A 144,179-nucleotide genomic window follows, 5' to 3' on the forward strand; every position below is an offset into this window, starting at 1 on the left:
TCAGCTGAAGGTGGGTAAATTGTTTAGGTTCAGAAAAAGCATGTAGAATAGTCTAATTAGCAACTGGATTTCTGCAGTGATTTACAGTCAACTGGTGTCTGATGTGCAGACTGGATGCAGACAGATTGGTTCTGGCGTGCATTGCAGCAGTGAAAACCAGGAGCCAGCATTTGCATTTCAGCGGATTACTCTGGATTCACAGAATTGTAACTAAAAAGTCATTAGCCCAGTGTTTGTTTTCAAAACTGAATCTGGTGCTAGCCCAGGCCTCATTGGATTTAGGATTTTTGCCACAGGTTTTGGGCAAGTGTCCCACTTTGAGCTCTGGTCACATAAGAACTGTTTGACAGTTTGGTTACTGAGCCCCTTAAACCTTCCAACTCACTGCTATCAGCAGAATAATTTCCACAAAGTCTAGTTTCTTGTTCTATAACTGCCTGCTAATCACTTTATTATTTTTGGTGAGCTACCCCGACTCTGAGCTGGCTATTTCAGGACATGGGGTATTAGACTAGCAATACTCTGTATTATATTCCCAACTGAATGTTTTCCTGTTTACGGTTAGTCATGAAAGAGTATTTAGTTTTGAAAGTCATACCACATGTTCCCAATCCTTTGTTTGCACAGCTGTAAGAGAAGCTAACTTAATTCAAAGAATAGTCTTTCAAACAAAAAAGAATCATCTTCCAAGACAGCCGTTTCACTTTCTTTGTGATCCAACAGCATCTATAGCTTCATATTGGGTATGCTTGGGTGTCTGAAATTAAAATCAATGTTTTTTTTATCATGTGGCATAGATTAGGTTTTGGGTTGATGATACCTGCAGATCCGCTCTGTGTGAGTGCACAAAGAACATCATTTATTGACAGCTTGGAAAGCCATTTTGGCATTACTAATTGTCATCAGTTTTCTCATGTGCTGTAAGACTGTGGGCGACCATAAGAAGAGAACAAGACCTTCATATGGAAGGCAGCTGTATAGATCTCTTATTAACTATAAACAATAGATTATAAAATATAGTTTGTTATAAAAATAATTAAATTTCACTTCAAGTACGTAGCTTTTCGAAAAGGAAAAATACTGGGTGTAATAGCATGTATTCTTCACATAAGGTCTACAGGTATAAAATAAAACTAATTTAAATACATTCCAATAAAATAACTGAACTTAAAGAAATGAATGCTACTAAGTGCAAGCCAATAGAATTTTGGTGAGATGAGGTGAAACCATTGATAATTTGCGATCATAGTGGCTGCCCTCATAAGTGAGTGGAGATGAAACTGTATCCCAGAGAAGAGCTAGTCTGGAAAAGTCACTTCAACCCAGACAGGCCTTTAACAATCAAAAAGATCGCAGTAATAATTTCTCCACCTAGCAAGGAGCAAGGTAAAAAGATCAGACCCACATTTTGGAAAGATAACTTAAGACATTCTTTTCTTAACTCTTTGTGTTTATTCATTTACTCTGTGAAGTGAAAGAAATTAAGTTAACATATCATACTAGCTAAGGAAGATTTGATGGGGGTTTTTTTGTTTAAAATTGTTTAGGTGATTAACCAAAAATATTTTCTATGTGGCTTGATATATAAGGATCAAGACCATCAAGGATATTTTACATTTAAAACTAATTTTTTTTAACAAAGGAAGTAGCTCAAGGAAGTTAACGGCCTTGATTAAATTTTTTTAGCACTATGGATCTCATTGTCTCTTTCTTTCTTTGATCCATAGATTTAAAAAGGAAAATTCTTGCTTTTTCAACTCCTAAATAGTTTCTTAGCTCTGAGAGTACTTCTATACAATGAACTGAACATACAAAACAAACTACAATAAAGAAATATTCTGCACCAGCAAAAGAGATTGTGGCTGTCAAAAAACAGTGTATCAGTCCAACAGTTTCTGTTTCCAGAAAAATTTGACTTGTGCAATGGTTTTACTTCACTTCAGATTTCAGCAAGTATTACATATGGCTTGAATACTTCATATTTAACTGAAAAAAATATTTGTTCTATGATCAGCCCTTAAAAAAGGTTGTGATCTGTTCTCATAGGCCTTTTTTAGTAATAGCTATTAGATTATTTTTTAATTTTATATATAATTAATGTATTAATATATTATTTTTATACATTTATATAATTATTATATATTTTTATATATATAGTCTGATATAAATTAACAGGAAGGAAAGCAGTTGTTTTGTCTAGTCTAAATAGCATATATTCAAAGTTTTCTTTGCTCATAGCCCCAGAGCTTGTAGTCATGTTTATAACAGTATCTTTACTTTCTGGGTAAGTGTTAAGATTTAGAAAAGCAAAATCTTTGCTCAGTAGGGAAACTCCTTTGTATTGTCAGTTCTCTGCCTTTTTGATCTTCTGGAGCATTTAAAACAGCATGGCATAAACTTGTCCCTGGCTTCCCTCCCTTCTCTCTCCAAAAGCCAGGAGAGGCTCTTATACTTCGGTACCATAATTTTATTATTTTTGGACCAAGAGCCAGGGGGCTGGATGCTCTTAAGGAAGCTGCATCTACATAAAGTCCTTTCTAAGACAGTGGCTTTACTTCAGTCCCTAGCTGGTATTCAGGGATAACTCCAGAACTTTAGACTGATTCACCTGAAAATGATGCTCTCCCCTCATTAATATTTCCTCAGTTTTGATACAGACAGTGATCGCCATTTCCTCACATGGTACCCTATCTTGGATGTGTCAATACTCATCCTTTCTGAGAAGATGAACCTCTCTGAAACATTAGTTTTATTCCAGACAGCAGTAGTTTGTTCTTTTTTATGAAATAAGGTGAAAGTAATTTGACTTGATTAGATGGCGGGCTCCAGAGTAGTTTTCATTCATTCCAGAACTCAGTTCACATCAAGTATTTACCTCATGCTTCCTCGTGGCTTCTGAGACAGGACCTGTGAGGTGGGGCTTTTGCTTGGTTGCCTCCTTGGTGCCATGCATGGTGGTATCACAAAACAGACCTTCTGCTAGCATGACTGCAGCCTGCCGAGATGAGGAGACACGACCACAACGTTGGTCTGTTTTCTGAGGAGCTGTGTGATGCAGGATCAGCTCTACTTAGAAAGCAGTATCTGGGCAAAGCCCATCGTCTTTGGATCTTCTTGTTTATCCCACCAGATGGGAACAATCAGGCTCCATCCAGTACTCTGAGCCTCACGGTGGCAAACGTGATATGACCTTTTCATTTTATTTTCATTAGGACAAATAGACTTTACTAATGACTATTTTTTCTGTTCTACTGTGGTGATAGCGCGGTCAAACAGACATTTTGGGGAATGTGTCGATTCAGATAAAATTGCATGTAAATATTTCCTGATGTTTTCCAGCCAGTGAAATATTTCATTATATTAATTTTCTTCACAATCTATTTGGGTCTAAAAGACCTAAGTGTGTCTATGTTTTTACATTTTTATATGCAGTGAAGGTTGTTGTCTAAGGCATGGCTGCACGAGGGCAGTGCTGTGAGCTAAGCTAGAATGTGGGTTTCAAGCATGTCATCTATTCGGTGTTCTCCTTCAGTAAATGCCTGCTACCCTTTCCTCCCATGCATTTGCTCTGGGACAGCGTTGTGCGTGCAGCCAGGTAATGCAGATAAGTTGATGTGCCCCAGCACTGCAGTCTAGCTTTGCAACAACTCATTTTCTGTAACTGTACTGTAAACTTTCCCACTTATGGAGGAGATATGCAGCAGGCAAATCCCACCGAGGGGCTGAGCAGATATTCTTGACCACATGAGTTTTGTACTTAGGAGAGCACAATATTCTGTTAATTTATTTTTCCCACTGTAAGAACAGGATTTGGGACTTAGACTTTTTAAAACTTCTGTGACAGACAATCAGTGCTCTTACATAATACTCTGAGGGAAGTGAGGCGTGATATGGTATCTACAGTGAAGCAGCAATGCCTGGGGACCCTGGGGGATCCCAGACATCGCTTCCTGGCTTTACACTCATGATTGCTCACGGGGTACCATGTTCAGTGCCAGGGCTGAGATCTTGTCCTTTGCAATGTCTCAGGGGTCTGTTGAGGGAACTGAAGTACCAGGTACTATGAGTTTCGTGTTATAAAACCTTTTTGGTTTCTCAGAATAATTCTGTGCCTGTTAGTTTGGCTTATGTAGGTCATTTACAAGCTTAAAGAGTGCTGCTGCCCTCCCTACTTCAAACTGATCTTGCTATAATGCTGGAGGGGAAGCGGGAGAAACACATGAAGTGATTTTGGGGGTAGGAAAAGCACTTTGTTTGAGTGCAGCTTTTTCTGGCAAAGCTGAGTTTTTGCAGGTACCATTTCTGTCTCTCTGAGAGACTAGAAGGGTCTCTTCCAGCTAAAAACTGCACAAATTGGCACAGCTGTCCTTGCAAACCACTGCTAGAACAAATCTGACCTAAGTACACGTTCAGGTAGTGTCAAGGCTCTGTATTTTTGGCTTCACACAAACATTAATCTGTAGTTAATTTGAGAGAAGTTCTGGGCTGATGTCACAGAAGAAGTGAGAGTGGCAGGTCCCTTTTGCATGAGTCCTTTTGTTGAATCAATGGTCCAGGGACTGTACTGAGTGGTATTTCAAGTTAAATTGTGTTAAGGTGATAAATATTGATTAAATGATAAAGTGTGCATGACACTTATCATATCATGGGGAAGATATGCTGGCCAGAGACACTGAGCAGAAGCAAACTGTAGTCATATAAATTTTTAGAGAGGATGTTCCTGGCCAGCCCCAGATTCATCAGGATTTGGGAGAATGAAGTTATCCTTCCTACTGTGAATGCCACATGTTCCTCTTCTCTTCAGTTCTGGCTGAAGGGATTTCTAGCCAGCACTGATGAGGGATGTGTAGTTACAAATCGTGAGGACTTAGCAAAAAGGCCATTTTAACTCATGATTCTCGTTACTGCAGTTCAGTGGCTGGCAGAAGTCTTCGTGTCTGTGCCCACATCTGCTTGTTCCGTGTAATGGCACACAGAGTTTCAGAGCAGATGTTTATATTTCAAAGCAAGATGCTTATATTTTGCCTTCACCCTGCCCATTATATGTGGGCAGAAACGTTCCCCCTTCTGTGGGCTTTCAGAAGCACTTTGTATCTGGGTATCTTTGTGTCCAGATAGAGAATAAAGAATGCCCTAAGGAATGTAGGGTCATGTCCATTACACTGACATCAAGGATATGTATTTGCCCTTCTCACACTAGTCTGAGCTGAACCCATTAAAATATAATGATGCGCATATACAGCAATCTTGCAGTAGCTGCTGAGATATGCTCGTGTTTTCTGAGTCCTCATATTATGGTCTCAGCATGTGATGTTTGCGTGCTGCACTAGTCCACATTTTCCTGGTCTTTTTTTAAATGCTGGGAAATGTTTCTAAAGATGTTAGTGTTTTTGAGAGCTCGCAGACTTTGATTATTCAACTGGGCCAACCTTCGGGTTATGACTCAAATGTTTCTGAAACGGTGTTGATGGAAAAATTCATGGACTTGCTTTTGTCTCCTCCCTAGAGTGTACACTATCACCACAGTAGAGATCTGGAAACTGACGGCTCAACATCTGGAACGAAGTCCCTACCAAACGCTATGAAAGAGTATTTGAACCAGAGAATTCAGCTGCTTAGAGGCCATGAGAGAATTCTGTTGATTTGTAAAGAGCAGTCGTCTTGTGCTCTGTTTCTAAGTGTTTTGACATATCTTCAGCTGGTATAAATGAGCATCATCAGTGAAAAAAAGCTTCATAAAAATGCTTGAGAATTTGGCCACATATCAATGAAGTTTTTAAGCCAAAAAAAAAAACCCACCAGGCATATCAGTTATGTTTGTCCTGGCAATGTGACTAATGGGTGTTTAGCTATCCTTCTAAGAGTACTATAGATTAGATTATTTTAGAGTTTGAGGATTTTCTTTTAGTATTATAGTAATTTTTTATAAGTTGAGGCTATCCTTTCCAGACAACACTGGCATTTAGGTACCATTGATATCCATGACCTCAGTGTAGGACCGACTTGGCTCAGACACCTCTCTGTTTTAAGGATCTAAAAATAACATATGGGGTCACCTGCCTGCCATGCATAGGTAGAAAGCAGCCTTCTCCCTTCAGCCACTTGATGTTATCTTCAGCCTCAGGATGTTATCGGACGATTTCTTAAGACCCAAAAATATTTGTTAAGAAACTAAACCCAATACCTTGCAGCAATTGTAGAGCTTCTGTAACTTATTTCCAGCAGCTTTATTAGGATGAATTTGTGTGTTATCCAGTGCTTGATCTGGTGGCCAGTTTTCCCAGTGTGCTTGATAATGATATCGTGGAGTAGCATACTTCACAAGATCATTTTTATTTTATGCTGTATTTTCAGGAAGGCAATTCAGTTTGCAGGTTGTTGGTTTTTAACAGGTATTGGGGAAATGGGTGAGGAGTCACTGGGGTGCCAATACATATTGAACCTGTAGGTGTGTTACTAGGTTATGTGAAAATCATTCCTGTTATCGAGTGAATGTTACAGCATCACTGCCTGTATCACACCTATAGCATCACTACCTGTATCACACCTATTCCAGGATTTCTGAAGAATTCCGTGGTACTGTTATTTGTTATTGCCTGACAAGTACAGTCAGCATGAGCTGGGGTTATTTGTGCAGGTGGAGCCAGTTCTGGTACCTTTATTCATTGAAAGATAAATGTAACTACTGCTAGAGTGTGGATAGAGTTTCTGAAACACTAACACCCTACTAGCAAAGGGATGCTTTGCATCACTGTAGCTTGGTCAGGATGCTCTCCTAGCATTAGCTTGTCATCCTGGTAAAATTTATGTTTTGCTCTCTTGCCACCTGCTGATTATAACTGAAGTGTGAGACACAAACATTCTGTTTCTGAAACACTAAATAAGTGCAATAAAGTGGCTTATCCACAAACCATCAATAAATTTTTTTAAAAAACACCTACCACACAAAATGCTAAAATGTTTAAATTTTTTATGTTTATTTTTAGTCTTGGAATTGAACCAGGTGATTATTCCTACTTACGGAACTGTGCCGGACCAGCAAAACCTTCATACGCCTGAATGGGTGAGTACTTCTTTACTTTAACTATGACTACCTGTAATTTTTTCTCATATGGATATGCAACAGCCAGTAGCTGTTCCAGAAGACTAGCATTCCTTTGCATTTGCAGCACATGCAGTTCATCTGTGTGACTGAATCTGAGTTGCTGTATCTCTTTTTTGCTAAAGGTACCTGAAGTCATTGACTCAGATGTGAAAGTGCAGGTTGACACAGGCACTGGACTCAATTAAAAGTGACCGATATATATTCACTATAAACCAATACACACACATATACCTCCTCTCTTTATATAATTTTGTACATGCATGTATAGGATTTCTGTGTGCGTATACAGGATAAATAGTTATGAACACGCCCTACATATATACACACATACCCTATAGATTCATATACACCCAGGTATTAGTTGGCTGACGTGGGAGTTCAGGATTCATTTTTACAGAAAGCTTGGAGAGACCAAGAAATTCCTTACTCCAATCAGAGACTGAAGTGGCAAGAAGAAAAAGGACCTGCAGTTGTCTGTTCCCTTTATCCGAAGTTCAAATTACCCAGCCCGTAATGTTTTCTGCAGCTAATAGGCTTCTGGCTCTAGCTTAAGATCCCCTGCCTCAGATGTCATTTATGTCTAAGGGCTGGCCAGCTGACCCCAACAAGCCCTGCTATGGCACGTGCTTTGCCAACCTGATGCCCAACTGGCATGCTAAGTCCAATTTTATTTTGGAATGGTACAAGTGTGGTCTGCAGTTGCATAAGGAGATAGCTATAAGCCTGGATTAAAAAAGGTGTAAAATCATATACTTACCCTAAAGCTAATAGAGCAAGTCCATATAAATCAAAACAGCCTGTTCTGTGTTTCATTACTCTAATGACAGAGGTTAGTGTCCCTGGCTTTGGGTGTGTATAGGTTGTCTTTTCTAGTCAAGCTACCTCTACCAGTGGCTCAGTGTTACAGGAGAACAAGGCGTAAAGAAACAGGTTTAACAGTGTCAAGAATTGCTCATTGGATCAAATAATTTTGAGCACCTAAGAGCTTCATGACAGTTTTCACATAGAGAAATAGTTCAAGAAACTGCTGTAATGGTGCCACCAAGTAATGAGAGCTGGAGCTGGTTCCCAGTCAGCCCTGTTCATGGCACTGACATTTAAACTATGAGCTATTTACAAATAACTGAACTTGTCTGTGCGTGCGTTTATTGCTGTCTACTAGATCCTACTCCAGGAATGACAGCCTGCTACCGCTGCTACCGTTATGCCTTTAGCTTGCACAGAGGAGGTCTGTTATGACTGTGGAGGTCCACGTCTTGCTGACTTCTCTGCTTATAAGGAAATACATTGTTTTCTGTATGTGACTAGGAGAACATACAATACAATGAAAAATGAGCTAAAAAGTTAAAAGATGCAAATCACACATTCAAATTCAAGGGGTTGAATTAAGCCTCCTCTGTCTTATACGTAGATACTATCATTGCAGCTGTTTAGCCACCAAACTGAAAGGTATTTTGATTCATATAAAACTGAAATGGGAAACAGAATCATAAAAGAAAGAGACAAAGGATTTCCATAGTGGTAGTGTGTTTTGAAAGCAGTGTAAATGAAGGGATGAATTCAGTCTTCATCGTACCAAAGTGCACCAGAGCCCTGGGCAGCTGCTGTAGCAGCTTAACTGGCAAAGTACTTGTCATAGTTATGGGTTGGGAGGTTTGTTCCTGCCTCTGCTGTAGGAAACAAATACCCAAACTACCAGGAAATGAGTTTCCTTCTGGGAGCTGGATACGTTCACCTCCCCTGCCGCTGCCCCAGCATTTTGCAGTAGGGTGTTCTTCATTTGAAGCTGCTTCTGTCTCTGGGAAAAGAATTAAATGTTTTTGGAGCATGATGTGGAACGAAGAGCTTCCATTTCCCAACTGAGTACCCTGACTAGGATGTTATAAAAATCTTTCTTGGACTCTCCTTGTGGTTCAATGAAAATTTTTTTATGTATTTATATGAAGTGAAATAGCATCAAACCAGCCAGAATGTCATAGACCTTGTGGTTAGAACAGTCTCCTCCAAGCAGTCTTGGTAGAATTTATTTTTATTTCTACTGAAAATCAACTGTCAAAATCAATTTTTATTTTTGGTTACTCACGTTTTACCAGCAGTTGTAATTTCTGCTCAGTTTTAGCAGCATCTTTTCTGCACTGCTCCTTCCATGTGAGGTCCTCCTTGTTGGCCACTGGGCAGTTTCAGTGGGTTGGAAGGGCCAGAAAGATAAAATTGAGGTCTGCTGAGCCTGTCTGTGAAATGGATGAGTGCTAACTGTAGCTAGAAACGGAAACTGAATAGGAAGCCTAACCTTAAATGATTCAATAGAAGGGAAGTACTGCGCCTGCTGTCTAAACTTAGATCATGCTTTGCAGCTGGAAGTGTTCTGGAAATTTGATTTGATTTTGCAAGTTGTCCTGGAGTAGCCAAAACGGAGTAAGTTATTAGCTAATAGAAATGGTCCTGTTCTTCTTCTGGTGCTGACTCTGATTATAGGAACACATGCTAAGTTTGCCGCAAGATCCCTACCTCATTCAGCACATGAGTAGGATGTTAATCTCCAAAAAGCCCACATTCTGTGAGGACATTGTTTGTAGTACTTCAGCAAAGTGTAAATGTGGCAGGAAATTGCAGGGAAAAAATGAAAGGTTCTTATGACTAGAGAAATTGAGTGCGGTCCTAGATAATTGGATTTTATCCCTGCTTCTGCTATAGGGTTTCTGTGCAAGACTCACAAAGTCACATCCAGCTTTTGTTTATTTCCTCAGTGTCAAAGGGGAACATCTGTGACCTTGTTTGCATTCATTCAAAATAGTCACATACGGACCTGAAAGTGAGGGTATTGCCCTTGGAAGAAAGAGAATTGCTGAGCTCTCTGGGAATATGTCACTGTCCTGGTGTCTCAAGCTAGAACTCCAACTTTAGGAGCGAGTCAACAGGTTTTGGCATTGATCTCTAGATGCCTTATGTGATCACTGTTAAAATGAGGGTTATACTGTTACTTTCTCTCCTGAGGGATCTTGTAAAATTAAATTTCTCAACTTTTGTAGAACATTGAGATTCTACGAGGAGCGTAGCACGGGCATAGTCAGAAGGAAACCCCTTCTGATGCCGAATAGCGTTCGGGCTATTTAGATGAGGTGTAACAAAAAAAGACATTGAATAAAGAAGATAATAAGGAGTATTCCATAACTACTACAAGGAGGGTAGAAGTATGACATGTGGTCGTGCAATTAAGTTATGTATCATAAACAGTATGTACAAGGAAGACAAAACTGCATAGACAGCATTAATTCAAGCCTTTTCCAGCTCTCAGATGTTTCATTTTGCAGTCTTACCTGCTTTATAGGTAGATAGTTTGAATTTGGATGTAAGATTTGTTTTGAGAGTCAACATCTGCAGAGGGGAGGATAACTTCTTCAAACTGTCTGTTACTGCTGCCCCTCAAATACAGTTTCTGCAGCGAGAAGGCTTCAGGGAAGTCTGAAAGAGTGAATTTCCCAGCTCTTGCATCCCAAGAAAGATGGGAAGTGCTGAAAAGCAGGTTTTCAGCTGAGTACTGTCTTCACCTTTCTTTAACAGTAAGGCCGTTTGGTCTCTCTCTAATCAGGAGTGACTGGAATTCCTTCTGCAGCCAGCAGCGACTTGACGCTCAGACAGGAAGTCAAGTGGGTGTCTGGTCCAAACTTAGCTCAGGGAACAAGGCATCCCGATGCCTGGCCACTTACCAACCACTTTCTGCTGACAGCAATGTATGACTGTAATGATGCCCCGCATTTTTCTACTTTGTCTTTAGTCTCACTTTATTTCAGTTTGTTACGTATCAAAAATGCCTTTGCATGTTGAGGAAATGAAAAAAAACCAACCCCTTCTTCTGATTAAGTGCTAGCTAATAATCTCATTGTTGCTAAAAACAGCACTAAACCAGTCCTCTGTTGTTACTAGCAAATATGAGTCACAAGGAAAAATGTAAAAGGCACAACAGTTTTACGGCCCTACGGAGACAGACCAACATTAGTACATGGTATGCAAATAAACTTTGATCTAACTAAAGTATCTTATATGTTATATCTATCTTATATTTTCGGTAAGTAAATGCTTGTGTTGGTCTTAATGTCAGAAAGTTGTCTCCGTTGGTCACTTAGAACATAAAGTAATAAAAGATGTTGGTATATAGCTGTGATAGTAAGAACAACTTTATATTTCTAACATTTTCTCCAGATGATCTCAAAACACTTTACAAATAGTTATGCTTCATGATATCCTGGTAATATAATTTGTTTCCTTTTTATTTACTTGAAATTTCCTGAGGCCTGTAGAGAGAAATAACTGTGCTCCTAAAGAGGCACTCTGAAATTTTCACCTACATACAAGCCACAACTGAAGTGTAACCTGCAGGTCCCCAGCAATACTGTCGCCATGCTCCAGCCGGAGGATTTTTTGCAGTGCCTGGCAGCAGAAGCGATGTTACACAGGCTCTGCTCTGCTCTCTCGTTTCCCAGTACTGATTTATTCCCTGGCATGCTGCAGGAAGCTGTTTTGAAGCATATCTGAAAATAATGTGAGATTGCAGACAAGTAGTTTATCCCTCCAGTAATGATTACATTTGGTGCTATTGACAGTCACACCAAAGGCTCATGCGGACAAAATAAAGCACTTCTTTTACCCTTCCAGATAGATAAGTCATTCCTGCAGAATCTCTTGTTATTTAAAAAAAAAATCAGCTTACAATACCGTGCTTGTTCAGGGTGTAGTAAACAATAAATAACTGGAATTCCTGTGCACATATTTTTCTTCATGCTTGTCTCTATGCTGCCCTTCCCACCATTATCCCCACTGAATGTTTAACAATATAATGCCCAGAGAAGTCTGGAAAAGTGAAGATGGGTTTCTTTGTAACGCCACCGGTTTTTTTCCCCTGGCATGGAGCATTGCTGTTGCTGAAGGGAGCTTCCCACTAGAGTGGTCTCCTTTCATCTTCTGCTGCAGGCATCACATGTAGCCATGACTACAGGAACGGTCTCGAGCGTGAGACACTGCAGCTCCCCTTAGATACCGGCAAGCCTGGTTATAGATGAGGAGGAGCACACCGTAGTCTCCCTCCTGAGGAGCTCTGAGTCAAGGGGCTGAGGGTCCATTCCATGATGTGGTCACTTGGAGCCAAACTGGTTACCTCACCCTTTACAGCCCTGTGTGGAGGGGCAAGCTTGCCCTCGTGTCCCACTTGTCCCTTCTCCAAGTGCCACTCTATCACAAGGGCTGGGAGAGCAGATGCTGTTTACCGATGACTGCTTGTGCTGGATTAGGAAGCTCCTTATTCATTTGCCAAGGTGGCCGCGGGGGGCTGGAGTCTGGGAGGATTAAGAGAAGGTGTGTAAGCAGGGGGGTGTGCGTGGCAGAGGGCTGCTCAGGGCTGGCCAGGGACCTTCAGTGTGATTGCTGCGTCAGTGTAGCACTTCCCAGCTCCAGCAGGATCCCACCAGCTGTGCTCACATCACCTGGTAGTGAGGACCCAAGCAGTGGGTCTGTAGAACAAGGCTATGGTGCTGAGGAGGTGGTGGCCGCATTATACACATTTCTGGGCTTCTTGTTACCACCAACTACCTCCAGTCTCATTCCTTAGAGTGAAGGGCCACTGACGCTCACCTGATCTGACCCTGCTCATGAACGTGGCCATGCCGCCTCTAGGCTAGCCCATATAAGTGTACCCTGAGTGTTTCAAAAACTTTATCCACCACCTGGCCCTCCCCTCCTTCAGATTACTTCTGTTAATAAAGCAGCTAATAGTTCCCCGTCTCTCAGTGGTAGGCAAGCGGTTGATTGTACAGTACTTGGAGAGTTCAGAAGCACTGCGGAGTATGTGCTAAATATAATTAGTATTTTACAGCGAAGTGTATCCTATTTTTTTTATTTATTAATGATGTTAATCAATATTAACCTGCTGTCCACTAGGGTATTATTATAACATTAGAGTGCAAACCCAATTGCCTCCGTCAGTACTTATAATGTGATTATGCTGAGGCTAAGAAAATTAGAAAGTGCAGTAAATAGACCCCACGTTTGTTTCTTCCAAAACAAAGAGGTATCAATGGGCCTGTTCATTATTTTGGGTTATAATTTGCTACTGATACTTAAGAAAAATTATCTATTGGAATTTCAGCTCCATTAACTTACGTGTCTATGCACACAAGCTTGTGTGCATTTGTATGATAATAACATTTGTAATACTGTCAAATAATATTACATATTTTTTAAAAAACAAACATTGTCTCAAAGGAATTATTAACTTCAGAGTATGGCATATCTTTTTGGTTTCCAGTCTTGTTTTTCCCCTGGTAATGATGTTGAATAATATATGATTTTTCATTACAAACTATCCAGTAGGGATTACAAGATACACCACACATCTCAGTTAATGTGGCTGTCGGAACCTTAACTATTACATTCCCATTTGCATTTTACTTCTTACTTTTAATTGAGCAACATTTAATGTTACATTACAATTTATTTGTGTGGATCTTAATCTTGATCTTTTAAGTATTCAGGCTTTATGAGTTGATTCTTTATAATTTTATTGAGACATAAAGTGTCTATGGATAGGTCAATTGAACAATGCCCTCATGATTAAAAGCAATAGAAATTACATTTAAGAATTTAGCTTCATAAGTATGAACTTCGGTGTATCTGGATTCATGCAGTCCAATATTGATTAATCTTTCAGCTATATTCCATTATATATGTGCAGTTTGATATATATATATATAAAGGTGTATGTATATGGTAGCATATATATACTCACGTGAATGAAATCATGCATGTAAGTAAATTCATGAGTCAGAATACTGATTAACAGGCAGTCTTTTCATCTGGTTATTGACAATCCAGTTAAGCCAGTTGTCACCAAGTTACATACTAGTTTTATAAGCTTAAAGGAGACTACGTTTAAAGGAAAATTATTTAAACGGTGAAGTTATGCAATCACAAATTCTGATCAAAACTTGTTAGATCAAAACTTGATCTGGTATTTGCTGTCTGCCACTTCTTTCTTTTCTATCCTGTGGATAGGTCATATAGGAAAAAGAGCTAAAAGCTGTAGTGAAAGCCCTCTCTTCTGCTGCCGCCCCAGCACCTCCCAAGCTGTCTCCCAGTAGGGGCTGTTGTCTATTATCGATGCTTTCCCCCCCCGATGGGAATCTCGTCAACATGAAATCATCATGATTATGTTTTAAATGAGACTGGAAATGGTCGCAGCAGGGCTGCATTTTACACCCATGGTCCGTACTCAGAGGGAGGAAAACTTGTCAGGGTCAAGTCTGATTGCTTGATGGGACTATGCCAACTCTAGCTCTCAAGAATTTAGAAATTCACATCTGTGACTTGTTTTGGGTGATAGAAATCTTCAGTGTCATTGTGGTCTGGTGATGCTATGAAAGTTTAAAGCATTTTTTTTCCTAAAACTTTATTCATAGTGTGCAGTCATATGTTGATTTGGTGACTGCCTAGGTAGTTTCTGAGTCCTAGGCCAGGTTGTGAAAGTAATGTAGAATATATGTGTACGTTGGCCGTATGTCAGCATATATATATATGCATATGCATGTATGTATGTCAGGAGCTGCTTGCTGTCAGGTTTGTCACAAATCTCTAGGCACAGGTGGGATTCAAAGAGAACTGTTCTAACCAAGAATCTGCTCAGACTGTTTGAAGCAATTAAGTTAACAGGACCTCTTTGCAGCAGATCCTAGCCTTTGCACACACAACATAAAAAAATAGTGAATTTAAACTCCCCTGAGTTTATTTAAAATACGGAAATTTTGTCATAATTACGGGGAGACACATCTTGGTCAACTGTTTTGACTCAGCCAATAAACAGTAACAAAATAGTCTACAGGAAGAGGTTTACAATAAAACTCCTGGGAAATTTTGTTTTGGAAACACTGACACATGTGGTTCCCGAAACACTGACACATGTGGTTCCTAAAACACTGTATGCTCCCTGGAACTGGGGTGCTCCTGACTGGAGGCTGGCATTCTTCTCAGTTTTATCGCAGTTGAAGAACAACCATTTCAGTCGGCACTTAAGGGGTGTCTGACAACATAACCACATTTCCATGTGCCTTTCTGTGGACCAGACATCCCAGAGGTCCCAAAACTGGACCTGGCATCCCTCATAAAGTTTGGTCTGCACTGACAGGGAAATTTCAGGGATAGGACATCTGGGAATATTTTCTGTGTCCCCAAAGGCACAGCATGTTCAAGAGATTATTCTGGATCATTTTGCCTGGCCTGATCCTGCCCTGGGCTACCCTGCATGTCCAGACATCTGGAAGGCAAGGCTCTTCTGCGGTTCTCTATGGGAGTCTTTCCAGCTTTGGAGATCTTACTATCTCTAATGCAATGCCGAGCCCCATTTCAGACATTTGATATCTATCAACTTCAGTGACACTGCCCTCATTAACACCATGGATGGATTTGGCCAAGTACCTGAGAGTTTGGTGCTTGTTACATGACAATTCTGATAATATTACAGTTATATATTAGGTGAAAGGAGGGGTTGTTGTATGTGATAGTGCCCTCAGAGTACTCTAAGAAACTGTAAAATCATTACTTGAGGATTCAGGTTCCCCCATCATCAATGCATCACACATGAAATAACACATTAAGATGTTATTAGTGGATATGACAATCTATCCTACTTTCCTGTGGGGACTAGACAGTATCTTATGGATATATTAATCCTTTTGATTTTGGCATATATTAGAACATGATGGATGTGTGGCATACAACAATGTTTTTTGCTTGCTGAGATGTTGCGAGTAAAAGGAGAAATAAATCCACATAGGATGTGTTCATTTTGAGAGTTCATCTGCAGCCTGGTCATGTTCTTTGTTCTCTGGGCAATGGTGGGTTTGGGTATTAGGGTGCATGAAACTACTCAGCTTTTTGTTTTGTTTTTTTTTTTAATTGCAGAGATACTTAAAATTCTGGCAGGTAAGGAGACAGATGGGAACGCACTAATTCTGAGACTCCCATCAGGCAACAACATATCTTGTAGACAGACTAGCTAGTCATTGTATCAATGACGGCATGCAAATTACTTGACAGATGCATTATTTGGGAATGGTGCTGCATCCCAATGCTCCTCCCATTGCCAAAAGCTAATATGCTATTTTTAAAGAACAAAATTAGGTCAAAGTTCTGCTGTTCTTATGTCATGCAGAGACCTCCCAAACTTTTTTTCTCCATTCTACTCTATGCTACTTTTGTTGTCACTTTGGTCTTCATGTTATATGAGTCTGACGTGTTGAATTTCTCTGTTCACTGAAACACCGTGTAACAGGAAGCAAGTAAGGAACCGATGAGTAAAGTTCTTCATATTAACCTATCCTACCTGCCTTTCAGGCTGATTTTGATGATAAGCCTGACTCCTTGTTCTTCAGCGATGGGCAGCGAAGAATTGACTTTGTTTTGGTGTATGAAGATGAAAGCAAAAAAATGACTCATAAGAGGAGTGATCGTAAAAAGCAAAAGGTAAGTTATTTTCAATATGAATCTGAATCACTTGTTGGGTGTTAGAGCAGTGGGCAGAAGGGACAGTGCCTTCACCCAGAATGGCACTTGCATTGCCCTGTCCTAGGAGTACTCTTGGGAACTGGGAGACTGAAGCCCATCAAACTGACCAGGGAGCAGGGTTGAGTTCAAGTCAATAGATTGCTGTGTAAATGGGCAGAGCACTGCACATTGTGTCTGTCAGTGTGTATTATATGACCTCAGAGCATCCTTCTGGGAGGGAACCCTTCAGGAGATGTGAGCAGAAAAATGCTGGTATCAGGTTCCCAGTTAGAATTAGACACCAAGATCTTCAGACTAGGGCAATTTTCTGTACCTACAGGGATTGAATTAGGCCCCTAGTGGACTTTGGTATTATAATCCAGGTATTCAGAGGAATCCACAGAAGGACACAGCTGACCAGGTGCTCCAGATCACAGTTATGAACATAACTGTTGACATTCTGCCCAATAAAGTACCTAAGGTGTTTATGGGAAATAATTGTATGTCACTTTGCCACCAGAATTTCTCCCTGTGCCACTCCTTCCCTTGACACTTCAAAGCTTGGCCCTCCCTAGGGACCTTGCAAAAAATTTCTGACTCAAGCCAGTGACTGCTTGATGCTCCTTAGCAACTATGAAAGACAATCATAGATTATTTTTAACTATTATTTTTTAATTATTTCAGAAGTTCTATCAGTGGACTCCATTCATTATGGCACCCAGGGCCACAAAAACAAGCTCAGCCATGCCATTGAGCTATTTTAATTGTGAACTACCTGAGAAATATCCATCCAGAGGATCGTAGTCCCTTTGGCATCTGTGGTCTCACACCCACCCACTTCCTTCTCTGATTTAGCAGCTCCATGTTCCAGCAGCAGCCTCTGGTAGAGACAGGCAAGGACAAAGATATCACTGAACGTAGCTCATATACAAATAATAATTTGCAGTCAGGAAAGAGAAGAGTAGGAGTAAAAAGGCCTGTAGCTAAGATGGTTGATATTCATTACACAGTGTTGTTGTTGGCATTAACGGGGCAGCCATAAGGAATGTCGTTAGTAGGGTTTGAGGGAGTCCTGCAGTGGGTAGATATTGCATTACACATGATAACAGGATCAGCAATAAAAATTAATTGAAAGAGGTAATTAGAAACAAAAAGCTGCCCCTTTGGAAACAATTGTTTTTATCAATTAGCATTTTACATTTATGTTTGTAATATTTGGCCATTGCCCAAATGTGCTTAAAAATATAATGAGTGTCTTTTCCAAACAGTGATGGAAATTAAATGTGAGCAATGGAGTAGTATTTTTTGTGCAGCATTAATGTTAGGACATTAGCCAGAACAAAACTATGAATAATTAGACCAGGAGATTGTGGGTAATGTGCTAGGTGCTTGCAAAAAAAGTTTACTTTCAAAGATCTCAGTCTTACAAAGATCTGCAGCCACGCTGAATCTGTGGTGTGCTGAGGAAGAGGAAGCAGTCCACCTACACGCAACAAATGTGAGAACGAGAGTATATTAGACTAATGATCAGAGGAGGTGAAGACTGAGTGGCTGGGGAGCAGCTCTGAGGGCCTCTTGCCCTCATGGTCTTGGTGGACAGCAAGCTGAAGAGCCAGCTGTGTGACCTGGCAGCAAAGTGGCCAACAAAGGCTGTATGGACAGAAGTACAGCCAGGAGATTGAGACATGTGATTGGGTGACGTGGATGTGTCAAAAGGAAGCTGAAAACAGCGGTGATAGCAGTTTTCAGAGCCAGGATTTCCATGAACAGGGAGAATTGGAAGCCGTAGGGGTACTGTGGAAGGCGTAGGCAAGAATTTTGATCCTGGGAATGCGTACGGTGCTGAAAGGGCAGTAGAAAGCATAGAAGGAGACAAGGATGAAGAAGTGGCAGTTACAGAGGACTTCCAAGGATGAGGACAAAGGTTACAAGTGTGATGACACTGAGCTGGAGAACTAATGAAAAAATCCAAAGCTGACCATGAAACAGACAAAATGTTACACATAGGGTAAAGTACCAGAGGGCACTGAAAGGCGGAGGAAGGAGAAGAGGGAATGAGGAGAGGATTTTGTTCAGTGAGTCTGTCACATAAGCTGAAATGAGTCACCTGGTCATAACCAAACTCCTGTGATCCAACTCAGAAGTACTGGCTCCCTCCCTCTAATGCCTCACATACAGGTGTCAACAGTTTAGAAATGCATTTCCTTTATCTGTTGTTGGAGGAACAGGCTTTTAAAATGTGAATAGATGTAAGCTTTCTAACTTTTTAGGATGGGATAGGTGCAGATCAGCTCCAAGCACACAAACACTTTAGGCACCTCAAAGACAGAGAGGTCCTTCGTCTCACCTGAGATCACTTGCTATGCAAGTGAAGGAAGCTCTGTGTGCTGCAAATCTTCATTCCTTAAGCAAATGCTGCATAGACATTGGCAGCACTGACAACATTCTTCTTCCTGTACCTCTTTCCGAGCGGGATGCAGGATGCTGCCTTGGGACCTACCTCACACTCATACTAGGAGTGAAAGGAGAGAAACTGAGAAGTAAAAAAGAAATAAATGTGAATAGAATATTTGAAAAGAAGAAACAAAACACATATACCTTATGTCTGAGATGGAAAGGAAACAGTACAGTTCTGCATCCATGGAATTCCAGGGAGAGAATTAACGTTTTGGCCTACCAGAGTTCCCAGAAAGGTGTGGAGATGCTGCTGCCCAAGATAAGATACATAAGGTTTCATCAGTGTTGGCATAAAACCTAGCTGACAGCTTGTCTTTACTGACACTGGTTTTTATTTGGTTATAGTTTTTTTCTGGGGCAAATGACTTCTACCCTTGTGATGATATACAAGACACCGAAATGAGGAGTATTGCCATTTACTGTAGGCTTTAAATACTGCATACGTCACTGTCTGTCTCTGATCAATGTTTAACTGAAAATGCCAAATTTTATAAGCAGTATCTTGTGTAATTCAAGGTGCTTTAACCCTGAATAGGTTCCTTGCTCGTACTACTCTTTCTTTGACTCTCCTGACAGTTTTATAGAGCTATTATCCAGAGGTTTATTGTTCACAGAATTTGGAAACTCCAGCTTATTAAAGAATAGCAGATCCAGTGAAGTCTGTTCTCGTAGGGTGAAATCCTCACCTCACTGAGGTCAGCAGCAAGGTCTCCGCTGGCCATGTGCAACATCACAGGTCTGTGAAATGTAGGGACCAGGAGTGTAGTCACTGGGACAAATTCTGTCTCATGTGCACTGCACCTCACCTGATTGCGTGACATGGAAGTTGGGGCAGAACTTAGCTTGTTAGTGGATATCTATAGAGCTACATTTCTGAAGTCAAAAGTTTTGGGTGCTGCACTGGGTGGTTTTGTATGATACTGAGAGTGGAGGAGTCCTCAGACACTTACTGAATTTAGTGGGAAGGATTTGAAAATCAGATCTCAACCTAGGTAACCAATTTACTAGATGCAGGGTACAGATCCATCTGTTCTTCTGCAGCAAGAGAAGAATCGGGTCGTGGGACCATCATTATATTTTATATGAATGGTTTTCTGTCCTTTTTAAAAATAAATTCATGAGTGTAACTGAGAAAATGGCCTAGCATTAATTTATATTTATTACCAGTATTCTTGGGAAAACTTCTCAGAGGAGAGAAGGAAATAACTTAACTAAAGACATGGGGGTGATTTGGATAAAAGGAACAAAAATATGGGATTCTGAAGCGCAGAAGATTGGAGATGCGCAGTGGTGTTGTGCTTCCCTCATTTTCATGTGTTTGTGAAATCTGGTTTAAAGGAGGCAAAGCCAAACTACTGAAATGACATCCTCATGGAAGTTTCTAACATAATTTGCAGATTCAAAAGTTAGCAGATAAGGTTCATATATGAAACTCAATTCAAACTCCAAACCTTTTTAAGTTGGTATATAATTAATTTTGCAAGTACTAGCAAAACTCAAACTGTCAGGAGCAGATTCCAGAAACTGTACTGTGCAAGCAATTGAAATTCCTGCCCAAAGCATGTTTTTTAAACCTACAATTTATGTACCCTATTTGTCAGGATAGGTTACCATCAGAATAGAAATTAAATATCACCAGTCTTTCCAGGAATGCTCCAAAATGCCAGTTTTATCTGTTGGGGTCCTCAAGGAGCTCATTGTTGAAAGTTAAAGGGTCAGCACCAGAAAGGCGAATTAAAAATAGATCGATGCAGAATGTCATTCTAGTCCATCTGCTTCCCCCAACAGAAATAAACAGAAAGACTGTCAGTAATTTAAGTAGTAATGTAGGCAAAACCTTCATTTCCAGCCATAAAGTAATCTGTGCTTCACAGAAAGAGACAGGTTTTTTATTTTTTTTTCAAATTAAATGAAAACTATAATTCACAGATAATATTACACACATCATTTTTTTTACGTACAGTCTTACAGAGAACTTCAGCAGGGCTACAGAAGTTTGTCTTCATAAGCAAACAATGAACAGTTCCTGCCTCTCGACTTGTTTAGTTTGGTTAGCCGACAAACAAAAAGCTTGGATAACTTAAAAAACTAATGGTAGTTCTCTCACTGTTTAGCATGTGTCACCCCTGCGGTAACAGAACAGTACTTGGGTTTACAGAAAGAGGGGTACCTCGGTGCCGTTTTATATGGTGATTTGAGGCAGTAGAGGATGGCAGGTTCTACATGCCCGCGGTCTGCTCAGCCGACCTACCCAAGAAGTCTGATAACAAGGACAAAAGGCACCTTTGAAACTGGGAAAAGGGCAACCACACCTGCCCTGGTCCCTGCTGGAAGGATTGGTTTTGAAGCAGGAGCTCACTGAAATAAAATCTCTGTTCCTGCCAAACCCAGATTTTACTTCTTTGCCTAATGGATGGAAGGAAGGATGACAGAAGGATGGGAAGACAAACGGAAGGAGGGAGTTACTCTGAAGTTACTGCATACATTCATAGGACCAGAAGTGGGTCTTTCCAAACAGGGTGACTAGAAGCCACTGCTGAGAGCAAGGCTAGACTGCAGTATTGCCAGTTCTGTGTGGTCATGAATCAGGTTTCAGAAAATCATGAGGCTGGCTTAATATCAGAGGGTATCTCAGGGAATACGTATGTGGAGTTCTTTGGGTTTACTTTTTTTTTTTGTGTCAGCCTTTATAGCTATTCTGCTTCACATTGTTATGATTATCTTCAAACATAAGGGAAAGAAGCTCACAGAAGCAGAGCTTCTCAATCAATTAATTTCCTGATGCTGACAGCTGGGACTTTCAGAAAAGCTTCCAAATACCATCAAAGAAACTGTGAAGTTGGCAGCTAATATTGATACAGTGATCCTTTCCAGTCCCTTTAGCTGATTTCCGTACGGGAGGTTTTGGGCCCCATGCTCTTTCTCTTATTGACTGTGATTTATCTGTTGCCTGTCAGGTAAGGCAGAGGTGGCTATTCAAGCACTCCTTCCTTGTTAGGATTTTTCCCCTGAACCCACACAGATATTGTTGTGGGGAACTTTTCTCTTCGTGCAAAAGAAACTAAACAAAGATACGAGTTGGCGTTCTTCTGTCACTGTAATCAAAGCAAGCACTCCTTACCATTTACAAAACACAGAGAAAAAAAATGGTAGTGGTCTGCTACCAATTTCCAGACCCGCAATCTTGTTAGTCTCCTCAGCTTGGCAAGAGAATCACCAGATATTGCAAGCATTATGGTGAAAAAGCAGCTCCCAAGAGCTAATCCTTCCACATGCCTGTCATACTTGGCATCTACTTACACCGTGCTTTCACTTTCTTAAGACTGTATGTGATTATGTATCCCGTAGTGCCCTATTCTATTAGCTAGCCATTCAATCATCAAAATCTATGTCAGGTTTACATCAGCAGCATTACCATGGTTACATTTTTATTACAACTTAGCCTTGCAGGTAGCTGAGCAAAATGCCAGATACTAAAATAAACTTTGGACAGTCTCTACCTTCCAGCCTAATAAGCTATCATATCTTTATGCTGTATTCCCCAGTCAATGCAAAACCACTATAGACTCCTCTGGGTAAAAGTCTAGCTCGTCCATAGATCATCATATGCATAATTCAGTCATTTATATAAAATAGCAAAGCCCCTAATTAGCAAAGGCTCCCAGGGGCTTTGTTGCTCACTACTTGCATTAATGCATTATTAGAAACCTTAATATTGTCAACATTCCTGTAAGATTTTGAGGGCAAAATTAATTTTGGGAACTCCTTGCCATAATAAATTATTAAAGCAATCTGAATGGTAAGATTAAATAAAAAAAAAATATCAGACTCCTACAAATGAGAATTCCCCTGCATCCATCTTTGTCCTATTTAGGAAGAAAATGAAACAGGTATTTAGCTCTGCCTTTTTTATTTGCTGAAGCAACTCAAGTTGAAATATTTTCATGATTCAGTATTATTCAACTTAAAAAGAACACCTGAATATGGAAGAAGCAAAGAGGTAGGATGAAATGGCAGAAGAGTTAATAGTGGAGTAACAAACAACTCCTGTGTTGTGTACTACATATATTAATGACCTGGTAAGGGGATTGAGTTGTGATATAACAAAAATTGCAGAGGAAATCATTCTGTAGTTTACTCAGAAGCCAAGATGACTGTGAACCTTTAACTTTGAAGGAGAATGGAGAGCACTATTACCTATGAAATGTTGAAAAATGCAAGGAAATATGTTACTGCAAGGAAAAAACTCATTCACGTATGGAATTCTAAGTTAGTGCTGTTACTACAAGGAGGAGACTTAGATGTCACAGGAAACAGCTATATTAAATGTCCTTTTCAAGGTACAGCTACCTCAACAGTCTAGATAAAAGAATATATTAGATATATACAATATATTATAAATGTGCATATTTATATATATATACACAATGTTATATATACAATGAAAAAATATAAAAAGCATTATACTGTCACTAATAAACAAGTGGATTAATGGGACATGGAGAGATACCTCCGTGAAGAGTGCTTTCAAAGTTTGGGATTGTAGTTTTTATCCTGAGAAAAGAGAGGAATAAGGAGAAATGTGATAAGTATTGATGAAAGAAGAAAACATTGAAAGATTTGGCTTTTCTTAAGCTGAGAAGAAGGTGGTATTCACTGGAATAAAAAGGCAGAAAACCCGAAACAGATAAAAGAAATACCTTTTAACAACATATGAAATTAGTCCGTTGTGACCATTGCCACAAACAGGTGTTGCAGTTGAGCACTAACAAATATAAATGGGGTGGGCTGTTTATATTATTCAGTTTTATAATTATTAATTCCAAGACTTGCTAGAGTTTTGGAAACATAGTTTTTTCTGCTTTGGGGACTTACAACAGTCTTTAAACATTGAAGAACTGGATGAAACCTGTGGAGATACAACTGACTTGTTCCTGTGGAACTCCTGAAATTGTTTGCCCTTTTTGCTGAAGCATCTGGGTTTTGCCCTTCAGAGTGGGTAGGTCTTGGGTCTGGTCCTGAAGACCAGTTTCAGTGCACCTATCCAAGTTCCTAAGACTTTATCTAAAGGGTCATTCATTGACTCTGGTCCTTCACAGTAGCAACAGGACTGGATCTTAAGCACAGATCTTAAGGCAGTTAGTCTGGCTATAGAGGACCAGGCGACGGAAACCATTGGACCATTCTTCTTCTAAAAACTCAGAGTTCCAGTAGTGGTAGGCAAAAATCCCTTAAGCACAGGGCATATAAACAACGAAAAAATTGGTCAGTGGCCAACTGAAAGCAATCTGGGAATGAGAAAGTCGTATTACCAAGTCACTCTGCGAATCTCACTACATGCCTAGCCTAGCCTGGTTCAGGAATAAAGCCATCAGTCCCCAGTGTGTTAATGTCATCTCCTTCTGGCAAACTGCTTACAGAAGCTCCCCCCAGCCCCAGCTGCCTACAGGTGCCCCCCCTTACCCACACTGATACTTTGACGTGCAGTCTGTAGTCTGAGGAGAGCTGGCTGCCCTTGACTTACATAAACACATAGCTCACTGGGGAACTATCCAGTTGATGCAGATAGCTTTTAAATTGGATTACTTCACATGAAGTTTCAAAATTTCTTATAAATCCCTTTTGTATTTTGAGGGGAGAGGGCCTGCTTGTCTCTGTGTGTTTTTGGGGGGGAGGTGAAGCGTGTGGAGAAGCAAATTCAAGATTGCAAAGACATTTCAGATTTTTTGTAACTCACTACCTGCCAAGTGCTGGTAATGGTGAAGTGAAATTAAAATGATCCATGAATTTCGTCTTTACTGAGGAAAACTTGTCATGTCCTTCTTGGGACATTGAATGCTCCTAGAATAGCGCCACTGACTCTACAAGTGCTACAGCTCTTGGCTTCTTCCTTCGGGGATGCTTGTCCGTGGACTAAAATGTAGCGGGCTACTACAGTTTAAACCACTGTATGAACTGAAAGAAGAATAAAGTTACAGGCTGCTGGAAGGGAAGTGGACTTTCTAAAGGGCAGATTAAGGGGGGGAGGGAGGCTGCCATCAGAAGTTTGATTAGTGACTAACAGTGAAGGAAATCACAAGTTTCAGGGGTAGTTGCTCTCAAAATTCAAAATTTGGGGCACATTTTTGCCTCTGTAATGTACCAGAAACTAAGAGGGTGAATTCTCCACAATTGCATGTGAGGGCAATATTACATATCAGACAAAAAAAACTGATCAGGATTAGTAGGTAGGACTGTACCTATTACCACAGTAGCTGTCAAGTGGACTATAGAGATAATGACCCAACGATTCTTCATTTTGGGAGGCAATTCCATTCTTCTATGCATATATATTTGTGAAATTTGGAACAGATGTTTTACAGTGTCCAATACCTTTTAACAGAGGAAGAGACAAGTATATGAATCAAACCTGATAAACAATGGCTTGCAACTTGAAGCAACGAGATCGGTGAGTGCTCTTTTCTGTGTGAACAGCTGTGTCTAAGAGCAAAGCTGACCCTATGGGAATAAGGAAACCGGATATATGAATTTACTGTAACATTTCTCTCCTCTCAGGAGAAAAAGGCCCACCTTTTTTCCGTCGGTAATGTCTCTGTGATCTGATGCGAAATCTTTTAAACTTTGTGTCTGTTCCTTTCTCTGCTGCACGTCCAAGGATGCAGTCTGGCTCTTCACATTCATAAGAAAGTAAACTGCTTGCTGGAAGTCTGAGGTGGCCCTCTTGCTATACTTACGTGTTGCAGTTTTCAATAGTTCTGCCGCGATCATGACTGAAAAACTTTTGAAACTGGAAGTTTCCCCAGGCTAGACAGATATCTGACTGATGTTTCTGAGCCAATGAGCTACATAATGTAATTTCATGTGGCTGAGACTCACTAATGTAGGGCGTCAATGGGTGGTCTATAGGCGATGTGTCGAGAGGAGACAAGAGTGGCTGTCAGGGTTCCCACCTTATACTAGTGCTGGTTTGGGCATGCAACTGGGAGCAAACGTGCCCCGTGCTGTCTTTCTCAGCAGCCTCAGCTGATTTCCCTTTCCCTCTCCCCATTCTCCCTGTGAAGCTGGGAATTCATGTTGCCCAGGAGCACTCATGGATGCCTAACCTGCTTCCATCAGGTCACGTCACCCTGGGGTTGTACTTGAGCTGCTGGAGAGTCGCTGACAGCTCCGAAGCCACAGCTGCCCTGCCAGGCTACAAGTACAAACACTCCTACTGAACCCCTGTGGGGGAAGCGTTGTTAAACTTAAATTGCTTTGTAAAATACTTGCAGAGGTGTAAACATTAAGCATCGGGAGAACATTTAGCTGTCTCTTTTTATACTCCTTTATATGCCTTTATATGCCCAAGTGTTTCCACCTCATGTCAGTGCTTTTACAGAAGCTAATGATATATTTGCTAAGACGGTCAATGAATGAGACTTTGAATAGGTCATCTATGAGCTGTAAAAAGAAAGAAAATTCTGGATAGTTCAAGAAGTGTTATGAAAAGTCCTTTGCTTTCATTTTCGTACACACGTATTTTAAATATTCTTTCATTTCAGGTTTTGGATGAAAAACTTATTTTTGTGAAAGTGCATGCACCTTGGGAAGTGCTGTGCACATACGCTGAGGTTATGCACATCAAATTACCTCTGCAACCCAATGACCTGAAAACCCGAGACTCAGCTTTCAACTGGTTTAGTAACCTCTTCAGAGTGGATGAAAATATCATCAAGCCTGAGCAAGAGTTTTTCACTGCCCCTTTTCAAAAGGAACATTTGTCCAACTTTTATATTCAAGACAAAGACACGTTTTTCAATCCTGCAACTAGAAGCCGAATTGTAAGTCCACAGAGTATTTCTAGCATTTAATCTTAAAAAGAAAAGATTCCTGTAATCAAATCAGTGCAATTACCTTCATGAAAGCATCCTGAAAAATTAGAAATATTTGGGAGGCAGTAGTCCTGTGTCATTTATGAAGCAGCCTGGACAATTTAGAAGGAAAACATTCCTTACATTTGTCCCATTTCTATTCCACCTGAATTTAAAGGGGGGATTGGAATGATTCATATACACCGTGCAATTAATTTTTTCTGCATTGCTTACCCTGTCCTAACTTGATTATATGCTGAAACAGGTATAGCTGTGTATGGTTACTTTCAGGTTGCAAGAGACACAAAAATATTTTATAAATTTCAGGTTCATTTTATCCTGTCCCGTGTGGAATATGCAACCAAAAACAATGTGAAAAAGTTTGGCATTAACAAATTACTGGACACTGGAATCTACAAAGCGGCATTTCCCCTTCATGACGTAAGTCCAGTGCTTGTAACTAAAATGTATTTTGAAATAGAGGTCTGAACTATATCTGTGGGTTTATATCAAAAGATACAAGTGCTATTGATTGCCTTACTCCTTGACTGGTTATTATATCCACATAGTAGAATAGGACATAGTTTGGCTAAAGAGTTTTTCTTCCAAAGCATGGTTGGTTAAAAATATAGCTCCATAACTGAAAAACAATATATTTCACTTAGGAGGTGTTAAACTTGTATTCTCTGGGACATGTAGTTCAGTAAAGTGCCTGGCCTGAGTGATGGTTCCCATGACACACTGTATCATCAGTTCTAAATCAATTTTAACATTTAGTATTCCATTTTTCAGTATTAACATTCATATCAAATATGAACATTTTTAATGAAGATGTAGAACACAAATCCCATCTTAGGATGTGTGATAGTCTTACACGGTGAGAAACATTCCCATAGTTCCCAAACATTGCAACAGACATGCAGGGAAACTCACATTCCTGCAGGAAGGCTCTGTCCGGCCAGTCCAACACCTCATAGGTGATATCAGAGTCACGTGGAGAAAAGCTTAACTGCGTTGAATTTCATCTTGCAATAATAAGAAAGCCAGCTTTTGTGTCTACACTTCTGAAGATTTTTAAAGTATATAATTTAAAGAAGCAAATTATACTGCAAACTGTTTTGCATACAAAGGCTAGCAATAGCACAGAAAAAGAAAATGAAGGAGAAAAAAAATCGGATTTCAGAGTATTTGACTAAGGAAAAACTCCATGTGAGGCTGCAAATGGGATACAGTAAGCAAAGACTGAGGGCTGATTTTCTGCATTATATCTATTATATACCCACACCCCCACACCTCCTCCCCATCCGAACCACCATTCTGTGTCCAAGGCGTGTTCTGTTGAGAAGACACTGAGAACATGGGAGGTCAGGAATGGTAACTGCTTCCGCTGTTTGGACTCTGCTTAAAATATTCAGGAGGCCTCCTAGTATTTCAAGAAAATCTTTAAGGCAGAATGAAGACAAATCATGTTTCTTGTAAGTAACCCAGAGCTTTACAGGATAGAATTAATATCATTCATGACTATCCATTTTAAGGTTTCCTTTTAAAGACTTAAAACCTGCCTTGCAGGCTATTTCTGTCATGGCATGGGGAATTTGGACTCAGTATGCCTAGTTAGTAATGGCTGTCGTTTTATACAATTAAAATTATATATCGTAGCTACTCTGAAAATCAGAAATAGCCTATAGATTTCTACAAATATCATTTGTCTTCTTGCATCACAGGTATAGGATGGAAAATTCCCTCAATAAGATAGGCTTTATTGAAATAGGTTTTCAAATAACCTAGTAAAAACCACAAGGATTATCTCCATGTGAACTCTCTTTTAAATTTAAAACAGAGACTAGAAGCCCTCAGACTTTCCAGCCTTCATTCCAGTACTACATTATTTTGAAGCAAAGAGTGTTAGCATGTTAGAGCTACTTAAAATCCATTTTAATTCAGTCCTGTTCTTTAATTAGAGTTAATCCCTTTCTGTTTTCTACTCCTAAGTGCCAAGACACTGACATGTGCTTAGATTTAAGTTCACGATGAGTCTGTTATTTTCCGCTCACATATGTGTAATGTTTGCTTTAGCATTCGGTGCCTTTCCGACAACCTTCTATCCTGAATCCTGGTGCACTCCCAGAGCTGCCTTCCTGCTACGTTTCCTTGCTTGCAGTGAGACTGGGCAGAAAGGCTATTCCAGGCTCTGGCTTCATGGCATGGGGTCTGCAGAGATGAGACCTGATCTGTGCTGGTTAGATTAATGGTATCTTGTTCTCATGCTCTTTCTGTTTTGCAGTCTAGTTTTAGGCACCTGTCAACCGATCCTGACTGCCCAAGTGAACGATATCTTCTTTACAGAGAATGGGCTCATCCTAAAAATATTTTCAAACTGCAACCCTTGGATTTCATCAGGTTGGTGTGACTGGGGCTGGACTAATGCAGAGGGAACTGGGAATTTACATAACAGGTCTGGTTTTGGGGATGTCAAAGAGGCACAGCTCAGTACTGAGGGTAGATACATACACCCGTATCAGCTCATGCATGGGAGCATTTTTTGAGCACAGTTTCATGATAAACCAGTTCATGAAAAGGCAATGACTTAAAATTTTTCTTTGCAAGGTATGATCTTTCTCTCTTTTTCCTTTTTTTTTCTCCCCTTCCTATCCTCTTATAAAAGCCTAAAAGTGGTGATAGAAATACCCGACTGTAATACTTCTGCAATCCCAAATTTCAAACCAGAGGAATATGACAATACGAGTTGACACAAAATGTCTGAAATGACAAACCATTTGAAACAGAAATGTGAATTTACTTGCATTTCAGAAAAAAATTTTCCCCTCCACAGGAAATACTATGGAGAGAAAATTGGAATCTACTTTGCTTGGCTGGGCTTTTACACTAATATGCTGATCGTGGCTGCAGTTGTAGGAGTTGGCTGTTTTCTGTACGGATGCCTGACAAAGGACAACTGCACGTGGAGGTACCTGATCAGGCCTATTTTAATATTGTGTGCAATTTTGATCAGTCCCCTACAGAGGGGACTGTATAGCATTTGCAAGACACTGCATAACAAAAGAGGCAAAATGAAAGGGTTTGAGAACAGCAACGGTTGTGGATTTGAAGGTAAAGGCATAAAATGTGCGCTAGAAGAGTAATGGATGTCCATGGACCATTACAGCGATAGATATCTGAGCGTTTCTTATTTCATCATTTTATTTATGTTTTGCACTAGGTTCATCACACCTAGTGTAGAAAAACGTAGAAAAGAGTGACAGTCAGAAGTCAATACAAAGTGCTGTAACACATCATTTTCACTGTGGTAATCCTTAAAGGAGATAGCCAAAGACTTGGATAAACCCCGCAAAATTTCTTTCTTCTATTTTGAGAGAAGACTAGAGAGAAGAGCAACAGCATAGGGGGCTTCAGCTGCCCAGGATACGTAGGGAGGAGAGGCATAGTCATGACACAGATTCCCTCATCAGAACATGATGAAATTCAACCATGGTAAAATGACCCAGGCGTTTTTTTCCTGGGTCATTGTTCCAAATCTTGTGCAGGCCATCACACTGTATACCCCCTTCAGGAAGGGTGTTCATCTTCACAAAACATGCTGAAGGGCTATTCCAGAGCTCCACTCCTGTGGCCAATTTATACCCATCTAGTCTTAAGCCAGTATTATCATTTAGTTAAGTAGTGCATCTCCCTCCCTGATGTTTACCCCACTGATGTATTTATAGAAAGCAATTACACCACCCTTCAGCCTCCACCGTACTAGGTCAGATAAGCCAAACTCTTTTGCCATCTCTTAGGAGACAGATCTGCCTTTCCTTTAATCACCCTAGCAGCCCTTCTCTGCATGTTTTCTGATCTGATCGTCCTTAGAAGACCACAGGGACTAGGTAGCCATTTTGGTTCTGCAGCTATTCCTTGCTCTGGTAGGGAGCGTTCCTCTTCCTTCTCCCCTCGGACTTGCCATGATGGCCCACGTGAGCATGCGAGTGTGGGTTTTCTATTGGAGAGTGTGAGATCTTTGAAGACTTGTTTTATTTTTAATGTGAGCAGTTTTGAGAATTACCACCTTGTACAAGGGATGGAAATTATTTTCCCCTCATGTCATCCATTTTTGAGATGAGGACTAAGAATGGAAATGGGGATGTGTGGCCGGGGGCGGGGTGGGAATTCTTGAGAGCTGATCACTGGTAAATTATTTCTCATTTCCCCGAGATCATTGCACTGTCCTCATGTGCGAAAAAGGACTAAAGACTTTAGTGTTGGTGAGTGACTGACTAGTTTTGTTTTTAGCCAAGAAGTATGTGATCCCAACATAGGAGGTAATATCATTATGTGCCCTCAGTGTGATAAAGTATGTACCTACTGGAACCTCACCATCACTTGTGAATCGTCCAAGGTAACTACATTTGCAGCTTATAAACATGCTATTGAACTTTATTTGCACTTTCTCTAGTACTACGTATAAAACAATGTTGTTCCTCCACTAATGTCCTGCAGAATTGCTAGAACAGTGCAAACAGTTGTGCCTTTTGATACAGCAACTGAATTTTGAAAAGTAGAAACAACAATAATTGCTCCACTTTGATCTAAGATGAAAAAAATTATTTTTTTTTAATTTCACATAGCCCCCAAATATTTGATATGGGAATAACAGGGGGTTTTAATCAAAAATTAAACCATTTGGTTTCATTTTGGGGTACTTCTTCCTTTTGGGGGAAAAAAAAGTAAACCCACTTCAATTACTAAAATCTTGATTCAGTAGCTCTGAATAATAAGAATACAGGGAAAAGGCTATGATGGAAAGAAAAGGCAGATTGTGACCACAGAGGTATCTCATCAGAATGTGTTTTTACTAACTAGCTTGATTTGTTATCATCCTGCTCATGAGAACCAGATGTGTCCACTGCCTTTTTGTGGCTGTGTTAAAAATACATAACTCTGTACTGAGTTCCCAGACCAGAAACACTGGTTTTCCTCTTCCTATGCAACAAATGGAAGGAAGTTTGATAGTACACCATTTTACTATCATCTTGCTGCATATTTGGCTTATATTTTTAATTCTGGGCTTTGCATTTAATTTCCTTAATTTACTGGAGGGTGCTGTACATTGACAGAAATTGAGGAAATGCTGTCAGTAAAGATTGTTTATTAAACTGCACAAGAGCTAAAAATCAGCATGTTCAGTAGGCAGCTTCTGTTCTGGGTCAATGTGGAAGAAAAAAAATGGTCAATTATATTTTAAGTCTTTTTTTTCTTTACTGTTTTTTCCAGAAACTCTGCATATTTGATAGCTTTGGAACACTGGTGTTTGCAGTATTTATGGGAATATGGGGTAAGTTGATTTCAACAACTGTGGTTTGTCATTAAATTTTGGCCAAGTCTCCAGCATCAGCCAAGAAAACATGGATAAATTTGCAACTACTTCATTTTCTAGCACTCAGAAATTCACCAGTAGGTATATATAGAAGATATATACATTCACAGGAACTCTTTTTTAGCATCTTATGGAGAAAAAAAAAAATGTAGAACCTAAAAGTTGGTCTTCAGTGTCTGTTTTGTTTCGTTTGACTTGGAGAAAAGTCCAAGAGAAGTGATTAGAGCTGCCTCATGTTCATCCAGCAGGAGCCTGCCACATGCTTAAGTATATCTGGCAGAGGAGCTGGGTTTTTTCCAAAGAGTTTTGGAGATGCCTGTGCCTATTAACAGCTGTGTGACTGCGCAAGGCAGTTGAAAAATAGTCATTGATTGTATTTCCCGGGAATTTTTTCCTCCTGTCTTTATTTAAGAAACTGATCGTAAAAAGTGTAGTAGTTACAAGCACTAGATTTATCTTTTAGCAGAAAAAATGCATCTGAAACCAGGATGTTTCCCATGGGTGAAGCCACTTGGTGCTGTATTCAAGGGATTAGGCAAGGTTTATTTTCCCAGAAATGGTTTTGTTTGTTCATATTGGCAATTTTGTTAACTGGCTTCTATTACACTGTCTTATCCAGAAATTACCAAAATAAGTCATATGTTAGGTCTGTATGCAGGGTACTATAGGGAAAATAACTCATGTAACATTTTGAATTCATTTGTAGGCTGACAAGAACACATAATTTGCTTTCTTTGTAAAACACATTGTATTTTTTTTTCTCTGTGACCATCTAAAGTGCTTCAAAATAGCTACTGCTTTAAAGAAATAGAAGATGAAACTTATAATTTCTAAAAGAATATTTCTTTCAAAATATACACTAAAATGAAAATACCAGCAGAAAAATCTCTAAATAAATGAAAATTAGAAGTTTGATACTAATGTAACCTTCTCCTGTCATCTGAATAGTTAATTTATTTGCAATTTCCTTTTTAATTAAAATTGTGTTTCCTGTTTTGAAGAATGGTTCCAAGAGTAGTAATTACAAAGTCAAGCTGCATCGTTAGAGTGATGGCTGCAAGGTCTATTAGTATTCTTATCATAAGTCCACTACATAAAGAGGTGAAGTGTATTACAGAATTTCAGTCAAAACTGTACTGAATCCAAATGACCCATGGTCCTGGTGCAATTCCAGCTGTAATTTTCATCTTGCTCTAATACTTTTGATGAGCTCCTGGTCCAAAACAATTAAAATAATATTAGATTTTTAGACACATTATTGCATCATTATCATCAATATGCTTTTAATAATTGCATAGTATTTTTTAGTGTATTCCCTTCAAAGATCTCACTAGGGAACACTAGGGAATTTGGCCTCAGGAATTAGCCCTCTATACATTACTGCTCTGGACCAACACTTCTGCCACTTCTCCCATGATAGCATGACTAGATTGGCAACGCTGCTGAAGAAGCAGCTTCCACTTCACTTGCTGCCATCACTGGATCCCCTCCCTGAACAAGACCAGTTAAACAAACAAATGTTCTCCAACTGAGGCATTTCTTTTCAGTCCTTGGTGACACAGCTTCAGAGGCAGAATACCTGGGCCATACTGAATGGCAGCATTGAGGGACACGCGAAAGGGGATACCACAAATTACCAATGTGAGGTGGAGTTAGTGCTCGGATCTCCTGATTCTGAAGTGTCATTTGTTCCCACTGTTACAAAAATGCTTTCAAAATAAAAGGAAAATGCCAAATCCAGCAGCAGCTCCTTCCCTGTTCTGAAAGGCGCAACTTGGCTGCTGGCTTATTTTAGCTAGTAGAAGTTTTCTTTGTACTGGGGCTGAGAGAGCTGTCCCCATGTTATGTGCCCTTCTTTTACTGTTAGCACAGAGGCTATCACACAAGGAGGTCCCGCACTTTTTGACTCCCCAGCAGCAGCTGGATTTACAGCTGGAGCAAATCAGTATAGCCTGTAACTTCCTGTGATTTGGGTTGGGCAGCAGTTAGAGGTAAATGGAAGACTAATCTCCTTGCTCTGCAGGAGAAGGCAGATGGGATCCTCTGGCCCACTGCTTGGAATGGTCTTTGTGCTTCTAAGCATGAAGCAGTGGAGAAAACCTCGGGAAAGAGGCCCCTGGATAATCAGGGGAGGAGGGTTTCCTGGGGTTTTGCCTGTGTGCAGATGCCAAGGTCATCTCACAGCCCAGCCCATGGAGTTTTCTGGTATTTAAATGCTTCAGTTTGGGGCTTATTGACCACACCTCGTTTTGGAAATAACCTTAAATGTTTGGACTGGTAACTGCATGCCATCGATGTTTCATCATTCAGGATGACGGGGCAAACTAATAAAAAAAAAAACCACTTTTAGGGTTAATTATTCCTAGACAATGGGAGTAATGAGGAGTGCAGTGATGGGATACTGACTCCTCCCGGAGGCAGTGCTGCAGAGCTGCATCACTCATTTAATCTGAGGATGCACTGTCTTCAGTAATAAAGCATCAGGGTGCACTGGGGAGCATGGTACTGACACCCATCATCCTGAGCTCCTCCCAGACTTCTCAGCTGGGCCTGTCATTCCCTCTGCTGCCAGACCTACCTGCATCATGTCTCAGGCCAAGGTAATGAGTTTGGCTGGATTGGTGTCTAAACAGCACCACTTAGGCTTCTGTATACCTGGTTCCCCAGTGCTTCCAGTTGTAGGAGCACAGTCCAGGGAGATTGCTGACCCAGCCCAGAGAGTTTTTCAGCTCCAGGCCATGCAAAAAGACCTGCCGCCCCTTCCGATTCATGTTAGCAGATGAGGGAAGACAGCTGTGTTTCAGCCACTTGACCTGAACCATCATTGATTCTTACAGTCTGCAAAGTGATTTGTCCACACAAAAATTGCAGACTGAATGAACATGAGTTTTTCCCTGGGGCAATTTCTGGCATACTGAGGAGTTTTTTTCTAGAAGTCCTGCACTCTCCAGCATTTTGTCTTCACCTATCCAACCAACTTGCTTTCGTATGCATTCCATGATAAACTTTTCCAAAAGCAGTCTATAATATGAAATCCGAAGTGCTCATATTCTAGCCTTAGGCAGAAAGCAAATAAATGTATCTGTATTCTTTAGCATGTGCTTACAACACCATTTACCTCAGGTTTCTCTTATTAAAGTACCTCTATATCCAAAGCAAAAATTGCATAAAGAAGTTGATCCAGTTATTTTCACCATCACAGTAGCCAATAAGGGTTTTATTCCATGTCTGTGAAAATCCGTATGGAAAACATGAGCCACATGTTATAGCCCAGGGGGTCAAGCAGTGTCCAACACTCACATGGTATTGCTCACTTTGTTTATCTTCTGGACAGTTACTTTGTTTTTAGAGTTTTGGAAGCGACGGCAAGCTGAGCTGGAGTATGAATGGGACACAGTGGAGTACTTGGAGCAAGAAGAACAAGTTCGCCCAGAATATGAAGCTCGATGCACTCATGTAGTAATGAATGAAATCACACAGGCAAGGAGTATTCTGATAACTGGTGATGGCTACTGCAATAGACATGTTGTGAGAGGACACTATGAAAATGGTGAATCTGGACTGGAGCTCTATAAATCAGCAGTGCTTCAAGGAGAGCTGATAAGCTGGCCTGGAAATAGTGAACGTATAAAGTACAGATGTGTGAGAGGGAATTTATACCTAACTGTAGGCACCTTAAAGTAGTTGCATGTTTGAGGTGCTTGCACTGCTGAGGTTCCTGTGTCATAAATAAACAGAAGTAGATGTGGTCCCCAGCTTAGGAGTCTAAGTCTACTTTATTAAATCCCCCAAGAAATGATTCAGTGTTGCTGCTAGAGGCCAAGATCACATTTTCTATCTTTGCCTGAGAATGCATCAGGAAAAAAGGGTGAAACAGAGGGAAAGATATTACATTATATATCATGCCAAGATTGGGTTTTTAACCAAAGATGGGTTTGTTTGAAACGTGTATAAATAGGTATTGTTGTTAAGTGCATGTGGATGCAATTACAATCAATAACAGTAAACTCACAGGGACAAGGATAATCCTCATTTCAATGAAATAGGATTCATATTTATGAGGATCTTAGTTTTGATCTCTATTTATTATACATTTTGAGTAGCTTTAGCTTCTGTAGCTCACTCCTGCTCAGCTTCGCTTTTTATTATTCTCTGTCAATATATTACTCTGGCATTTATCTGATCATTTGCATTGCTTTCATATTCCATTCACATTATACTAATGTTTATTAGAGGGCACTTGAAAAGTTTCAAAATTAACTGCCGTAGTTGAAACTATCCTATATAGATCTTCTTTTTATATCTTGTACTACAAAAAAACTGGTTCTGTTGAAAAGCTTATAAATCTATGTCACCTTTAATGTATAAGGTCATAGCTAGAAAGTTCCTTTCAGACAGTTAAAATTGAGTGAAGAATATGCTAAAACATAATGATTTTGATCCTCAGAGATCCTATAAAGACTCAGTGAATTTTCACACTACCATATTGAGGTAGGCATTTTCCTTGGGAAAGCCATCCCATTGTTCCTATGGGATAAATTGAGAAATACGGAGATCAGGGACCAAAATTTTAATGCCTGCTAATTTTAGCCAAGGAGATTTGAAAGATAATGACCTTGGATGCCTTGATCAGCCAAGAAGGATGCATCCATTGAAAAGGATGATGCACCCTGTCATAGCTGAAGTCAGTAAGAGCTGAGGACAATCAGCCTCGATGGAAGTAATTTTTAACTTAAAATGGGCAGCAAAAAAAAGACATATGTAATCAGGCAAGACTTTTGAAATCATGAATAAATGCGAGTTTCCAGAATAACAAAGCAGGAAAGGAAACAAAACCAGGGACTTCTTTTTTCTGCCCTCAATATCATAAGGAGTTTAATTGGAGCACACAAAAAATGTGAAGAAAAGATTGGGTGCATCCTTGATCTGTTTCTAAATCTTTTACAGCAAGAAGAACATGTGCCATACACTGCCTGTGGGAAGTGCATACGGATGACTTTCTGTACAAGTGCAGTCTTCTTCTGGGTAAAGTTCTTCTCTTATTCTTTCACCTCATGAATTCACTTCACTAGTGTCTAAAAAAAGATCCTCCCGAACTGAACAAAAGGTAACAACAGAACAGGTTCAGATGGATTTCCACCTAATGCATAAACCAAGCCCATAAGGTATGGACCCACATGAACAAGGTAGCTGTAGTCACCGAATACTCTTTAGCATACAGTCAATAGAAAATATTTCTCAAAATATCCTGCAGCTGTAGCTTGTGAGTTATGCTTGCAAATGTGGTCCATTGGTTTTTCCCTCATTATTTTAAGACAAATGTCTTTGCTTTTGTGGGGGGAGTAGGTGGAAGACTTTGGTTGATATGCTCTTCTCCCTGCCAGTTTCTATCCTACTTGTTCCAGCCGTTTGCTTCAATATCATGTCTCACAGTCCTGGGCCTCTTTCAAGGTTTTTGTTTCACTTAGAGCAAAGCTGGGTGCTCTCTAATCTTCCAGAGCTGCTGCTTTAAATGCAACTAAAACTTGAAAGCAGTCCAGACACCCATGAAACAATATATAACACAGTGAGCGTGCCCAGAGAGGTCCCCTTGAAAAGCTCAGTGTTTTAGCATGCTGCATGTCCTTCTTGCCTATAGCACAAACAGCAGCTGGAAAAGACCTCATCCTAGGTGATAGGAGACAGATAGGAGATAGAGTGGTGGCTGGCAGCCCAGGAGACCCTCAGCATTATCACGTCTGAAACACAAAGGAACGAATACTGGCTTGCTGTTGGATTTAAACTGGCAGGACTTCAGGTTGAAGGGAAGAGGTTTGGTCTGAGTTTGTCATTTGTATTATTGCACTCTCTTACTATGTGCAAGGAGGGGGGAGACAGGCGGATTCACGGCAGTTTGCAGGTAGTGAAGAAAAGATTCGCAGCTCTGAGGACCTTAATCTGAATAACAGCTAGAGAACTAGCAAGAAATAAAAGCAGGAGGAGAGGCAGAAAGAGAGGAGATAATGGCAAATAAGATGAGATGCATGGATCATTATTACAACTCCTGCAGATTGCATGACTTGGCTTAAAATTTGTCTATTCCTTTGAGGGGTCTTTAGTCTGTAATATGTGAGAGAAGGTACAGCCCCCTCCATAATCAATGCAGACCTGCTAGTACATTTGCCATCCTGGCAATTGGCCAATATCAAAAGAGGGAGATTTCTTCTAACTCCTGGAACCATCGCATGCCTTGAGGCGTAAGATTTGATTACGCATCTCATTATCTTAGCTCACATCGGTACAAACCTTGTTATTGGTCATAAACCAGACCATCTCTTTTCTTTCCTGAAGATTGACTATGCTGCATGAAAAAAAGGCTTCTTTTATGGATTCTAAATTTATTGCCTTCTATCTTATTTGAGCATCCTCCTGCACTCATCTTACGCGATGGAATGACAGGCACACAATTGGTTTCCTTTTGCCTATTGTAAAAAGTATTTCAAACTCACTTCTTTTCCAAAGAAGTCAGTGGTTCAACATTAACATCTTTCTTGCGTTCCCTTGACAGATTCTTTTGATTATTGCTTCAGTTATTGGAATCATTGTCTACAGACTCTCAGTTTTCCTGGTGTTCTCTGCAACATTGTCACAGCACATTAGTGGAACGGAAGCAATCCGCAAGTACCTGACTCCGCAGACAGCCACTTCAGTAACTGCTTCGCTCATCAGCTTTATCGTCATTATGGTTCTCAATGTCATCTATGAAAAAGTGGCAATCCTGATTACTGACTTCGGTATGCCGCTGCTGTACCTCACATAGAAACTTGGGGTAAAATAGCAAGAAAAAATAGCATTTAAATGTATAATAAAAACTCCAATAAATGAACACCTGTACCACATATTTCAGAGTTTTCCCACCAAATCATACAATACCGTCTAGAAATTTTCAAATACAGATCTTTTCAATATCAAAGGAATACGATATTCAGCTTTTTGCCTGAAAACTCCTTGTATAGCCAGCATGAAAGATCAATTGTTTACAGTTTTGTGCTTGTGAAACAGACAAAGCAAAGAAAATTACTATAATAACCAAGCTTTATGAAAACAGATCAGTAAGGCATAACACATTCAATTACATTAGCTTTTGTTTATGGGAAGAATAGCTGTGTTCTTGTAAATAAATGAAATAAGGTCACTGTTCCAAAGCTAGATACCATTCCTATGTTATTAAATAGAAAAACAGTCGCAAATATTATTATTCTTTATATACAGGCAATCAACATTAAAGTAGCTATTTTACTTTAGATGTGTGAAGTAGTGCAGTGTTTTAATATAGTTTCATTTAATACTGTTGCAACAGTTCAAAGTGTTACACTTGCATCTTTCCTGACTGTGCTGGATTCGGGTGCTTTTTTTCTTCCCTGAGTTATGAGAATTTTTGCTTGTTCTTTTTCTTTATTGTCAGGGAACAAGTTCTTTCCTTTTTACAACACATATAGTTTTAGAATTAGCATAATGGTTACAGTACAATCTAGTTCATAATGTTCTCAGTCATATTAAGGAATACAAGGCATATACATACTTTTCCAACTGAGGCTCTAAAGCAGTTTGTAGGTTACTCGTAGGTTGGTGCTTTTTTTCCATTTCTTTTTTTAATTGCAGAGCTTCCAAGGACACAGACCGATTATGAAAACAGCCTGACCACAAAGATGTTCTTGTTCCAGTTTGTCAACTACTATTCTTCATGCTTCTACATAGCCTTCTTTAAGGGTAAATTTGTAGGTCACCCTGGAAATCCAGTTTATTGGCTAGGAAAGTATCGCAATGAAGAGGTAAGGATGTATGATGGTGTTTGTTTTTAAACAGCAGGAGCCATTAGTCCAGGTATTCTGCTGCAGTTAGAGTGTATAACATAGTTGTACATACTTAACATGAGGGTTCAAAAAGTGACTGCCTCCCAAGCCAATTGCCTCCTTAGTAACCCCTAGCATAAATGAATATGACACGAGACCAGTTGGGCTTAGAAATGTATTATACATACCCAGACAAGCTTATTTTCCCGTGGTCCAACAACCTGTGAATCAGCACGGACGGGAAGGGGAGAACATCAGTAGAAGCCTATTTTGCTGGGTGACCCTCGCCTGGTGACAGCACAGTACAAAGCAGCATGACTTCCCCTGGTATTTCACTCTTTCGCTAGTGTCCTGTCAACCTACCACATATGACCATATGTGGCCTGGAATTGGCTTTTGCATAAATTACTGGAAAGGTTTGCCTAAATAGTCGTCTTGCATTGCTTTAAGAAATGTTATCATAATAAAACAGGAATGCATTATTTTAAATGCTTCATTCATGCCTGAAAAGTTACCCAACTTCAAAAATTTTTCATGTGTCTCCCAACCTCCAGTGTGATCCAGGTGGATGTCTCCTCGAACTCACAACTCAGCTTGCCATCATAGTAGGAGGCAAAGCCATCTGGAACAACATTCAAGAAGTGCTTCTTCCGTAAGTTCAAACAATTAAGTAATCTGCTGTTTCATATTTGAAAGATACTGCTTTTGCTTGATGCGTTCAGGCATTTGGCCACTAAATTTGGTAGGCGCATATTGTATTCTAAAAGAATAAGTCTAGTCTTTTGGGGCCTTTTTGGACAGTTTGGATATGTTCGGTCTGGTAGCTCTGAGATCCTGTCTCTGTAGTTCTGACTGATTTTAGTTCTAATGAGAAATGCTTCCTTCCTCTGCAAATCAGACTCAATGTGTTTCAGGCTGGATACTTAAAACTGAGGCAATAGAAGTTCTGAAAATATTAAAGTAAATACTGTTGCTTAATATTGAATGGCATGATTTGTTGTGATACATTGGGCTTTTAAAAATCATGCATAAGTTAAATTAGTAACTCATTTAGCTTTACAGTCACATTTGACATTCATGGTGCCTATATGTTCTCTTTCAGTGGGGCAGATCCCTGGAATGTCATGTTTTAATGTAAACAATAAGCAAAGTGCTAACCACAAATGCCCTCCATATAATGTAGGTTAAGATACTATCCAGGACTTTGTTCCTTCTCCCAGGACTTGTTCTTTATTTTATGCTGATCGGTGGCTGTTATGTTTCTTGGAGTAGGGAACTCCCAGTTTGCTCATGCCCTCCTGAATGCCATAAGCACCAGCCCACGGCATTGTATTCCCTCTGGCTGTAGTTCTTCCAAGCCCACAAGTTGTGCTCCTTTGCTGCACAGCGACGCCACTTCAAAGCATGTTCTAAATACTGTGTAGGGTTGAGGCTAGGGTGCTCTGCTGAGAAACGGTTGCTCCAGACCCCAATGCTCCGTATATGCTGCTGGTTGCAGGATGGACCTGTAGACCCATCCTTCTTTTCAACATCTACTTTTACCTGGGGAAGGGTCCCTAGACTGAGCATGCCTGCAGACATCAGTTCCAGCCGTAGACAACTGACTCCCCCTTCTGTGTACAGGAAATATATTCATCTGACCAGAATTTTGAATTCACTTCCCAGGGTGACAAGTAACATCTAGGTGTTGAAACGCTGAGTATCACTTCTGGATCTGGTTCTTAACTGCTCTCTCATTCTGCATCTCTGGAAGTATAAAGAGAACCATTTTGTTTTTTCTCTGTTGATAGACATTCGCTCCCACTCCCCTTTTTTTTAATATGGTTCTTTGACTGCTGAAAATGGCTACAGCTATTTCATCAGTTTTCTTAAATTCTCATGCAAGCCTTTCAGATGAGAAGATCAGCCTCACCTCGATCCCTGGAAGGGTGAAGGAGCAGCTAATCCTGGAAACCATTTCCAGGCACATGAAGGACAAGAAAGTCATCAGGGGTAGTCAGCATGGATCCACCATGGGGAAGTCATGGTTGACCGACCTGCTAACCTTCTATGATGAAATGACTGGCTCAGTAGATGAGGGGCAAGCAGTCGATATTGTCTGCCTGGACTTCAGTAAGGCTGTTGACACTGTCTTCCATAAAAGCCTCATAGAGAAACTGTTGAAGTATGAACTGGATGAGCAGACAGTGAGGTGGACTGAAAACTTGCTGAATAGCCGGGCCTAGAGGCTGGTGATCAGAGGCATAAAGTCTAGTTGGAGGCCAGTCACTAACGGTGTACCCCAGGGATCAATACTGGGTCCATTCCTGTTTAACATCTTCATTAATGATCTGGATGAGGGCACAGAGTGTACCCTCAGTAAGTTTGCTGATGACACCAAACTGATAAGTCAGAGGGTTGTGCTACCACCCGGAGGACCCTTGGCAGGCTGGAGAAATGGGCTGACAACAACCTCATGGAATTCAACAAGGGGAAGTGCAAAGTCCTGCACCTGGGGAAGAACAACCCCAGGCACCAGTATATGCTGGGGGTGACCCAGCTGGAAAGCAGCTTGGCAGAAAAGGGGCTGGGGATCCTGGTGGACACTAAGTTCAACATGAGCCAGCAATGTGCCCTTGCTGAAGGGCACATTGCCAAAGAAGGCTAATGGTATCCTCAGCTGCATTAGAAGGAGTGTTGCCAGCAGGTCAAGGGAGGTGATCCTTCCCCTCTAGTCAGCACTGCGGAGACCACACCTGGAGTGCTGTTTCCAGTTCTGGGCCCTCCAGTACAAGAGACATGGACATGCTGAAGAAAGTCCAGCAAAGGGCCACAGGGATGATTAAGGGACTGGAGCACCTCACATAGGAGGAGAGGCTGAGAGAGCTGGGACTGTTCAGCCTGGAGAAGAGAAGGCTCAGGGGGGCTCTCATCAATGTGTACAGATACCTGAAGGGCGAGAGTAACGAAGAGGGAATCAGGCTAGTCTCAGTGACTAATGCCCAGTGACAGGACCAGAGGCAATGGGCACAAACTGAAACACAGGAGGTTCCCTCTGAACATAAGGTGTTCAAGGAATGTGTGGACGAGGCATTGTGGGACATGGTTTAATGGCGAAGATGGTGTTAGTTGATGGTTGGACTTGATGATCTTACAGGTCTTCTCCAACCTTAGTGATTCTGTGATAAGAAAACACCTTTTTACTGTGAGAATTACCAAGCACTGGCACAGGTTGCCCGGGGAGGTTGTGGAGTCGCCATTGTGGGAGATTATCGTAAAGCCATCTGGACATGGTCCTGGGCAACCAGCTCTAGGTGACCCTGCCTGTGCAGGGAGGGGTTGGACTAGATGACCTCCAGAGGTGCCTTCCAACTTCAACCATTCTATGATTCTGTGAATTTTGTGATCAGAAGGAATTAATCTGACTAACCACAGGCCTACATTCAACTTGATTTTTTGTTACCTTGAATTTTATTTGGTCATTCACCTGTACAACATAAGTATAAATCACTATGATTGTGATATATTGCCCTTTTACACTCTTATTTATAGTTGTGAATAACTGCTTTCAGAATAAGGCAACAGAAGATTATACTCATATTTGAAGGAAGTTTTCAGTAATTCAAGAATAACTAAATCCACTGTTCAAAGCTATAACAGCACAAATGTCAATTTTTTTCCATTTACTGAACTTTTTAGGTTATTTTACCAATGTTAGTGGTCTTTTTCTCCCTGGCTGATAGTTGGGTTAAGAATCTAATTGGAAGATACTGTGCAGCTGCTAGATCAGAAAAAGTTGTTCCACGCTGGGAACAGGACTACCATCTGCAGCCCCTTGGAAAACTTGGACTGTTTTATGAGTATCTTGAAATGGGTAAGTGGCAGTTTAGTTCGGATTCGCTATCACTGCTGGATACAAACATGTTCTAAAGAAAATCTTCATACAAGCAATGCTTAATAAGTTTATAGACAGAGGATACATGAGTGTTTTCCAAGATAAGTGTTGATGAGCCATTACAGATAGTTTTGCAAGCTTTTATTAAGCAGGTACGCCTCAATCCAGTTTATAACTACAAACCAGCACATGATTGTACGAGGAGGTGAACTGCTGCTTCTTTGCACCATCCTCTGAGAAATGCATCCAGAACACAGACCACTGCCATGTTCTGGTGTTGTACAGTAGAGTCCTGTGTCAGACTGCTCTGCCAGGGATCTGCAGTCACCAGTACTTGTCACTGGTCTCTTGGGAGCTGGCAGATCTCCGGTTTGTTACCACCATCCATTCTGTCACAGCATTGCCAACGTACTTGTGGCAGCACCCAGACACCAATAACACGATTGTTAGTTCAGGCTTTCCAGCACAGCACTGAGACAGATAGTCATTAGATTTCCAAGTCTTCATGATGAAGACATAAGAAAGAAATGGATGTTTAAATATCCTGAATAGTTCCTTTTGGTGTGTTGTGACTTGTAACATTTTCCTGTCCCTCCCCCTAACAGGTTTTTTCAGTACTGTTGTGCTCCTATCTTCTCATAAATAAGATTTGCTAGGAACTCAGCTACTCCTTCTTGTCTCTCTCTCCTACAGTTGGAGTATATAAAGTATATGTGCTCATATATGCTTCTCTCCAGCAAGTGAAAGCCTCATCAATGTATGTAACCTCTCCCTTTGACAGTTATACAGTTTGGCTTTGTCACTCTGTTTGTGGCGTCATTCCCTCTGGCTCCTCTTCTGGCTCTTATTAACAACATGTTGGAAATCCGGTTGGATGCGTGGAAGCTGACGACCCAGTTCAGGCGCATGGTTCCACAGAAGGCACAAGACATCGGCGCCTGGCAGCCCATCATGCAAGGCATAGCCATTCTGGCAGTGGTCACCAATGTAAGTAGTGGGCCAACAACTGCAAAAGGTAAAATGCCTTCATTGCAGGTGTTACATCCAAACGTGGGAACGCCACGTATGGCAATGTAGCACTTAAATGATCCTAAATTAATTACGAGCATCAGTCCCTTAAGATTTCAGCCCCTGTGAAATAGGCTCTCAGTTACTTTCCAGATGTTTTGGAAGCGGAATATGGCTACTGTCTAAAATATCTAAAGAAAAGAAATTTTATTTAGAGTTGCTAGAGTCTTCAGAAAAATCTGTTACATGTGAGGACTATAGCGTATCTTTCCTAAAATTATAGCGCATAGTACAGAGATCTTTTTGGACAGTCTACAGCTAAATGCATGAATTTTGAAAAAATTAGGTTGCAGCTTAGCTAAGTTATAATTGATTGTTGTTTCTAATAGTTAAAATTCTTATGGTCATGCCTTCGTATTTGAATTTAGCTTTAAGCAATTTTGCACTTAAAACAGAAATTAAGCTTCTTTCTTGTGTACTTAAAACTACAATGTGTGCTCAAAATTGCAGCACTTACCTTTTGAGATCAGAATTAATTTTCTGACAATTTGCAAATTAATCTGGTTTTCAGTTGGATGTAAAATTGATTTTAAAAGAGTTTCTTTAAAATATTTAGAAAACCTTTTTTTTTCCTGATCAATATACTCCTAACAATGAATTTCAGACCTTTCAAATTCCCCATATCGTTAATTCACCAAGATCTTATACATAGGCTTCATTGTGGAGATAAAAATGATCCATTGGGCTTTATTACCATGAATTATTTGATTGCTTATTCTTAAACAGTAACTGATACATATTATCTTTCCAAAAATTCCCACTGCTGGCCTTTCTCAAAAGAGCAGTGACCACTGGTTTCCTCTGCAGGGACAGTAACACCACAGACTGTCCATGGTTAATAGCCTTTTTCAGCAAGGTCACCATTTTCTACTGTTACTGGTGAGATCAGGGATTCCTTCTGAGACACTTAAAGGTAGTCACTTCCTCCAGGACCACATCCTTGCAGCAACAGTACCTTATTGCCCTCAGTAGGAGTTCCTGGAGAAAGCAGTTGAGTCTGAAGACAAGAGTTCATCTTAGTCCAAGCTTTCCCAGGAGGCTCTGCCTGATTTGAGAATGGTGGACTTAGGGTAAGAGGAGGGAGATGGAGCTGAGCGCTCTACCATAGATACTAACCTGATAGTTAGGGAACTTATTTCAAGTGAAAGAGCAATTCAAACTTAAATAAGGGCATGAACTTATTTTCCTGTATCTCAGGCACCTTCTATAGTCATTAGGTGCTTGGCTGGTCTGGGGTCTCAACCCCAGGGGTTCTGCTTTTCAGAAATAATGGGACAGATACATGCACCTTCTCTTCCCACACCCAGATGAGTGTCCCTGCATCTCTTTTTTTCCCCCCACTTTTAAAAGTCTTCGTTTTGCCCCTGGAAGGATGAGGCTATTTTCGAAGAATGGGAAGATGAGCTTCCATGACCTGACTGCCTCTTGGGTTATCATCTTCTCAGTAGCTTGTTTTCATTATTTTTGGGGTTGGGGGTGGTACCATATAGACATAGGAGTCCAGGATGGATTTCAGTGGTGATTTGGAAAATTTTATATGTCAGCCTCAGCTACCAGATGTATTTTCACGTATTTGAAGGTCTGCCAAAATGGCCATTTTTCTTTTACAGAACTTTGTGTCACACTATAGCAATTCAACAGGTATGGTAAACATAGCTAGGATGTAGAGAGGAGACTCAGGAGGACATAAAGGCAGAGAATTAAGCACAGAGAAATGTCAGAAGAAAAAAGGGAACTTGAAGATGGAAAATTTGCAAAAGAATCTGGGAGACAGACAACAAGCTAGAGCATATGCTCCAGCTGTTTTGCACTGCTGTGCTGAGGCATGCCAAACATAAATCCAGCTGTTCCATAGGCATGTGAAACCTCCAATGCCTACTAGTAAATCCAGTGTTAAAATTTAAAACAAAAATGATGCAACTTTGGTAACACATGTTCAGATTGTTAGAAATGTCAGGTGGTACCAGAGATACTTCGGGGCACTTTTGTTTTAGTGCCTGTGTAAAAAAATTGCTAATGATAACTCTCCCAGCAAATTATGGAGATAGTGTAAATTCCCAGATGAAGCACAGCTATAGTAAAGTTGAGGTAACATTATTGATGCATCAATATCCTTCTTTGAACTATGCTGCTACAAAACTTACAAAATAAAAGGCAAAGAAGTTTCTGGTGCCCTGGAAGAAAAACAAATATGTTATGCTATTGGATAAGCTAACTGTCTTTCCTAGTCAATCCAGCTGGGTCTGGTAATACCACTATGAAATAAAATGTTGGATATACATCTTAAGATTACTTGAAAATATTGTTGCGAGTACCTTAGTCATAGTCCTTATGATATTCAGGGCAGAGTTGAAGTGGCTTTGGTGACCTTACGGTGACTCAGACATGTGTAGGCTTCTGTTAGTAATGTATTCATGCCCTGCTCTAGATTCTGCAGAAAATGACCCAGCAATAGTTTTAGGTGTCTATCACTACCCATGCACAACCCACCTGAGGCTAATCGGAGCTTTGCAACCTTTTTTCACGCCAAATTCCTTCTTATGTGCTATACTTCTCAAGGCATCGCTGAAAACAGGGAGTCCTCCATGTGCGAAAGTATATTGACATCTTGGTTTTACTCTCCATCCTCCTTGACAGGCACTCAATCCAGTGTTCATGTGACTGTTAACTGCAGGCATGTTTCTTTTAGTCACCGTTTTTGGAGGTCTCATGCGTTAGATGGAGTTATGTCAGTGTGAACATGGTGCATTTGCCACTGACATCGGTAGGGCTATTAGCATGCGAGCGGCTCAGCACCAGAGACTGTCATGTTCAAAAGGCCCTGCTGCAGGTGTTGTAAGGACCTGAAAGAGATCAGTATTTCTTGCTAATGAAGTGTGGGCTATAAAGCCATATACTAGATCAAATGCTAGAAGCTGTTTTCTGCATTTAAGTATGGTTTTTTCTTGTTTGACATCCAGGATCTAGTATAGAGCATCAGTCTTTCCTTTACCATCCCTTCCTTGATTTTTCCTTAGGACAGAGAAATTGTTTCTTCTCTTCTGTGTGACTTGTTACAGCTGATTAGATTTGGGTAGCGAATCGTCTTCTCCTTCATGCATTACCTTTGGAACACCTGCTAGCTTGCAAGCAACTTTTGCACAAAACTATCAGTTTTGCAACTTGCCACTCAGGCACTGGACTTGCTGTTGTGTGATACCAAAGCATCTGTTGTTGATTTGAAGACTGATTTTAATTAGTTATGGTATAAATTGAAAACTGTGTGCAGTAAAGCTTGGGAAGTAGAGAATGTGCTATTTGTTTGTAGTTCTCCAGTGCAATACTGTGAAATGCTGCCCATCATTCAGGAGAAAAAAAAGTTTTTCCTTTTAAAGGATGCCGTAGGGTTAGCTTTCATATTTCTGTTCTTGCAGCTCTCTGGAGCACATCTGGAGATCATTCCGAGACAGGGAGGAGAGTGGGACAGGGTTCAGATTTAGGAAGATGGGAGACCTGAGGCCTTGCAAAAAAATTCAGTAAGAGCAAATATTAAGTTGTGTAAATACCGTATTCCAGCATCTTTCTAAACAATACACAGAAGCAGCATCAAACTCATTTGGTCCAAAGGGAGAAGGGATTTTTTTGCCTTACTGTTCAGTTGCTATTAGTTCATTTATGGTCTGATTGGATGAGCTAATGAACAGAAAGAAATTATATTTAACTAAAACCTTCTGTGCTTGTACTTCAGTTAAAAACAGAGTAATTTAGGTGTGAGCTCTTCTCCCTGCAACTGCAAGACACAGTAATATGTATTTCTTGTCAGCCAAAAACACCTACTTTGCATGTAAATACAAACAACACATACTTTTCACTTCATTGCACAGTGGTATGTACACACTGGTATACACACTGGAATGTAATGCTTAAAAACAGTTTTTAAAAGTGCATGCCAACTTCATTTGATTTAAGCCAGAGTACAGTACAAAAAAAAAATCTTATCCTTGAAAATTTTAAACATGCTTATTTTAGTCTTAGGATGCCTCCCTTTTCTTTCCCATCAACCAAATTAACTTTCTCTCAACTGAGCTCAATTGTAACAATATTCTGGAGAACCAAATATAAATTTTGGACCACAGTCTCAATCTTAAGTCTTTTTTCTGCAACTTTTGTCTTACCTAGAGTTTAGCTTCTCAGGTACTTCAAAGTAAGCCAACTCAAAGATAAGACATTAGGATAGTGTTCAACATTCGGCCGGGGTGCTACTTGAGGTGGGATGGGTCTTGCACCCTTTTCAGCTCCTTCCCCTTTCCCCTCCCTGTCTTTTCCCCTTGTTGCTGTCTCTTGTCTTGTGCTGGCACCAGCAGTTTGACAAACACATGATGAACCAGATCAGGGAGTGGATCCAGACAGGATTCCCTGCCACATCAGTGCCATGATCTGGTCTGCTGCACAGCTGCATGAATACATGAGTGACTGCTGGGGCAGAGGCAGGAGGGACGGTGGTGGTTTTAGCTAGCACTGCCACCAAAGTGTTGTTTGAGGAACTGTAGAAGAGGTGTCAGCATTTTTTTTTCACCCTTTCTCCTCTCTCCCCTTCCCTTTTTTGACAACTATTACAAATACCTCCTCAGGCTGGGGCTCTCTTGCTAGGAAAGCTGCATGAAGGTGGACAATTTTTGCCCCATCTCATGAAAATAAGGAAATACAGACTGCATGAATTTCAGTCTGGCATGAAGGGGAATAAAATACAGATATTAACCAGCTCCTATGCTCCTCTGATACCCATTACTCCTTAACTTTGCTGCTTCCTCTGTCAAACACCTTTACTACATCTTTTGTCTGCCCCTTTTATGTTTCTCTGCCTACACCTCTCTCCCTCTGATCCCATTAGATCCCTGCTTCACATCTTTCTCCTCCATGTCTCTGCCCTGGTTCTTTCCATCCATGTTGTCAAGTGTTTTTTTCCCCCACCGTGGGACAAAAGACTTCTCTTTCAGCCCTGGAGTGCAGCTCGTCACTCCTTCCTAGGTGCTGGGCACCAAAGACGCCTGTCGTCATGAGTTGGCCGGGCAGCCTCTTGTTAGGCACTCAGCTGCAGATCTTGCCAGTGGAAAGTCTTCCTCACAGGGAAACCTTTTGAATTTGCAATAGCAGAGGAGGAGACTGGATTAAACATAATTAACCCGTCCTCCAGAATAGGATATTTTGGGAAGTTCATGAGTTTAGAAAAGACTTCCCACAACAAACCCATGGATCCAATTTCTTACCCAGCTTGTGACTAGCAGGCTGAGTAGGACAGGGACTCTCTTGGGAGCGAGATAAAAACAAATGGTCACGTCATATGTAGAACAGCACTATGCAGCTGCTACTAAAAAAATTATCTTGGCATCAAGAGCAGTTTCCACATGTACTGACACTGAAACTTATGAGGCAACAACTGCCAAGATGAATTTGGGCTGGCTAGCACCTCAGAAAGAGTGGGATGCTTCTAGGGTCAGAGATGGATCAGCTATATATATAATTTATGTAATTATTTTACTCAAACCTCAGGCTTCCTGGTGAAATTAATTGTCTGTTATCGAAGGACTCTTCCATTGTTTCCATGAGTTTCATCAGGCAGGATTTCTTTAAGCATCTCATAAGTAAATCTGATAGCGAGCACATTTGCTGAAGGTTACCTTAGAGTACTTTAAGGTGAGTTTGGCTGCTGACCTTCACTGTGTGCTTATGAGGAAAAAAGTGTCTGTATGTGTATAAGGTATATGTATATATAAGTGTATATATGTATAGTATAACTTTTTTAAGGCATCCAGCAGAGCTAGTGTAATTTGAAAACTGTACAGAGTGCACATTTCAGAAAGAGATTGTTTTATGCCCGTGAGTGACTATGTGCTCATTTACAGAGGGAACCACTGACTGGAAAAGCACATATTTTCTATTTTTAGCTTATACTGTAACTTTTGAAATACTAAGTATATGGCAAAGCCATACATATTAAGGCTTATTTCTTAAACACTACTCTGCTTTTTTGTCGTCTTTTTCTGAAATGCAGGCTATGATAATTGCTTTTACATCTGACATGATTCCTCGATTGGTTTATTACTGGTCCTTTTCAGTCCCTCCTTATGGGAGTCACAGCAGTCACACTATGAAAGGGTATATAAACAGTACGCTTTCTGTCTTCAATATATCAGACTTCAAGAATACAAGCAAGCCATTTTCCCCTTGGTTTGGGAACCAAACGACATGCAGGCAAGTGTCAAATAACCATTCTTTGCAATGAGACGTCTAAATTATTTTTTTTAATATCTATATCATCTAATTCAGTTAAAAATATCCAGTAAGAAATGTTAAAACACGGTAAAAGCCAGCATATTTTGAACAGCAGAAACGAGTGGAAGTATTCACCCAGAAGTTTGTGCTACTCAGAAAATTCTTACTTTATTTTGTTTTTCTCATAATTGATAGTCTTCAAAAAAAAAAAAGCACTTTAAATTTTTATAAGTAATTCTTAATACAGTGGCAAAAAAAAAGGACATTTCAGCCAAATATAGCTTATTCTGCAGATACCACATTTACCCATTACTGTAGTTGCGTGCAGCTTGCTGTTCCTGGATGCATTATGCAGGGACATGTCTTGCTCCATCCTCTGGCCACGGTGCCTTACTGCAGAGATGCCTGAAACTAGTTCCTGACTTTCCTATATTGCTTTCAGATACCGGGATCTCCGCTACCCTCCTGGTCACCTGCACCAATATGAGCATAACATATACTACTGGCATGTCATTGCAGCCAAGCTGGCTTTCATCATTGTCATGGAGGTAAGTGTACAGGGTTTTGAGCATTACTTATTTAAACTTCTCTTCCCTCCATGCAGAAGATCCTTCAAAGACGTTCTGTCCAGGCACAGCTATCAGAGCTGGCGATGTGTGCTAGCATGGGCAAGAGCTTGGGAGATGTAAATAAGTGCAGCACCATTAGAAAAAGAAGTCTCTGAAGTCACGACATCAGAGAAGGATTACCCCACGTTTGCAGTTTCTTTTCCCAAGAACTGTAAAATGATTTTTAGTATCAGAAATAGAAAGGACGGTCATACCAAAAATATTTTTACATATTCTTAGAGGAAGTTTGCGCAAAGCATCATGAATACATAATACATGTGCACTAGCAGAGTGAAGTGTATAAAGACAGTCACTGCAAGAGTTGAGTCTCTAGATGAGCATCAAAAAGCAATTGTTCCTTCCTCTGCAGCTACAGTCTGGGCTTACAAAAGATGGGGGTCAGTCCAAGATGAAGGGAGAGGAATATTAGGTATTATTTAATTGTAACAAGTACTTAGGGCCTGATCCAGGGACTACTGAAGTCATCAGAAACATGCAACTGGTTAGATGAGAGTTCCCGTAGCAGAGAAGAGAGCGTTGCCCCAGAGTAATTTGAACAAACCTAAAACAATTTTAAAAGAAACTGTAACCAATATTTCCATGCAGGGGGGAAGCACTGGATACCAGGGTTCCCCTAAAGCAGGCAGAGAAGTCCTTATTAAAATCAGGATTACAAAACCAAAATTCTTGTTTATCAGACAATTATTCTAGTCATTAGTCATGTCTGCTTTTTAAAATACTGTTCCACTGTGATAGATACTGGTACAGAACCAGCTCAGAGTCTTAAGAGATAATGTGACATTTCATTTATAATTATAATAATGTCCTGTTCAGCCTGACTGACGTTTTTTCATTTTCACCTTCCCCAGCATGTCATATACTTTGTGAAGTTTATTATTTCATATGTAATTCCGGATGTATCACAAAAGACCAAGAGCAAGGTCAAACGAGAGAAGTACCTAACACAGAAACTCTTGCATGAGAACGATCTCAAAGTTGTGAAAAAAAACATCGGGAAAATAGCCGACAAAATTATCAAAGGAGTAGACAGCACTTTCCGACCTAAAGCTGAATAAGTCCTTTTTTATGTGGAATAACAGTATTTAGCAACCTAATACCTGTCCAGATATTACCAATAGCTAATCAAACACTTTGGATTAATTCCCTTTACTAAACATTGTTTCTTGCAACTGTTACCTGGTCATTTACCTGTTTCCCTTGGACAAATGCAACCACTGTGACTCAGATAAGAGTTACCAATTTTTTAAACAGCTTTAGTAGGACATATTTTTTTAACATGTGAAGATAAAAATTATTTAGCATCTTAAGATGACGCAGATTAATTCTCAAATATATAGAGTGCTTTCCACTTTATTTAAGCATCGGCTGTTAGATCTCTTGTTTGACTTGAATAAAACCTTAAGAACAAGAACGGTTTGTTGTAAGAATACCATCACGTCTTCTGAAGGAGTTTTGATTACTTGCTAATGCAAACCCCAACTATAAAATGAAGAGGAAAAGCCAAAACATGAAGGAAAGAGAAGGAAAATACAATGCAAAATCATGTTGTTAAGCCATTGGAATTGACACACTAAAAGCTGTCGCGTGCTACACTGAATTAGCTATGCATACTGAGACTTAAACGGATAACAAGATATTTCAATTAATCATGGACTTGGATCACAAGAAGCAGCAGGAATGTAAGCCCATCCTGTTCATCAATCTCTGTGTAAACAGGAGAATTGCCTTTGAAATCAATGCATACAAACTGACTTTACAGCACCCAGAGTGAGTAGAAAACTCAGGCATTTTATCTTTCCCCAGTCAATGTACTTTCGTTAGTTCACTTGCCCGTTCTGCTCTGAATGACCATAGCCTTGAAGGTCTCCTACCTGTAACAGTAATGAGTGTTAAAAGTCTTTTCACGTAGTAAATCAATATTTGTGGAGGGCTGTCTTTTGCATTTCTCCCACACCAGAGGCACCGTGCTCTTCCCTGATAGATTTTGACATAGGAAGAATGTGCAGCTGGACCTGTTGTGATACAACGTTGTGTGATAAAGTGACCTCTGACAAGACCATGAATCTATTGAAACTGGAGATTGGAATAAACCATTTAATATGCCTTAACCATGTTAGGAAGCTTTAAATAACTAGGAAGGATGTTAGCAGTGTGGATACACGTGCTAGAGCCATCAGTCACCTCCAAATTAGGCTGCAGATCTGCTTGGCTCTTTTGGCTCCAGTTGCAAAATGGGGATTAGGGAATTACAGATTAAGCATGTATGTAGAGCTCTGCTTTGTGTCTGCAGCGGTGATATTCCAGATTATTAAATTGTTTTCTCTTTTAACAATTTTAGTGAACCAATTTCTGCAAATTCTGAAAACCAAAATCTTGTTAAAAAAGCAAAAGTGTGCCTATGCTCTGTAAACCAGGTGATTACTATTGCGTTTGTAATTTTGTACTCTTCTTAAATGTAATAGATTTGCAGAATTTTTAGGCAGATTATTCATATAGCTTTTTACATATTAAGAAGTTCAGTTGCAGAAACTATGTAGCTTTTATAAGATGTATTTTATCCCGCTAATAATCAAAAGGAATCAAACATCTGAATTTTGTGGCAAAACTTCCAAATGCTGACTGCTGTGTGCCTCAAGCCTATCCTTTGAAACGGCAACTTTTAAACCAGAAGAGGTAGCACATGAAGGGAGTCCTCTCAGCAGTCATGATACACAAACTTTCACTCAGCAAGACTTTGCATGATTGCATGGAAGAACGTGAGAGGAAAGCTTGGTTCAAAAATCAAGGAAAGATGAAAGAAACTCGCAGGTTCCAGAGAACCACTTGCATTTCTGACACTGAAGGACTGAAGCTTACTTATTATAATGCCCAGAAAACTTTGTGTAGAAAACCACCTGAAGACAAAAAAAGATGCAGGACAGAAAACCAAGATAGACCATATGATAAATGACAGTCAACCAGAGCAGTGATGGAACCAGTGCTTCTTTGCACAGGGAATTCTACCCTTTGCCATTTGTTTTGCTTTCACCAGAAATCATAGCAAGTCTTTAATTTGCCACGAAGCAAATATAAATTGGGCAAATGGACAAACACTCAGAAGTTTCTAAACAAGACAGACTTTCTTATCAAAATATATCCCCTCAATACTGGTTTGACTTTTTCCCTGGATCACAGGATGGTTGGGGGTGAAAGGACCTCTGGAGGTAATCTGGTCCAACCCCCGCCTTGCTCAGGCAGGGCCACCTAGAGCTGGCTGTCCAGGACCATGTCCAGACAGCTTTTGAGTATCTCCAAAGATGGAGACTCCACAACCTCCCCAGGCAACCTCTGCCAGTGCTCGGTCACCCTCACAGTGAAAAAGTGTTTCTTGATGTTCAGAGGGAACCTCCTGTGTTTTGTGCCCATTGCCTCTGGTCCTGTCACTGCATAGTGTACCAAACTTCTGTTTAAAACAAACTTTTGTCCAGAAAACTGTTTCGTGGGACAATTTTAGTGAAGTACTCAGGACTTCCCTGTGCAAAATGAGTTTGGTTAGAAAGGCCAGTCAGCTCCTTGCAGACTTGCAGCTTTTGATTTTAGCTTTGAACTGGCTCTTTACCAGCTGCAGTTGTGTTCAGCTGAGATGCCATTTTCATACCCCAGTCAGTGATGACAGTGTCAACGTGCCTTAAACATCCTTTCAGGTGTGGTGTTGGAGGGCTGGGGCAGTCAAGGAGGCATCCTGTGATAAAGAAAAAAAAATGCAGCACAAAATGGACCATTTCAGGTAATTATTTGGTCTTAAGGAAGCATTTATTGCCCTCTTTGAGAGGTAAAGAGACTGGGAAACAAAGGAATTAAGTGCCTTTCCTGGGGTCACACTGTGAGCGGTGTCAGAGCTTAAGGCTAATTTTCCCTGGTCTTCTGCTCCTCCTTTGGTTCCTGTGGCCTCTCTCAGTTGCCTCTTTTTTTTACATCAGTTGGCAGCCTTTCCAAAAGGGAGAGTTGGCCCTCAGTGTCATCGAGCGTTTATATTCCTGCCTTTAAAATAATGGTTTTAAAAAACATGCTACATCAGCAAAGCGTGTAAATCTATGACTTGGGCTCCTCCCATAATAAATTCTAATCAGCTTTGGGTGTGTTTTTACGTTCCCATTTTTGTTCAGATCAAGAGCGTACTTTTGAAACTAGTCTTCCCCTTGTCCCCGCTTTCTGGGCAGTGCTTCTTATCACAGACTGGTCTCAGGGCACATGGACTGAATTCCTCTTGGTTTAAACTGAACCAGAAGGCAGGTTTTAATGGTCTCTGACAGGGACTTAGTCCAGAGAGCTAGGCTGAAGAGAGCAGTGAGTACTGCATGGGCATCAACCAGTCAACGTCAACTTCTTGCTCTAGTGGTTTGCTTCTGAAATGCCACGCTTCTTGCTAATGTAGCTCTAACATTTCATTTCAGAAGACAGTATATCAGGAATTCAGTTCCGTTTGCCATACGCACAGTGTTATTCACAGCACAGTTCTGTGAGAGAAAGAAGAGGAAAACGAACAGAGTGCCTAATTGCATTTTAGTAGTAGGGTCTCTTAAGCTCTGCAATTTCTGTAGCCTCTACCTCCAACTGCTGAAATGCGCTCTGCTTGTACACAGGGCGCTCTGCGCAGGCATCAGAACAAAACACTGGGGGGGCACTTGCCAACATATGAGTATTTGTAACTTTCTTTTTTTTTAGGCTAGGTCACTTTAATAATATTTGAAGATCTGCTTGAAGGGAAAAACAGAATTTGTTTTAAACTATGAATCAATTTTACTCTTTTTTACACTTTATATGTAGGCCAGACTCTTACTTTGTACAGATTTGTTGAAGTCAGGGTGAATTTGGACCAGTGACCATTTCATTGCCTTAACAAGCACCATAAATTACAGACCGTCGCCACTGTTTTAGACTCTGTGTATGTTGATAAAATTCAGAATGTAAGAATGTATTTTTTGTATTTTTTCTAAGAATGTTTGCTATTAGTTTCTGATTATAAAGATTTCTTTGTATTTATTGTCATTAAATAAAGTCTATTTTAAAATTACAATACATCTGATGTTGATTAGCATTGTTTGCTTTTCCATGAATGATACTGCTGCTGCCAAATGCCACATTTAAGTTTTTAGAATGTCATCCCTGTCTAGTTTGCATATTCCGCCTCTTTTTCAATCTTTTTCCATTAAACTGTTACTAGTACTGAAATTTATCTCCTTTTTTTTCCGCATCCTCTAGTTGGAAGTCATTCCTTTCAATACCAAGTCGATGACAAGGACCATTATGTTCTCATACAAATAAACAGTTTAGGTCTTTATACCCTTTCACTCCTGTCATGATAAACCCTGTGTTAAGTTTCAGAGTCATCATTTATTTCTTCATCTGGATCAAGTCTGTGATGCTCCCACCTCCAGGCAGTCCACTATCCCTGTGTCCCCCTGCCACCCATCCATCCATCCGTCGGTTCTTTTCTGCTTCTGCTCTGACTCTTCCTCTCTACTTCAAGGAAATCCTTTCCTAAGACTTAGAGAACAGGAAGGTTAGAGAGTAATTTTAAACAGAGACCTTCTTCGCGTTGAGGTGTGTTGCTTTTTTTTCCCCTTAGGGATTCCCAAGCTCTGCTTTAAGTGTAGCTTCATAATAGTTGTGGAAGCAGAGGTACCACCACTTCCAACCTGTTTTCTGCTAAGGGCTACATGTCATACAGATGCCAGTACCCAAGCTGTTCTGCTGCTCTTGCATCCATTTGGCTTTGTCAGAGGGAGAACAAAAGGAACTTCATGATGAAGCATAATAAGGGTTATTTTCCTACAAGCAGAAGGATACAGTATCATCATAGGCCGAATCTGTATGAGGATGGTGTGTTTTTAAATTAACTGCTACATTTAAAACCCTTCAAAGAACAGGCTTTAGTATCTTTCTACTTAATACACAAATAGCCAAAGTACCACATTACTTCTGGTGTTGCCTGCTTAGTTTTAATTCTTTCTGTCACAGAGCAGATGAACTGCATTGATTTTGGATACCCAGTATGTGCCAGATGAACACAAGCTGTGCCCTGCCCCACCTGGTACACCCCACCTCGTCACTGCGCTCCACCTGCACATCACCAGAGAGTTCAGCAAAGGTATCAGCAATTCACATCGAGTCTAGATTTTTCTCTGGTATGCCCACCTGTCATTTCCAATCTACTAAATAAGGCTGCCTTTCCTATACAGGGGAGCAGCGCTGGTGGCTGCAGGCTTCATTTTTATTTGCGTTTATATGGACCTTAACCACAGATCAGTAACAGGTACACAAAACACTGAAAAGATACATATGTGGTTAGTCGTAAATAATCTCCACATGGCTTGGGGCAATATTTTCCTCATAAGAAAATAATGTATCTTAATAGCCTGATAATAGTAACAAATTCTTTCCAGGAAAGTTGAAGAAAGTGTTTTATATTTACAAGCTGGAAGTGCATCAAAACAAGAGCCTTTTAAAGTTGTTTTCTACAATTTTTATTGCGTTCTCTGATACAACTGTCCTGTAAAAGCAATGCTAATCACTGGGCTACAGTTTATCAGTCAGCAAAGATGCAAAGAAATTAAACCACTTCTCTTGCTTTTAGAACGGATTCATCAGTTCTCTGGTTATTCCAGGCAGTCCTAGCACAGTGTATGGAAGTGCACATGCGAACACGTATCCTCTACCCTCTTTCCAACACACATGTACACACTGATGGGTGTTCTGCCAACTGTAAAGAACGTAACTCCCGCCTGCCTCGCACTGCAAGATGCTCTTTTCCAGTAAAGAAAAAAAGTCTTCCATCCAATTTTATCAAGATACATTATTCTCTATAAATATGTAGGCTATGGTAATCTCCTAAATGCTGAAGAGAAAGAAAAAGAAGAAAAAGCATGCGACACAGACCACGGAAAAAATCCCACTGCATTCCATAGTGCAGTGAGCACAGGCCAGGACACCAAAAGCCACCTCTAGCATAGGAAGAGAGAGTTTATAGGAGAATTCTTAAATTGTACAACACGAGGGAACTTACAGCCAACTCTGATAGCATTAACACAGTATCAGGTATTTCATTTTTTTAGATTTGATGTAGTATCCCTCTAAGTCTCTCACATCATTTCTCTGCTTCTGGGTGGACGTCACACAAAAAGTGACTAAATAAGCTGTGCTGGGAGCCACAACCACCTGCAGCTATTGCCTTACCTCCCCACTCCGGGATCCCCTTTGGCTCCCAGCAGCGGGTCTGCTGTTACAGCAGTATTGTGCTCATTCATGCAGCCATTTTCTAAACCGGTCTGGCTGTTCAGAGCCAGCAGAGTTCCACGTAAGCCTCTGTGGCAAGGGCACTGCAGGATCTTCACTTGCCGGAGCCCACAAATCGGCGGAAATAGTGACCATACCCCCAGCCTGGCATTCAGCCCTGAGCATCCATCCCCCCGCAAGGGTCGATGGCACTTGGGGCTCCTCACGTTCTCGGGTTTTACGGAGCAGCCTGGCTACCAGGAGGTGAGCCAGGGGTTAAGGTTACTTGTCCCGTGAAATGAACACTTCGGTGGCCGTGCCAGCATAGGCACGCAGGGGCTCTGCCTCCCCCCAGACACCCCGGGGCTGCCTCGGGCCAACCCCTCCGTTGGCGCACCGGGCGGGGCAGTCCGGCAGCACAGGCGGCTCTTCTGGCGTGGGGGGCTGTGGTGGCGCGGGGGGCTGTGGTGGCATGGGGGGCTGTGCTGGCATGGGGGGCTGTGGTGGCGCGGGGGGCTGTGGTGGCGTGGGGGCTGTGCTGGCATGGGGGGCTGTGCTGGCAGGGGGGGCTGTGCTGGCAGGGGGGGCTGTGGCAGCACGGCCAGCCTGGCGGGGGGTCACACACGGGGGGGACGGGGCAGGGGGACGGGCAGCCCCTGGGCAGCCCCTGCCAGGGACCAGTGCAGCCTGGGCTCACCTCTGCAGCACAAGAAATCTACCAAAAGGCAACCAAATCTGCTCCTCACGCCGCGATTATTTCACTGAGTGAAAGAAAAGGGACTTGCCCGCCTCCTGAGCTGGTTACCCAGCTGACCAGGCTGGGCTGTGCCTTTAAGAGTCCCGTGCACCACTGCAAACAGGCGGGGCCGGTCTTGGCACCTGGTCTGGGTCCTCTGAATATCCCTATTCAGGGGCAACTGTTGTGCCTTGAACTCACGTTTCACCTGAAGCCAAGTGAATTTTTCAAGTTCAGACGTGCCCCCGGGTGCTCATAACTTTAACTGCGTAGAAGATTATACAGGCGGCTAAAAACTGGCAGAATCAGGCCCTTAACCGTTGTCTTAAATGCGGTTTTGCAAAGAATATGGCATTGTTATTTCTGAGATTGCCAGAATGTCTCTGAAAACCCCAGGACGACCAGGGGCTGCTGGGACGGCAGAAGCCTGCTGTGCAGCCGGGGCAGAGGCGACACCAGGCAGGGCTGTGCAGGAGGTGTCGGCCAGAGGCAGAGGTGACAGGCGAGGGTGGGAGCAGCTCCATCCCCGGGTTACGGCGCTGAGGGCTGCGCCAAAGCAAGAGCTGAAAAATTCTTGCCATATCTGCTGTTAATTAGTAACGACTGACTTAGCTCTGGGAAAGGCAAAAACTGGTCAGCCTCTCGTAGAGTACCGTACTTCCAGGTTAGCGGCGGATTATAGACCTGTTACAGCTCACAGCAGTTTTCTTTTAAAGAGGTGCTGAAGTATCTTTTTTTTTTTCTCTTAAGAAGGTATATACAATATGCACATTGCATATTATATCACCGTTTTCACACACGACTACAAATAAAAGGACAAGGCTGCATTTGTGTTCTTCATAACTCAAAGCTTTAATTGGGAGGCATAAATACAAAAAATAAGCTGAACTGATTTTCTTTCCTTGTCAGCCTGCTCCCATATTTTTTCCCCAGTGATCTACAAGGGGAAAAAAATGTCACCATCCCCCAAGAGGAGCCATTAACAAATCCTTTCTTATCTTGCAGCTAAAGTAGTGACATCTTATTGACAGCGCAGCAGAACAAACAATGTCTTATTGAAAGCTCCAGTGCTGGAGGATCTGGGCTGTCCTCAGGACTTGAGACCAAGTAATGAAAACAGGTTTTGCTACTAAATCAAAGACAATGACTGCTCTAGTTCTCCAACGGCCTTTAGCAGTCCCGGGCACACAGAAGGTGTGCATAGCTCACCGAGGCATCACCCACACGACAAACTCAATCAGGTACCGGGACCTTACTACAAGAAGGATGCCCGAAGTAGCAAGCAGTTCAAGTATGATCTACAGTACATATGGGAACGGTGCTGGAATTTTTTCTCACCGCTGTACTTGACGTATGGATGGGGCTGGAAATACAGGTACATCTATTTCTTACAGTCCCGTTCAGCCTTATCAGAGTCTAAGGTAAGTTATTTGCTAATTTTTGTACCTTATCAAATTAATTGGACCAGCTGCGGACATTTTTGACGACTGAACATGAGTTGGTAATTTGGGTTTTGTTTTTCATGTCTGTGTATGATCTTATTAAAAATATTGATGGACCTTTGTTCTTTAGATAGATTCTCCCTCTTGTAGGCTCCTCTCAGCATCCTGTGGGTAAGAAGAGATTTTTGCAAGCCAGGTATCAGAGTTAGGTCCATTGTATACATATGGCTTTGTACAGCTGAAAAATCAGTCAGACATAAAATGTAACTGTGCCTCCCAAATTCATCCAGGCAAAGGGGACACAGACATGCAGAAAACAGATATGTTGTAGAACTGCAGCCCACAGTTTCAACTAATCTAAGCCACCTCTGTCATAGTTCAAGCACCTTCTGTGTCCCCAGGCAAGCTTTCCTGCACATTTCTCTGCTATCACTTGTTCATCTGACACCCTGGAGAACTAGCTCAGGATGCAAAAATGGGAGACACCGAACTAAAACAGTACAAATACCGAATATTATTCTGCCAGTCTAGCATGCTGAACCAGCTCATTGTAGGGCCAGATGGGCACAATTGCTGGTGCACGGAAAGAGCGGCATGTCATGGCAGGGCACAGCAAGGTAGGACAGCGGCACCTGCTTGGATTGCTTTTTACCCTCATGGACCCACGTCCTGGCTGGGGAGGTGGAAGAGGCAGCTGAGTGGGTCTGACAGAATTCTGCTACCAAAAGGGTTCTCATTCCCCCTCTCCATCAACCTTCACTGTGCACTTCTGCACAGAATTCCTCAGGCCCTTTGTGAAGACAATGCAACCCACCAGTCCAGCAGAAGATTACCCCCATTTTTACCTATTCAGTTTTATTCTGGATCAGCGAGTCAAACCAGCCCATTACAGATCCAACCAGCACCAGAACCAGTGCAAGGGGTGAGGGAGCGCACAGCCAGAAACTGGGGGATCGGACATGCCCTTTTCAGGGGTAATGGTGTATTAGATTGGCTGAGCCACCCTCAGCCTTGCACGGGACGAACTGCAGCTCCCACAGCTCCATTACTTCACAGAAAAGTTAACTTGGTTTGCAAATTCTTTTTCTCTCTTTGTCTTTATTTGTGTGTTTACAAAGCCAATGCCTCACATTTGTACCACACGTATATAATAGACTAAGACAGAATGTGAACATACATTAAGAAAGTGCTCAATTTATCAGTATTAAATTTAACAGATCTTAGATTAAATACAACTTCTATTGTTGAGTAAAAAAAGATTAGTATTAATCCCTGTCTTTGCTAGAGCAGGAGTGAGCAATTTGTGATGTCTTAATTTGCAAACACACAGGTTCAAAATGCAGAGCCGAGGCCAGAAGGAATGCAAAAGTGGGGCAAATTCAAACCCCCTAAGGAAGCTGAACATCAACCAAGGTTTAGCCAGGAGGATGCTGGAGGACCTGCGAAGGAGCAAGGCTTGTTCTCAGAAGTGGCTTCTCAAAGAGACGCTAACAACACTGGCAAACAGCTGGCTCAGGAAGACTGCTTTCATTTTCCAGATATCCTTCTTCAATAAAAGCTGAATTCTCAGGGAAAGAAAAACTCACAAAATATTTAAATAGACCTTTTTTAATAGAGAAAGAAATTCTTACAATAACCAATCAGGACATTCCCAGTGGTTCTCCTCCCGTATTTGCTGCTGTAGCTCCTACATGGGTGTTAGTGGCTCTGTACAACACCCTCTTAGGAGATCATTCCCGATTTAACGGGCAAGAGATGAGCTGTGGATTCAGACAGTCAAGCCCAAAGAGACAATCTTCAGTGAGGTGGACAATAGGTTCTCCAACTTCTCTCTTCTTCACCCAGGAAAAAGATATAAGCATGCCTCAACCTCGACTCTGACGTGGATTGCTTTTCCCTCCTCCAGATTCAGGATTGCCTGATTTGTGCACATCTAAGAAACACATTCTGATTTGTCTTGCTTTTACAAAAATTAGAAATACCTGATTCACCAACTTTGAAATCTCAGAATGAGTCAAATTTGTGCAAAAATTCCCAAATCTTTGCTTTCTCCTGTTGCTTTTGGTTTTCACTTGGTCTTGCAAAGAAAGAGGACTTGTACTTTGTAGCTTATGGTCAAAATGGGATCAGGGCAGTTCTTCTCTGTCCCACACTGGTGGGCTCTCTTAGCAGCAGCACGCTTATAAGAATCCAGCGCCACCACATCTAAGTCCAACATCTGGCCCTGGTCAGCCTCAGGCATAAGCCTAAACACTTACCCCTCCTTATCTCATTATCCTTTTTTGCTTTATCTTTCCACTGTGACAGGAGTTTCAGCTCTTTAAATATAAGCATCCTCTGTCTTTAAATACCAACAGCGTCACCTGGCCTATCTATAATTAAGCCGTTATTAGAGTAGCTTACTTTCATTTCACAAATGAGTATCATAGCTCAACAAGTACGAAAATCCCACAAATTGATTTGTCGCTCTTTGCATTGATTTAATTTATTCCTGTTGTCTGGCCTTAAATGGGATTACGACTTGAAAGGTCAGGGTATCCTGTAGATAAAATTTTTGATTGTCCAATATTGGAAGGGTTAGAAAATTGTAACCACATAGTCTGAAAAAGTAATTTACTACTTTACTTCAAGAATCTCCATCATTCAGTTCACAGACTCATTAAGTCCACGTTACCTAATGATTTATCCTCAGTCATACCTAATATGTGAATGGAAACATTACATTTGGTCACAGTTTCTAAAGCTGTTATAGATAAGTCTAATCAAATCTTTTCAACAACTGTAACTGCAGGAACCTAAGGTATATCACAGCGATTCATGATGCAGACAAACAGCTTTCCCAGGAGGAAATATTGTGTTCAGTACAGCCAAGTATGACGAATTCCCCTCCTCTCCTTTTTCTCTAGCAAAACCACTGGAGTTGTTTGCACTCTACATTTCCAAAGCATCTTCCCCATCAATGGTGCATTTCCATGAAGGATGAAGCTCTCCAAAAGTCTCTGGAAATGTACTGGGGAGGAAGATCAGAAAAGTCGTCTTTGGTTTATTTTCCTTTTTGGATTTGACTGACCCAAAGGAACCAGGGCTGTACTTGCCTTCCAAGTCAAGAAGGTACATCTCCGTTCAGTCACGGTGAAAGAGGATGTTGGCATGGATTTTTATTTTCATGAAATCAAAACTGCAGAGAAGATAATCATAATTATTAATGAGCTTCAAATATATTAAAGAAACGAATGAAACATAAATTGCATTCATTTCTAAAATGATGGTAATCAAAGGAACACAACAAAGGACACCAGTGGTCTGGTGAACAGCCCCACGCCTTGCCCTTCTCCAGAAGATCCCGTCTCTAAGGTGACACACAGATATGTAGTCCAAGATTTTTTTTTTCCTTTTTATTGTAAGAATCATATTACCAAATGTCTTAAGGTAATGGCTGAGAAGACAAACTGTACTTCTAGACGGATACTGATCTTGGTGCATGTGCAAGCCCAGCCGCCCCGCCGCCCCGGCTCGCTCCTGAGCAAGGGACACGGCTGGGGTCGGGGCATTCCTCCAGCCTGGCTGATGGCACCGCCACTTAAAAGCACAATAAGAAAAATGGGCAGCGAGGGCAGAGGGAGAGGCAAGCCACAGGGCCAAGTTTCACCTAAATCAGCATGATAATCACATTTCTTCGCAGAACATTGTCCTTAACAGAGGTGGTTCTTAGCCTGATCCTTAATAAAGGGGATAATAGCTCATGAGAACAACAGTCACAGGAGATATTTCTAGTCAGCTTTTGTTCTTGTACTTGGCCAGTTTATGTGCAGCCTAAGGGTATAAATAGAGAGACTATAGAGGGGATTAACAGACTTTCTTTCCAGCAGGGCTCATGTGCCAAAGCAATGACTCTATTAGCATTGTTTCCCCTGAAAGGTTTGTTTCTCTCAGAAACCAGCACAAAGGCACCAAACTCTTTCCTGAGGCCCCATTTTTTCCTCTGAAGAGGAGCCAGGCTTCAATTCTTGATCGAAATACTTTGGAGTTTATCCTTCCATCTGGGACAACGCAACCAGATTTTCCACCTCCCATTTGCAGACCATCATCAGGGACAAGGTTTCTGTGGGGATTTTACACCCTACAAGCTCCACATCAGCAGAGTCACTTTTTAACTACAGAATTTTAACACTGAGTATTATTTGATGAACAGGATGTTAGTGATGACTGAGGCCTTCCACTCGCCTGGGCTAAGGAGACATCGTATAAAATATCTCCTGTGTACTGTCACCCCGACAGAATGTGATAGAGGATAGGGAAAACAGGGATTTAAAGGCTAAGCCTCACCTCCCCAAGTTTTAGGGCTCTGGAGTGTAGACATCTATATTCGAGCAAGCCACCCTAGGATCCCTTTGCAATTAACAGAGAAAAACTGGCACTTTTCAGGTGTGATCCTTCTGATCCATTTTAATTGACGTTGGGATGTGGTGAATCACCTGGAGTAAACGGGAACTGGCTCAGTTGTCTGCAGGTGACCAGGCAAGGTTGTATTTCTGCTTCTGTTCTCTATCACACGTAGGCAATTTAATTTACTAAGCCCCCAGCTTCTCAGTTTTGTTTTGTTTTGTTTTGTTTTGTTTTGTTTTGTTTTAAACACAATCTCATCTTTGCAAAACTTTCTAAAAATGAAGTATTCCCTTTTCAGGCATAGATCTCACACAAACACAAACATCATGGAGAACATGGAGAGGCACAGCAGAAAGTGCAGTGACTTCCCGTGGAGTGAACAGCTGGAAAAAGACAACGTGACCACATTCATCACTGGAGGAGCAGCAGGGCCTCGCTCTGCACTAGGCACTTCATAGGATCCACCAAAGTGTCTGCACATGTGATAAAATATGGTCACAAGTTTAACACCTCTTTGGACCAGCTCTAGGTCCCCAGCACACCAAAGGATGGAGCCCTTGCAGTCTATGGCTAGCAGCATTCCCACAGATGCATCATAAAGCTATTTGAAAAATTGATCATTTTGATTTTGACCATCCATGTGGTGGGCAAGGTCTCTCTGGTGTGCCATCATCAGCTGTATGATCCCGTCCGATATGTGCAGAGCTCAATTCAAGCAACTAGAAACAACGGTCTGCATGACAGGGTAATCATTCATCCCAGGTGCCTTGTGTAACGCCAGGATGAAGGCTGAGAGCCATCTAAACAGCTAAGTGTGAATTACTACACCATAACTCAAAGTCACTGGTATCTTTTATTAATCATTTATAGAGCTGTGTATTATTAATATATGCAGAAGCAGCTATGTCTCTCTCTGGTGGAATTTGCTTTTGTGAGCGATTTGGGGGAGACCAAGGAGATGAAGAAGCAGAAGCCCAGCAGAGCCTTCCTGAATGAGGAGGAGAGCTGCAGAAGTAGGTCATGAAACCTCTCAGTAGGTAGGTGGGTCCTTCCCTCATTAGGCTATTTTTAAGCACGCAGGACCAGATCCTTAGCCGGTCTAAAGGAGTTTGGTCCCACTGACTCCATTGCAGCCAGACATATTGACACTCCTTGAAAATCTGGCCTGTGATTATTTGAGTATAAAGAAACGCCCCCCAACACACCCCAATTACAAGCCCAAAAGATATACTGAGTGTGCAGTAACACCAAGCAGGACATGCAACACACTGCAATAATAGTAAAACTTGAATGTTCCTCAAGACATGGGGCCAGAGTGCTTTTACTGCTGCATGATGAATACATTACAGCAATGAAGCTGTCTCTATGTATTTGTAAAACAGATATTGCCGCCTTATTCACTGGTCCGTGTCCTTTGCTTACCAACTCATTAGAGCTGCCTTCTAGGACTTCTTCCGCTTGAGGACTGAATCTCAGAACCACTTTGGAAGATTAAAAGGCACTCTTGGTTTTACAGAAATCAGCTCCTCCTATTTAAACACCTAATTAATTTCATGGCAAGCATTTCCCAGCATATTTTCCTTTTCAATCTATTTACAGGCCTGCTGTCCGCAGTGCTTTCCAATACAGCGAGACCAGTTTGTTTAACCTGCTAACATTCGTGCATCAATTGCTCCACAAAAAGGCAACTTTACGGAATTAATTTTCTATCTCTTCGCTACCTTTAAAATTGAGTAAAAAAGAAAAAAAAATTTTTTTTTTTTTTTTTTTTACTGGAGCTGAATGGGAAGTATTTTCCCTCCCCAGAGAGTTTCTAAGAGTCCAAACTGTTTTATATTCCACAACCCAAGGCAAACCCAAGACCTTGGGAAATTTTCCACAAACAAATTTAAAAGCCTGGAAAAGGCTGGAGTAAAGCATTTTCAGCTGGGATTTGGGGAAAGCAGACTGAGGTCCCTATGCCAATGTGTAATTATCTAAAATGACAGTATAAAATTATTTCATTAGAAGAAACTCAGAGAGTCTTTCCCATCTAACTCTTATCCCAGCTACCATCCAGTATTTGAGCGCACTCCTGCCAAGTTTGAAGCCAGGGAAGTCTGATTTCAGTCAAATCCTTCAGCATCCCAGGATGGGCCCCGGACACTCACCCATGGTGGGAGGAAGAGGAGAAATGTTCCTCACTGCTCCTCTTTTCCCTCCTCCTCCTCCTCCTCCTCATCTTTCTTCCCAGCTTGGACCAGAAACACTGTACTTTAGCCAAGAACCTTTCTGCAAGGATTTGTGTGTGATAATAGAAAAAAAAATGTATTTTGCATTAACAGATTCAATTTAGATGAATCAGCTTAGTGATGACAAAAAAAAGAGTGAATGATATTCACTCCATAGAAAGTGTGTGAATGAGCAAATATATATATGTCCATATTGATCTACAGATCTCACGGTGTGAAAATTAACATAATTCCACAAAGCCCTAAGACCGAAGTATTGCTGCTAAAATACATTTAAGTCCATAACATAGAGCAGGTAACACCAGAGGCCTAACTTTTCCTAGCTTTGTCATGCAATTTGACTGAAATAAAAAAAATCCAGATTTTATGTGACCCTTTCCCATTAGTGACATTAATAAATGCTTTGAGACCATTTATAGTTCGATACCTGATACTGACTAGGACTGAAAATTTCAGTTGTCAAACAGAGTTGATTTTAAGATTGGTTTAATTTCACTTTTAGGCTGGTTTTCAATGCTCTGTGTCTGCCGAGAAGTGTGTTTGGTTTTTATCCTTGCTGGGAGGTTTGATGAAAACCTGATCAGTGCTTTATATGCTTATTATAACTTGTTGAAGGGTGGAAAAAGTTCCATCACTTTTGTATCAATCAGTAAAAAAGCTACATAGGTGCTAGGTGGTTTTTAAGATTCATATTTGTAAACTTAAGTGTTAGAGGAATATTTAGTTAAGACATCTGTGTGCTCTTGGATCTGGATCTTAGGTATGTAGCAAACGTGACTGAACAAATTTTCAGGATTGTAAATTAGAAAAAAGCACAATACACAAAGAATCTTGCAATTTTAAAAAAAACTTGGATATTTACATCAGTTACAAAGGTATGCAATATTTTCTGATATATTGTTTACGTTTGTTACTGATGTTTTAGCTTAGAAATAAAATGAGATGTACGATACTGCATTAAATGAAGTATTGATTCGCATTGCTTTTTAAAGCCTGGATTTATTTTAAAACTGCTTTCTTCATTGTAAAACCAGATTAGTTTTACTAATATTAGCACAAGTATTCTCACTGTTTTGGGAAGCCCCAGGGCGAAGCGTGGTCCTATCACGGGGAACAGCAGTACGGGTACCTGCAGCGGGAGTGAGCTCCTACTTCAACTTGCATTTTTGAATGAGGAAAAGCAGAAGGGGAGTGCTCCAGCGGCCGGATTTTCTCTCCATGAGATATGGCCATCCAAAGTCAGGCTTTCAATTTTATACCTTTTTTTTTCTTTTTCTTTTTTTTTTTTTTACAAACTTAAGGTCCCATCCTGCAAACTCATCACCACCAGCTTATGGCCAGTATGGGCTCACATGAGGGACCAGAGCCACAAGTCCCAGCGCTGGAAGCCACCCTTCGGCCGCTGCCCCTCCCCGCTCCTGCCATGAACCAGAAACACGACATGACCCCCCGTTTCCCCTGGCAGGCGGTGGGAGCCCCGTTTGGCACCACTGCTGACATCCAGCCCTTGGGTTTCCCTCCCCTCTGCTCACCCGCCGTACCTGCAACACCCCTGGGCTCTTTCTGAAGGCTTGTTCCAATCCTGAGGGCCGTTTGCGGGCTGGTTTTCTAACCACGTGCCACACTGCTACCAGGACTGGCTCTCTGGGAAGTTTTTAAATTGTCCTGGATGCAGCTGACTGGGAATTTTTCAACACAGCCTATTTCTCTTCAGGAAAAAATACCAGTTCATCAAAAGGGAAATCTCGAGCAGAAATCTGTCGGTGCAAGCAGAGTGGAAGAAATGGGACAAAGAAAAAGAACCAACTTTTTTTCTCTTGAGAAGGTGGGATTTCTGCTGAAGTGCCAATAGACAGACTGCCCGGCCCCGCACACAACACCCTCACCTGCAACAGCCGTCAGCTCCACACTGTGCAGCTTCGTCTGGAAGAGGCAGCCTGAGGTTGAGTCCCCCCAATAAGAATCCGAATTAGGGGTTTTTTCCTACCACTAGAAAAGTAGTCAGTGCTGCTGCTTGATTAGTCTTCTGCTGTGCTAATGAGCTAAGCGATCCCTGAAGGGGCTGGGGAGAGGTAGAGTGGATCAGAGGGTTGGGGCGGTCGTGGGACCGAAACCGCTCCGGGGTGAGGGCAGCCCCATGCAGCCAGCACGGCTCCAGCCCTCCGCAACGCCTCACCCAAAGCCTTCACCGAGCCATGCCCCGCCACCTCACTCGGCCTGTGCTAGGATTTGAAATGCCAGTAAAACAAAAAACAGGAATAAAGAGTGGATAACCCCACTTTATTTCCAGGGCTGGTGAAGGGGTGGCTGGAGGCATTTTGGGGGTTCGGTTGTGGAAAAGTCTCCTACAGCATCCAAGATACCACTTGTATGTAACGCCCAACCTGTGTAGCACCTGTGGCTCACGCCTGTGCGGCGATGAATAAGAAGATTTTAAAGGGACATACTCTAAGCTGTGACGCACCCAGAGCCGGGCGCTGCCTCCTTTTTTCCAAACTGAAAACCAGGAGCTGATGAGAGACTTGGTTGCTCTCTCACACCTTTGTGATCTATTTCTTCAGAAACATTTCTCTAGGACTATTAAATGGTAATTTAATGGGCTGTTTCCTCCAATACCCACTTTTTACTGGCTAAATGCAGCGCAATTTACCTGTCTGATGGATTAGGAGAGCAATTCCTCCTCATGTAAGGGAAAGCCTGTAAGTCACATACCACTCTGCTCTTCATCTAAAGGTGCAGTATGGAGTTCCACTGCGCTTTCAAAAGACAGGGCAAAGAGGAGCAAGGCAGCAACTGAATTATTTTTCCTGTACTCACTTATCTATGGTGCTTCTGATTTTAGGTGCTTCCTTTTTAGTGAATTTAGCCCCTCCCCCCAGCTCTCAATCCTTCCTCCCTTTAGCTCAAGTGAAAGGCAGCTTTAATAAAGTTCAGAATTGCCTATACATCAGACGCAAACCTGCCGTCAACCATCAACACGTTCCCAAATGATGCAACGCTATTGACAGCGGGGCAGGTCCTGCTGGCGGCTGTTCCCCAGGGGTACCCAAGGAGAACCCCCTCTGACAGAGACCCCACCACTGCCGTTAATAGTGAGCAGACACGGCCGCCTGCCCACTCTTCAGCAATCCAGCCCCATCGTCCAACAAGCTACAAGTCTCAGAGTTACCCATATAAGCATTCACAAAGGCAATAATGATGTTATTTAAGCAGTTTATTTCTGCCCTCTGGGATAGACGCTGTTATGATGTGATCTAATATAGGGTCTATTTCTAAAATGCAGCCTGTGTTGAAAATGGGCTGCAAAATAATGCTGTTAGTGAAGGTATTAAAGATAAACAGTTATTAGCAACAGTCTTTCAGCTGAGTACTAAACTGTATGGAATGGAATAAAGATGAGGGCATTTCACAACGGAGGCAGTACAAGTTACATTATAAATTTCAATATGCTGCCATGCTACACGAGTTACGTTAAATTATTTTCCCTATATTTGAACTTATCAGCTGTTCCCTCTTTCTTTAAACAGGACATTCTCCCATTCAAAATCATTAAAAGCCTATTAACATGAAAAGGCAACTCACTTTGAATGTTAATAAAATACAAATACGGATTGTTACACTTGTCTTCCTTCTTTTGTTTTGGCCAGACACATTTCTAGAGATTGGCTGGTATGGCAGGAGTGGTAAATAGCCGTCCCTCCTCACTTGCAACACTGCAGTGCAGTTTTCTAATGCCATTGTAAAAATAATTTGCCAGGTATCTTTATAAATTAACCTTTGCATCCATATTCTGAAGAGTAGTTTAGGAATCTTTCAAGTTGGGAAAATCTCGCAAGATATGAATATGATTATGCCAGGTTTTCTACAATTTTCCTACTGAAGAGCCCTTGAAAAAATTTTGCTCAGTCTAAAAGCAAGTGACTTTTATTCTAGAAAAGCGCAAATATGTGAGACATCAGCTCTGTAGAGGTGAGCCAGAGGTTAGGATGGAAAAGCTTATATATACTTAATTATAGCTTTTTAAAAAAACATATATACAAACACTAATTTTCAGAAGTTCACCTGAAAAAATATTGCAATTGTTGCATGACACGATTACTTTTACACTTGACTTTGCAAATGATCTTTCACTTCTTCACATACATTAAAATCGAAAAAAACTAGCAACCTGATATTTGGGGCCTAAATAAGTGTTCCTGTACCCAGTCATCAGGAAGCTCATCCTATATGCTTTAGGTTACACAAACCTGCTATTTTTGTCTGGGTGTTAGGAAGGCAATTCTCTTACGTAGTCCTCTACTATTATTTTTGTCCACATATATATTCAATTTTCACATAAGCATCCCAAATCCACCCAACCCCCATAAACTGACATCTGTACGACCGCCTAAATTCCTTAGATAAACTCACCTATGTCAGGTTAGCACGTACAAAGGCCTCAAGAACACAAAGAGGACCAGTCACAGAGAGCTGTCAGATAAAGCATCCCAGAATCTACGTTACAGCTGCTATCTCTCCCCAGATCCCCTCTAACGACTGTACAAACCATTTCAAGTGAAACGACATTAATTGGGTCAGAAAAATGAGAAGAAAAATAGAATAGAAATATAGCAGAATAATATAGTAAAGGGAATTTAAAAAATAATTAAAGGAAACGTGTCAGCAGAGTGCCTCCCATCCAGCTCCAGCAGCTTCACTTTGAACTTGGGGGGTGCCCCAGATTTTGCAGGGAGCTCACCTGCAGCCTCAGCCGTCACTGGAGTCAGGCTGAAGCGGCCCGGGAATCGCTGCAGCTGAGCCTTTTGATATTAAAAGTCAAAACTCTCTGCAGGAGGAAAAAAAGGAAGTCCCTTACACACCTACACACTGTTCTTTTTGGGGGGGAGGTTGTTGATATCTTGTTTGAAGTGATAAGCACTGTAAAGCTCTGTGTCTAGGGCTCTACACTACATACTTAAGCTAAAAATAATTTTAAGAAGCTAATCAGAGAAGGCTGTACAACATCAGCTAGGCAGTGCGGAGGCTAGTCTGGTAGTTTTTTTCTTCGCATGAATGCTTACAAATTTGAGTTTGCTTTGAAAACTAAATGGTACTTCAAAACACAAGAGATTTAAGAATAAAATTCCCATTAGCAGCTCTTAACAAGAATGATCAGTGTAAATCCCTTTGTATTAAGACAAGAATAAACTCCTGGAATTCGAAGACTCTCTAAGGAAGAAAGAGAAGTGAAAAAGAAGAGCCCCAGAGACTCAGACCTCCCAGCACAAACCACAGCAGGCTGGGAGCAGGAATCCGCCGCTGATCTCCAGGCCTCCGTCTCTGCGAGCTGTCACCTGCCTTGGTCCTTCTCATTTCCCAGATGACCACGTTTCTCCCTGCAGCCACCCCTCCGGGTGCTTGCTGGGCAGTAAGGGACCAGCCTGAATATCCAGCCCAGGCACAAGAGATGCATTTTTACCATTTCTGGGGCTTGCCAGGTTACAACCTCGCACTCCCCATCCCTGCTACTGCTGAAGCCATGCAGCAAAAAATGAAAAATTCATAGGATGAAGTACACTGACACGAAACTGAATTTACTGAGAAAGTACAGCGCTGGCATTGACTGCTTAGGGAACTTGTTTGAGTGAGTCCTCAGTGATTGTTACGATGGTTGTTTCTTATGCAATACAGAGGCACGAGGTGGCATGTTTTTAAGACTTAGTCTCGTGATATCTTGCCATCACCCAGAGTTACCAAACACCAACTGAACTGTGGCAATTGATTACGCATTTCTCCTGCCAGTCTACTGCAGATGTGTGAGAAACCGCGTTCGCTCTGACCCACTTTCATCACTCTGCGAGATACTGGTTTCCACACGGGGTACGTACACAGCTAGGTCGACTCTCACCTCTCAGATGATGCAGGATAACGACTTGACTCAGGCAGCTAACTCCTGGTGTGGCTGAAGCCTCAGACACCTCAGCCTTGCCTTTCCCTGGGAAGCGTGTTCGCTGCTTGTCTTTGTGCATCCCCTCTCCCGGCCAGGGAACCGCGCATCCCGCAGGAGCAGCCAGGCGTCTTCTCACATGCTAGCGCAGGCTCTCGGTAAGTGAGAGGCGATTAAGGGGAATGAACTTTTCCTCCAGCGGTGAAAGCAGCGGAGGGCAGGTCTCCTGTTTCTCGGCTGCATGTTACAACCCTGTAGCGTGAAACAGGGTACTCCTAGCTGTAAAAGAGTGTGTGAGTCCAAACTTCATTCTTGGAAAGCAAGCAGCACCAACAGAGCAAGAGATTCTTTATCAGTCCATCAATTATCATATTGCTCAGCCAAATAAAAGCGACTTACTGTATAATATTGAAACACTGCCACAGAAGCAGTAGCCTAGACCTCTGCCCGCCCAGGCAAGTGCCCCAGCCAGTGGGTACAGTCAGCCTGCTCTGGGCTGTATGTGCTCCTTTGGGACCAATGCATATTTTAAATCGAGAGACTGGACTAGTTGCAGCTGGGAAGGCTGCATCACGCAATACCTTATCAGCTACCTGCTTACCAAAGAGGTGTACAAGACAGATAGATAAAAGATATTTTAAAGTATCTCAAGCAGAAAAAAATAGAATCCCAAACCCTAAGCTGGGTGTCTTGCAGCTGAAAGCAGCACCCAGTCATCACTCGCTTCAGCTGCAATCAGCCAGTTCAGGTCACCACCCCAACAGATGACTGTTCCTGGGTTTTGTCATGTCAGGTTTTTGCCCACATGAGGAGTCACATCAGCTCAACAGAGCCCAGGGCAAACACCAGCAGTAGGCAGGAGGTGGGAATGGCAGGGTGCGGAGCACTCCTCGTTTAGCGAAAGCGATGAGCTGCTAGAAAAGTTCAATACGCATCATGTAATTTTAGCCTATTTCCATTTATGGCTTTCAAACTTTGATGGCTTTGGTGTTACATTAGTCCCTAACTGATCCGAAAAGGCACTAGGTGGCCTTCTCAGCCATAGGGAGGAGGTGTAACTAAGAAAGGATGGAGTTTGAAACAGCACAGGAGGACCTCTATAAAACGAAATGATATGCGAAAACTTCTCTTCTGGACAACACATAGCTGGTTTTGGAGTCAAGGTGGGAGCTATTTCCCTATTGGGGAAGAAATTAATTTTTAAGGATTGAGGGTGGCCGTATGGCCCTGGTGCTGGCAGATACAGACCCAGGAGCACAGGAGCTGCAGCCATGGTCCATCCCACCCTGTCCATCCCACCCCGACAGCAGACAGGTAGTCGGCATTAAGACATTATGAGATCCCCTGCATTAAGCAGAGGTAGCATAATGAACATGCCGCATTAGGATTCCTCCTAAGCCCCAGTTGCTGTAAGCTGTTGAAAACATGGTAGCATACCTGTTAGCAGTAACCAGGGGCAGGTTTACAGCAATAGGCTGGGAGGGCAGCAGCCCTCTGATTACCACCACCCGCCGGGGCACCCAGCCTGGCTCACAGGATGGAGAAACCACCATGCAGCCTCCCCCAGCATGCACAGCTGCACCCAGCTTTACCAGCAACTCTTACGGCTCAGGAAAGTCTTGTTACGAAGCACAATCTCTTCAAACATTATTTATTGCCTGGCTCCATGGATGTTTGTGTATTATGTGGAAAAGTATCTCCCTTCCTCTGGCTTTGAATATTCTCTGACTTTCTGTCACCTATTTGCATGGGTGGGAAACAGGGACAAGAGTTGCCCCTGCCCTACCTTCCCTAATCTAATGTTTTTCAGCCTTTATACCCCAAAAGGCAAAAGAAGCACAAGGCAGAGAGCCCGACTGTGCAGCCAGCTGGCAGGGAGAGGCAGGTAGCAGCAGCTTAATTTGGTTACATTGTCGTGGACCTCTAAAGGTCCTTTAGCGGATCACAAGGGGTGTGTGGATGAGTCCTTCTAGACTATTTATTATTTTGTCTCCTTTTTTATGTCTCCTTTTTATTTGTCTCATCTCTAAGGGAAACAACTCCAGCCTTATCAATCTCCCTCGATATGAGAGTTTTCCTCTGCTCCAATCATGTTTGTCACCCTTCCCTGAACCCTTTTTAATTCTCTTGTTATTACTTTGAACAAAGATGGATGGAACAGCAGAAGCAGAAGCAGTTCTCCAGCCGCATGACTTGCGAACTACAGAAAAACAGGTCAAGGCTAGACTGAACTTCGGAGCAGCTCTAGCGAGGTCAGTGGAGTTACCTCAGGAATGAGTATACTCCCTTTCAGTTAAGTTTCTTGCCAAATTCACTTTCCTTAGTATCGCTTAGGCTGTGAAAAGCAACCATTGCTGACAACAGGTTGTCCATAGTGCATGCAACTGAAGTCACGTCAAACATCTTTCAGCTGGAGATGTGGATACACACAAGCCGTACTGAGCATTTTAGCAAAATCATGCCTAAACCTGTGTGTACAGCATTGTACTCCATACAGAGACATTTCCTTGTTTTTACTTTTACTAAATCCTTCATTTTGATGCATCAATCAATATCATAAATTAATAATGTACCACGCAGGATATGCTGCTTTTCACTTCCATTTCAAATTGCCTTGTTTTGGCATTATGCTCAAGAATAAATAGGAGACCTTGATTTTCTATAACATTTATTATTTTGTGCATCTTCCACTCCATATTGACTCTATTCATACATTTACTTTTTTATCTGCTTTCTGAATCAAGCAGCTGTGGTCCCTCCATCTCTCTTTATACAGCAGTATTTCCAGGCTTTTAGATGATGCCTGTTGGTGCGGCAAGACTCTGCTTTGTCCAACTACTCTGTAACATAAAGGAAACCTGATGCAATACAACCAACCTCCCATTAAGTATAGTAATACGTTATCTTTGTGTATATTCTCGGGCTTTAGTGACTTTCAATCAGGCACGCAAATTTAGACGAGTATCTTGCGTGGTGCCATCCTTCCTACCACCCTATAGCCCTTGCAGTGCTCGGTCTAATCCCATGGCAGCTGACAGTAGCTCTTCCAGCCCTTCTCAGCTCCTGGGGCCCTTTTCATACATCGGTTTAAGGTCACTGTAGAAAACAAGTAAGATGGAGGCATCATCAGATGAAGTGAACTGAGCTGAGCCGCGTAACAGGACAGTGCTGGAATAACCCGTCACTGGTCTATCTCACAGCAACACCTTCATGCTCCGCGCCTACAAGATCTTCCCTCAGGCAGATGTTTTTGACTTGGCAGTGACTATAATTGCTTCCTGTATTAGGGATGCATGGTGCAATATGGTGATTTGTATTCTGAAGACATCTGTAGAGTCAATATTAATAGAGAAGTAACCAGCAAAAGCCGAAGCAGGTATCTAGTGATATGTGTGTTAGTGCTGACCTCAGAGAGGTTTCCACAATCTTGAATCTCTTCATCAAGAACCAAACCAAAAGGCCAACAGTAGTCCAGTTTCATGAAAGTGATCCAGGTTTTATGAACCCCTGCAGGCAGCCTACTTTCCAGCTGTAACCACAGCCACCATACAAACACCGCTCCCCTCTCCTGCCTGCACCAGAGCATCCACATCCTTCGCCACCACGGGGCTGAGCTGAGCTGGGCTCCAGAGCTGACCTCCTTCTCTGTAGAGGCAGAGAGCAAAGGGCTTACAGACACAACCTGCCGGCTCCCAGCTGGACTCTGCTAAATAAGAGCGTGTCACAGATCTCTGTAAGATTTGCAGTCATACCCAGCCAAAGGGATATTCATGAATCCTCACTTTAAATCCCATTCCATTTCAAAAATGCTGTCCCCTTGAGATTTTTTTCAGTACTCGCAAACCTGCCAGGTTTTTTAACATATAAATAGGAGCATTTAGTAAGAAAACAGGGACGTGATTCTAACTCTATCGGAATACATCTGATAGAAAAAGCTTTTAGGGGAAAAAGAATTGAAAAGATTCACTGCTTTTAAAGAACAGTTAAACCCCATCTTTCATTACAGCAAGACCTAGGAGGAATGGCTTTGATCCTTCAATATTATCGGAGCAAAGGCAGTTAATACCTACTTCTAGAGTAGCAGCATTAGCTTTTGTACAGAATTCTTTAAATGACTTCTAGGGCCATTAAAGTCAATTGTAAAACACCACTGCATTTACCTAACCAGAATTTCCCCAGCAGATCATTCTGCAAAAGACTTTAGATGCTGCAATATCATGTGTTGCAATTCTGAACTTTTGGCACTTTCGACTGGCTTCATCCCACTAACTTTGGGAACCTTAGCCAGGAACAAAAATCTTGCTAGGCTCCTCTGAAGTCAATGGAGAACTCCAGGCAATAATTTAGACCGACCATTACATGAAATGAATCCAAGATCTTGGTCCCCGCAGAAATAACCAGCCCTGGGTTATGTACCTAGGCTCCCTGTTGAATATGTGGAGACATCCATGTGATTCTGAATGGGATCTAGGAATGCCACCAAAAGGAATGGGGAACCCTCTCACCTAGCTGGCACTAAGGGGCTAGGGGTGAGAGCCTTTTCTCCCTCAGCCCAGGAAGCTGCTGATGCGACCTTCTCGCTTTCCTTGCTTTCTAGGAGCAGCGAGGACACCCATCCAGGTCTGTGGGAGCCTTGGCCACTATGTCCAGGGCAGTTTTAACCTAGATCTTGCTGTGGCCACCAGCATATAACTAGATGGTGCTCTGCCAGTTTCTCTCAGTAAATTGTTCCAGTTTTTGTGAACCGATTACATGTCTGTTGGGCTACTGAGCCAGAAAATTAATCTCTAATCTAGCCACTTGGAGTAGGAGTGGAAGAGGACTGCATTCCAGTTTCTGCTCTCATGATTATTCAGTTATTTGATATGAAACATGGATTGGAGAAGAAATCAAAACCTTGATCTTATAGAAGAAACAATCATGTTTAGAGGCTATCTGAGAATGCCTAGTTACTCTCAGCAACTGTGAGATGGTGTTGGTCATGTTCCCAAGTTATCATTCAAGAAATTAGGGACTTTACTGGAAGAAATGTAGGTGCCTAGAGACTTAAGATCCTGATAGGGTCAGCTAGCACCAGAGACAAGATTTTAAGTATTCAAATTATGGTTTGACATCCCCATACGCATGTAGGATGTGCTAGAGATACTACTGCTTCCAGCTTTCTGTACAACATGAATTCTATGGTGAAGTCCAACGACTGCAAAGAAAGAGGACACCCTGGACTCATTTAGTCTTGTTCCCTCTCCCACATGTAGATGGAGGCCTACATGTAGCACACTGCCATTAATAATCCAAAATTATATAAATAACTACGTCATTTTTGAATGACACAAGGAATGACTTGACCTGCTATCTACATACTACTCACCACGGAATATTGGCATAGCGTGTTTGCCAAATAAGATAGATAAAAAGGGTTTTACCTAGTGGTCTGAGAAATAAAGCTCACAATGGGCAGATCTTTTTTAAAACATAAATAACACTTCTAGGAAACAAGAGTGTGCCACCTATAAGATTACTAACTAAGATTGTGTGCAAGACTGGGAAGAGGCTAGACAAAATAATATGAGGACCACCACTGAAGGGAAAGGAAAATCATGTATTTTAAGCAAGGAAGCAGCCCAACGAAAATGAAACATCAACATAAAACAATAAAAAAATTGGGCAGGATAAAAAAAAAAGAATACAGAAAATAGAAAAATTGTGGAAAAGAAGAAGAGCCATCAAGGTCATCAGCTGACAAAAGAAGTGTCTGAAAAGCATTTTCATGCATTTGTACATTGGAAAAGAACAGTCTTCTGTTCATTTACATGTACCGTGGTTTTTTTTTCTTATTGCAGAGCACGACAAAACCCTTTTGTGCAATATATTCCTTATTTTATAAAGCTCTCATAGAAACTACCTACACACTTAATATGTATATAAACATATTTTGTAATAAGGTAACTCATTCCTTAACTTCACAGTGAAAATTAAAATTATCTGGCTTTCAATAGTGAAGAGGAGAATCAGATTCAGGTTAATGACAACATTTGTCTGATTAACCTTCTCCACAGTCAATGACTTGTAATGGTCCATCAGTCATCCATGCCTAAGTAGTGTTGCCAAATGTATTCAATCCATGCCCAAACATGTATTTATAGAAACAATCATAGACCACTAAATAAAAATTGGAACCACATGTTAGTGAACATCAGGAAATACATGTTTAGAGCATTCAAACACCTAAAGATGTGCTCTGCATGACCAAATTATTAGAGTTTACAGTCTCACTGGTATTATATACCCAGGTGAGAATTGAATCATATGAGGAAGAAGGGTCACAAGCAATAAAAAATCCCCAGAGATTTTGACTTGTTAATGAAAATGATTCTGCATAGTAGTGACTGAAAGATAATAGTGCTTAGCAATTGGAAAAATGACATTCCTGTATGTAAAATTAGTTGTTGGTCTTAATCCAGTTAGCAGCAGCGAGAAGGCAGCTGTATTATTAAACCCTATTGTGCTCTGATGGAAAAAGGGTTGGCGTTTGAGAAGCCAAAGTGAGGAGGTAAGATTCCCTCTGTTAATGGTGTCGTTGAGTTGTCCCCATAGAACAGTGTGGGGAAATTCCCTTTTCCACTGCCTTTCCAGTATCTGTTACAGAGACAAATAGAAGTGCCCTTTTTCTGAAGATACCAAGTAAATACCTGAAATGCCATTAACTCTTCTTTAAAAAATAAAACCAAAACCACACACAATGTGCAGGTGGAACCCAGGTGTTGGTCTACAGTCTTTCAGGTACTCAAAGGGGTCATTTTGGGGAAAGACCATTTAGGATTTTTGTTGCCATGTTTGAGGCCATAAACAGGCACTAGCTGCCAGAAGGCAAGAACTGTTCCTGTGGGTGGGTTACTACGTAATATTTTTGTAGGATTTGTTGAGCCTTTCTTTGAAACATATGGTATTGGCCACTGTGCAAGAAATGGTAATGGACTCATCAGACTAGTGGTCTGATAAAATATGGCAATTATTCTGTTCCTGTGGTATTTAATAGGACAACAATTCATTGCGAGTAATTTATTGGATAACTGCTGATTTCTTTCTTCATGAACTGTCACAGACAAAGGTCCAAACTTTCAAATATGACTATTATTCCAAATTAGTTGTGATTCCCTCTATAAAAACTGCCCAGAAATCAGAGGATTCATTAAGATCAAAAATTTGAGAGCGTGGACTCAATTAGTAGGCTATATGTTGTTTCAGGCTTCAGACAGGCTCGTATCTGCAAAAAATATCAAAGCACAAATTGAAAACATTGAATATTACAAATGAATATCTGATGAAAGACTAACTTTTGAAACAAAGACCATAAACAATGCCTTTTTTGCACACTTGGGATACAAAGTTGCAAAAGATCAAATGCTCATAAAACCAAATCATACTATGTGTTGAATTTCAAGTGCCAGATATTCAGTCTCAAGAGCTATTTTGCCAAATTCTGTCTTTTCCACAAGCCAAGCCCAAGGACAGACCCTGCCTCTCACCCTCCATCACCATGCTCTCTATGGACAGATCTTGGCCTTCGGTGTCCGGGATACACCCACCTCACCCCCAGCCCCACAGGTCCAGCAGCTATACTGTGGGAAGCATCTGGCCAGCAACTTGGTTCTTCAACACCACTTTCTTATTTATGTTCTGCTAATTATGTTCTTGACCTTCCTCTGAGGAAGTTCTTCCCTTGTGAGAACAGTATTCACTCAATGAATTTAAAAATAGAAGGTGTTTCTTCTTTTTTTTAACGGAGCAGAAAGCATTCTAAAAATGGGTACCAGAGCACAAATACCTGTGCTGCCTATATTCAGCCATCTCAGACTAATGGAAATTATTCTCTTTCTCATTACTAAAAGTATAGATTGTAAGTAGAAATGGGCAAACTACCTCTTCGCCATAATAATCAGGAAATTATATGTGCCTAATGAAGGTCATTGCTTCACTTAATCTAATCTGCTATGAACAGAATATTGTTATTCTTTTACAACACAAAAAGAAAGAAAAGTATTTGATTGATATAAACAACATACAGGACAAATCACCAGGAGGCCGGTAAAGAATAAGTTCTAGTAAGCAAAAGGTAAAATCATAAGGAGGCATAGCAGATGGAGGCATAGGCAGATAAGCATTTTGAGAGACAACTGGCTAAAGGAATCAAAAACAGTAGACAAACCATTCTCAAACACACTGTGAGCTGGCTGCCTGCCAGGTAATCAATAAGGCCCACGGGGCTTCCAGAAAGAAAAAAGCTAAGTGGACTTGGTAACCACAAAAGAGGATCTCAGGGAGATTCCCATTGCATGGGCTTTCCTGGTGAGAAAAATAGGAGCGGCTCAAAGGTAGTAGGGAAATATTTGGGACAGCTCAATAAAATAGGTAGGGATGAACCAGCAGGACTGTATCGTATTTCCCCAGGGATTGTAAAAGAACTGCTAGCTGCAGTCCATGACCCACCACTTAAAAGGTGCTAAGAGAATAAAAAGGCAGATGTGATCCCAGTTTTGGAAAAGAAAATTAGAAAAGGTCCAGAGATCTACAGACCTCTAATTCTGACTTGGGAACACTCACCTGGGAAACTTACGATAAAGCATAGAACTAAGCGACACTGGGCAAATATGGTACAATTGGAAAAAAATACTATGACTTCTGCAGGGAGAAAATCTTACCTCATAAATCCACTGAGGTCCTTGGAATGAGTCAGTGAGAGCACAGATTGAGGTGGTGCTGTCGATGCAGCATACTTGTGTTTCCAAAAAGGTTTTGACAAGGTCCCTCCCAAAAGGTTTTTAAATAAATAAAGCTCTTGTAGTAAAAAAGAAAGGGTTGGAACAAAAGGTCATTTTTTAAAAAAAAGAGAGATTTCCAGAGGAGTCCCACCAGCATCTATGAAGCTGTGTGCTCCATTTGCCCATAAATCATCAGAGAAAAGTGAATAGCAGTTTGGCAGAGTTTGTTGATGACACAAAATAGTTTAGGGCAATATAAACAAAAGCTGACTGCAGTGTGACAGAGGCAGCTCGCAATAGGACACACGTGGGATTCATCTTACCTAACCACGGACATTTACAACATAGCTGTTAGAGAAACCAAGAGTCACCTGAGGCTCCTCTTGTACTCAGTGGAGAGAAACAGGCACTTTAAAGGCTTGATTCCCCTGATCTGTTTGAGATATACACATTAGAATTAGAGGAATCACAACCCTAGAGATGCCTCTTTCTCTCTGCTGCCTATAACGGGAGCACACGGTGGCTGGCTTAGATGCCGTTCATCTACATTTAGTCTGATGAACACCCTCTGAGTATGCAGGCAGTAAAATAACAGACAAAATTCAATGTCAATAAATGTAAAGTAATGAATATGGAGGGAAACAACCTTAACTAGAAATATATAATTTAATGGATTTTAAATTGGCTATTACCATTCAGAAAAGAGAACTAGGATTCACTGCTGGTAGGTCTGCGGGAAGCTCTCAGTTCACTGCTCACAGTGGTCAGAAAGACACATGGCTTTGTCAAGTGCTGGCAATCTGAGGACTCCAAGTGCATAATACCACAAGTACAATTTAGGACAGGTCAGACAGAAGCTTTATTAACCACTATCACAGGGAGGGAACATTTGGACAGCATTGCCCTTTCTGCTCCCCTGTGCTCTGCCAAGTGATTGCAGAGACCCAGCCTATAGACTGTGTCAGTATATAGGAAAGGAATAAAAACCAAACCAGAAATGAAATTATGGCATTGTGTAGATGGTGTGAATTTACCCTGTCTTACTGGTGACAGTTCAGGTCCCATCATTTGGAAAATCATTGTAGAAATGGTGTAGGAGAAAGACAAGGGGGATGGTCCAAAAGTTGGAACACCTTCTGAAAGGGGAAAAATTAAATCAGCAGGACTTGTTATATGGAAAAGAGACATCTAAGGTCAATAAAATGATGAGTGGTGTGGAGAAGATGAACGGGGCTTGCTTATTCATTCTTCGTTGTAATTCTACCAACATAAACGGTAGGAAGAAAAATTAAGCCTCAGAACTGGCTTCTCATCACAGGTATGTTGACAGCAGCATCAGTCTGAACCTAAAGTAGTGAAAGCCGTGAAACGCTGCACTGCACTGCAGCCAGTTCCCAGGAGGTGGTGGGTCGGTGGCAACAGCAGAGGGGAGATGTTCAAGGGCAACCTTTAGGGGAAACTATAGGTGAGAGAACAAACCAAAAGCAAAAAGAAGGGCCATCGCATGCCCTGGCACACACCCCCTGGGGAGGCAGGGGACTCCCGAGAGAGGCTGTGCAGAGTGAAGGATTAAGGGAGCTGAGAGAAACGGAAAGCTTGGAGAAACTCTGTGCGTAATGGACGATAAGTCAAATGAACATGTGGTTTCTTAAACCTTTCTTAATCCTCTGACAGCATAGTGGCTAAGTAGTATGACAGCATACTCGCTGGGCTGTTGACTGTGAATCCCAGGGAAGCATGTTCCCTTGCTGCAGGTAGATTATCCAGAGCTGCCTTTAGCACAAGGCCAGTGAGTAATCACCTGGGGGTGTGTCATATAGGGGCCAAAGTTTAAAAGGGTCCTAATAATAATGTGCAATGAAACAGAAAACTGTGACAGACGGTAGGAAACACTGAAACTCCTGTAGATCTAACAGATTGGTCAGAACTGTGATCCTTCCACAGCAAGCGACCTCAGAAAAACCCTGCATAACTGAATTATGTTTGATATATAGCATACATTATATAAATATATATTTTTAACAGTCTGAATATAGGCATTTGGGAAAGTGTCTAAGCTGCTGATCGAAGATCGATTCTTAAGAACTGCCAAACCTGCAAATCCAATAATGTGCAACAAAAAATTGTGAATTAGCAGTTTCTGTGTTGGAGACCTTCCAAACACAGATAAGACTATGAAAAATGGCAGAAGAAAAATTAAAAAGAAGTAGAAATCTACTTCCATGTCCTTCACAATGGGTATAAAACAGCTTCATGCAGGAAAGAAAGCAGATGTGTTTCCAGCTGTTGCAAACTCTTAGAAATGCATCAGAAGATATTCTGTCCTGCTTGAAAGAAAATTGAAGAGCTGACTCAATATTCAACAGACCTGTACTAATGTGGGATTAAACAGTGTTTAAACCACAACCTTTGCAGAGTTTGGAGAAATGCAGAGGTAAACCTTCTTGCTGGAAAGAGGCACAAGCTCAATTTTCTTTATGCACCCTCTAGTACCTGTTCCCAGAGCAGGAGCAAGAGCAGAGGCTGGGCAGGGGGACAGCAGTGGCAGGACAGCAGTGGTGGTGGCACTGGCTGTGGTGGCTCCACTTCCCCCTGATCCCACCGCGCCACAGCTGACATTGAAACGTTAGGCACATAGGCAAGAATTTGCCCAGCCCCTCCATGGGGACACAGAGCACAATGTCTGCATCTTTTTTTTTTTTTGCCTCTTCCTTGTTCAAAACTCATGCTGGATGATCTAAACCTTTGTGGTTAACAGCTTATTTAATAAAATATTGATTTTTTTTTCCCCTCATGCTTTAGGAAATAGGATCTTCAAGCACTTTGATGAAGTACTGTAGTTTCCTCAAACTCTTCAAGGTCTAACTGAAAGTCTAAATCCTAAACGGAATGTTTCCTATTAAATTATATCCACATTTCCTACAAGTCCTATAAAAATAAAGTATGCCCACCAAGATCGCCGATGAAGGAGAACACCACAACTTTTCCAATTTCTCCAGCAGTAGAGGTCCATCTACAGCTACACATGGAAAAATGGATGAGTGTGGTTTTGAGAGGAAAATACCCTCACCAAAAAACAGAGGAGTGAAGCAATAAAATCTGTAATAGTTACTTGCTAACTAAAACTAAACAAAGTGGAAACTAAATGGTATGCATGTCTTGAAGAAAAAAAAGTAGCATATGTAATTTGGATAGTATGAAGTGCAATTAGATAATATATAAAGAAATGTGTACTTTATTTACTTCTAATTAATGATTTATAAACTTAGTATTAGAGAGGAAGATGTACTATGAACTAAAATATATAAATTTGGTTTATCTCTTTAAAAAAATTGAAAACAGAAAGCATCAATATTTTAATATAAATGAAAATGTATCTGCAGAGTTCTGAAATAGGATTTAACTGAATTTAGCCTGATGTGATAACACAAATATGGAATACAGACATCTATAGAGAAAATTTTTCAAAATACCCATGGTATTCCTATTAGTATTCATCATAATGTAGTTAAAAAAAAGTCATATTAAAGAGTAACAGTGCGTTTTGTTGATGATACACAGGAATTGTAACTCCAAACTGATAAATTCTGAAATAAAGTATCATAATCTGAAATACTGCCTATGTAAAGCACATTTTAAATATCTGTCAGTTTCTTTCACTGGTAAGTTTGTAATTTAATGGTTCACGTGAAAATTTATTTTAAATCTAATTCTACTTTTTTTCCCCATATGAGTTCCCTGAAATCTTCTGGAATTTTTCTGTACCATATTCATTCTTTCTACAGAGCATCAAAGAGACTGAATACATGCGGGAAGCCTTTCTGAACCAGGATTTTCAGATCTGGCTGCATAGCAGTTTTAACCAGCTTTAAAATTTCTATCACTCAAGTAGGAATACATGGGCTCTTGGTTAGAAGAGCTTGTGATCCTCGGCCATCTTTAAACTTCGTTTAAATTTGAGATAAACATGAGTTCGGTGCACATAACTGAAATAATTTTAAAGTGTAGTCTACACACTAATGCCAACTTAAATCAGCTGAGGATATAGTCAGAAATATTGTCCAGAGCACTCACAGAAACCTTACGCAGATTGCCTGTCTGCATATTTTCAGTATACTCTGTAAGAGATTATGCTGGAGAAAGTCATAGGTAAATGCTGTTATCTCCTGTATGTTATCTGTACTAGCAAAACTAATGTTTTATGTTTTTTTCTTTTTAACTTTACACAATTAAGGCTTGCAGCCATTAGAAGACAAATCTGGAGAGATAAGAGGAAAAGGTCTAGTGCATCAACGTACTAAAGAAAACTAAAATAATGTGCTAAATGGTTAAACCAAAAGAAAGTGAAAAGTCTTCAAAATATTGACACTGCTGCCAAAGAAAATGCCCATCAACTTTGTTAAGTACCTTCAGGTTACTGCTTTTACTGTGATGTGAAAATAGTTAGAAAAAGAACTATCTGTCTGCATGGTGTTCTACAGTGATGGAGCTCCTAGAAAACAAAAGGCTTTATTTGTGGAAGGGAAAATGTGAGTGTTGATTTACTTTACTACACTACACAGAAAAAGGTTAAACAGTGTATCACTCTTTAAACTGAAAATTCAGAGGCTGTATCTGAGGAAGCTCCCCACTGGTTCTCTCCATCCACAAACTACAAGCATGCATCTGACAGCCAAGACTTCTGCTCAAACTCAAAACTAAGAAATAAGTTAGAAATAAAGTATGACAGACTTGAGCAAACTGCTTTAGGTCTTCCAGAGCCTAGACTAAAACCAAATATCACCGGGAAAAGAATCAATAGCTTTGCCTTGTTTTTCTTTCCTCTTTTAATCTTGATCAAGATTATTGGCCACTGTAAGGAAAAGACAAGACATTGTCCTGTCCCAGCTATATTTAGAATAATGTCTTTGGTTGGTGGGTTTTGTGTTTACAGGAGAGAGGATGAGACACAGGGGAAGGAGTTTGTTTTGTAAGGACCACACATGCAGCTCTGAACTGAATGACCAGAAGAGTTACCCCCAAAGTAAGTCCTCCCCTGAGAATTAAAATTATTAGTGGTTTTGGCTTGCTAATAAAAGGGTAAAATGCACCTTGACCAGCTCCATAAGGAAAAAAATGGAAAGGAGGTGCTCTGACACATATTGAATCATAAAGCTTCACACATCAGTACAGGGAGTTATGGGGGAAGTTGGTCCGTGACGTGCTGCTTCGTCACTCCTGACATCTGCTGTGTGCAGAAACTCTACCTTCACGGCAGGAAATAATTTTCTGGCACAGATTTATACGACTGTTGCTCCTAAGGTCACTAAAGCCAAGGCAAAAATGCCCAAAATCCCACTGACTGCACCAAGGGTAATATTTTAAGACTGCCTTATGCTGGGCAGGAGCCCTGGTGCAGAGGAAGAGTTGTGTCCTGATGCTGGCAGGACAAAGGTGCTGCTCCCTGCCCCATGTCGCATGTGAAGGCAAAGGGTGGTGGCACAAAAGGCACAAACCCAGCTCCTGAGGGCATGAGGCAGCCAGGACAGTGAGCGGGGCACCGCTCTAGTAGGGTGCCCACAGCCCAGGCGGCAAACTCCAGCACGCATTGTGTGCTGCGGCTAAACACCCCAGTGTCCCTGTTGTCCCTCCCAGACAATCTCCAATTCCATCTCCAAGGCCTCCCACCTGAATTCCTGAGTGGCAGGGATGACCTCCACAGGGCAGTCGCCTTGACACAGGATGCAAGGAACCCTCTGCCTACAAAAAACTTAAAAGACCTTGGTGAAGGCCATTCCTGACATCTTTCTCCCACTCCCATTTCCAAACGCAGCATCAGAGTCCCTCCCATCTTTCCGGCTGATGAAATATAGCTGTTGTAAAATGCTAGCTAACGACATTTAGCAAATGGAGATAATCAAATAAAAATGAAACTACACTTACTGAAGAAACACAGTTTCCAAAACACAGACTTTGGCTAGAGACTGTGTTTTGCTTAAGAGTCTGCCAGGAGATCTGTGGACTGTTTTGTAAACAGTTCTCAAACTGGTATTTGTGGGAGAGACACATGGGAAGGGGATGAGAGACAGATGGACGTGTGAAATGTATCCCAAGGGAAGTTCATCAGGAAAGAAAATGCTTGAGAGCTGCTTTGATGGGGATCTATGAGAACTGTGCACAGTGGAAAGAAGGTGAATGGGGAATTGTTGTTCATTGTTTCCCGTTGTTTCCTCTTACACAGGAGCTAGGGGACAGCCTCAACTGTATGTTTAAGACAAACAAAAGGAAGCATTTTTCCAACAATTTAATTGTGTAATTTATTGTTACCAAAGTTATAAATGATCTCTAGAAGAAATGAGATGAGTTTGTAAAGGATGGGATTACCAGGACTGTTTAGGAGCATGGTTTAGGTGCAATCTGCAGCTCCAAGAGTCCAAACCGCTGAAGATGAGGCCGTGTCCTGGGCGTTCCACAGAAGAGCATCATTCATTAGTATTCTTTCTAATACTCAAACCCTAGGCATTCTATACTGATCACTATTAGATCCAGCATTATGTGACAGATGTGGACCTAACTGGTTGTTCTCACATTCCAGAAGGCAATCCATGGATCTTTTGGGGTTCTTTCTGATCCTTCAATAGCTGAAAATCTCATGCAGTAAGCCAGAGTTTAAAATGGTCCATTCTTCTACTCTATTCCTTTCACTCGCTTCCTTTGACATAAAATAAAAGTTTTCTTTTTTCTTTCTTCCCCTAACACATAAAATAGGCTTGTGATCAAACTCAGAGATGGCTTGAAATACAGAGGATGGTTTCTTGAATGCTAACTTGTAAACCTTGCTTATATTTTTATAATTTCAAACCCTATTTTTAATGTTTTGCTTTGGAACAAGGGGAAACTTCTTGATAGAGTTACTAGGTGGACCAAGCAGGGTGATGCTCCCCAGCATCTGCTCTTCACTGACAAGGAAGAGCTGGTTGGGGACATGATAGTCAGTGGTATCCATGGTTGTAGTGACCACTCAATAGTGGGGTCCAAGATCCTGTGAGGAAAGAGGAAGGAGTGCAGCACAGCACAGACCCTGGACTCCAGGCGAGTAGACTGCTTCTTGTTCAGGGAATGGGTAAGCGAGATCCTGTGGGGCAGCTCTGAAAGATGCTCAGAAGAGCTGGCAAGCTTTTAGGGACAGCATCCTCCAAGCACATGTGGGGCCTACCTTGATATTCAGGAAGACAGGTGGGTGTAACAGGACCTGGCTTGGCTCCTGGCAGAGCCCCAATGCAGAAAAGCAGCATGTAGGAGGTAGAAGAAGGACAGGCTACAAAGGAGAAGTTTAGAAATATTGCCCAGGCAATGATATCAGGAAACCCAAAGCTCAGCTGGAATTGAGACTTGCAAGGGATGTCCAGGGCAACAAGAAGAGCTTCAGGTTCTACATAAATGATAAAAGGCTGAACAAGGAAAATGAAGGTCCATTGCTGCCCAGGTGAGTGAATTGTGACAGCAGACACAGATAAGGGTGAGGTTCTCGGTCTCTTCTTTGCTGTAGTCTTCAGTTACAAGGTCTCCCAGGGTTCAAAGGGAAGAACTGCCAGCAGTGGATGAGAGGTGAGTCAGGGATTACTTACAAGAACCTTTACAAGCCCATGGGACCAGATGGGCTACCTCGAAGGTTGCTGGGAGAACTGGCTGATGCCCTTGCAAGGCTGCTCTCTATCATCTCTGAAAGGTCATGGAGATCATTGTGGGGTCCCCAACAACTGGAGAAAGGCAAGTGTTTCATCCATCTTCAAAAAGGCACAAAGGTCAACCCAGGGAACTGCAGACTGGTCAGCCTCACTTTGTTTCCTCAGAAAATCATTCAGCCAGTCCTCTTGGAGTACACTTCTGGGCACGTGAAGGAGAAGAAGGTGACTGGGAACACTGCTGGGCTGCATTAGCCAGTAGATTGAGCGAAGGGATTATCCCCCATTTCTCAGCACTTGTTAGACCACATCTAGATTCTGAGCCAAGAACGACATGAACAAACTGGAGTGAGTTCAGCAGGGGCCCCCAAGCTGGTTGGGGACTGGAGCACTTGCCCTGTGAGGAGAAACTGAAGGAACTGGGCTTGTTCAGCCTGAAACAGACACAGCTTCAGGGGACAACCAACAGCCCCCCGGTACCTCGGGGGAGGTTAGCAAGAAGGTAGAGTCAGGCTCTTCACAGCAGAGCATGGAGAGAGAACAAGAGGCAACGGGCATAAATTGAAACAAGAGGGATTCAGACTGGATAGAAGGAAAAACTTTTTTCCCATGGGGACAGCCGGGCAGTGGAAGAGGCTGCCCAGAGAGGCTGTGCAGCCTCCATCCCTGGAGGTTTTCAAGACCCAACTGGATAAAGCCCTGAGCAACCTGGTCTGGGCTCAGAGGTGACCTGCTTTGAGCAGGACGTTGGGCTAGTGACCTCCTGAGGTCCTTTTCAGCCTGAATTATCCTATGAGCCTATGATACTACAATAATAGTGACAATACTTCCTTTCACCCAGTGCTATAGATTTAATTATTTTTTCTATCCTGGTGATTTTAGATTAATTGCTTTAGTTTTTCAAAGAAATACATTTTGATGTGTGCTTTTGTGTGAATGATGATTACTTTTACTGTCCTAACTTTTGAGCTATTGAACTTGAAGTCTTGCTAGGTAGCTCTGCCAGTATCAAGTTTAATTGCTACTTCCAGTTACAGCAGTGTTCCCTGTTACTGGAGTATACTGCTAAGGCAGATGCTGTCCTCTGCTTTTGTAAGACAAGGCAGAGATCCAGCAATTCAGGCTGATGGACCAGCCCTGAGTGCAGCTCTGGCACCATGAATCTTCTGCTTCTCAGCCCCCCTTCTGGGGGGAGACAGTTACAACATATAATCAGGCACTATGAACCACAAAGACCCTCTCCAGGAGGCTTTTGGGGACAGTAGGAGTTCTTGCTAGTACAAAAAGTATGTGTGTGCCGACTTTTAAGCTGTGGTGATGGACCCAAGCCGTGTGCAGGGGAAGCGTGCTTCTCTGGATGAGACCTGTTCCTGCTCAGGCTCGAGAGCTACATACCATCTCGAGAGCTACGTAAATGGCAAACCTCACCCTGGAAAGAAATGCATACATGAGCTTACTGTTTCAACTTTCCTACACAAGTTTTCAAATAGGGAAACATGTAAGCCTTAGGTTATTCACAGGCTGGGAGTAAATTACTGCTGTCATATTGCTCAGGCAATTTTATCTTTTTGAATTATATGGAAATAAGAGCAATTAGCTTTTAGACTATTGTTCCTTTCCTATATTTCAGCTGCCCATTTCCCATTCTTCTTTATAGGGCAACTAACAGCAGATATCTTGCTCAGACAGCTTTTAAGAACCGGAATTCACAGAATATAAAATTGTATTTTCTTTTTACATTTTCCCCACCTCTCAGAAGACTGCACTGCACACATTTCATACCGTACCTGTTTTGTTTCTTTCCTTTCATACTCTTAGACCTGTATGCACAGGATTAGTTTCTAAAACATATAATTATTTAGCAAGTAGATAATGGGCTGTTGCATCACAGATGCAGGTTGTTGGCATTGTTCTTTGCATTCTTGAGATTGGTGACTAGGGACACTTTCAGTGTTGTTTTCCTGTTGCACCAAGCAACCTTTTAAAGGCTGACATCAGATACATGCAAGTTTCCATCTTCACAGAATCACAGAATCACTAAGGTTGGAAAAGACCTGTAAGATCATCAAGTCCAACCATTAACAAAAAAACAAAACAAAACAAAACAAAAAAACCCCCACACAAACAAAAAAAACACACCACACACCACCATGCCCATCAAGCCACATCCCACAATTCCTTGAATACCTCCAGGGAGGGTGACTCCACCACCTCCCTGGGCAGTCTATTCCAGTGTGTTACCACTCTCTCAGTAAAGAAATTTTTCGTAACATCCAGTCTGAATCTCCCCTGGTGCAACTTGAGGCCATTTCCTCTTGTCCTGTCTTCTTGCATAATAAATTATTTGCAAGAATCCACAAATTTCCTGGTAAATCAGTGTACCAAAACCTAATGTTTGCAGTGAAATTACATATAAAATCTTGTGGCTTAGGATCTTTTAGGATCTTTTTTTTTTTTTTTTTTTTTTTTTTTTAATATAACCGTTTGGGACCTCCTAGCAAAAGAGAAAACCTCAAAAGAACAAACTAGTTGTAAAAAGCTGAGATGTTTTCTCCCTGTGGACACCCTGCGCTGGGACCGCAGGCTGGTGCCAGGCAGTGCCCAGCTGCCTGACAGTGTGCGAGCCCCAGGCTCAGCACTACGGGGAAATGCAGCCTACAGCTTCCAGGTCCTGGGTAGTAACTCAGCCCAGCTGCCTTCTGCATGGACCTCTTGTCTTGGCAAGGTGAAAGCTCAAGGATCTCTGTCCCACTCTTCCATGCACAGCACGAACATGCATTTTGACTCCGGACAGCTTGGAGACGTAGTCTATATAGCTGCAACCCCATGCTCCTCTCCATCACAGACCTACAACCCCACAGTTCTGCCCTTCTCCACTGTACCAGGTACTGATTGACAGAAATACCTGCTTTTATGCAGTGCATCTTTTGTGCAGGATTAGAAATTGAAGCCAGGCAGTACAGAAATCTTAAGAAAAAAATATCTTCAATGTGAAGGATGGTGGAAAAATCATTAACAAATGTCATGTCAACAAATACATTTAACTGCAAGCTTCGCTTGCATGGGATTCTTCTTGGGCCAGGAGGAGGATGGGAAGGAAGATTATTGCAAGATGTTCTAATAAATTAATGTTGTCTTGAAATTAAAAGATCACTGCTGTGGAATTTGATCCCATTGTCTTGAAATCCATGGGGGTCTTGTACATAAGGAAAAGCTACCGTACATTTTTCCATAGTAAATCTGAATTTATTTAGACTGGCATATAAATAATATTCCGACTCTGCTCAGTTAGAAACATCTATAATTTTAGAAGAGAGAGACTGAGAATGATTATTCATATCTATATTTTAGAGTACCTTCTTCACACTGAACACACCTCTGTGCAGAAGCCTGCACAAAACCTATGGGGCACTTGTGGATAGCCTGAAGTGCTTTATGAAATGAGATCCAGGCTTGGAAAAGGATCATTTTGCAAACATGAATCTACCTGCTGTGCTCCCTTCATCTTTTCCCTACCTGTCCCCTAAGGTCCCGTGTTACGGTCAAATGGTGTTTTTCCAGTTTATATGTCTGCTGTGGCTTCCTGCTTGTCAGATGGTGTCGTGGTTTAGTCCCAGCCGGCACTAAGCACCACACAGCTGCTCACTCACTCCCCTTCCTCAGCTGGACAGGAGAGAGAAAATATGAGGAAAGGCTTGCAGGTCGAGATAAGGACATAGGGAGATCACTCACCAATTACCATCATGGGCAAAATAAACTTGACTTGGGGAAATTAGTTTAATTTATCACCAATCAAAATCAGAATAGGATAATGAGAAATAAAACCAAATCTCAAAAACACCTTCCCTCCACCCCTCCCTTCTTCCTGGGCTCAACTTCACTCCCGATTTTCTCTACCTCCTCCCCCTGAGCAGCCCAGGGCGACGGGGAATGGGGGTTGAGGTCAGTTCATCACACGTTGTTTCTGCCGCTCCTTCCTCCTCACACTCTTCCCCTGCTCCAGCGTGGGGTCTCTCCCACGGGAGACAGTTCTCCACGAACTTCTCCAATGTGGGTCCTTCCCACGGGCTGCAGTTCTTCAGGAACTGCTCCAGCGTGGGTCCTTTCCACAGGGTGCAGTCCTTCAGGAACAGACAGCTCCAGCGTGGGTCCCCCATGGGGTCACAAGTCCTGCCAGAAAACCTGCTCCAGCGTGGGCTCCTCTCTCCATGGGTCCACAGGTCCTGCCAGGAGCCTGCTCCAGCACGGGCTTCCCACGGGATCACAGCCTCCTTCGGGCATTCACCTGCTCCTGCATGGGGTCCTCCATGGGCTGCAGGTGGATATCTGCTCCACCGTAGACCTCCATGGGCTGCTCCTCCCTCTCCTTCTTCACTGACCTTGGTGTCTGCAGAGTTGTTTCTCTCACATATTCTCACTCCTCTCTTCCCCAGCTGCCATTTCCCAGTTTCCCCCCCCCGCCTTCTTAAATATGTTATCACAGAGGCACTGCCACTGTTGCTGATTAGCTCAGCCTTAGCCAGTGGCAGGTCCGTCTTGGAGTCGGCTGGCATTGGCTCTATCAGACATAGGGGAAGTTCCTAGCAGCTTCTCACAGAAGCCACCCCTGTAGCCCCCCCGACTACCAAAACATTGCCACGCAAACCCAATACAGATGGTTAGCTGTCACTTCTCATACTATGCCTGCCACACCTTGTGGGATTGAGATCCTGCAAGTACTAGGCAAGATCCATGCTGCTTACCTCTTACGGAGAAGTCTACAAAATATAGCATCATTTGTGCTAGAAAGCACAACATAATTTTAATTATATTATTTGGTTTGGACTTCCTTTGCAATAACAGCAGGAGAAAGTAACTTTCTTAGGGAGAAATTCTAGTTCCACCGAAGCCATTGAGTATTATTAGTACCAGTGAGTTTTTTGGAAATTCTGTGGCACAGGCCACATCTTTTGTGCACTGCCAAGTCAAGACCAGAGTTATGATCTGGGCTCTATGAGATTTCTGAATGCATAAAGCTAATTTTTATATTTTCTCCTTTGTTTTTGATGCGACAGAATAGGCCTATGGTATTTTGTACGCCAATGCAGTTATATCTGGTATTTAATAAATCTCAGCACCACTTAGCTTTTTTAAATGATAGAGGCGACTTATTGATGGTTCATATTAGAATGCTTGTAGCCTCTCATTTCAAACAGTTTTTCATAGTAATATGAAAACAGCTCTAGATCTGTTTTAGGCATCAGCCAAGATGTACCCAAGGGGTGCAATTATCACTTACTATATTAAAGCAAAAAGAGAAGGTGGTGTACTGAAAATATCCTGAGAAAAACAAGAATTCTAGAAAAAGCATCGCTTTAAGTTTACTTTTATTCTGCCAGAGATATTCACTAAACAATGTGAAGTATTTTCTGCACAGCTTTTATTATTTTTATTTTTGGAGGCATGACTAGTGAATGCAAGATGTCTCAGGCCAAGAGGGATTTAAAATGTTGGATGATTGAAGGTATCTACCTTTAACAAATAACTTCCAATAAAACCGTATTGTGCAGGGCTGAATGTCAGTCATTGCCATGAGGCTCTTGCAACCTGTAGTTGTAGCCCTCCATGAGCTCCAGATAAGTGGAGCCTTCAACCCACATGGCACTGATTAAACCATCAGGCTCTAAAAATAAATAACACAAATAAAATGATAGAGGAAAACCAGCTGAGGCATTAGTGCTTGCTGACAGTACCTTTGTACATCAGAAACCACTGTAAATTTTCTCATCACTGTACATCCACTGTACAGCTTCTTTAATTAAGTCGTTCTGTAAATTACTACACAGTCCCTAGCTGAGAAGGATCCAGGACATGAGGGAGTCGCAGCACTTCTGGATGTTATCTTCTTTAATGTATCCTCACTGCAGCTAATCACAAGACTTTCCATCTACCTTACATCTGGAAGAATAGATTTACGTATGAAAGACAAAGGCCTTAAATCAGTCAATGTAAGCCATGAATAACTTTATTAAAATCAATGTTTTCAGCAAGTGCAGTTTAGATAAGGCTCAGACAAAATGACTCTTAACATTAATCCAGTCTCAGTACAAAGTTGCCAGGTGAATCACAGCCTTATGGGTTTTAGACTGGGCACAGATTTGAAATCAACAAATTGTTGATAGCAATCATTAATGGATATCCCTTTTCCTTGATACTTTCTTTCACCTTAAGAGTTGGAGAAAAAGTTCAGGAGGGATGGCTGATTGTAGACTGTTATTTTGTGAAGGTAATATGGGCTATAGAGTGCTTTATGTGTGTAAGCACACTGGGACCTCAGTTTGGGTCCACTCTGCTCCCCTCATCTTGGAAGTGCTGTGAAACTACAGAAAACACACAGAGAGGAAACAACATCAAAAGATATGTAGTGAGTTAAGTTAGATAGAAGAAACTCGATTTCTACAGTCTGCCAAAGAGAAGGCTCAGGGGAGACAAGATCACAGACTGTAAATACCTTCAAAAGAAGAGGATTATTCGCATTACCAGAATATGACAAAACAAGAAGTAGGGGCTTCCAACTAGGGAACGCAAACTGCAGTGTAGTAATTAAGCCCTGAATGGAGCATGGTATCAATGAAGAAGGGGCCAAGAGGGAGGAAGGAGGTTAGAAGAGAAGACTTAAAGTGATAGAGGAAGAGAGGATTACAAACATAATTAATTCAGTGTTTGGGAAGCAGTGGGATTAGGAGTAGGCAAAAGCAATATCCTTCCTCTCTCTGTAGAAGAGCTCTGGCGCCTGCTGCACACTGCCCACCAAAGCAAGACGTCCTTGTCATCAGTGGTCTTCCTTGTGCAGATAGTACTTGTCCAGGAAGAACCAACCTACCAAAGCATGGCCATCATGAGCCTGCACACTACGTAAACTTCCATGCAAGTCTGCACCAGCTGAGCTGCCCCAAGGGTGGAGAAGATTTCTTGGTCTGATACAGCATCATGTTCACCCCAGGCAGGCATCAGAGCAGGAACCCCTCATTCTTTAACTTGCCATCTCCAATGTGATTATTAGCAAAAAAAAAAAAGAAGACCAAAGAATCATCTGAAACATCACCATGTGGAAAATGTAATTCAAGTTCACTGATCTGTAAAGCAGAGATGTACAGGAAACTGATATTGGAGCTGTTTTGAAACTTTGGCTGGTACCCACAGAGTGGTGTGCCTAGAGTAATAGTGGGAGAGGGCTGGGATGCCAGCCTGCCAGAAGAGCTCCTCAAGAAAAGGAGGGGGTGACCTGACCCACCCAGCCACCAGAGGCAGAAACCTGAGGGCGAAGCAGGGGTGCCCTCGCAATGCGGGATGGGGAACTTTCAGACCAGTAAAGCAGCAGGAGTTGGGAGGAAGCCCTGGCCTGTGGACTCATGGTATACTCATCCACTGCATGGACAACTTGCTCTCTCTCTAATTAATCTACAAATATATCTTGTTGCCCAAGGTCGGAAAAAAGGGAAGTAATGAAAGGCCACCTCCTGCCCCCAGGTCCTCCTGAGGCCGGGCAGGTGACACTGATAGCCAGCAAGACAGTCGGGGTGCTTCAAATCCCTGGGCTCAGGTTTTGCAATAGATTTCTCCTCAATCCACTCACAACATGGGCTGCCCTTCCAGGAAGCTGTGATTGAGCTTTTCCCTTTAAATTCCCAATCCTTTGTGAGAGCTAAAGGTTTTTTTATTAAAATGTGCTACATAATAGTATTTAATTACCTAATGTTTTTAATATCTTACAACATTTTAAGATTCATTCTATTTCTTTTCCTTCTATGGAGAACTCCAGATATGCAAAAATGAAGCTCCATTTTAAAGGAAGAAGGAAGCACGTTTTGAAACAAATAATAAAGACAGATAAATTACTGCATTTGCAGACAAAGAAGTATGTCTAAATTAGTTGACAATACAGAGTCAGAAATGGTTATATGCCCGCAACTACCGTATATCCTTTCCCCCACTGAACCATTGTCAAAGGTGAAGATGAGTTCATTACTAAGATAATTTGCAACTTAAAATAATTGCTTATGCTTATTGGAAAAAGGCTGTGGTCAAACAACAAAACACCTTGGGAATATCAGAAGCAGAACGTAGGTTCACACAAGAGACTATTCCTTTCCGATACACATTAAAAAAAGTCTTTTAGTTTAGGAATTTTTTTAGTCAAGTCATTGGTTCTAAAACAGGCATAAGTTTAAAATATTGCTATGAATTAAAATAAGCACTTGTGTTTTGGCTAAATAAAGAAAATTTCAGAAGATGGCAAATTACCATACTCAGGAACTATTTCTAGAAAAGCAGTGCCGGATTAGTCCATATTTTAATCAGGTAAACAGAGGACAACCAATTCTATAAATAATATTGGGGTTTATGTCAGTAAAAATTAGTAGGATGCAATCTTTACAGTCTCAGTTGTTTTCAGATTAATTGGAATACATAATGAAAGTAATTACACTCTGATATTTTGGTGCATGTCTCAGTGTATCTTGGAAGGAGTCCAGTAAGTTGTCTGTCTATATCTGATTTATAGAATAGTAATTTGTCATTTTAAATTGTTCCTTATGAGCAATAAGCATGGAGTATTTGTATAAATAGTAAATGTCTCTTGATTTTTACCTTTCTGTGCCCCCAAAAAAGATGTCACTAAGGATAAAATACTGAAAAAAATCCCATGTGATTTACTGACAAGAAAGTCCCTTTTGAAGCTAAAATGTGAAAAATGGACTGGTATTCAACACACCTGTGTATACTACAGCCCGTATGTGTACAAATCCTGTTACATGAATGGAAACATTTTTGTCTTAAACATTTTGGGGATAAACAGCCTCTGCTATGTCAGGGAAGCGAGTCATCTTTTTTTTCCAAAATGTAGCGAAGCTGATCGAGAAGTGTGAGAAAGGCTGATTTTAAGACTGAGTGAAATCAGGGCATGACCTGGTCAAGAGAATACTTCTTTACAGCCCTTTGGGTTTTCATGCAGGATACAGGGTTTCTTCCACTCCATCCCTTTAAAAAAAAAAGATGCAGGATAATAGATGAAATCAGAGATTCAGAGGCTACAGCCCTTGGATACATACTTGGGGAAGGAAAAGACTCTTGAAGTTGACAGGAATATTTCCAGTCGTTTCAGCAAGTGTCAGGCGAGGACCTGGAGGAGGCACTGGGAACACCCTGGGAGCAGCACCAGGATGCTGGCAGGAGGGAGGAGGTAAGGAAAGACAGAGGTTTGGTGGGAGACCTCCTGCATTAACCACCAGCAGGTTGGTGCTGCTTTCCATGCCTATAAGTGTTTGCATGTCTCTTATTTTTCCCCTGGAGTAAGTTTTCCCTGCAACAGTGATACATAACATTCACGAGACAAAATCAATAACAGTAAGATGCCAAGGCACTTTTGAAAAGCAGCCATACATGCAAGAATATCTTTGTAAATAAGTCCAGATATTCTTTAATTTTCAGATTCAGCTGATGTTTTTCTTGTCCATTTGGGGTTTTGCTTGTAAACTGGAAGACAGAAACTTTTTTCTGCTTTTTTAACTCAGTCCCTCAGCTTTAGATGAAGTAACACAAAAGAAGAAAATATTATGTTTGCATCTCACAACTAAAAATTCCACTGGAAGTAATTCAGAAAAGCTTCTTCCATACAGCAGAAACTGAAAAAGCTAAAAAAGAAAAAAAAAAAATTTAAAAAACCCTCTTGATCCATTGTGGAGACTATATAATGTGATACATAATATTGGACAAAATTATTTAAGTCAGGTTGGCCATAGTGATACATAAGATATTTTTCCCATTGGAAAAAATCACTTTTGAACTCATTAACATTTGAGAATAATCAGAGTAAATTTAGGCCTTAGAACAGGCTGTCATTGCAATGAATGTAAATAGCATTTTTAAAGACAAGTGTATTCATTTTAAATTGAGACTTCCAATTCAAAGAAAAAAGGATGGGGTTTTTTTGTGTTGGTAAGCATGAACATAAACTCTGATATTTACGGATTGTATCTTGAGATTAAAAATCTTTTAATCATATATGATAATATCTACAAATCTGAAATATAACCAGTTCCACACTGTCTGAATAGATGATGTTATGTAGTTACAGACACATGAATAGTGACAACAATAACAGTCCAGCAGCAGCAGCAATTATTACCTTAAGCAACACAGGACGTGAGAACAGAAGTAGAAGTGGGGTAGACAACTATAAAAAGAAAACTATTCAGTTGCTAAAATGAGCAATTCAGAGGGAACACGCATCTCCCATTGAGCTCAGCCCAACAAAAGCCACAGCCAGCCAGTGCTTTGCTGGCACCTCAGGTAGAAACTGGGAATGGTGAAGCTGGGTCTCCTCCAGGCCCTCGGGTTTTGGGAAGGCAGTGGGATGAGCAGAACGAGCAGAGCTCCAAAAGCTGGGGCAGATCTGCAGGCCTTTTGGTCTCCTTCTGCCAGCGTGGACGTGGTGATAGCAAGGAAACTTGCGTCCAGGCAGATCTCATTCAGTACGGTCATGGGTGCTCCAACACAAAGTGAAATATATTTGTTTCTCACAGTCTTTCAGTGTGTGCTTCTATTGTCCCAATCTTGCTCTAATGCCTTGCCTAAGATTTTATCACTTTTAATAAACAAGTACTCATTATAAAGACCATTTTGCCCATCCAAGTTCTAAATCAGAGTAGCAGCTACTATTTATAAGACTCCAATGTTCAGATATACAAGCTACCCAACATCATTTAGATAATGCGTTGGGGATGAACGTAAATGATAATAAACTAATGTGGATTCATTATGATGACTCAGAGAAACAATATTACATTATAAATTCCAGGTAATATGTTTCTGTTCAGAGTGGATGTGGTCTTGCTAAGAAAAATAGGTATCTTAAAAAGTTGTTCCTTTGGGCTAAAAAAGCTGCTTGAATTCTTGAAGATAAAGATTACTGAAATACAGTGCAAAGACCTCTAAAAGGCTTAAAACTGAAGACAAAAAGCTGGAAAAAAAAGGAGTTTTTTTTCTTTTAATATACAAGTGACTTTCTTGTTATCCTATCATAAGAACGTTGTTACCATCTAATTTTGGGGTTTCAGGTTGGTGTCAGAGATCTGGGGAATCCAAGGGTGCAATAACACAGGTACAATTTAGGACAGGTCAGACAGGAGCTCTATTAACCATGATCACAGCGAGAGAACATTTGGACAGCATCGCCTCCTCTGCTCCCCCACGCTCTGCCAAGTGATTGCAGAGACCCAGCCTATAGACTGTGTCAGAAAATAAAAGGAAAAAAAGGAAAGAAAAAAGAAAGAGGTGAGGAAACCCAATCATTTTGATGTTAAGAAAGCCAGGTATCCATCTCTGGCAGGGATGGACTCCTTCAGTAGCTTGCTAGCTGCCAAAGCTTGAAGAAAGACTCATACAGTAAATAAGGTGAGGAAGTGGAGGGATGGCTCTTGGTGGAGCCTGTATTATGAGGCACACCCTGTATTGCCTTTGATCAGTGGTGGGGAGGGGGAAACAATCACAAACTGCTAGCTCCTAGTTGAAAGGACTGTTCTTTTAGTTAGGATAAACTTCTTAGCCAGACTTCTCAAATCTTAAATATTAATAATTTTACCACTACGTTGGTAAAACATGCCTCAGGGTGTTGGCTCGTATAGTTTTGTCATGTCCAATCAATTCTGTATTATCAATCATAACAATTTTTATTTCCCCCCGACACATGCAGTCAGGGAATGAATGCGCTCACAGTGAAAACCTATTTTCTGCAATGTGCTGGCGGAATCTTCCCACTCACAAGAAGTTCACCGGGTCATGCCTAGCAAGTGAAATGAGAAAGACCTCCTTGCTGCTGCTCTCCCTCACCCCCTCCCAAATACACACACCCGCTATTCTGATGATACCTCGAGTATATAATAATGTCTTCCATGCTATATTTTCCAACCTTTATGGCCAGGTTTCCTAGCAGCAGGTTGTAATTGGGCTCTGACTGTGAAATAAACAGGTACAAAATGACTGACAATTCCCAAAGATGTAAAAATACGCACATTTTAACCCCATGCTGTTAAAGAGTTCCTGCATGGATCCTATAAGGTATTGTCTTTACCTGAAGCTGAAGAAACAGTTCAAAGATGAGGCCCTTTGGCTTTTTTTTTAAGCACATGCTACCAGAATTATAAGCTTATAAAATAAGTTATGGCATTGCTGCACTTGGGATTTCTCTGAGCAAATTCAAAGAAACAGCATTTGTTCCATAATGACACAATACTCCCCTTGTACTCTCACTATAACTTATTTGCCCTAACAAATACATACTGATTTTTTCATTTGTGGACAGCACTCATGTTAATATGATATTACAGTCTGTGTCCTTCTCACATCAAATTCACATAACTAAAACCAAACCAAAACAAAACTGCTACTGTAAGTACCTTACACTGATTCTACAACTGGAAATTATCAGCTATGCAAATAACAGATAACACTATTCCTACTCATACCCCAGAGATGAACAAACGAAAAAAATTCATTACATGCATTGTGTACATTGTACATAAAACTCATTCCTACTTTTTATTTTATCTTCATATACTTCCATATATGCTTTTAGCAGTGCGGTGTTCATACAAATACTATAGACTAGAGCTACTCAACCTCTCTACCCCCATGTTCCATATAAAAAAAATAAAATTCCTGGGTGTCTTACCACGGACTGTGACTCTGGGGAGAATTAGGGGTAGAGGTGATTTGCAACTCACAATTCGAGTAAAGCAATTGCAGACTTAATGGCTAAGGCTCTTTGTAGTTAATGCTGCCAAACTCTTCCCATTAGAAACCCTTCATTTCAGTTGTTCAAAACTCTTCCAGAATTTAACTGTTGGGGCTGAAATTTTCCATGTCTGTTTTCCAAAAGAGCATCAGCATAAATTGTCCAGTTGTTTCCAATAATAAATTCAGCAGAAAATATATTATTTGCCAATCATACTATTTACCAGTGATTACTGCAACAGTTTTGTCAATAATTTCTGGCAGTATGATAACTTGACACAAGGAATTGAAATTTGGCATTGAATAGTCTTCGTGTGATGGATAAGCCTTTTGTTGTGCATCTATGTGTGTGGAGGGGTATAATGCTCAAACGTAGCCAAGTTATAAATAATTGAGAAAACATCTGATTGCATATGCTTAGTAGCAGTTGATAAATAGCATTTCCAAGGTTTCTGTCCATGCTAAGCCTATTTTCTTTCTGACCCCAGGACAAAGGAGGCCAAGACAAGACTTTCCCTGCAATTGCTCTTTCCAGATGTGCTGGCCCAGGAGGCAGACATGAAACCAAGGTGGAGGTTACACAAGGTGGCTGTGTCGATCAGACCACTCCCTGCGGTGGGAAAGGGAAAGGCATCGGTCTCCTTTCAAGCCTTTTTACCTACCTAACCTCGCAAGACCATTCGCCCCAAAGCCATCCTTCGTTAGCCACTGATGGCCCCTTAGCTGCACGTCAGCCTCGAGTGGGAGGCTGCATTTGTCCTGCAGGAACGCGGGGCTCTCACACCCACATCTGACAGTACTGTGAACTAATAAAGTCTGAGGAATAGTTGTCTATGTTTTCTTACTCAACGTCCAAAATTTGTAGTTAAAGTTATTATTTATGTTCCTCTGCTTCAGCTTATTATCTGAAAAATGGGACTAATAATACCCTTCATTGCAGCAAAGGAGTATGGCAATAAGTTCATTACTGCTTGCGAAACAGCTGGGTACGCTAATGATGAACATGAAAGAAACGGTCATAAGGAAACAGATAATTCTGCATTACAGCAGGTTTGCACAATGTGAAATGAATAAGACATTGGATGCTCAGTGAACACAAGGATAAAATCAAATACTGAGTTCATTAACGGGCCACCTATATGAAGCATGTTTCCATGCCAGGTGTTTGACTTTAAAGAGTTTCAGCAGAAGAGGTCCATCAGCAAGGACAAAAAAATAGTATGTGTTCTCTTAATTAAAGACTGATCACAATGCACAAACCCAAAGGGAGCTAGTTAAAATTGCACAGATTAAAGCGAGTTAAAAACAGAATCATGTTTTACTGCTTGACTTTCAAAGCTTTGTGTCCTTTTAACGTATTTTTTTTAATGCATAATGTTAACACATACAAATAATAACAAAATGCAGGATGGCTAAACTGAAAAGTGTAAGCTTATGGCTTTAAATGCTGATATGCTTTCCTAGGAGCATCATTTAGACCATATGATTTTACAATATGTAAACATACTACAAACAACACCAAGACCTGATTTAGTACCTAACAATATATTCCTGAAACCCAGAAGAGACAAGAACAAGATCAACCTCAAAACTCCTACAGACATCAGAGCTTTAATGTAAAGAAATGTAAACAAAACTTGGGATGACAGCTGCGACACATTTTCCACTTTTTCCTGACATCTTTCTGGGGTTGATGTGATTTAGCACCGAACTATAATCCAATGACAAACAGTAAAAATCCCTCTTTGATGCAATTTCACAAAGCAGTCCTCTTTAACAGCAGGTTTTCCATGAATACAGGGTGACAGCTGAAAAAAAGGTCAGGCTAAACCTTTACCTGAGGCAGTCACTTTGTTTTAGAGTGTCTCGCCTGGTAAATAAGAGGGCCAAGATACCAGGCTGGAGATCATCCATACTATTTAATTTTTCCAATGTCCCCCAGCCCTGCCTCTGCCCAACACCGCCCCCACCGCTTCCCAGCAGACTGCACCCCCGGGCATCCCCGCCTGCCCCGCGACGTGGTCTGGGGAACCCGAGGCATACCTTAAACTTCACGCCACTGCAACAGCATCACTTCAGACGCTTCCACCTCACAAAAGCAAATGCAAACCAGCCCTGAGCTAGGGTCATGGGGATGCCACAGGGCATCTGGAAGAGACACAGGGCCAAGTGCTGTGTAGGGCGGACATGGGCGCCTGTGCCTGGTGGCCAAAGGGCTGAGGACCCTCTCTGGTCTCGCTTCATTTAGCAGTGCAGGGGTAGCCCAAAGGACCTGCCTCGTCTGAAGGACCAGACTGCTCTGCTGAGGGCTTCCGAGCTCCTCTCCTCCAGTTCATGCCTCTCACTGGGCAAGCTGGCACCTTTGGAGTTCTTCAGCTCAAACCATCAGCAATTGATTACGGATACAAGCCCCAAAGGTTTTCATCCTTCTTACCACCACAGCCTTCAACCAAAAGGAGGTTTCTGGCAGCTTCCCCTCTGTCATGTGTCCTTTGTGATCAGGAGATTCCCAGGCACCAGGCATCCCTGGGTGCCTAGCCTTGAAAGGCCTGAACTTGGAACAGCAATTTGGAGCCCACGCTGAATAAATTAATCCTGTGACTTACAATAAGAAGATTTCAAACACTCCTGCTAGACTTTTTTGAAAAATTTCCTTATCATACATTAGCATAAAATTACAAATATGTTCTGTGCTATGTGAATGATACTTATGCACTGCACTGGACTCTGGACACTGACTTATGCGTGCGATGTACCCTTCTGCCACATGTGTTTTAAGCTGCATGTGCAAGATAACCTGGTTATCTCAAAAGCTGTGGTATAGTTTGGACTTGCCAGCAAAGTTAAGAGCCATTTATAATCATGAGGAAAATTAAGCTACAGAGCATTTCTGACTTTAATATAGCAAATGAGTACTAACTATCACACTACATTTTGTCATCACTTAGATTTTTTTCCAGAATATCTGAAGAACTTTTTGGATATTAAATTTGCTGTCATGATTGATTTTAATGCATCAGTCATATATTTCTCTTCCTCTTCCAAATTACACTTGCTGAAGAAACAGAAACGTACTGAACAAGGAAAAAAACTATGTACTCAAAGTGAAAAGAAATATACTCTCAATTTTGAAGGCGCAATGTATTAATATTTTAAATTTACTAAAACAATAAAATATATCTGATTATTTTCAGGTTCAATATATGCAATGAGTTTCCAGTGAGACGGCTGTATTTATTAAGTATAGCAGGTCACTGAGTAGACGGCATTCCTGCATTGCCTGAGGTCCCAAGAATGTGCAATCAGCCTTGATTACTGGTGGCCCAGTCCTGCAAGGTACTAACCAACTTCATCTTTCATTTCAAGAGGAGCCAAGAATGTTTTGCATCCCTTAGGAATAAGCACATGAAAGAGCCTGTTCTAAATTAGCTGAGAAACAGCTTCATGCAAAATTTTACATTTGTTTTTAATGAGAAAAGTTCTTTCCAACAGAATAGGACATCTATGCCAACAGAACATTTGACCCCCTGATTTCAGAATTTCCTTCAGTTTCTGAGAGATCTCCCATACAGAAATAGACTGCCTAGTTGTATGTGTTTATTTTGTTTCGGAAGTTTTTATTCTGAGTGCTTACAAAGTCACTGTAAAGTGTTTTATTCTAAGTATGCTAGCCACAACCAACAAATGTAACTTTATTATATACACATTCGTTGAAATATTGTTCAGTGAAGCAAAGAGAATTGTCGCTCATAATCTGCAAGTGATCCACTAAACAAAAGATCTATTATCATAAAGTTCTTTTAGTAGAACACTAGTCACTCTATAAAGGAAAAATCCATTACACTACACATTAATATTGCAAAGGCATTCCCATTTTCTCTTTCCCATTTTCACTTCTTCGCTCCAGCTGAGGTGTTTTTCTTTTAGGAGTTTGTTCAGGTACTTGATCAGCAGGAGTTACCTGAGCTTCAGACCCTGTGTGAGTACCTCTGCCTCCTCTATCCTACACAAGACATGCAGTTTCAAAAACTGACTTCGCTGAAATAGTGATCAACAGGGGCTCCCTCTCAGCTTCAGGGTCTACCCGGTGGCCAGTGTTGGATCGACTAATCTGAGTGAGTCGCGCTTGCCGAAAAAGTTGTCGCTGTTGCTAGAGGAGAAATTTTTGCATCAGCATAGGTAAGCCAAATACTTTTGTCAAAAAGTTCCCCAGGTTCAATGGAGCTGGACTTTATTAGAGCAAAAGATGACAAATGTCCCAGGAGAGAAGAATGACCTTTCATTTATCCCTTCCACAAACAAGACTTCTGAAATTCTTTGAGCGTTTGCATTGTTTGAAGCACATTTTGCAAATGAAAACTGATTTTTGTGCTTTGCAGATATTTTTGAAGTCTAAACCTCCATAAATTTTGACATTTTGAGCAGTCAGCATTTCAGCAGTCATGTTCTGAGCCACTAAAAGCAGGCTTTAGTACAGGTCTTACGGGTGTTAGGTACAATGCCTTAGTTCATTCTGTGTTACAACTAAACTCATTTTTAAGAGCTACATTGACCTTTTCTACTTTAAAAAAATGTATTTAAAAAACAAAACAAAACAAAACCCAACCTAAACTTTTTAATCCCAATATCTTCTTTAGAGCTCGATTAGTGCAAACATTCAACCTATATATTTAGTTTCTTCTATTTCTTTCTTAATACTTGTCTTAAGATTCTTCAGCAAATCAAGAATATCTGTTCACCCAAGGAACAAAAATTACGAGATCACTGATGCTCTGTTTGCTTGTTGTTGGTTGTTCTTATTTTCAACTCAGTTATCAGAGATTATTATCAGTTACTATTGAATATGAGAGGGTAAATTAAATGTCAAGTCTGACTTGCACAAAGTAGACGTGCTGTCTATTTTACTGCCCTGCTAGTTCAGACAAGGTGAAGAATATATCCTAGCTGTGGAGGGCGGGGAAAAAGAGGATTACTCCTGCAGCGCCCATTCATACAGTCTGCAAATCTACCATCTGCCATGAATAAAAGGTGGGATGAGCTGCAGCATTTCACAAGCAGAGTAGGAAAAACTGCATTGTAATCTAATCATTGTAATCACTGTAATTACCCAGATCTGTAGCAGCACCAGGAAAGTGGTCAATAAGTTCCTCTAGCTGTTGAAGAGCACAGGGTACTCACGGACAGGAGGGAAGGACAGAACGAGTTGTGCCACCCGCTTTGCCTCCTGCTCCAGGCTGTAACTGCCCGACACCGCTACCGGGAACTGGCGGCTTAGAGACCAAATGTCCCTAACACAAGACCCGCAGCTCGCACGGACGTGGGCTGCTCTGCTCCGGTAGCCAAGACACGAATGAGAATGAGTTTGTTATGGATCCGAAGGTAACTGCCAACACTCAACTGCCATCCCCTGAATTTCTGTTACAATATAATGTGCTATTTCCCTTTACAGTGACATCCTGGTTCAGATCATTTCAGAAGCATTTTGTTTGCTGGAGTACTTATGTGTAGTACACACCTTTACTCAATCAGAAGACAGCTAATTTCTTTGCTGTGCTAATTATGTCAGAGCAAAACACAACGTGTTTATGCTTGTTCTTGTCAGCCAGTTTCAGAAAGTGGTTCTCTTTGAGTGACTCTATCACCTAGTTTCTGATGTTTTTCTGTGGACTACCTAATGATCAGTTCCTAAATTTCTCTGGAGTTGTGCGTGTGGTTACTTGCAGGCAGTGCAAGTACAGTCCACACAGGGGCAGGGTATTGTTCATAACAGTCTGTACATACCCAAACTGCAGAGTAAGCTATAATAGTATCAGTGGCTGATATCTATTCATACTCCACATGCCTGTGGTTACATGTGTTGACTTGCAGCCTGAGTCACATAATGATGGGTTACATCTGCGATACAGTATCATATAAGCATGGCGCAACAGGATTGGGAAGGATGTATAAATACGTGTGTATAAATATATAGGAACACTTCTGAATTAATTCTATGGAAGCAACTATATGATATAGTTGCCCACCATAGCTGAGCAGTGGGCTTCTTGCCCCAGGAGGTCCTCTCAGTTGTAGTAGTATTAAGACTGAAAATAAAGCTGCCCTTGGAACAATGGAGTTGCCTTTTGCAATTGGAGTGGTGAATTCAAAATTTTGGGCAGCAATCACCACAGACACATAAAAAATCAGAAATTACAAAAGACCTGGGTAAAGATAAAAGCCTCTACTGTCATCAGGGCAGTCCAACAACGTTTCTCCCAGCCCTGGCTTTTGGTCCTGCTTTGGCATTCTCCCACACCACCTCATAATGTCAGAGTTGACATTAGTAAATTAATTTTTGTCACTTAACAGGACAGAACGAACAGGAGAGAAATACAATCCTGTCTGCAGGGCTGAATGTTCCCCTGCAAGAAAAGAGCAAGCTTCTTGAGCCGGCCAAGAGACACCGACGGCGGTTTTGTCTCCCCACCGAGCCCTGGCGAGCAGAACCACTCCGGCACAGTCCTGCATAGAGATGCTGCATTGCCCAGCGGAAGAGTTTTACTATGAAAACAGCAACATCTATGTATTAGAAGGGGGAGCCTGGATGAGTCCGCAGGGGCAACAACAACTTCAGAGCATGAAGAGCAAAGGGGAAACAATGCAGCTCTCTCTGCCCTGCATAGGTCTGGTGGGGGAGGTAGGGGGGTTGGCTTTTTATGAGACAGGTGGGTTGGCTTTTTATGAGACAGGGGGTTGGCTTTTTATGAGACAGGTGAAGGTAGGAAGATCAGATAGGTAGGAAAAGCAGATAACCCAGGAATTTCAGGAGTTAAATTGTCTTCAAAACTAGTTCTTCCACTAAGATTAAAGGAGCAGCTCGCAAGTGGCCGAGCTGTAGCCTTAGCGGTACAGCTGCACACTCAGGCTTCCCCTCCACCAAGGATTTTACCATCTACACCTTCTCAAGCTCAGTATAACTTTAAATGAACACAGTTGCATGCCTAAGTAGTGTCTACATGATGTGTACAGCCATATTTCTTCCACAAGTCACATTTCTACCAGACATTTTGCACTTCTGCTTCTATAAAGAACTTTTCTCAAACAATTTGTATGCAGGGACCAAAGAGTAACCTTGAGAGAAAGTGGGAGGCGTTCACGAGATTTGAAGCACCCAAAGGGTTTCTAAACAGTCTACGAATCCGAGGGGATACATCTGCACTCCTGAAGATGTGGGGCTCTGTCCCTGCCTTTCACAGGCCATAAACCAGGAGCTGATCTCAGCAAAACAATTCGGGATACTGATAAGCAGATGCTGTAATCAAGGTATCATGTTCCCATTTTGGCGAAAAAAACAACAAAACCAAAAAAACTACCAGTAAAAGCTACTGAAATGCATATGTTTGCAAGGAAGATTTCTGTGTATGCTCTTGTTCTATTATCTACGTACAGCCACCTTTTATGCTGTCTGCTGACAGCATTTGATGCGTTTTTCCTCCTGTGCTTATTTTTGGTTGCCATAGGAACTTTCTTATTTCCTGTCAGCTGATGTCGTTATTTAATACTATTAATTGTATAAAAGGGTGTTGGTTCTGGTACTCTAGATGCTGAAAAAGAGCTTTAGGAAGGCAGAACACATATTTCAGTTTACTTGGTCTTTTCTTAATTTATTTCTATCAATATTTAATTCAAAAAGCCAGATACTGTAATAACAGTTGTTACCACATCAGTGGAATCCAGAGAAGATCCTCTCCAGTCTTTTCTTCTTGTTTGGTCTAAGTTTCCCTCCCACTACCATAAATATATTCATTTGAAATAGTATCTTTTGTCTGTTTAGTTTGTAGCTTCATTCTTCCTCACTCCCCACACATCCTATTATTTTTTTTTTCCAAAGAAAAATTAAAATCTGCTGTTAAAATGAATGGGAATTAAAAGAAATTTTCCCAGCATATGAAGAAATACAGTCTGGAAAAATATTGGGATCTGAGGGGGGGTTCTTTTTGGCAAAGCCCAATTCTTCTTTTCTTACATATAATAAATTATTTTGCAAAAGATGATTTTTCTATTAAATTTCTTGCGTGACCAGAAAGCAATAAAGAATGACCAGAATTGACTGAGAACTACAATAGCTGAATCTGGCACTTCCATTATCCACATCAGCTATAAAAATTCCACAGTTTTTCCCATGAACTGATCACATATTTGGAGAAAAGACCTGATCAACATATAAATTTGCATTTGAATTAGTATTATATGAAATGCCAATGCAAGCTTATTCCTGTCCTTCTCTGGAAAAACTTAGGAAAATAGCAGTAATGTACACAAATTCAAATCCTGACATAAAAACATATTCCTTTTTCCATTTTACATCACTGCTCTTCATAAGATGGAGGAAAACAGGTCACTTGGAATAAAGAAACCAGCAAATAAACTAACATTTAGAACTTTAGAAAATAATTCCACCAGTGTGACTTAAATTATGCAAACTTCATCTAAGGTTTTATTCAAAGCATCCTAAAGACAACTTGAATCTCCTCACCGACTTCAGGGGCTGCTGGATTAGTCCCCCTGAACAGGATAACAGGAGTATTAATGAGCTCGCGGGGGCGCTAGGAGGATCATATTCTGCTTGGGAATGTTCCCAAAGCATATGGTGTGCTCTTGCTGAGACAAGCACTGTCAAGTGTTTTACTTGCTATAACTCAATAGGCATCCGAGGCAAATGATTTTCAGCCTGATCCTGGAAGCTCCTCCACAGAGGGTCCCTTCTGCAGAAGCCCTTCTCAGCCACCCCAGCCCAGCCCCACCATCAGCAGAACCCTCATCACCCCAACTTGGTTCAACGGAGGGGATTCACCCTAGGATGAGCCGTCCTGTGAACGGCGATGTTGATTTTGTTTAGGCCTCACTAAATTAAGGAAGAATATTTGTTCAACAGCACAAGCTTTTATTATTTTAGCAAAAGCAAAATATATTAAACATCTGTCTTTTCTTCTGAACAGGAAGAAATGAAGGTTTTAGGAACTGGAAGTTTATTCCTTTAACCAGTTTGTTCTTTTAGAAATGGTTTAAAAAAGAACTTCTTTTGAAAGAAAGTGTACATGCACATGAAAGTAGGTTTTGTTTATTAGAGAGAGTCACAGAAGATAATTATGCTGATTACTTCACTGTAGGACTGTCTGGGAGAATCAAAGACTTTGAATATTATTTTATATATCCAGAAATTGAAATTTAAAACTGACCTCAGAAAAAAATTCTTACCTTGAATTTGTCCATAATGCCTTTTCCCAAAATGAGCCTCCTAGTTAAACCAGGAGTCAAATAGTTATTGCCCCCAACAACTGGTAATTTTTTACTTCTTTTCAGGAGTATGCTACCAGTCTGATCTATATTAAAATAGGGGAGAGCTCATCTGTAAGTGCAGCCAAGTCAAGCTGAAAAATAACTCCCAGTTCAATGTTACCAATATGCAGCAGCATTTATAAGATCACATTAAATTTGAAGGAAACTGCCAAGGTATCCAGCTTCCCTGGCAAAACCATGCCCAGACGGGCAAATCACCTGCAAATCACCTGCAACTGAAGTGGACGTTGAGTTTCCATCCCCTTTCCATAGGAGCGATTGGGTCAGCCAGCACAGAGAGAAGAGCTGGGAGGTTGTGGAACCCAGGGGCTGGCTGGTCTGGGCAGTGCCCCATGAGGGGGCCTGGCTGGCCCCCTGGGTCAGGAGGCTCCAGGGCCACCCGAGAGTGAGCTGTGGGATGGGATCAGCTATGCTGGGGGTGCCCACCCCAACCACATCCCGGAGGGAGGGAAGGAGGGAGGGAGGGAGGGAGGGAGGGAGGGAGGAAGGAAGGAAGGAAGGAAGGAAGGAAGGAAGGAAGGAAGGAAGGAAGGAAGGAAGGAAGGAAGGAAGGAAGGAAGGAAGGAAGGAAGGAAGGAAGGAAGGAAGGACAAAGCCAGGTTCACCATGTGACAGCAGCAGGAGAAAGGTGAGCAGTAGAGCAAGCCCAAAACTCCCCATGAAGTCAAAGGCCATGACAAAATCACTTCTAGAAACAAAACTGGAGTATTGCTCTTCCTCCTTTTTGCCTCACTGCAGTGGAGATGGGAAAGAACTGAGCCATCGCCTGCCTTGCCAGGGCTTGCTTTCTCCACTGAGCAAACACTGGCCCAGCAGCGACTTTGTAAGATTCAACAAAGGATGGAGCAAGTTATGAGAACCACACCACTAAGACTGAGATGCTAATAACATTATGGGGACATCTGAGGATACTGTTGTACTTACCAGAGTACAAGAATCAACATCATCCTCTCTAAGTTATACAAATGAAAGAAGGTTATTTAGTGTCCATCTGTTTTTGGTCAAGAGATAGTAAATAATTTTTCCTCAACTGTCCACCAAAGGCTTTCAATTGCTCTGAGCGGTCAGATAACAGGATTTTTCCTAGCCTACAACTGTCACCTTCCACGTCATCTGAGACCAAAATGAGGCATTCCCATTTTTTATACCTCTTCCATTAAGGCAGTGTGATTACTTGTTTATAGAACACAGATATTAGTACAGCTCAGGGAGTAAAAAATGAATAGGCACTATCCAGCAGAGGGAGCACAATAACGTAAAAACCCTTCAGCTGTAAGGTGAAGAACATTTTTTATTAAAAAACACAATATTTGGCAATCTGAGTTTACTGTTTTAGCATATGGGGTGGAAAAGACAGAATTTAAATAAAAACAGAGATAGGAGAGAGGGATCTCAAACAAATACAAGTAATAAAATAATTGATTTCCTGTTATATTCATCCATAATAAGGCAGATGTAACTTAACTGCTGGGAAAATTAAGGTTTAATAAGAAGAGATCAAGGATGATCTTAGGAAGACTAATAACATTTATTTTACAATGCTGATTTTAATTTAAATAGAACTGGCTGCTCTGGCTGAAAGGCTCAAGTGCTGCTTTCAGTTTGACTGTGCACTTCCTCTTGCTGTTAATGAAGTCATACACCACAGAAATAACTGATGCATCCATTCATTCGGTCTATGTGTAATTTTTAGAGTACAATATGACAGAAATCTTACTAGATATGTTCTCTCTTCTGTGACTGTTACACTTTCTAATCTAATCACACTCAAATAATTGTGCATTAAAAAAAAAGAAAGAAGAGCTAATACCTATTTTATAAGAAGCGGTCATAAACCACAGAAAGAATGCATCACATTTTGATGTGACTTACATGAACTACAGCAATTAAAGAAACAATGTATTAGTTTAAAATTGTTGCCATCTTAAATGCAAACACTTCTCAGGATGCATTTCATTAATATATTTATACCACGAGATTTTTTAATTAGGACATCTAAATTCTAAGCTCTGCCACTGACTGTTATTTGACCTTTGGCAATTCACAGTCTTTCTAAGAGAGTTTCTGTTATCTTTGTAATGAAAATCATATTGATTTCACAGCTGGGTAGAGTGTAACAGCAGCTTTGCCTGCTGGTAGAAAGTACTGTTGAAATAAAAACATAATTTTAAAAGCAAAGAGAGACGAAAGAACTGGATGTTCTGATCAGAAATGCTAACTACAGCTAACTTGAGGTAGAATATATTCGGTTTAACTCTTAGATGTTTTCCAAAGAAAAAGCCAAGTGTGATGAAGACTGAGCAGTATTTTTCTGTTAAGCAAACTGAATTTTTTCTCCACAAACTGGCAGTAAGATTAACAACTGAAACAAAACATCTGTACTGCTAAATATTGAAGATGCCCCCATCCAGCAGACTGTTCACTTTGTCGTATAATGTCCTAAGGAAATGAAGTTTATGCAGGCTCATTATCCATTCACTCTACTATTACCCCGCTCTCCCTGGTAATTTTTCAACCTCTTGGACAATTTCAACCAAATCTAGCAGAACAGTGGAAGTCTTAGAGATATTAAAGACTTTTGACCACCAGATTGAACTGAGATTGGATGAAGTTTAATGGACACTTACTACCTTTGCTAGTCTCACATGTTACTAGCCATACTAAAAATAACTCCAAAAATAGACTGAAAGCAAGGCATTGCTAGAGGTTTCTTATCCCCATTATAGACACAGCATCTTTAATCTCACAGGACAAGTTGATCCACAGAAAATAAAGGCATCATCTTGGGAAAAGGTCTGAAGAATTATTTCTTAAGCATACTGAAACTCAAACTGTTTAGCTTATACACTTATATATAGCTTATATACTATATATATACGTATAAGCTATACTTATATAGCTTATACACAGCACTTCCAGAATATCTTATTTCATTAGTCAAACATAAATTCATTGATTTTTACATAATTCTGTATTAGTAATGTCTTAAGGTCACAACAAACTTATTAAATTATTTTAGGATTATGATGACTTCACTAAGGTTATTAAAATTGTAGTCAAAACTGAGTAACTTCAAAAATGTCTTATTAAAAGTTTCTTACTGTTTATCACCAAAGCATTCTCATGATCCTCTATTGGTATATAAATCCCACAAATTAACTTTTAGAAGGTTCTGTTCAGTCTAACACAAAGTCCCTCAGAACTGTGGGAGCCAGGTAGAAAAGAAACCCAAAACTGAAGGAAGCTTTGAAATCTGCAAACTTTAATATATTTACAAAGTCCTGAATAACTCCTGAGGTGATGAGGAATTGTGACCACAGGTATGGGGAATAACAGACTGGAATCCAAACCACCTCTTTCATGTTTTCTTCTGTAAAGATTGCGTTTCAGACAGATAACAGAGAATCAAACATCCTTCTGCCTGTCCTATGCATTAAGCAAGACGAGGATTGGTATTGCATTGCCCCATCACTGGGAACAAGAACCGCACCAGCACAGTTCATTACAGGTGTCTTAGAGAAGTTTGCACAGGGGCAACTGGGTTTGCAGCAGTGCAGGATACCACCCTAGGTACAGCTGGGCAAAAACAAGCAAGAAAATCCAACCCAGAGTTTTGGGGAAAGCCTATGCTGACTTTTGAAATTTGTCATTTTAATGTTCATACTTCTAGGAATTACTGCTATACAAATACATTGGTGATAATGCACATTAGATTATATGTATTTGGTTTTAAATTTTAGTCATTTTAAACATCCAGTCTAAGAGTTATTAGTCTCAGACTCAAGTCTTGATTAAAATTTAAAGTCTTTAACTATGGAGAATTAAGCCATTTAATCCAATTTTCTCTAAAATTTGCCTCTTACTTTTGCAAGTCTCATTAAGGTTCATGCAAATATGCATCACATATAATCAGAGGTATCATGTAGCACACCACAGTATATTAAAGTGGTATTTTTAAAACACAGTTTTATGTTACTATATAGTAAATCCTAGTAGAGTCTCTGGGACAGAATTAAGCCCACGTATGCGCTGCAAAAGTCTTCCTACACAGCTACATCATTGAAGGCACACATGTGGAATAGGTAAATCACGAGCCCCAGCATACATGCTGTGCTGACACAATGGTCTATGTGAGTCGGGGGTGAGAGGTACTTACGCCAAATGTATGCCATTCTGAGAGGTGGTGTAATTTCGTCCAAGATATGTACTATTTTCCTCCCACAGCAAGCGCCGCGCCTCCACTGGGAGTCTCTGCTGATGCAGCCTCTCTGGCTCCGCAACACCCACAGGTCTGGGGGACAGAGTACCCCAACACTAATCCTTACATTCCAGCTCTGCACTTCCTGGAGCGCTTGGGTTCTTGCTCTTCCCAGGGCTCTGTGGCAGCTCTATGAATCAGGTATCGCAGTGATTTCCTCCTCTACCATGGCATCAGCAGTATTTTGTCTTGCAGAAGAGATACAACTTGTTCCAGCAGCATAAAGGAACTTAATATTAAAAACAGGAACATAAAACTGCCTTTCTGAATTCCAACAGATATAGCAACAGTCATTTAAAAATCTCTGCTATTTAGGAATGTCTGTTTAGCTGCTGTCAAGGTATATATTAAACTTTTAAAAGTTTTGCTTACCTGCTAGAATATACTAGGGCTACTACATTCCAGAGAAAAATAAATCTTTTTTGCGGTAAACGCTCTTACCATAAAGCTCTTGCGTATGAATTTTTTTTCCTGAATGCAAAAATTCACATGAACCTGCTTTGTAAAACAAAGCCTAGGGGGAAAAAAAAAAATCCACAACAAAAAACACCTCTCAGGAAGAGATGAAGAGAAAGAATTTTTTATCCATAGACCATTATGGACCATTAAGGATGTGCCAAACTGATACTCACTTATCTAGGTTAATGGCCATCACGAACCATCCGTTGCTATGAAACTGTTTAAAATCCATTGTATCTATTGTATATAAGGAAATGTACCTGTAAAACCACTTTGAACATGTGCCTGATCTCCATTAGAGAACATGAATGCCCAGAATAGAGGTGCTGGTTTTAAAATATAACAAAAATCCATGAAGATTCTTGCTTCTTGCAACTATCTATTTCCTTTTGAGCTTCTCAATTAAAGACTTGACTGTTTATTAAACTTGTTTTCATTTTAGTGTGTTTTTCATATGAACACATGTTCTTAAGAGTTATGAGCCATGAGGAATTTAAGCATGTCAACAAGTTGCTGAATGGTGCAGAGATTCCCAGTGGGCTGGGCCACTGTTTATCCTTTTTTTATGGACAACTGTGAACTTTTGTCTTGTTAACACTCAGTGTTTTAACATATTCCAGCAATTTGCTGTGGGTCACAGTCTGAAAAATACCAGTGGCAAGGTCCTATTGAGCTTGCTTTAAGCAATCAACTTCAAACTGTAGAAGCTACATGGTTTTGAGAAGGCAGAGCATCTTGCCAGTAACTTTTATGGACAGAGCTGCCCATTACTGAGGCCAGATTCCTTCCAATAGCTGACCAGTTTTATTTAAAATTAACTTCAGATAACTCTACCCTGTACTGAAATCTACAGGGCATGTATGTCTGCAGGAGCATAGGTATCCAAGTCCAACATTTACACTCCAGTGAAGCCTCCAAAATTTTGGCTCAGTTTCCCGTTCATTGACTATCTGGCTACACCCTTCCAGTGCATAAATTTATACTGTTGCAGCCTTGCAAAGTCACGTAAACTCTGATATCACTGGACCCAAACTCAGGATAAATCTTGGTGGTATTTTTAAACCATGTGTTCCCTATCCACTTTGCCTTCAGCTGAACCCTTTCTTCCAACAAGCAGGGCATGTAGAGTTAATACACCTGTTTTCTAACTGCGTCTTCATCTGGAGCAGCGTTAGAACCAAAGTCTCCCATCCATCCTACCTATGCTTCAGGCAACGTTGCTAGGCCTTACCCACCGAGTAGCCCCACAGCTCTTTTGATGGCAGAAGAGGACTACACATCGTACACATACATCCATGGTACATATCTGGTCCCATTGCGTGTATATATACCTCTGTCTCTGAGGGGAAAGCGAAAGCGAGGAAGGAGGTTTGAAGTAAGCCTGGAGCGAGGTGAAGTGTCCTGGCAGTCACGTTCAGTCCATGTGCCATAAATCTGGAACCTGCAGGTACAGACCCAGGTCTCCCAGGGTCTGAGAAACCCGAGGAAGGACAGACAGTGTTTCCCACGAGCCAGGCCCAGCTCAGCACGGCTCAGCGGCACCAGGGGCAGCTCGCTGCTCAGCTCTGATGGCTGACGGTGCCCTTCCTCGGGACCAAGCCCTCCTGAGGTCTATGCAGCTAAAGGGGAAAGAGGATCCAGGTAGCTGGCAAGGTGCCTTGAGTTGGGCATTGCTGGGCATTTGTCCAAAGACGACTTTCCACAATCGAAGGGACTAAACCATTTAAAAATCAAATATTCAAGAAATAGAACAGCCGAGTCAAATTTCTGTGACATTCTGCAGTAGAAGTGCTGCGCCCCAGTCATATTACAGGCAATGCAAACAAACTGCATTCAAGTTATAATGCAAACTGTGAAAAAGCAAAGACCGTCCAGAACTAAACAAATAAATAGATTCAAAACTCTGTGTCAGGAGCATGTGTTTGAGAATTGTGATTTATAAGTCGGCAGTCAGGCTCCTCGGCCGAACCATTTTATTCTGGAGGATTCAGCCACCAAGACAGTAATAGGGATTTTTAAAGTTATCTCTGAAATGTCTACGCTTTACTTTATCCTTTTAGCTTTTTAATGGATTTCACATGATATACACAATTTTTGAGAACTAAAGCGCTGCTTCTCATATTTCCAGTTAAATGAAATCTTTAAAATAGAAGGAATGATAACACAAAAATCTAAAACTATATTTAGTATTCTGAATGCAATTAGGGCAGTTTTATTCAATTGATTTCTGAAGTTCCCACACGAGTGATCTACAGTGATATCATTCAGTGCAACAGTAACAGGTGCTGAAAAAGTAATTTTAAACAAATGAATTTTATCATATTATATGTTTTTCCCCTATTACAGCCAACTTTCCAAGTACTTCTGTGCAATTATCTAAATGAAGGTATATCAAAAAGTACTTTTTCCAAGATGTATTTCCTTTTTTCATTACAAGATCACTGGAGTAATAGCATTGTTTACTCTCTTTTCTACAGAAGGATTTTATCACTGCTTGAAGACAAGGATGAGATAGCGTAAGGAGAGTACATGAAGCCTATCTTTTAAACTACAGTTTTACTACTAGAGTAAAATATATAGTAGAACTAGAAGGGACCTCTAGAAGACACCTAATCCATCCTCCTGCCTGCAGGAAGCAGTTATTCAAGTACTCTGATCTTACAGATCTCCAATGGAGATGGAAACTCCAAAAGCTTGCCAAGCAATCTATTCTGTATCCTCACCATTAAAGTTTTCTGTAATTTCTAAAATAAATCTTCCTTGCTGTAATTTAAGCCTATTACTTCTTGTTCTATCAAACATAGGCAAGGGAAATAGATTGTTCTCTTCCTCCTTGGAGCAACCTCTTGTGTTATAATGTCTTTGCTCTATCTTTTCTGTGTCAGACTAAACTAACATAATTTATTCAATTTTCTCTTTTAGGTTATAATTTCTACACTTCTGATCTTTCTTGTCACTCTCCTCTGGACTGTCTCCAGCTGATTCTCTTCTTTCTTCAAGTCTGGTGTCTAAAACTGGACATGATATTCTAATTCAGTATAAAATTAAGATTTGCTAGTCCCAGATTTCATCTGATCATTTAAATAATGAAGCTGATCATATCCCAAGAAAAGGATACCAAAGCTGTTGTTCTAGTGAATAGTAATTGCCCTGCTGGACACCAAAGTTGAGAGATAGATTAATTAAAATACAGTTCAGTGAAAATCAATCTAGGGAAACTTGTTGTCCTTTGGATTTGTGTCTTAAGCCTGATTGACTTAACAGCTAAGAGGACACAAACTGTGATTCAAGTTTTCCTGCACCGTACTATTTCTACAAATTTTTTGGTGTCCAGTAAGAGAGAAACTCATATGAAGCCTTTCCCTCAGTGGTGTTTATCTGCCTATAAGAGCATATTTCCAAACTCATGAAAACAAGAGTAGGGAAGCTGCCCAGGTAAGAGCCTCTGAATGACAGCTGGAGTAGATGGGGTAAGAAGAAGCAGGAGGAGACAGTGGCTGGCCAAGCGCAGCTGGTGCAGTTTTTAACAGCTGATTCAGGATTAGGCTGTGATTTTACAGCTAGTTCTGTTGACTCTGACAAAACAGCCCCCAGCATAAGCCCACCTCATCAGCTATTCTGAACAACCTCTAGAAAGATAGTGGCTGCGAGACCTCTACTTGTGGTGCATCATTGAAACTGACCAAATGCTATTTTCAGGAGGTGGGCTGATACAGGCAGGTGAACAGCATGATTTCATTAGCCTTACTTCTTTAAGAGACCAGGCTAAATAGTTTCCTTGCTACTGTTGTGAGCTATATAAACAATGCCTTATTACATACTATCTTGATATATTGATTTTAGATCTCCTGCTTAACTAAAACATATTAAAATTTTAAATGAGACATGCAGGTGAAAACATGTCTACTCTCTTTCTTTCTTCTTTTCTGTCCTCTCTCATTTAACTGCTCTGCTCTTTTCCCAAGAGAAAAATGTCCATGCTTTTGAAAGCTGGATCCCAACATTCAACACGTTGTCATTTACTTCATTCTTACAGTGATTCTAGAACTAAATTCTATCGTATTTAGGTGGAGTCACTCAAGGGTTACGTAGGATATTCATTATGCGAGACACAAGGTCAGTCTATTTATTCATTCTTGGAGGACTACTATTTATGTCACCAATGATGATACCAATTCCATTGCAAAGAATTATGATTGTGACTCCAAGATTTAAGTCATAAATAAGTAAGAGGGTAGAGGTATTTATATTTGCATTAATTTGAAAAACTTCTCCAGCAGACAAGATTTTATACAGTCACTATTTGTAGATGCATTTCTCTAGTATTTCAGGTTAAGTTGATTATTGGAGATTTCAGGAACAATGCCGATAAAACTTCAGCACTGCACTAGCCTTACGAAGTTGCCTCAGTCTATCGAGGAAAAGTCATATTTGCTTATAGTTACTCTGATAAATTTGATACTAAGAAATAATCACACTGTCTACTTCAAGCAGCTCTTTTTGTTATTGTGAACCACCTCTTCAAAGGAGTCTACTTTTTTTCCTAGTGATTATAGGGGAACTTGGGAGGCTATTCCCACCATCGACTCTCCAGCATCAGGTACTTAACACTTAACTAACTTTCTTTCTTTAGCAGAGTTAGACACTTGAAGTACAGTACATAATGTGATTGGTGAAGGGTATGGAAAAGGAGACAAAATGGTAGAGGCGTAAAATCTCATGAAAAGATTTTCTACAGAGCAATCAGTGACCGACCTGACAAATAAGTTGGGGCAAGACTGGAGACAAGGCTGCTAAGACAGGCTGGAAGATGGAGCAGGTGGAAAGAGATAGATAGGAGAGGGAGCAAAGAGAAAATCTGCTTGGTTTGGCTAGGTCAGAACAGACTGAAGGACTGGGATGTTACCAGAGGAACTGGAAGTGATTGGCAAGAAGACTGGAGCCTAGAGCTCCTAGGGCAATGTTTTACTAAACAAAGAGATTAGGGCCCAGATGAACAACCTGATAAATTAAATTAGGATTGGCTAATTGAGGAGAATGGGAACAGGACACAGGGACAGGTATTAGAGCAGACTGGCAAAAGTTGGTAAGGATGGGGCAGATGAATCACAGTTGGTGGGAAAAGGCAGAAAAGGCATCTCAGCCCCAATATTTATCCATTGTCAGAAAATGCATGTGCCTCACCACAACTGAAGCTGGCCATGTGAGAACAGTAGCCTACTGTTATCAGCTATTCCATCAGGTCCAGCTAGCAGAAGTGTGGTGTCTCCACATACAGCACAGCAAGGCAGAGCTTGTTTGCTATGAGAATTTTCCCCTTTTAATAGGACTTGGTTGGACATGTAGTCAAAGTTTCTAGAGCTAGAAGCTGCTAGGTTATCTACTTTTGTCTCACATCTAACAATCACCACAGATCCTCTTTGAGTAATATCTGCAAAAATTTATGTTTGACATCTTGATTTGAAGATGGACATACTATTGGTAGTTACACTATTTAAAATTTATGACACCTTTCCTATTTGAATTTGACTTTACTTTTCAAACACTGGCACTTGGCATACCTTTTTTTTTCTCTGTATATAACAGTTCTGTTCTTCCCATAAAATTATTTACTTGGTGTAAGCAAACTGCTGTCTTCATAAAATTAATTACATAAGGATATAGAGAGACAGTCAGCAAAGAAGATGCAAACTCACATTCTCTGCCTTTTTTTCTAGCTTTCAAATCTATTTCTGGGAATGGGACAAATTCCTAACGTAGACAAGATTGTGGACAGAGAACCCATGAAGTTTTGCTTAAATCACAGTAACAAATTATATTGAGCACATATAATACAACTGAACAAAATGTGGGACAAATCATCGATATTTGTGTTTTACTGAATGTCGCCATATAAACAGGATGTACTGTTTACTTATTATAAAACCCATGTTAAGGACATTGTACAACAACATTTTTCAAACTGCAATTACTTAAAGGCCAGGGAAAAGGCAAGTAGCACCTCAGCTTGTCACAGGTGCAAAACCAGACCAAATTCACAGAGAGAAAAAATATCCCTGCAAGCCTAAAGCCTGCTTTAGCCTGTTATTTTGGGCACAATGCAGAGATACCAGACATTTTTGTTATTTGGCACCAGTTCTTGGAAGGTTCAAAGGCGCTGCAGAGCTTCGCCATCTCCAGTGAGGCACCTGTTGGTACTGGAATACTTACATCCCCATGAACCTAAACTTCTGCCATAAGGCAAGGAATCCCAGCCTTACTTTGATAGCTGAAAGCTTGATAGCTTATTTTGAAACCTGCTAGCTCACCCCTTAAGCCTGAATGATATTCCCACAACAGGAAGCTCCCTCCCTTGCCTCACCTGCGGGGCCAAATCCAGAAACAGCCTTCAAGCACAATCCCTCAGTCAAGTGCTTGGGCAAAGGCAGCTGAAGACAAGACTGTTGGGTACTGGCCGAGATATGCTCCCCAGCATACCCCAAGTAACACAGCAATTAGGAAGCTCCCCTGGAATGCAGCCATTCCTCACCAGCTTGCTCAGGCAGCTTCTTCATCAGAGGTTTCTGTGAAATCCACTCCCACTTCTTCTCCCATGCTATTAAGGAAGCCTCTGCACCTTGGGCTGGGCTGTGACTTCCTCCAGGCAAAGGGCATCCAGAATTACACAGAGGGATGCAGAGCAGAGGAACAAACAACCCATCTCGAGGATTTCAGCCTTGGAGTAAGTGGGGGTGGAAGCATCCCTATCATGACCTGACAGTTGAGACACCTCAGGAGGAAAGAGTAGTTCCCATCCAGATGTCATGCTACTTCAGAGGTGATTAACAAAAAAAATACAGAATACCAATTCCTTAAATTTCATGCTGCTGCTAATTTCTTCCTCTATTCTTCATTCATGCAAAGCAAACAAGAGTCAGTGGAGGATATCTGCTCATACCTTCTCTTCATGCTCATGGCACATTTCCAATCTGCAAGGTAAAGCCTTTAAGGGTTACCCCATTTGTGATGAAACATGGTGCTGGTGGTTGCTATAAGGACCTACAAATTGCTGGCCACTGCTCTGGGCCATCCATTCTTTCATCATTTTCACCTACCTGCCAGCAAACCTGCTAGGAAAGATATGGAATTGGGCATTAGACAAACAACCTAGTTGAGATGGGGGACAGGGATAAAAAAGGGCACAGTGGAGAAAACAACACAGAATAAGCCAAAGGGCTTAGAAGTTCAGGGTCACTTCCCGCTTTCCTGTGCATGTTGATCCATCAGACTTACCTTTCCTCCCTCTCTTTTACCTAAAAGATATTTGCAGCTTCAAGCCAATCTTTCCATGTTTCTCTCTGCTCCTGAGAAGGGGCATAGTGGTAGGAGGTCCAGAACAATGAGACTGTTTCTCCGTTCACATGGCAGTAAACAAATTCACAGACAGAATTTAGCATGCATTACATAACGACATTCAGTCAGAATTTGTATCTGAAACGGATTTGGTACAGTTCTTACAACAGTTGGAAGACTTTTTTAGAATCTGTCGGCCAACTTAATTTAAAAGTTCTGGAGCTATTTAAAAAGCAAGCTTTCTAAAGTGTAAATACAGCTTTTATTAAAATCAGTTTTTAGTAAGAACACCAAAGGAACTTATTGCATTTAAATGCTGAATGCACCAGAGACTCACGTATGGACCATGAAGAGTTGGTGTATAGTTGAGGCCACATATGCAGCTGGCAATGCTAAGCTGGTGACTTACAGCTAACTCAGCAAGGCTGAGAAATATGCACTAACTACTGAGCCTAACTCAGTAAGGCTGAGACAAACTGCACTACTAACTTATTTCTGAAGTGCTTCAATTCACTCTCAAACAAGTGAGCAGAAACATCTAGGGCATGTAAGGGTGGGATCCATCTCATCCAGCTTGACATATCTACATCAATGGAGTCTAGAGAGTGATTCATCTGACTAAAAGTAGATGCCTGCTTTAAAATGAGTTGACTCACTTTCTGGACAATATTGGCTGTTTTGACTAGATCCCCATTGACTATGACTCCAGGCCTATCAGCTGCCTCTACCCAGTCTAAAACAGGAGAGAAATTCAATGAGTTTGACTGAGGGCTAGGGATATTCCAGGCCATGATCAAGTAAACTAGTAGCTAATATAGACTATCTTCCAGTTTTCATTGTAGAGGAACTATTGATGATCCTAGAGAGACATCACCATAGCAGAAATTATACCGAGATAATATGCCCCAAACAGGCATTAATTAAAAATAGAAAAAAAGAGGTAGAAAGGAATGATCTGGGTTTTTAAAATCTCGTATACATACAGAGCTATTTTTTTTTACGATGATGTTTTATACTGTGCATATATGTACCATATATATATACCATTTATGAATATTCACCATGAACCAACAAAGTATTTTTATGTAATCAAAGTCCTGGCACATTAGGAAGATTGTATATTTGATAGTTTCAGACTATACCATAGGCTTTAAACTATAGCTTATAAAAAGATGAGGTCTTGAAATTTCAAAGATATTTAAATATAATTATTTTCTTAACTAAGGGAAAAGAAACACACTAGTTACAACTTCTTTTGTAGAAGCATATTCTTGTGACCATCATGTGAGTGATGCTTTTATTAGATGCTCTGAAAACGTTATCGTTTTTGGATCATAGGACTTCTTCTAAAACAAAACTGAACAGCCACATAATTTTTCTTACAGAGCATGATATAATTTAATCCAAGTGTTGAAAGCTGATAAATATTTTTTCTTTCCCCATTTGGCAAATCGCATTTTCCCCTTCCCCCTATTTCTAACAAAATATAAACCAGTGTGTGGATTTGTTAACAAACTTCCGAGGAAAGGAGAAGGGGGTTTATGTTCTAACTATTTTGTCACAGAGAGAGAAGCATTATCAAACTAATGATGAAATGCTACATTTAAGACAAAATAAAAGTCATACCTTCTAGTTATCAAAAGTTTAAAATATGCTGGATGTCCTTCTTTAAGATAAGGGTTGTGATTATCCACTCCCTTGTATTTTTCCTGTTACCTATACCTGTGGAAGCTGCTGCCAAATCAGAGATACATATCTATTTTGCAAAATTGTGAATGATTACACCAGAAGAAAGAAAAGTCATATATTCCATTCAAATATGTATCATGTACATTAAATTTTTAGTGATACATAAAGTAGGTTCATACTGTTTCTTATAAAATGTGTAGAATTTGATCACGGTCATAAGGAGATAGATGACATTTTTTTCCAAGCACTATGTTTAGAATGAGCATACTTTTTAACAGAAAGATACTAAAGTAAGTCAGCTTTTAATTTTATATAATTCTTCTTGTAATGCACAGCTCCACATACAGCCCTGCACAACACTGTGAGTGCAGCAACATCATATTTTCATACAGTTTTGCTCATGCTGAAGTTAAACAGAGCATTTGGAAATGGGAATTAATACCAGTTAGAAGACAACTATGATCTAACTCCAAAAAGGTGCCAATTGCAGTCATGTACACTAGCTATTTACAGACAAATATGCATTAACTATTAAGCAGATAAGAAACCCACAAAGGAAAACAACAGGGCCACTCCAAAACATCTTTTCTACTGCCACTTTCTACTATCTCCAATCTCATCTTAGGACAATAGGAAGGAAAACGTCCCTCAAAGCAATGCTGATTAATCATCCTCTTGGGCCTTTCATATCTTCATGCACTCTTGAAAATAGATCCATGATTTTCAAAGTTCAGTATTAAGAGCCAGATTCAAAATGAGATTCAGATAGATTTTAGGGTTCTATATTGCAAGTTGCAGTCCTCAAAATCAAAACTCAGCTTCCATCTTTCGGTGTTGAAATGTGTAGGTGCCTCACCTTTGAAACTCGAGCTCTCTGAGGTCAATAAGGGTTCTAGCAGATCTGCAGTGGCAAACTGTTGCCATCCGCTGGTCTCTTGCCTCACCCCTCTGATGGACAGGTTGGAAGTGATCCCTGGAGGTCAGCTAGTCCAACTTTTCATTCAAAACAGCTCCAACTAAAGCAGGTTGCACAGTCAGGTTTTGAATACCTCCAAGGACTGAGATTCCACAATATCTATTGAAAACCCATTCCAGCATTTGACCATCCTAATAGTGAAAATACGTTTCCTTGCATGCAGAATTTCCTGTATTGCAACTTGTGTCCATTAGCTCTTCCCCTATCACCATACACCTCCAAGAAGAATCTGGATCTCTTCTCTATATTCGCCCAACCATGCTCTCCTCATATGCTTGTACTCTAGTCTGTGTGATCTTAGTGACACTCTGCTGCATTCACACCAGTATGTCAATGTCTTGTGCTGGGCAGCCAAAAACAGTACTCCAGAAGCAGTCTCACAAGTGCCAAATAGAAAGGAATAATTACTTCCCTGGACCTGCTGGCTACATCTTGCTAATATAATTGAGGATGAGGTTGACCTTGTTTGCCCTTGTTTGCCCCAACTGCCAACTCATGCTCCAGGACCCCAGGTCACTTTCTGCAAAGCTGCTCTCTAGTCAGTTGACCTTCAGCATGTGCAAGTGCAGGGGGTTATTCTATGCCCAATATAGGACTTCTCACTTGCCTTTGCTGAGCTTGGTGAGGCTCCTGGCAACCCATTTCTCCAGCCTGTCCTGGTCCCTCTGAATCACAGCCCTGCCCTCCAGTAGATCAACTCCTCCCCTGCAGGCTGGTATAATCCGTAAATCTGCTGATAGTGCACTCTCTCCCACAGTCCAGACCATTAATAGTGAAGACGCCAAACTGCATTGGCCCCAGAATCTGTCCCTGAGGGTGATTGCCACTAGCAACCAGCTGTCAGATGGACTTTGTACTGCCAATCACAACCTGTTTAGCCTGGTAGTTCAGCTAGTTTTCCATCCACCTTATCATCTCCTTATCCTGTCCATATCTCACTATTTTGACTGGTAGGATACTATCAAAGACCTTGGGAAAAGCTTTGCTAAAGTCAAGGTAAACAATCTTCACTACTCTTCCCTTCTCCACAGAACCAGTCGTCTTACCATCATCAACCAATCAGGCTAATCAGGGACAGTTTGCCCTTGCTGCATGTGCATTCTTGCACTTCATGAGCTCAAAAATGGTTTCCAGGAGGAAATAATCTTCCAGGAGACTGCGGATAAACTGGTTAGTCTGTAGTTCCCTGGGTTCTCTTTCTAAACCTTCTTGAAGGTGGGTATGACATTTGCCTTTTTCTTCTGTCCCCAATCACCACACCTTTCGAAGTCGATGGACAGTAGACTCAGAGTGACATGGGCTAGCTTCCTCAGCACCCTTGGATGCATCCCATATGTTTCCAGGAACTTGTGTATGTCCAATTTGCTTAAGTGCTCAGTGGCTACAGCTTCACTCCCTCAGACTCTGCTGTTAGCCTCAGGACTGAAGGTAAATCTTACCAATAAAAAAGCAAAACAGAACAATAAAAGGCAAAAAAGGCATTGAACACCTCATCTTTTTCCATGCCTTTTGTCAGTAGGTCCCCCTGCCACATAGAGGACTTGGTCCACATTTTCCGCAGGCTGCCTTTTTGTTGCCAATATATTTACTAAACCCCTTTTTGTTGCCCTTCACATCCCTTGCTGTTGCAACACCAGCTGAGCTTCAGCTTTCCTAATTCCCTCTCTGCAGACTTGGGCAATGTCTCTGTATTCCATCCAGGTAGTCCTGGACCTGTTTCTACCTTCTGCATCCTTCTCTTTTGTATTTGAGGTCAGTCAAGAGTGTCCTACTGGCCTTGTACCACATTTGTTCATCTTTCTGTGATTTAGAATGGACCAATTCTGCACTTTGAGAAGGCTGTTCTTGAAGATCAACTAGCTGTCCCAGGGGCAGCTAATTGTCTCCCATGTGATCCTGACCAGCAGATCCCGGAACGAGCTGAAATTTGCTCTCCAGAAGTCAAGGCTGACAATTTTACTATTTGTTTTGCTCATTTATCTCAGGATTTTTAACTATACAATCTCAGGGTTGCAGCCAAAGCTGCCCTCAACCTCCACACACCCAGCCAGTTTGTTCACGAGTACCAGGTCCAGCAGAGCACCTCCCCTAGTTGACTCACCGATCACCTGTGTCAAGAAATTGTCATCAGATTTTTTGCACTTAATCCGTGCTTCAGGTGCTGACGCATGTTTGGAACCTAGTGTTCCCTAGAATAAGGAGTTGCACTTTTACTGTCTTGACAGCAGAAATCTCACTTGGCCTTCAGGATCTGAATATCTTTATCACCTGCCACAGGGAATCTCAGGGAGAAGGCTCCTCTAACACAGCTGTAGTGCTGAGGAACACCATGTGCAAAGGGCTCATAACATATCCAGAGAAGAAATGTGATACAAGCGTGAGGTTAGAAACGTTCTGGTGCGAAGGCCTGTTGTGACAGGTGCTACCTTCATCACCTCTAATGAGGCTAGGAGTGGACAAGGAGACTAAGGGGATGTTCTCAGGTTTTGGTGCTAGCTATGGAGATGAGCAGAGCAGTCCTATCCGCTCACCAGTGTCCAAGGAACACATAGTACTCCAAGACTCATCTGTACCAAAGATGAGAAAAGTAGCATGCTTGCGGTCACTTCATGTAGGCTTTTACCAGGTGAAGCAGTGCTGGAGATGACTCCCTGTTGCCATATTTCACTTGCCAATGAATTTCCTTGCTAATCTCATGTGCCCAAGAAGTCTTGATATCGTGAGGGTTAGAGCTGCTTCCTTGAGGGAGGACTTCTTAGGAGAATGGCCTCACATTGATTCAGTAATGAAAGCTTTTGCCAATTCACAGCCCCTGCCTATTTAATGTAGCCATAGACCTCTGAATTAATGATGTCTTCATAACCTTCCAAATCTGTAATTCTGCTGTTCAAGCTCCTGATCTCTTTGTGTTCTAAAATAATGATGGATTGAAAATTTATCCGAAATACATCACCTTCTAAGGCAGTTAAGGCTCCTGGTTTGCACAGGAGACGATAGGATCTAGTCTTTATAAGTCACGCTGAGTGAAAAGTAGTCTTTGGAGAACACTTGTAGAGGCACATACACATCATGAGTGTCTAATAAACAGAAAACAACTCACTATCTGTCTGAAATTCACTGTAGCAGGCCAGTCCACCGCAGCACTGTCCCTGAGAGAAACTTGTGTGGGGTGCTCCCTGCCTCATATCCTCACAAAAGGGGAAACAGTCTCTGAGCTTGAGTAATAGGGTCTGCCTACACCCTACAAGGTGAATACAAATGTGGTCTATCACTTAAAATAGAACCTGGCTTTTCTTCAGTGAAGGCTGTAACTTCCCAGCTAATGTATTTGAAGCAGGAGGATGACAACTCTTCCTCCTGAAGAGGATTCCTCATCTTATTTTAAATGAAAGGACATAAACACCAATCAGTATAGCATTCTAGGCTATAAATCCCAAGTAAAATAGGCACCTGCCAACAGCAGTACCTCTGCTTGAAAAAGCTCCAAGGCCCTCTTTTGCACAAGATTTTTTCATTAGACTAAATGGTGCCACTCACTCCTGAGTTTTGCAGTTCCTATTCCAGGGCAATTATTCTTTTCCTCTGTACAAGGTAGGTTAGACATCCAACTTAAAATTGCAGATTTTCCTGCTGGTTTTTCAAGCATCATAGCCAAGCTTCAGGAATATTTGGGGCAAGATAGTATGTTTAAAGTTCTTCACCTACAAGCTAGGCACTATGCAGCCCTAATGATAATTTTTTCATCAGGGCTCAGATTTTCCTTTTCCTTTGGACTAGAAATCCCATTCCTTTGGAAGCTGGATTGCTTTTCCAGTGCAGAATGTTCCCTTTGTTCTCTTCATCAACAAATATTATACCATGAATGTTAAAGGGTATCAAATTTGGGCTTTATAGCAAGAAGCGGGAATACAGGCTGTGTCTGGCCCTTTGCCACTGGAAAACACAGCCAGGTTCAGGAGATGGGCCATTTAAAAATTCTGATTTTTCTCTTAAACCATGTTAACCACGTTAAGTCCAGGTACTATCATTTCCTTCAAACTTCATTTTATGGCTAACCTCAGCTGTAAATAGAAAAAACAGTATTTTTTTTACTGTGGTAGCACTTAGATTCCCCAATCAGTAAGTCACAGTTTTTTGGGAATTGTAGGTCCCACAGATAACAAATAGAGTCTCTACCAGGAAGTGTTTGCATTCTTAAGCCAAGCTCCTTCAGTTATCTGCGTGCACAACTTTATACATGAATAATCCTATAATGTTATTGAAGTTTTCACAAATATAAGGTTAAGACATGCTTTTAGACTATAGATAAGTTCACTTGAAATAGGAAAATACAGTATGTGTGAAAACACAGTTTGGTATCAGTTTAAGAATCATGTTTAATGTAACAATGCCTCCATATTTAACAATTAGCTGTTTCTGATTTTTTTCTAGCATTATAATCATGTAAAACTTCAAGAAGGTATTTGGAGAAACGATAAGTAAATTAACAGGATTTTTAGCATTTTAAGTGAAATGAAAACCTTTAATGGATGTCAACTGTGTGTGAGGCATCAATGATTACATTTAAGAGAAAAACGTGATGCTGCCCTGCCAATTCCGTCACAGCAATTCTGAAGCACCTGGCTCCTTTGTTTTACACGAAATGCTGAACCAGGACCTGGTTTACAAAGAAACTGGAGTTAAGTGAAAGAGAAATTCTATCATAACACCAAGTGCTTTATATAGTGTTTCTCAGTTGCGTGAGAAGTACAACAGCCGGGCTGGAAGACTATGGACTTTGTAGCTAAAATCTGAAATTTTTACTTTTAAAAATATGGATAAATAAGTTACCTTGTTTCTTCATTGCCATTCCTGGCTTTCCATATCCTCTGCTCTAGCTCATGTATCGATTACTTTTTATAACGTCTTATTGTGAGGAGAAAGGTTTTACACTGAAAAACATTAATTTACTAACTTTGACTACTCTGAGCCTGTCCCAAGGTCTAAACTGCATGACATTTCTTCTTACTTCATATGCAGAGGCATTTGACTCGTCCTTCTGGAGCCTCCCAAGGCTTTCAAGCAATTCAAGGGCCATACCTGTACTGGGACTGTAACACATGATGAGCTGTTGGGTTATTCTGCAGAAGCCAAGGCCCTAGTTGTTGAAGTAAGACAGAGGAGGTGGTAAGGCTGATATTGCTGCATTATCCTGGGCTCCAGCCCAACCCTTTTCCATCACTGGAGTGGTGAAACTTCCACTGTGAGCTGTTAAAAGACCTTGTTTTTCTAAAGCATAGGATAGGTTTGATATGATTGCCATGGGAGAGAGTAGGTTTTCTAACTGAAAATCAACACTTAAAAGTCTGTACTTATTTTTCAGTTGCATAACTTTACTGTCTAGACCATGAAATTATAATTTGGGATTAATTGCAATTTCATTCTTCCCTCCATACTTATGAGGAAGCCATGAATCTCCAGACCGAGATTCTGAGGGCTGTAGCTCCAGTGCCAAAGTATTGGAGAGAGGAGGCAGAGGAAGTAGAAGCTGGAAAGAAGGCTAAAACGGCCAAAATCTACCAGAAATTAAAACCAACAGATCTACAGGAGGGGAGCAGTTTGGACAGTCAAGGGGAAACAACACAGTACTTCAGCACTTCAGCATTCATTTTTAATGTTGACTGAAAACATTAATCTTATAAAAATCAAGCCTGTACTATGTATCCTTTGTCTCTCTCATCTATCTGTATGAAGACATGCAGGAAGCACAGCCATTCCAGCAATATCCCACATTTGCACTACTTCAGATGTGGAATTTGTTTCATATATGTATTTATCTTAATATTTACGCACAGAAAAATATTGGGGGGGAAGTACGTATTTATAGAAAATTTAAATATAGATGTGCCATAGTCCAAAAGGTTCCATCTTAGATTTTTCATGAACGGAAAGAAACTTATTTCCAAATCTCAGTCCTGGAAAATATCCAGCAAACATGGCTCTGTATGGATACTTAGGTTCAACTTCCCTCCATGCCCAAGGCCTGCAGACTCAAAATTTTAGGTCTTTGGTTGCAGTGCAACAGTCTGTGGACAGGCTGAAAGTAGGCAACAGAAGGAAAATATAACAGGGTGGTTATCAGCTAAACTGATTTTTCTAACTAAGTTCTGTATCATCTGTGTCCATCCCACACGGACATGCTGCATGTAAAATGAAAGTTAGTTTTCTATTTCTGTTTTCTTGTAAATACCACAAGATGACAGTTGTACCCCACCTGCCCTGAAAAACAAATAAAGAGCACAGTTAACTCTTCAGCCAGGTGCACCCCTTTCAAAATGCCTGTGGCAACTGGGCTAAGCAAACTAGAGGGAATATTTATCAGAAGACCCACTACCTCTCTTCATCATCCTTTTAAACAGCAACAGGGAACTGGTAGCAGCACCTAATTACCTTGACTTCAGGTTTCTTTGACTCCCTAATCAGTGTGAACAAGAGGGACAATGCTCTGTCCTGCTGTTGGTATCTGAATGGTGTGGGTGCTGGTACCTTTGAAGGTAGAATAAAGGAAGAGGGAGCCCTGCCTTCCCTGAGCCACTTATTTCCATCTTCTCTTGCACTGACACTGCCCTTCACACAGTGAATCTTCTTAGGTAATAAGTCCCTTTTACAGGACAAAAAAGTTACCTTTTAATTTTCAGCTGAATTAATCGTTATCTATGTTACAGTACAGCTGTGTGAATGCTACTGCCAAGAGGAAGGATGAAGAGGATGAAGGTGGATGGTATACTTCTGTTTGGAAGCAGCACCAGTTTAAGCTGTATTAAACTAATTGTGGAACAACTTGCTGTTATTAACCAGTAGCAGTGGTTCCAGACCTTGCCATCAGTTTGAGTATTTAGTGCGTAACTATATAAAGCCACGCTGCTGCAGGATGGAGTTATTACTGCTGTTTAGAAACTAGCTACTCAGACTGCTACCAATTCATGAGCTACTAGCTTGGCAAGTCAACAATTGTATTAGGTTAGTGATATCATTATGTAAATTATTTACCTGTAGGTTTTCAGCATCAGGGATTTGCCCAAAATCTCAGTTGTTCCTAGAACGAAACCGCACCACAAGACCCATGTTGGTCAAGAGGAGATATGGATACTGTGCATGCACATGTTCATGACTCAGAGGTGACCCCATGAAACAACTGCCTCCTAAGTTACATTATATTCCATATTTCGAGGAGATTTGAGCTTTTACATCAAAACTTGTCCAATAAAAGACCTAGGAGTTGTCTGTTACATTTTTTCCCTATCCTAAATGTTTAAGGGGCTCTTAAAGTGCATGGAATATTTTGTCCCCAGTTAATTTTATGGATTGGGCTAAGCAGTCTTAAGTTAATACATAATTTGGCACACAATTCAAGAGCTACTTCCTGTAGTAGCCAGTTTGTGGTAATGACATGTCATTTCTGTAGATTGTGTAAATTGCTGGCTCTGTTTTTATACTTCAATAAAATGTCTGCAGAGCTCATACTTCTCCTTTCATTACAATTAGGCAGGCAGAAGTTCAAACAACAAAACTTTATTGTTCATGTCTGTAACTTAAATAACCACTGCAAAGTATAAAATGTTTTTAAAACAATATAACAATGTGCAAACCACTGCTAAGTTGTACGGAAATTGCAGTGTACTTTAAGAAGTGACTGATGTGCAAACAAAGAACACAAGTATCAGCTGCTTGCAATGCTCCCATCTCCTCTCCACAAACCCTTATTTCTTGTGTAAGTGATGCATCACAGAATATGAGGAAGAATACTTAGGAGAGCTAAATTCTGGGATCAAACACTACAAATGTATATACATCCAAACTGTAACTTGTATCTTGTATTCAGACAAAAGATTATCTATTCCTATTAACAATCTTCTTTCTTCCACCTCCACAAAAACACTGAAAGGTCCTTTTTTAGAAATCAAGGTGAGGTATTTTAAAATAGCAAACCTTTACTAAAAATTAATTGGCAACAATGCTGCAGAATACGAACTTAACTGGTGAGTTTCTTTGCAAGTATTTTTACTTACTGTCTTTGAGCAGTGAATTGGCAGCAGCTTTGTCCAATTAATTTTGACATGAGCGAAGCATGATAAAGAGAATTATTTATCACTGCTTAGGTCCTGACTACTTTTATCATCCATAAGGCATTACACAGAATACCAGGACTCTGGTTTTGAGAGATGATCCAACGTTTTCTGGGCACCACTGCTCAACTGCTGGATTCCAGTTCCAACAGACTTACGTGTAGACACAAACCGCTTTTAGGTATTTGAGTTCAGGTCCTGGAAGAAGCTACGGGAGCTGTGACCTGCAGGGCTCCTGTTGTCTTATTGATACATGGAGGGCACCAGCACAAAGAACAGCACACTCAGCAAGGCTGCTACAGTGCTGCATTTGATAGTTTACACTCAAAATGTGCCACCCTAGATAGCTGGCCTTCAGTGATCTCTCCTACTGCCACACCCAGGCTCGTGCACCTGCCTGTTTACTACTTCCTTTCCAAACGTTAAACTTCCCATAACTTCATTTGCATTTACAAAGCCGTGGGTTTTAATATTTGCTGCTACCTCCTATTTAAGATCAGCAAGTTTACTAAGGCCATGACAAATTAACCCAGAATACGTTTGGTGATTGGTGGCTTTGCTTTTGCGAATTTTTAAATTTGTTCCTAACATCCAGTGAGCAGTAGTCTGCTGTGGCCCTGGACAAAGGGGAAACTTAAGAGAAACTCCTTCATCAGGCAGGACAACTAATTTTCAAGACACCTGGAGAGCTGTGGTCTTGAAGCGTGCACAACAGCTTTCTAGAAGGCCAGTGACTGCACAGCATATCGTTTGTGGTGGAGTTTTGTCATCTACCAAGGCAGGGGAAGATCTGTTGGACTACCTAAAAGGCCATCTAAAATCCTGCCAATTTTTCCTTCAGAAATTTGCAAACGTCACATCCCCTCACTTTCCATGAAAAGATGTGGAAGAACACTGAAGCTGCTTCAATGATTTGTTTGAAAACTGCCTGTTTCGCTCCAGCTGGCACTGAACCATTTGCAGGCACACCGAAGAAGTCAGCTTCACTGAGTTCTATACCCAGGAACTACAACTTCCCACTGAAACCAGCAAGAACAAACAAAAAACAAGTTTTCCTTCCTGCATCTTCTCTGGGACCAGAAGAATACCAAAAAGCAGACTTTTGGTGACTCTTCACTACAACAAATGTTCAGTATAATATCCAAATACCTAGTGGAATATTTAATGAATAATTGTTTTATAGAACAATGTTACTAACTTTAAGCCATAAACCTCTCAATTCTACAGTACCCATGCTTATGAAGATCATATAAAAGGAAGTGGAAAGTCTTCCCTCTCCCTCAACCATAGGGGTTTTTTTGTTTCGTTCTGGAGATTTTTTGTGGGTTTTTTTTCCCCCACTCAAATAAGAGGCATGTGACCACAGAGTAGCCCTCTGTGTTCTAATTATACTGCTAGAAGACACGTCCCAAACTTTTTGTGAGGATGGGATGGGGACAGTGTAAGGACAAGTAAAGCAATCAGCTGTGTAAAGCTCCTCTATCATTCTCACACCTAACTGAAGCTGGTAGTACCACAGTGAGGACAAAAAAGTTCTTAACATTATGCTCACTAGCCATTCACTAGGCAGTCTTTTCTTAAAAATTAAACAAACAAAAAAAAGCAATAGCAGGCAGTACTTATTAAGCTAAGCCTTTGTTAGCAATGAAGCCACCAGAACCCCCTGAGCAGAGATTAGCAAACTAAGTAATCCTTTGGGAATTCTCCCAGGACATCCAGTTAGTTGATCAAGCTGCTCCAGTCTTGGACTGAGGTGCTGTAATAACAGTTAGGACTGAATAGGGTGATCAAATCTCTGCCTAGCAAAGGGATACAGTTCCGATACTACCAAAGGGTCAGTTAATGTACCTAGCATGACACAATTGCTTCAGCTGCTCAGAGCCCTAAGCCCATTTGAGGAAACCACTGTGAGGAATTGTTTTACTACTTTGATTACAAGTACAGGACTTGCTACCCTCCTTTCATACACTGACTCTGTATTGGGCAGTGTTATTCTGAGTAATTAGCATTATGTTTGAATGAGCTGAGCACATCACTGGATAGCTGACTTCCTGTATTTGAGCCCAGTGTACAGATATTTTGCAATCACATTGCATATTTGCATAAATGCAAATAGAACCAAGTAGCTACTAGGCTATGCTTTCAGGATTGAATTTCGATAGGACTTCAGGTTCCAAGACACCTTATAAGAAAAAAAACCTGAAGATACACTGTTTTTTCTGAACTTAAAAACTACTTGGGACAAAGTTTTCCAGGCCAGGTGTCTGCCTCAAGCGGATGTTTTCAAAAGAAATTTACGAGAAGATTACAAGTATGAAACTAGGGGAGAAAAAACCTCCCATTTTTACTCAAGTACAGAAAAAGCCCTCTTAATGTACTTGAAAAGGCCTTTACTTTGAAGGGTGAATTTGAAATTTAGTGGGCGAGTCGACTTTGAATCAGGGATATGCCTTTTGGGCAGTTTTCCTATTGAACATCATGATAAAGCAATAAGCTTTTGAATCTCAAGCTGCACATGCATAGCAAAAAATAATAAAATAATATTAAAAGCTAGAAGCTAGGTTTTCTGAAAATTCTGTGGCATCAGCAATGCTGCAGGTTGGTCCTAGCCGTTACCCCTACCTGAGGCAGCAGTGGGGACTGCAGTTAAGACTGGGGCTCCACCGTGCTCCGTGCTCCCTCTTCTGGCACCCAGGCCAGCGCCCAGGGTCAGCAGCAGGTCTCGGGGTCGGGGAGGGGAGGGATGGGGGATGTTGGGAGGCCACAGCAAATGCATCCTGTTGGGTATACCCCATTTCTATTTCTGTCTTTATCAGGGATTTACATAGAGCAGCCAGTTTCTTGCATCGAACTGGTGGCCTCTAACGAACTGTTTCTCATTTTCTGAGTTCCAAATTCGAGCCTCTGGAAACTAAACGCAGAATCTATCTACCATATGTACACAGCCTTCTTGACTGCAGCTTCTGAGCACTGTAAACATTTCAAAGAACAGAGCATCACAATAATCTTGCACTAGGAAAGCCCTAATAATGCAGATAGGACCACAGCATGTATGCCCAAGTTCATGAAAAAGCCTATGGCTGAATTTAACGTGGTTCTGAAGTTATGGCTAGCACTCCTATTGCTGAACCATCTCTACTTTCAAATAACCTGTAAATTATATCCATTGAAACTGTGCTTTGATTAAATGAAGAACACTCCAAATTAGCAGTCATTCTTGTATTGAATTCCTCTATGCCTTAGCTTTCTCAGCATTATAGTGATGATAATGTTACTAGCTCAGAATTTTGGGAACTCATTAGTATGAGCATTCAGATACTCTCCTAATGGTTACTCTAGAAAAACCTGTAAGAAAATGAAAAAAACAAAACAAAACCCACATCTGTATTCAGATAAACATTTAAACATCATGCAGATACAGAGGCATAACCTCTTTTTTTTAATTTAGTGAGCAGTATCCATCTCAAACTGAAGGATAGTGCATTAAAAGAAGTGATCATATCATTAAGGACTATCATAATACACATGCATGAAGTCACACAGACGGAAAACTCTTAAGTAATGAGCACTGAATTTTTCAACCTTAATTTTTATGTTTATATGTTAATGTTTGTATGTAATTATACATAATTTTAATGTTCCATTACAGACAGAAACTATTAGACTTTTATTTAAAGTCAAGAACTCTTTGGCAGACGGAAAAATTAATAAATGGAATGTCTATATATTTTCTTCTAGAATTAAGTAAATTGATCCTGATATGAACTTGGCTGCAGCTAGTTACCCAAACTTAAAAAAAAAAAAAAAAATCATTAAAATCATTAAAAAACACCTTTGAAAGCTTAATTAGCATATTTTGGCAAAAGGAGAGGATTCCTTAGCACAATACTTAAACAACATGGGGAAAGTTGCACTATCAAATATGTACTATAATTTCTGCATAGTACTGCAAACATGACACAAACACCTGGATTAAGGACACACAACTCCATTTTCGTAAGTGCTAAGCACAACTAATTCCAAAGGAAAGCCATGGGGGCTCTGTAATAGCTTGGCAACCTCTTGAAGGAGGTTTTCCTAAAGCAAAGTGAAGAATGAGCACAAACTTATTAAAATAGGGGTAACAGATCCAACACAATATTCTAAGGGTTTCATTCACAGACAGGCTTACTGTCTTTTTTTATTGTCTTATAAATCTAGCTAAACTTGTAGCCTTAAAAAAAGGTAATCATTTATTTTGACTTTGCAAATGAACACTAGAGTGACTTGATGAAGGATGAAATGAGACAGGAAGAAGTTTCATTCCAAGAGACCGTACTGTAAGCTCAGGGCACTGCTATTTACACTGGGGAACTAAATACAAGCAGTCCCTGGTGCAGCACGTCACTTAAGTCACTGGAAGTTTGTGTTCAAGAAACTGAAATAAAATACTTACAACGATAAACAAAGCCTTAAGATTACCAATCAAGTGTGAATAGCTGCAGTGCTAAGTATTCCTGAATCAGCAAAAGATGGAAACAAAGTGTGCAGTAACTGCATCTAAGGAGATATATATCTGAAGTAGAAGTCGCCTGTGACACTGCTGAAGGCCCCCTAAAGAAGGGGTTGCCCCACCTAAAATTATCAGGTTTTTCTCACTCCCTTGCTCGAGCCCACATTTTCTCTCATCTCCCTTTTTCCTTCTTCAGCAGGACTGCAAGAATTCTTCCAGCTTCCGTTCTGTTCTCCAACCCATGCAAGGGAGTCTCATAGAGGAAAGAGACCTTTCCTTGGCCTGCAGTTCCCCCACTCTGCACACAAGCTAGATAAGGACAAGGCTAAGCAGACTAGTTTGCGTAACACGTTTTAACACTGCTACCCCAAATATCCACAGACTGTACTTTTGCCTCTTGGTAAGGGGTTAGGGGACTACACTCACTCTTCTCTAAACAGTGTCAGGTGCATCTCAGCTCAGAACCAGACACTGCCCCAGTTCTGTGCATCAGTCGCTCTTAAACAGTGATCCTGGTAGCTCTGGAAGACCCAAGATCAGGAATTGATAGAAGATATAGGAGCCTAAATACACTCTATTTCCTCTACTTTTTCCTAAGCAACTTCAGTTATCCTCTGTTTGCAACAAGATTCTGGGTAAGACAGATCATTAAGGTTAAAATTCAGAAATAGTAGTAGCTCAGCCTAATAAACATTTTTATAATATCTGGAGATTAACAGTCATAGACTCCCCCAAAAGCTTCAAATGCTATCATGTTACTGCAAGCAACAGGAACTGATACCTGACTACGTTTGATAGCCCTTTATATGTAAACAACCTCAAAAACTGTTTTTGGTTATGTTAGACACTACTGTAGTTAAACAGGTTAAGTCCAATGTTTTAAATGTGATTTTCAAGTTAGGTGTCCCATCAGCATTTGACCAATGCGGTAAGTTTGAGATTTTTTTTTTTTTTTTTATCTCCTTTCAGTTAGTCTGAGAACAGACATACTTACTTTTATCTGGGCACCACAACAGCATTCAATGCAATGCTGCTCATCTATCAGCAATCTGCAAGACCCAATCCATATTAAGTAGATCACCAACAGATAGACTGAGAATCGTTAATTAAACAACAACAACTTTTCTCCTCCAAAAGTGCATCTGTGGGTATTCATGTGTTTTCACTGCGTTCAAGTATTTGATTTGCTTGGGCAATTTCAATAGATTAGTTAGTTAAAATGTTATTTAATCAGTATTTCTTTCATTTACTACCTAAGTTTTCTGAAAAGTTTTTGCAGCATGTATTATACTGAAGTGCATAAATTGTCACATGTATTGTCTGTCCACACATTCACAGTTGCACAAACTACTTCCTTTTTCATTTATGCCTACATAAAAGTTAACTAAGGCAACCGCTTACTCAGAGAAATTTCTACATATTTTTAGCTACCGTTGACTGCCATTTGAATTGGTAAAAATATAAAGATGAGACAGTGCTACGTGACAACCAAATACTGCTGGTGGATCTGCGATACTGAGAACTCTCCTACTAGTAGCATTTCACCATTTAGACTTCTAACAAACATTAGGAAGTTATTAGGTTTGGTTTTGCTGTAAGTTAACTAGGCCTTCCCCACCCGTGTGTGATACCATCATTCTTACTCTACAAAAACCCTTCAAGTTTGAGCCAAATTTAACCTGATCGTTTCTGTATTTCTGAGCACAGTTCCTTTTTAACATTCAGTTTTGCATCTCAATCAAACTTTCACACATCCAACCAGAAACATGAATCACACTAGTGCTATTTCAGGGAACACATACAGCTAGAGTGTCAGGGGAAGTGTGCCATCCACCAGATCACACAAACACAGAGGTAATAACAAAGTAATGCCTGAAACAGGTAATTTACTAGGTGCAAATATGTTTTTTTCTTTTCAAAAAACTTGCACCAGTTTGCTGTCAGGACATTTGTGACTTCCATGCTGCAGACCAATGCTTGTTAGAACCTCAAAACATTTTCCCCCATTAAGGCCCTAATCTGCATTACAGGTATGATAACTTAAGAAATGCAGCAAGTATTTTTTGCCTGTAAGAAAAGGGTATGAATTTGATAATCTTTCTAAACTTACTGTTGAAGTATTGCCAACCTCAAGTGTTCAGAACACATAAGTCAGGACCTACAAAAGAATTACGATTTCAAAAGCACTGCAGTTTTGAAATCAAGTGGGAGTGCATTTACATATTTATTTTTACTTCTCCTTCAGTTGCATTTAGGGTTTTCCTGCTTCATGTTTCGTATTTCATTGCACAACTGAAAACCCCTCAACTTTGAAGTGTTTTTAATTTAGAGTTTAGATGATCATAAAATTCATTGATTCCAAGAGGTGGACCTTTGTGAAGAACAGCAAGTATTAGAAAATTACAGTAATTACAGGTAACATTTTAAAAAGTGTTTAATCAATTTACTTGTGTATTTACAACAGTGTTTATATAGCCCATTTTTCCTTCTGTTTTCTGAGTAGTAATACCATAAAAATAAGTTGAAATGAGGACAGCCCACAACTCATTAGGAGATTTAGGAGGGAAGTGTCGTAAGAAATTTAAATAAACAAATTAAGAAGTTGGTTCTTTTCAATGTAAAAGCATTTTTTTTTTTTTTTAAGATTATCTAAACCAAGCCTGCCGGGGTAGTTAAGTTCCGTTAACTGTAGTGGAAATTCTGTACAAGTGTGCAGAAGCAGCCTGTAATATTGTACATCTGCTTTCCCACCTTTGCTGTACTGTTTAGCATTTCATTTCATGCATAAGACCTTTAATTTACGATTTAATACCGTACCATTGAAGACTAGCCATTTGCGGTCTATACGAAGTAGCAGCATCTTTAAAAGAACCTAGCACACTAAAATGTAATAAAGAATTTTGAAGTATTATTCAGTAAGAAGGGGTAGGGCTAATACCTTGCTGAGTAAATGCCCCTTGTTGAAGTGTACATTTGTTACAGCAAGCTGTACAAACAGGGAAGTCTTTAGCCTAACATATGCAGTTAATTCCAACACTGTAACAGTTTTTATTAACAATGGCTGAGATGAATGTCACTAAAATTCACCACTGGCTTTCTGACCCTTTCTCCTCGACCAGATGCTCATCCTGTAATTCTTGTGTTTATTTTCAGATTGCACCTATATCATACGCTACTGTCTGCAGTCTTAAGAGTGAATTTACTGTCTTCTCTAGTCCATCTACTAGGCTGCATTTTCTAAAAACACATACATAAACACAGGCACATACACACAAACAAATAAAATACACTAACTTCAGTTTCTAAGGATTTACAGTACACTGTTTAATGTAAGTAGCATTCAGCTAGTGATACTAGTTACTCTAATCAAAATGTAATGTTGCCACAATTCAAGAGCAGCACAAGCAGAAACAAAAATGGAAATGAGCAAGAATATTTCACCCACCAGAAAGCATATGCAGAGTTAGTGACACACTGACAACCGCAATTGTGGCCTGCTCTCTGGATAGCAGCAGATCAGCAGACAGGTACTAAGCACAAAATTGAGTATTAAAGATTCAAGAAAAAAGTTTAAAACTGCAACACAGGATACAGCTATTAGAAGACTCACTTAGCACAGTGATACTTAAGAAAAGCAACCAACACAAACACACACATAAATCCAAACAAAAAACCACCCAATCATTAATGAATAGTGACAATTCAGTTACTGGATCTGCACTGTCTGTCTGCAAGAATGCTCATTTCACGCATAACATTTACACACCGAAATTAATTGTATATGGTAACTTTTACAAGCAGTTCATAATAGTACAAATTTTATTTTTTAAATTTTACAATTTAAATATATTCAAATTGCATTGGCAGGTACTATACAGAGATCAATAAAAGGATTATTTTTTTCTAAATAGCAATATTTTTTCCCTTTCCCCCTACACTTAATCTTTGACTATTTAACACAAGAGGTATTTCATAATTCTTAAATATCAACGGAATTTTAGTACATTTAAAAATTATCACTTCCATCAGAAATAGGTCATCACCTTTATTTAATACCATTAAAATGCATGCATACGAAGACAGATAAATCAGAAAAAAAGTCTTAATTCAGCAGCCCTTTCTCTACCTCAAAAAAGAGAGGAGCCCCCGTCCATATAAACCCAACAAAAACGGTAGTGTAATATATATACTAGTATCAGCTTCACAGCTTATCATAGGGGGATCTCCAACTATTTCAGCTATAAGCTGAAGAACGAAGCTACAAAAACCAAGACATCGTTAATGTAAAACAGTAATTATTATCAAGGTGGCATCACAAGATCAGAGTCCAATACAGACATTTTGTACCTTGGTGCTGGATAGTGTTACTTGAAGCATCAGCCTAATAGCCG

The 144,179-nt window shown here is 40.9% G+C and overlaps 1 protein-coding gene across 1 annotated transcript; it reads left to right on the plus strand.

Moving 5' to 3' along the window:
- Positions 1-6,403: 6,403 nt before the first annotated feature.
- On the plus strand, positions 6,404-57,052 carry ANO6 (anoctamin 6). Its single transcript, XM_009816909.2, has 20 exons — positions 6,404-6,407; positions 6,987-7,063; positions 16,484-16,612; positions 25,473-25,538; positions 26,632-26,910; positions 27,268-27,381; positions 29,225-29,340; positions 29,774-29,908; positions 31,231-31,336; positions 32,212-32,272; positions 35,649-35,794; positions 37,262-37,339; positions 38,862-39,087; positions 39,956-40,125; positions 40,701-40,798; positions 43,869-43,999; positions 44,802-45,007; positions 51,120-51,319; positions 51,783-51,888; positions 52,818-57,052. The coding sequence occupies exons 1-20, from the start codon at positions 6,404-6,406 to the stop codon at positions 53,022-53,024; spliced, it is 2,655 nt and encodes an 884-aa protein (XP_009815211.2). The 3' UTR covers positions 53,025-57,052.
- Positions 57,053-144,179: the final 87,127 nt, after the last annotated feature.

The sequence above is a fragment of the Gavia stellata genome, chromosome 4 (genome assembly GCF_030936135.1).
Source record: "Gavia stellata isolate bGavSte3 chromosome 4, bGavSte3.hap2, whole genome shotgun sequence".
NCBI classification, from domain to species: domain Eukaryota; kingdom Metazoa; phylum Chordata; class Aves; order Gaviiformes; family Gaviidae; genus Gavia; species Gavia stellata.

What these genes read in the sequence shown, in the direction of transcription:
- ANO6 (XM_009816909.2), top strand. An exon ending in GTGATCGTAAAAAGCAAAAG is followed by an intron (nt 16,613 to 25,472) that starts GTAAGTTATTTT and finishes ACCTTTTAACAG; the next exon opens with AGGAAGAGACAAGTATATGA. An exon ending in CTGCAACTAGAAGCCGAATT is followed by an intron (nt 26,911 to 27,267) that starts GTAAGTCCACAG and finishes TATAAATTTCAG; the next exon opens with GTTCATTTTATCCTGTCCCG.